Genomic DNA, 121,896 nt, shown 5'->3' with positions numbered 1-121,896 from the left:
AAGGCAGAGTGACCCGTCCTGGGACAACTGAAAACTGCTCTTTCTCCAGAGAGGCAGCTGTCCTAGATGATGCTTATGTGGGCCAGACCTGGATTCCACCAATGGTTCATAAGTTCACATCCCTGTTTGGTAGGAGCCTCCAATTGGAGCCAGTCTGCCTGCTGCCACCATCCCAATGCATACAGTATAGTGGAGCGGTTTGCAGGGCCGTTGTATAGGGGAGAAAGGTGATGATAATTCTAGGGGCCCAGCGCCCAATAGGGCCCACAAAATAAATAAAAAATGATAATACAAACGTAGTCTAAGAAAAAAACTGGAAAAGACAGGGGCCCACTTTGGTATTCTGTACCCAGAATTCCTAGCAACGGCCCTGGTTTGAAGACAGGCAAACATTAATCATTAGAAAACAAGATTCTTCTAACCTCTTACATTGACCAGTCTAATCAGTCCTGCTACAGCCTGCTGCTATTACAACCTAGTCATGCAATCAATACACCGGGCAAATAAATATTATTGGAAAAATGCAATGAGGGCCTTAACAAACAATCCCACGGGAAAATCATGGTAGGCAAGTTTCTCAGAGACGTCAATCTTTCCACAGAACTGTCAAATAGAAACACACTCAACAAATGATAAATCCTTTCTGATAACAGCAAAACACACACAAACGCGCACACACACACACACACACACACACACACACACACACACATACAAAAAAATAAAAATCACAGATATGTCAGTGTGTGGGACATTTGGTGGCATTCTCAAGAAGTGAAACCTGTCTGGTTTACTTTGGAAACCACTGTAGACATGAGCTTTTTTTGCAGTCTTGTTACTTCCGTGCAGCCTCCCTTAAAGGGCAGCCAGCTCATCCCTTTGATGACTGACAGTGGGATTTGCGGTGATAATGTCTTCAGGTGCCAGAGGTTCGGGATTAAACATACTCCAATTTAAACAGCAAAGTTGCCATGGCGATGACCTTCAGTTTTAGCTCAGGTGGTGTACCCACGGAGAATACACTGACTGGTTTTATTGTCCAGAGACATTCCAATTGAGCGGGAGCTTTGGCCATGATTGTGCTTTCAAATCCTCCATCAAATTATAAACTCTGTCCTAGAATACGTCTGCTGGTGGAAAGTGCAGGTGACATTTCACGCAGGAGCCTTGCAGCGAAGAAATTGCACAGTGCACAAACAGTCCCACTTCAGGGAATCATGACCGTAACATTGTTGAACAGTCTGAATTGAACTATGAGCCCCAAAAGACAAACTTTAGACACCCCCACTTGCACCTCAGCTGCACCTTGACCCATTGACCCTCTATAAACCCTTCAAGTTTAGGCAAAACTTCCCCTCCTTTTGTAATTAAGAGCAAAAAGAAGCCTTTCAACAAAAGCTGATGAGGGCTGACGTGGGGCCGCTCTCTTGGCTGTCTGTGGACGTGAGCGTCCAGAACAGGCACAGGCACAGGCCAGGAGACTCACGGTTTGGGGTCAGTGGCTATCCCCCTCTGGGGCAGTCTGTTCACACTCTCACACCTGCCTGTCAAAGGAGAGAGCAGCAGGAAATCATCTGAGAGAACAAGGCAGAGGAAGAGAGTTTTCACATTTTTGAATAAAGTACAAACCCCAGCAGACGCTAATAAAACTGTACAATTATTATCAATATTGACTCGAGCCAGTCTCAGCAGGACCCATGAGGCGTGGTTGGTCAATATGAATAGCAACAGTTATAGATTTGACTGCATCCGCTGAAGACAAAAGTGTGACTAGACTGCCTCTCAGTGAGGGCAGTGTGAACTACAAGCAGCCACGCTGAGAGACAGATGCCATAAGCCCACACGCTCACTGAAGAATGCATATGGTGAATGTTAATCACATTTAGCTGAATTCACACAGAGCATAGCACAGTGCAGTATTCTGTATGTTGTTATAAGAGTTAAATGTGTTGTGAGCATCATGTTCATGTTGATTACATGTTTATTGCGAGGTCTGTATAGCCTTTACACCAGTGTGTCGAACTAAGCTGTAAAAACGGATTGTTATCAGTGTCTGCTCCAAGTATAATTATAACATATTAACACTGGTTAAGCGTGTGAGCAGCTGCTACATCCAGCTGCTGAATCCAGGTTTGCAAATACTGGGATTGTGTCAAGACACATGTAAATGAAGTGGCTTATGTAAATGATAGTATAAGAGCTCCATCTTCGGTAATATGCATGCAAACATATTCACAGGAGCAAATCAGACTCATGGCTTCAAACACAGCCGATGCTTTTTACTAGATTCACTTAATCTTAGTCCAGTCACATCTCACATAGAACTTCTCTTCATATTATTGCCAGATACTTCAAATAATTTAACATGTTCAGCTACTGAATACCTGCTTGCTCTATAACGCTCTCGCTTCTCGTCTCGTCTACCTCTATAGGACAGAGGAAAGAGAGAACCACATCACAGAATATCCCACTTTATTGAAAAGGAGATTATAAATTATGTTAAATCTGAATGGCTATATACAGAAATGTTATACATGACACCATCACACACATCATATGTAACATGGGAAAAATTGTAACATTTGGTATATATATATAAAACTATACATTTAATATATGTATATGACATGTACAATGCATGATATTATTTGTATGAGGCAGACATACTTTAATTTATGGAATTGTTCTAATTTCTAATAAGTGGTTTTATATTTCATTTTTACAAATTGTTTTTATTTATCTTTATTAAGTTATTTATAAATAAACCATTTTGAAACTGAAAGTCATAATAATTGATCAATGTAGTGATAAATTTGATCAATACATATCCATGATGATATCATCATGGGTATGTTTGGGTTGTGCCTGAGGTTGAGCTCCTTCTGGCTATCTAACTTGGATGGCCTATGTCTCCTATGTTTGTAAGAAAAGCATCACCGGGAGAGATCACACTCTCAGCAAATCAAGCAAATACGGTTGCTTTTGTCACACTTCTTGCCAGGAAATTAATTCTTGTTAATTGAAGAAGCCCTAATGCCCCAACACAAACACTGGCTTGAGGAAGTACTGGCCCATTTAAAGCTGGAAAAATGTAGGTACTCCTTTCAAGGCTGTACTAAGAAATTCTACAATGTGTGGCAGCCATTTATAGACTATTTCAATGAGGAACTCTCTATGCCTGCATAAGATAACCCTGACACTTAACCCCCCCCCCACACACACACACACTCCACGTTCTATGTTATAGTTGTGCTTTTTTTCTTTTGTGTTGTTTTTTTCCCTTCAGTTGGTGTGTGGTCATATCTGTACATAATAATTGTAATTCTGAATCTATTATTATTATTATTATTAACAATCTATGCCATTGAAAATTCAATAATAATATTTGAATATCATGGGTATGAAGATTGGTCACAGATCACAGCAAATCACAGATCCTCATCCACCACACAGTCTTAGTGTGCAGTATGCTGCCACATTTTGTGGTTTTCTTTCTATTGATTGTACTTTTGTGCCACACTACCAGCACCTCAGCTGTTCGCTGTGCACGGGTATTTTTTTTTTAATTTTATGAAGATTGGTCTTGTACTATATTTTTCTCAAGTGCACCACTGATTAATAATGATACAAGCAGACAAGAAGCATATAGGTCAAGGTATTTACTCTTAAACTGCTGCATCAGAATCCATAATATACATGATGAATTATATAGATTACATTAATTATAAAAACAATTCTCCCAACGGATCCACTTGCTCTTGATGCAGGTTGAAACATCCTCTCATGGTCTTCATGAAGTTTTCTTTTTAGCACTCAAAGAATTCACACAGATACAGTAATAAAAGGATTTATATAATTTGTATATACATGACATTATAATGAATTAGTCTGTACATTCAACATTCGCTCCATTGTTTGTTCAGCAGTAGAATATATTTCCCCACAATATAATACATACAATGGACAAAAGATGGAGAGTTATTTTTTTTAGTTTAAATTACATCTATATTTCAAATTGACAGAAAGACATGTACATAAAACAAGTAAAGAAATGCACATAATGTAGTTTCAGTGTACAGTTTATCTTAGATGTGTTAATACTTATATTACTTAATACTGTAACTTTACATCATATTTTTTTTCATATTTTTAATAAACATTATAACTAATGCGTATAAAGACTACAGTACAGGTTATGGATTTGATGTACAGTATGTTACAAAATGAGTTTCAAACAACAAAAACATAACACAATAGACATTTTTATACAGTATATATAGTAGCCTCCACTCCACATAATCGGCCATTCTGCAGTGAGGTGTGCTCTGTTAATAAACTCAGTAATTCTTTAAGTGACTTCAAGCACAGTGGATTAACCTCATCGGTGTAACGCACCTGGACACGTACAAGGCTTATGCGGATTTGGAGTGTGTGAGAAGTGTTTTCACACCACAGCTCAGCAGATGTGTGACTGACAGACTAATGACGTAATGACACACACCATATTTAGCAGTAACATCTGCTGCACCATGAGCTATACTGAAACAGTTAAGTGCATGCTAGTAAAAATAAAAAAAGACAACAGGTTCAGTTGGATTTAAATTGAAAGAAATAGTCTTTATCCTGTTGTTGTGTAATTAATAAGTGCATGCCGAATATCAAAGCAAGTTGGTGAAACGTTGGTGCACTTAAACAGCATCTCTTCCTCTTTAATGTCGGAAGCAAACAATAAATTATCTCTGCCTGTTATTTCAGCACTTCCCTTAGGATCCTACTTATTGGCTTAGTGAAATCCACTGAAAGTCACATCTACTTGAGTTGCTGCTTAATGGATTCCAATATGGTGCATCATAATCCACATAGTCACACCTAGCACCTCCAGCTCCGCTGTGTACAGTCACTCCAGTGACGTTGAGGTTTATGTTTAGATAGACACGGTGAACTGAAGAGGAGTGTGAGAAAGTAGAATAGTATGCAATGTTGAATTAGGCAGGGTTATTTGGCATTTTATTTGGAGTAAATGAGAATGGGAGTAGGCTAGTTGTAGTAACTGGTATTTGTGCGTTGGATACTTGTTGGTCCTTTGAAGTGGAGTCATGCATCTACTTGAATAAGCAGTGCAGGAACAGAGGCAGAAACAGCAGCAGATAGCTGAGTCCTGGCAGCCGGGCAGCGAGGCTTGTCACATTGCAGTCGTCACTGTAGCAGCAGTGAACTCTGACACCCGGTGCTCTGTAGCCCTGGCTGTTGGCCTGACTGCAGAAAGACTTGTAGGAGCACGACTTCATGACCCCACCTGACAAAACACAGAGAGAGAGAAGTCAGTTACATTGCTTTAAGCTGCTGTCCTACACAAACGATCAATATACATTTAAATAAACTTGTTCCTATAATAAAACTCCCCTTGCTGGCTGACTTATAAAGCTTTAGACTATAGTTTTTCATTGAAATTTTCAATTTTGTCAGAGGGTATGCAGTAAACGCATGGTGCATCTATTAAGTGTCATATGCAGACAGGGTGTTGATTATTATTAAGTATATTACAACTCCTGCCTTGTGCAGGTTCAAATTTGGAAAATGAGTTAACTTGATTTTGTAAGGAAGGATTGTCTTGGTGCCATGAACACATGGCATCCTAATTAAGGATATTGATCGAGTAGGAGTAGCAAAGCTCTTCATTCCCTTAAAAGCCTCAGACCCCCCGCCGACTGCGATGTGTCTCCAGACGGCAGTCTGTCCTCCATTAAACACACACATACAAACACACCCACACATACCGATGAAAATAGTTTTGTTTTTGATTTTTCGTGTACCTTTCTTGTTGGTAGAACAAAATGATAGGAAAGTAAAAGCAGTTAAAGAAAAGGCAACTACAGTACACCGTGACTGCTGGACTCACTGTCATGGCCAACCACCACAGCGCAGGCATCAGAGTAGCTGGGACAGGATTTGGAGCCTTGCCGGTTGCAGTCATCATTATTGGAGCCCATGCAGGTGTAACATCGCAGAGCCTCACCTGAACAAAACAGAACAGAGTTGACATAGTACTATAGCACAACCTACACACTGACTCAAACAGTATGTCATGGCATGAGGGCAGAGGACTGTCTGGGAAACATGCTGGAGTAGAAACATGGTTGTTATGGTGTCTAATTTAAACATTTAATTTAATACATGCATGATTTGATGTCAAATAAAACCAAGTGTTTTTCTTGCACTCATCTGTTGTAATTGCTGCAGTTGATGGGAAATTGTAATGATGCTAATGTGGGATTTGTCACCAAATATTTCACTGACTGTAAAAATGAAAGAAGGAAATGCTCTATGTCAGATGTCTTGACTTCTTTTTTCCAGCTAATGCTGCTAAAGTCACTGATGCTATTTTAGTCCTTTAAAGACCCACTTTTAGACTCTGGTGCAGGTGGGTCTTAAGACTTCCAGCTGCAGCTGTTCAGACATGCAAAAGTGCTGCAAAGTAACTCAAGTCCCATTTGTTATGAATTCAGAGCCCCGGCTCCTCTATAAAGACAGGAGGACGTACGGGTTTGATGGGCAGGTTCAGACAGGCATGGAAAATTCACATCAGGCTGGCTCTGATATGTGACGATGTTCCACAGGAGCAATGAGAGTAAAGTGAAGAGAGGGGACTAATGACTGTCTTTCTTTGCACAAATCTTGCCAAATAAGCAAAGAGTTAAACGGCTGCCCTCCCATTTAGAAACACATGTTTCTAACCTTCAGCTAAAGCTTGAATGCACTTCAGCACATAAAACACTTCAATGTCTTTCTAAAGCTCTCCAGAGGAAGCACTGGCTGACCTTTGAAATATCACTTCAGCGCTTCCTTTTGAAAACCTCTATCCGTCTCCTAAATTCTGAAATGGTCCTTCAGAAACTGCCTTTAATGCTGCTTCCTAAGAGGATCAAACAGAGCTGGACTTATAGGAATCACAGAAAGCTTCAAACATTCTGTACAGCAGCACATCTCTTGTTTTGGCCATCAAAATAAACTCCTTTAACCCAGGATGTGTCTTTTATCATTTAGTTATGGCAGCAAAACAAAAAAGTTGCACAGACACACAGTGATGTTTCTGTGTCGTTATAGATAAGAAAGGTGATTTTTGTTTTCGAATCGGACATGCAAATCAAGTCAAATCAAATTACTGAAATGTCTTTTTTGTCTGTTACTGATAAAATCAGGCTTTCACAGTGCCAACAACAGCTCTCGTTACAAACTGCTTTCTGTACGAGTTGTGGGTTGTTTGTGTGTTGACATGGCATGTAAACGTCCCTTGCTGTTTGAGGTTGACCCCAATCTATCCCCACACACAGCCGCTCTACACTCATGCACTGAGTATTAGCCTCCAGGCCTATTAAGAGATTAACTACTGGGACTGCATGCTAGTTACAGTTTGAAGGGAGGAAAAATGCAGAAGAATTACCAAGGAAATTAACTGCAATTACAAAACTTGGCATAAATAGTGTCGTCTTATTAGAGTTATATATAAAAAAAACAACTCCAGGCATTTTCTGAGAAATAAAGAACTGTGGCATTGCTTTGTCTAACATTTCCTGATATATGAAAGCACACAGGTTTTGACTCAAAAATGTCACACTTCTCACGAAAAGGCTGCAACACAACGAGGCAATAAGTGTTAACCATCCCAGGGAATCCAAGAGTGGCAAGGGCGAGGGAACCGCAGGGGAGGAGACGCCGGCCAACTTCAGATGACAGTTGGACCGAGGGTTGAGCAGTGAAGGGCAACGAGGAGGAGGAGGAGGAGGAGGAGAGGACATAGAGAAAATAAAAGAAGAAGAGTCATAGATGTAGTCCTTACTGTTGGCTGTGAGGAGGATGAGGGAAAACAGGAGCAGCAGACAGGACTGGACAGCTCTCATGGTGCCGCTGGTCCTCGGTCGTCCTTATCACACAATGAAAAGCAGGTTGTTTGCTCCTAAAGCCCCCTGACTTTAATCTGAACTATCAGATGAGCTAATATCCCCCCCTCCTGCACTGACCAGGAGATTACCAGCCCCTCCACTTGGGCCCACAGCTCTGCCCAGCGTCAGTAGTGTAGCTGCTTTACGGCCTGAGAGGGCAAAAGAGGCGTAGTAAGATTCACCCTGCACCTTTCACCTTACTACTGTCTTTCAGCCACACCCACTCCCAGTCTGACCGTCCCTGTCCCCGCCTGTCCCACCACTGACCACCTCCTTAGCTGATCTCTGAACTTACGTGGTCCTGCAAGTGTGATGATTTGATTGGTCTGTGTCTGTCAGCAATGTTTTATTGCTTTAAATGTACAGTAGACATGCCATTATGTAGTTGATGAATGTTGCAGGTACTTTAGTTGGACAGTTGAAAGGATTGCAGTGAATCATTTCATCTTTGGTTGTCAGCTGCCAAATGATGCTTTTATGACTATTTTTTTTCTTTGGTTCCTATAACTTCATTTGTGTGTGATGTAGCGCAGCAGCCCTGCCAGATGAAGCACTTCCTCCATGACACCACTCATTACATAAGAAATATGTTCTGTCCAATGGATATTTAATTGGAAATTATTTGAGAGCAATTGCTACGTCAAAATGGAAATGCTTTCAGTTTTTCTTTCATACTGGTCGGTGTGTGGGAATTGTTGGAAGTTCAATCATAACACTTACAGCAATTTGCAGTTCTGTCTGTGTCTTTTTCTCCCTCCCAATATACAGTATATATTACAAAACTGCAATTATGTTATTTCAAATTAGCATCTTTGTTTCCTCCAATACACAAATTGATTGATTGGAATACTGTCAAATAATCAACCACGTGTTAATGCCATTACATCTTGTAGTGCATTGTTTCACATCTAGAATTAGGGGCGAAGCGTGTTGTGTAGGTTATGAAGCAGAGAAAAGCCATAGTGCTGTATTGCCATCTTTTATTGCACTTTGTAAGCAGATGCTGTACAGTAGCTGTGCAGAGAAGTTATTCCTCAGTGTGACACAACGACCATTGCAGGACTAGGACATATCCATCCAAAATGAAATTACTCCCGGTCACAACTGAATACAGTCACGATTAGTTGGCTTTATATCAAAATAAAATCCAAAAAAATAAAGTCCCACGATTTCATCGAGAAAGCTATGACAAGTATGACAAATATCTACAAGGTTACATGAGGGAAGCGGACTGAAGATGACGGAATAACTATCAAAAATGCAGATACTTGGAGATTTCCTACATTATATACAAACATTAACATTACAAGTTCTCTCTCACATGCAGTAAGCTATTGTGATACTGTGTGTTCTCTTAGTGGTGTGTCAACATTTTATGAATGAAACTAACTCTCTTTCGTTCTCTTTTTCAAAGTCGACCTTTCTCTTGTATAAAGAGGGGACAACAACAGGAGTGGATAAACAGTCTTCTCCCTCAATGGCTGTCATGGCAACATCATTAAAGATAATTTAATCCACAAACAATGCTCTCACTTTCTCATTATCATACATACACACACACACACACACACACACACACCCATTCACTCAGGCGCACTCATTAGTGATATGGTACATTTTCTAAAATTTTAAACCAGAACCCTGATACAGTACGATACACTTACACATCAAAAATGTACAGAGTGATTAAGAGGAAGCCATTCCTGTGGATCCTTTATACACAAAGTCAGTAGGAAAGAAAATCCCAAGGCCACTTTGGCCTCAAATGTCCATCAGTCCTTCAAAGAGTGATAAATATTACTGATCTGCTTCATCTTTTCCAAGTAGTTCTTACACAAACTTCTTTCAGATTTGGCCTGGGGGTGGCGTGGCCGCTAGCTCCTCCCCATCTTGGCGATCAGCTCATCACAGATCTTTGTCAACTCCTCGATCTCTTTGTTCTGAAAAAAAAGGGGGGAAATCACACAAGTTGTTTGGCTACTTGCTCTCATGGATTATTTTTTCTTTACTTCTGATGTCAGATCTTGATACATCTCAACCCACTGACCTTTTGCTCCAAAGTGCGCTCCAGAGAGTCCACTTTCATCTGCTCCTTCCTCAGACTGGCCTGGTAGGCGGCCTGCTCCTGCTTGGCTTTGACTCGTACCTGAGCGATCTCTGAATTGGCCCTGTGTACAACACAAGTGATGCAATGAGAAGAGAGCCACGTCTTCCATAACTCCAACAAGTGTGAGGAGTCTTATGAAAGCAAAACCTGATATATGCAGAGAATATACAGAATTCATCTTCTTCTTTTTATCTTTTTTTTCCCTTTTTCTTTTTTTTTTAAAGAAAGGAGAGATATATCTGAACAGTGGAAAAGGTGGTAACGCACACCAATGGTTCTTTTGGGAGGTGCTGCTGATCACTGAAAGTGTAAACTGAAAAATAAATAAGTGTAGCACACTCTTGGCTCCACATGTAAGAATCTTTTAATATGAAAATGATATTTCAGCCCTGAGGCCTTCTTCAGATTTTTCTGAATCAAGGCCGAAACGTCATTTTCATATTCATATTTTCATAAAGATTCTTACATATGGAGCCAAGAGTGGGCTACACTTATCTACTTCCCATTCTATATCCAAACACTGCAACACAGTGAGGCTACGGTTATTACTGGGGTGATTTCACTGTATAGTTTTATCACACACATGCAATAAAGAAAGACCGCAGACTCACTTGTCGAGTTTCTCCTCGGCGTGAATCTTCAGTGCTTGGTAGCGCTGCTCCTCCTTACGGACTCTGGACAGATACTCCTGAGCACACTTCTTCAAAACCTCTTCATTCTGAACAGAGAGAGACATCGTTTAATTGCTCGCCGTAAGGCTGACAGGCTAAATTTTAGATGACTTACAAGGCCGGTCATGCCGAAAACACTCATTAGTTGTGAATTAGTTAGTGTACGTGCAGGGCGTATGTGTTGCAAGTCACCTTGCGGAAGCCCTCCAGCACGTCTTTCATCTTCTCGTAGCGTCTGAAGAGGTCAGCCAGAGATTTCTCCACAGAGTTGAGGTCAGCCAAGGCCTGGTCCTTCTCCATGATCAGCTGCTGGATGGTGTGGTGAGACAGAGACTTCTCCTTCTGGTCATCCTCTGATAGACACACAAACACACTGCAGATCAGATCATCATTCTGTACGCTCAAGTCTACTGTAATTGGCACATATAAGATCCAAACCAACACACACACACACACACACACACACACACACACACACACACACACACACACAAACACTTCATTTCTGATGATATAACAAAATGGATTTATGAACTGGTACAGTATGGCTTAACGGCATATTATTCTACCCTTAACCAGCTTATCATGCAAACAAAAACACTGGACAATGTGAAAATTAAAGACCTGCAAACCACAGGGACAGAGCTGGTTTCCTTTAAGCAGCATTTAAACCCTTCAGTATTCTATCACAAAGCTGCCACAGCATTTCACCCTCCTCCGAGCTTTCCCTTTCCTTTCTTATGACAAGCTTAGATGATCAACCCGCTTAAGTCACTAATTCTGCATGAATGACGCAACCCTGTACAGTAAGGACCAAGTGTCGTCGTGTATGTTTTTTTATTTATTAATTTAAATAAAAATGTTAAGGTTTTCACTGTGAATATTGACGGTTTTGATCATATTTGTACAATTTTGAGCAACTGAGAGATCATGTTAACGGGAGCACACTCGGAAATGCAAAAAGATTTTTTCCTTTTCACCCATTAACCCTCCTGCTGTCCTTCTGGTCTGTTCCCTTCCTCCATCCGTCCTTCTTTCTTTCATTTTTCTCTTCCTTCCTTCCTTCCTTCCTTCCTTCCTTCCTTCCTTCCTTCCTTCCTTCCTTCCTTCCTTCCTTCCTTCCTTCCTTCCTTCCTTCTTTTGATCCAACTGACCCTCCATCTTTCTTTCCTTCATTTTGCCCTTCCTTCTTTCCTCCCTTCTTCCTTCCTAGAACGAATCTGTTCCCTCCCTCCATCTTTCTTTCCTTCCCTTTTCCCTTCCTTCTTTCCACAATCCTTTTTCCCTCCCTCCCTTCCTTTCTTCCTTCCTTTTTGACCCAATCTGTTCCCTCCCTCCATCTATCTTTCCTTCCTTCTTTCCTCCCATCTTTCTCGTTGTCCTTCCTTCCTTCCTTCCTTCTTTCCCTTTGTCCTTCCTGTCTTCCTTCTTTCTTTGACCCAGGTGGACAACAGGAGGGTTAAAAAAGACATTATCTCAACATACGAGATGAAATGTAACAGAATGGACTAACAAATGTCACTGGATGAGATGAGGAAAATGAGCACAGCAGCTCCTTCTCTTTGACGGACGGATGGAGAGATGTGAGCTGACACAAAGAAGTGAAGGACAAGTCCTCGTTACTCACCTGGCATGCCTGTCAGTGTTATCAAACAGTAAGGGGCAAAGATGGGAGCAGAACAGAAAAGAAGGGACTGTGTTAAGTCAAGCTGGGAGGGCAAGACACGTGAGAGAGCTGAGTGTTAAGACACGAGCAGAGACAGATTGTTCTCTTTTTTTTGTGACAGTGCTTAGATGAGAATAGAAAATGAAATTAGACAGCAGCGAAAAATCAAATTTTCAAGAATGTTCTCAGGTGGCGGTGAAAGCAGGTATAAAGCAGGGGAGTCAGCCTGCGGTGGAATTTAATGAGTCCAGAGAAGCTGAACACGAGTGGCCAGAGGTGAGCACCTCCCCCTCTACTGAAACCAGGATTCACTTCACATCAGTCAAATATGAAAGCAAGCAAACGGCAAAGCTAGCTTGTGTCAGAGGATAAAAGATATTTGGCTCTTAAAATAAGTGGCAAATGGATTGGGACACGCAGAGACTTCACTGTATATAGTTTAACTCAGTTTGCAAATAAGCAAGTGCAGCAAAAAGTCGTGACAGAGGTTGGGGGCCAAAAAGTAGAAAGAAAATCATGTGCATTGAAAAGAGCGTGGTTGAAGAAATCTGTAAGCACCACTTTTGATCTTGGAAGCAACTAGATGTTAAAGTTGAACTCACCGATCATCTGTGCAATTGTCTTCTCGTATTCTGCAACAATTCTCCTATGGATGAGAGATTGTACATCATCAGTATGGAGGGATTTTTATGAGTACAAAAATACATATTATAAAAACAATCATATGTCATTGCTATCACCGGTGAATGGAGACATCAGTGTGTTTGCTCATTGAAAATATGTCTAAATTAATACGTAGCTGGAATTGGGTGGATATTAGTCAGTTACTGTAGCTGTGGTGTTGTGCTTTTGGTCATATTAACATTAAAAAAGTCCATGATCTGTGAAATTGCCTCTAATCTGTATTTTATTTTTTGATCTGCTCTGTGTTGTTAGAATTCCCCAAACCCTTCAAGCCAAGGACCAGCGAGGCCCAATGAGAAGCCTTGTTTTGGGAAAAGCGGGTTGCCAGAGGTAAGAGGATTGATTAGCCATGTCTCCCCCTTAGCCTCTTAGCCCCTCCTTATCCTGAGCCCAATCAGTCAAATGAAGTAAGCTCTGTCTTATCCACACAAACTGAGCTGTGGCCAGCTGGACCCACACCCACCACCTGCTGATAGAGAACATGGTCTCAGTGCTGCATCTCTCTCCTTGAGCCCCCATTAGCTAAAAAGGCCATTTGTCAGACATAGATGGATCACCTGCAGATGTTAATGTCAGTTTAGTATCAGTTTTGAGCTGTTGTCGGTCGGACAGTTAGTACCATATGATCCAACAACAGCAACTCAAAGCCTCTTTACAATATCCTCCCATAAAGGTTGATCTTTTTAACACTAAAACTCATTAAAAATGTAAAAAAAAAATAGAAGACATCAACTGTGTCTATTTCTCTGTTCTCCACCATTAACTCTCATGCAGATAATAAGATGGACTTCTTTGAATGGCTCAAGCACCTTGCGTGGCTTTTTTGTCAGTTTAAGCATGATAAACCAATTGACGGGTTAAATGGCGATAAGCATCATGGCACAGAACCATTTAAAAGAAACACAGGAAGGTGTTAAATCCGTTCTGTTGTGTGTGTTTGTGTACGGGCGTGACCTCGCTGTGATGTAAAAGGCCACAGCTCAAGGTGCTACCTCTCACCTCATCTCCACCACTTCCTGTCGGCTGTCCTCATACTTCCTCTGCCACTCCAGCACCTCTTTCTCCTTGGAAACAATCTGTTGAGGGTGAGAAAATCATCACGTCAAGTGTGAACTAACTATACAAGTTCAATTATATATATATAGTATCTATGAACATTTCTAGGCCTACCTCTTCTCGTGCGATTCCCAGTGAGTGGTCCAGTTCTCTGGGCAGGTGGGGACTCTCGCCGTCCATGTAGCCGGAGTTGGTGGTGGTGGTCCTGGCGTACAGGGAGCTCTTGGACACGGCATTGTCAACCGGAGATGATAGATCTCTGTGCTGCTTCGAGGAAGCAAAGGAGAGCAGGGAGAGGAGAGGAAACATGACCGTTTACAAAACAGACTGAGCTAGCGACGGGACACCCTCACCCTCAAGCCCACACGCACATTCTCAACAGGATTCCTAATCCAAACCACAAGGCAGCATCAAGCTATATTAAAATATACCACACGGCAAAATCAATATGTAAATGAGGCAAGGGTAGTGATGGTCCTGAAGACTTGGTCAGCCGCCACATGATTGGATGAAACAGTCTTCATAGCCACAGTATTAGCCAAGTGATTGGCTGATGCTGCCCCCAGCTGAGCGGCCATGATCACCTGCTCATTGCAGTAGCTTGAGTATGATTGGGTCCAGGCAAGGCAGGGGGGGAGGAGGGCAGCAGCTGATACAGAGAGGGACTGCATCATATACAGGAGAGGGGGGGGGCAGGGTAGCAAACAGCATGGGGACAAGATGTTAGTCTCATGTTAAAGCATCCATACATACACCACTCTAAACCGGTCTTACCTGTCGGAGCTACAGTCATCATCAAAGTCTTATTACAGTTAACTATGGTGTGAGATGAACCAGAGAACTCACAGGATGTATCATTAGGAAGACTCTGATATGGTGTGAAAGCACTACTAACAAAAATGTACTATATATGCATGTGTTTGCACCTTGCCAATTCTCTACGGAAAACAGCTCCTCTCACCAAAAAAAAAAAAAAAAAAGGATCAAAACCAATCCTCGCTCTGGTGCCATTTCCGGTCCCCTAAAATTCTAGTTTGTAAAGGATTTAGTCATCCTTGGGAGAAACGGATTACGGGAGGATTTAATGAAATGGTCGGGGCTCAGAGGAGACAAGCAGACCGAGATCCACTAATACGTGGAAAAGAGAGTGAAGTATTTGGTCGGTCTGGAGCAATAATTCTATTATTCCACCGCAGGTGAACGCTGGTCAAGTTCAGGTAACCATGGAGCTCTCAGATACTCTCAGGTTCTGACTGGGCTTACCTTCCCAGTTCAGTGAGGTTAAACAGGTTTCAGAGAAAATCCCAAATATGAGCAATGTTTAGGAAAAGCTACTCAATGTGAACACAACATATGCAAACTGAAGAAACAGGTGGTAGCAACAAGACGGACACTACTTCAAACACAAAAAGAACCCACTAGTATGTACATAAAGACTATAATACAGATACTACAGGTAGATCAGACAAAATTCCTCAGAGGCACAAAGTACAGCTATTGTAGGTCGGAGTAGAGAGACCTTAAGAAGAAACTGGGTTTCCCTGTATCTTGGACTTGGGCTCTACAGGAGCTAGAGGAAACAGTGCAGTCTGCAGATATTTGGGCATTTGTTTTGGCTTCGTGCTCCTGCAGGATGGTAAAGTGCTGAATTACTGCTCTTATTTCAGCGTCTTTATTTGGAGGGAATGAGCCCTATTAAACCATAATGGATGGTACAGAAATTGGGGATATTTATAATTATCTATATTTATTTATTTTGTATTTGAGGGCTGTGATTCTCTCACTCTTAACCAGGGTAGATGAGAACATCTTCAAAGCTCTAAAGCTAAAAGTCAGGACTTTAACACACAAAGTTATTTAAAATCCAGTGAGCACTGAGCCACAAACAATGAAAAATGTGTTTACAACCAAATTCTTGGACTGCACTGTAGTCGGATCAAGGTGTCCACACGTCACAGGGGTACTGTACAGTGTTCCTCTTACTTTGAATAAGGGCGAACCGTTGATATTCCACCTCCGAGTGCTGGGTTTCTTTAGTCGGGACTGTAAAATGTGCAGGACAGCAGCGTGAGACATGGAAGGAAAGAGGACTTGGGAAGCCTGCCTATTTCCCAACACTTATAAGGGCTCCGCCATGTCGCAAATGTAACGCTGTGTCCCTATTCCTTCAACCAGCAAATTCCCAACTTCTATCCAGAAGGAACACTGGCACCTACCTGATGTAGCTGTTTGTTAGTGCTGTTAGTCTGGGAGAAGGACCAAATCACAGGACACAAATGTGACTGGGATTTAGCATGATGATAGCAAAGCATCAACAAATACATCTGGGGGAGTTACAGCCATATAACTCCTGCTGACATTAAGTCTAGCGCGAGACATTCCCAGTCACATTCATGCTCATGTACGTCTCTCAAGAACAGACAACATGGATGTTGCCCAACATGCATAATTAAGGCAGGAGACTAAAAAGGCACAGCGTCATGTTCCCGAGGAAACCAACCTGGGAGAGCTTGCTGCTAGTCGGGGATGGGAGCTGAACGCATTAAAGGACAATTCCGGGCAAATTCAACTCGGGGGTGTATTTTCCTATCATTTTAGGTCTAAAAGAAGGAATCTGAAGATTTCCAGTTTAATTGCTCCTGTTTTGCGGTAGTTGTGTCTGTCCCCGCATCGCCATGGCAGCGATGAATGGGAGCGGATGGAACGCTTCGTTGCTTAGGCTGTTTACATCCCTCAAAGCCGCAATGTTTTTCCACAGACAGCGTCAGATGGCTACTCAAACATGCACCGAGAAGTTTATTTACTTCAAGCAAGTCAAGAGTTGAGAGAGTTTATGACACAAACGGGAGCTTCCGACTGCACATGAACACACTGAGCGCGTCAACTTGGGTCTCGCGCAAGATCTAGTTTTACAAACATGTCGGCTTGCTTGAAGTAAATAAACTTCTCGGTGCATGTTTGAGTAGCCATCTGACGCTGTCTGTGGAAAAAAGGGATGTAAACAGCCTAAGCAGCGGAACTTGCATCCGCTCCCATTCATCCGCTGCCGTGGCGATGTGGGGACAGACACAACTACCGCAAAACAGGAGCGATTAAACTGAAAACCTTCAGATTCCTTCTTTTAGACCTAAAATGTTAGGAAAATACAGCCCCGAGTTGAATTTGCCCGGAACTGTCCTTTAAGCCATGTTAGATATTTCATATGTGGACTGAGGAGGTGGCAGGACTGCGGATGTAGTGGTGCAGCCACCATGTTGAAAAAGGTCATGGGTTCACAGTCACACTCAGAACGGTGTGTTCAGGGAGGGAGAGGGGGGGTAAAGCAGGCTGAGACACACTCATGCACACACTCTGCACTCAAACAACACGTGCCTTTACACACACCTGCTACTATGTAATCACTCATTCAAGATGCATCGTTGCTCTTGCGCACACACACACGCACACACAAACACACGCATACAGCAGGTGCAGGCTGACTCAGCGCAGTACCTGGGGGGTTACAGTGGAGAGGGAGGGGCACTGAGAGATGTTTTTGGCTACCTGCAGAGCCTCTATCCTCAGGGCAGCAAGTACCAGCTCCTCCTGGGCCGCACACATGGAGGGGGGGGGGTTTGGGAGGTGGGGAGTGGATGGAATTCAGGGGGGAAGGGAAGGAGGGGGGAGTTGCGGCCCAAGGATGAGAGAGCAAAGGGGAAAACATATAGAAAGTTGAGCACACACACTGGCTGCTGTCAATCTATTTCACACCAAAGAACAGAAGTTACAGGTGGAGAAAAAAAAAAATGGGAAAATGAATATGCAAGGATGACACAACGGGAAAACACACAAAAACGACACACCAACACACATCTGGGCCACAGATGGGCCACTAAAGGTTTTGGCCTACCAAGAGAGGTCATGTGTGGTCTTTCAACACACCTGTAGTTTTTGGGCGAATGCGGTGGGGTTGGTCTCAGCCAGGTCAGGCTCCAGGTACTGCAGGGGGTCATCACACTCAGACAGCCTTTCTAACAGGGGCATGGCCAGGGCGGGAGCAGGGGCCTCCGTGGGGCCCTGGCTAGGGGACTAGGGGCACCAGGAGGAGTAGGCAGAGGGCAGGGAGGAGGGCAGGGGGGTCAGCATGGCAAAGCAAGCGTTGAGTGTTTGTTTGAGTGGCAGCACTGGGAGCTGAATCACTGAATTCAAGCTGGAAACTTGTGGCGAACTGGCTACTTGTCATCTGATGTGGCTTAAATGAGAATCATGACTGATGCTCATGGTTCATGTTGGAGACTTGGCCTAGAGCAGGGGTGTCAAACATGTGGCCCGGGGGCCAAAACCGGCCCACCAGAGGGTCCAATCCGGCCCGCGGGATGAATTTACCAGATGTAAAAATTACATAGAAGACAGAAGAGGCATTATGCTGTTGAAATTGCATGTGTTCTTCTCAAGAAATTTCAGGTTGGTCATAATGTGTTTTGTAATAGGATAGTTCCTTAATGTAAGCATCTTAATGATGCGCTTCTTTGCACTAAAACAAAGAGAAAAGTTAAGAGTTCTTATTATTTATAGGATATTATGCTATTATTTGACCAGTTTGGCCAACTTGAGATCAAATTGCACTTAATTTGGCTCCTGAACTAAAAGGAGTTTGACACCTCTGGCCTAGAGTAAAGCATGTGTATTGCAGCACTCTGTCTCCCCCTTGTGACTAAACAATGACATGGTGTAAAATGTCGTAAAATCAAAATTGACAAGATTCTCTTCACATGATGGTGACAAGACATTGGAAATGACATGTCGCAGAAACCGCCCACTGGGTTTGAATCCTCGTAAAGGCATTTGGCTCACCTGCTCGTCCCTCTCTGTGCTCTGCGTTCGGCTGAGCGACTCGCTTTCTCTCTTCCGGCCCTTGTCCCCAGCGGAGCCCTCAGGACCGGGCCGAGAACTCAGCACTGGTGTCTTCATACCGGCCGTTATCTGGGCCTCCATCTCCTCAAAACTCCTGTTCAGAAAAAGACGAAGAAAGAAGAAAGAGAGAGGAAGAAAGAAGAACATAATATAACATTACATAAAACAGGGTTAGTGATAAAAAAAATAAAAAAAACACAGTCTAGTAAGGTAGTGGTGGTGTGATTCATACCCGGTGCAGGGGGAACTGGGCTCAGATCCATGAGCGCACGGATTCTTCGTTAAACTATCAGATACTGAATCCAGCTTCAGGTATAAAGATGGCTTCTTCAACGACAGTGGCTATGAAATTAAATGAAATAAAATACGATGCTATGAATGAAGAAAGTAAAGCAGTAGTAGACAAAAATATTGAATTTGGTATTTAATACTCACAGGCGAAGAGGAGCCAATCTTCTCCATGTACTCGATTTCATAGTCTTGCACTGCAGCAGAGGGACAAACCAAAGTTTTAAATGCAGGGGAACACATGGAGAGACAATTCAGCCAGTGCTGATCTCTGAACTGATACGATCAGTGGATGATACACGGCTGTCTGCTCCGTTTCATCTCTGACCCAGATGGGCTGAGCCAGACTGCCTCTGGTGGTGATTGTAGAGGTCAGAGGGCAGCAGAGAACTGGGCCAACCGGCTCGTTTACACGGCTATGAGAAAAATCAATAATGTTGCCAGATGAATAAAGAAGTAAAGTAGCTGATTGTTTGTTGTACATGTGGCTTGATCCAGACATACGCTTTGAATTTCCTTTTCGGCGCTGTCTGGCTGTGGTATGCTTTGATCCCTGTTAGCATTTGTTTGGGGGCGATACAAAGAGGGATCTCAAAAAGTCAAACAGCAACGCCTCACCTAGATCCTGATGAGGAAGACTGTTCTCGTTAACAAAGGACGTCAGGTCACACGGCTGAGGGAATTCTTGTTGGTCAGAATCTGCATCCATGTCGTGCAGGGCTGCCCACTTGTGACTGGTGGAGGAGGCCAGCTTCTCCTCGTCTGTGGCGTGGTCGTCCTGTTGGTGGAGGGAGGGAGCTTCATCGCCAGGCGTGGAATCCTGCAACACAAAGGAGTGGGTGGGTGGTGACAGTCAGTGAGAAACACAGGAAGAAATCAGCTTTAAAAATCAGCCGAGTACAACAGGGTTCCTACTCTTTTCTTGAAATCATTTTCCAGGACTTTTCCAGGACATTTTCAGCTGCTATAGTCAGACATGTTATTAGGCCATACACATCACCCTGTCCCATACATTCTTTTTGTTGTAGTTCGACAGTTGTACTTTATTTTGTACATTCAACCAGTTTGTTTCTATATTTATTATTTTCTCTCACCCCCAAAAAATTAATTTTAAGATATACAGTCTGTGGCTCTAACTTATCTATGAAACAATCTCTCTAGTGCTTAGAAATTATGACAAATTTATCACAGAACAATGCAAAAACATGTTGTTTTTGTTTTTAAACCACATCTAAAACATCTGTCTTTTCTCGCTGGGCACATCTTTGGAAAACAAATCCTTAGCGGAGTCAGAAAAAGTCAAACAGAGCTCTGGTAGCTGATGTCACCATGTGATAAATGATTTTCCAGGACAACTTTTCTAGGACATTTGACCCTTTTTCTCAATTTCCATGTGTTTTCCATGACTGGATAATTGGTCAACCATTTTCCAGGTTTTCCAGGACATGTGGGAACCCTGTACAAATATAGAACATTCGAATGCACACCTGGAATGGGTCCGACACTGGTGATTTCTTTGGTGACCTCTTCACTCTGAAAGTATTACTGGAAAAAGAAAAAAAAATCATCAGTTGAGATCCAGAGTCATTCATCATCCTCAGTCAGCAATATTTATGTCAAAATATTGTATTTGCTATATATCTCAAAACATGTGAATCATCACAAAGTCTTAAAATTAAAACTGGTTGGGTACATTTACAAATTACATTAACACGTTTGACTTAAATGAAAGTGATAATTTGCTTAGAGCAGCATTACTATGTATGTGTAACAGCACTACTTACTGTAGTCTGCATGTCGCTGAAATGACCAAATAGTGACATGTTTGTTTGTAAAGAGCTTTTAAAATGTTTAGTAACTGAAGAGTGAGGAGAAGTGGTAAATTAATGTCATGTTGTGAATCGTTACTTTTCACAAACATTGGTCCCAGGCAGGAATGTGTTTAGAAATGCAGTAGGTGATAGTTAGAAGATTGATGAAAAGATAATTTATTGCTGTGGATAAACTGTTAGTGTCGGGTATTTACTTTTATTACCTATGGATTCTCAGTGAATGTGTAAGTTGTAAAGACCATGGATAGAAATTTACAACAAGTTCAAGGACGAAACATCCCGTTTTACTCTGTGAATCTGATCTATAGAGATAGATATATCTCATCAATCTGAGCGTATTTGCAATGTTGAATCAATTATGGGTGAATATGACTGGAATAACAACCACAAACCTGTGTATAGTTGAGTTTATGACCAGTAGCCAACAATGAACACAAGAGGGAGCACAAGTACCTGCTTTACACACTGGCATGTCAACTAAAACTCTCACAGTTTCAAGGTTGGTAAGGCAGCAAAACAATAAACACAAGCTAATTTGTCCTCGGGTCTCTGCCACCATGTGTAGAGAGAGCTTTTCGGTAAGTGGCAGCAGCTAAATGTCTAGTTTGTTCAATACACTTAACGATCTGACCTCCAGGGTTTCAGAATTAGATTGTGTATTTATGGATGAATGCTGATGTTTTCTAGTTTCCAACAGTTAAACTGATTAAATGTTAGTTAGTTTCAAATGTATTTACAGTTTAATGTAAACTGGCTGTTTTTCATTTCCCTTTCCGCTTCCAGTGTTTTAATTTAATTACCAATGTAAAATCAAATGTCATGTACTGTCTGGTGCTCAGTCAGGAACAGAGAGAGAAGAGAGGATTAGTTGTTATAGTGACGCATTTTAACATCACTGTTGTGTTGACATCACTTTCTTTTCTGTAGCTGTGGTCTCTTTCCCTTTGGATATGAGCTTCCACACCAGTCACTTGCTTTGTTTTATTAGTTGAGTCACTGACTAAAATCCATGTGTGCTGAGGGATAAATAACCTAAAGGGAGATACTGTACTTCATACACAACTTGACAGCTTTAAACAAGATGACAATTCAAATAAATGTAATGTTTCTCGGCACTTTCATGAATGAGATTGCTCACATTTGTTTTCCAGTTGAAATGGGAAGAATTTAAAGAAACATGTGTCTGGGGGTTGTTTGATAATGAGCACAATGGATTGTGATGTTTCTGTTAATATGTTAAGAGTGACAACAGGGCAACATGCTGACTGAAAAGGAGCCACATGGAATTAAGGGTCAAAAAGGGTGGATGATTACAGTATGTTGCCCCTGTACTTACAACAGACAACATAGAGAGGACACACCCCTGGACTTCCTGTGACATATGAAAATACACAGACACAGGTGACAGAGAGACAGACAGAGGACACTGGCAAAGAAGACGACAGATGCGACCACAAACACACAGACTAGCCTCACAGAAATCACACGGACAGCGATTCAGATATTCCTGCACATGAATACAAAATGTCCTGTGAGTGTGTATTGCATTTGCCACAAAAAAACTTACGATTTGATAGGAGCTTTCTTCTTCTTGGCAGGTTTGTTCTGATTCTGGTCCTCCAGTTCCCCAATGTGGTCATTGTCATTTTCATTGTCATAGTCATTGGACGACTGTTCAAATGATGCAGAGGCCTTGGGAGGAGAATTGGCCATCTTATTGGATGACTTGAAAGGGTCCATGGAGTCATCAAAGTTACTGGGGTCAAATGTATAAGAGGGTCTGGACAGTTTAGGAGAGCTGGAGATTCCTTTCTTCGAAGTAAATGGGTTGAAGTTTGGATCATCCCATTTGTCAGTTTCAAAGTTGTAGGTTGCTTTAGGAAGAGGGATTTCATCCTCGTTGTCGTTGCCATTATGGGTTGTTGGGGGGTCGTTGTCCAGCGGTTGAGTCACCACTGGAGCGGCCTTCTTCAACCCCAGCTTTGGTTTCCTGAGAGGCATCTTGGCACCGGGCTTCTTGCCCACTTTCTTGGGTGGGGGAGAGGCCTGGTGTGATGCCTCACTGCTCTCCTCAGAGTAATCAAACTCCAGCCTTACTGACTGGCGCTTGGGGTTGATGGGTTGCTCTTCAGGGTTGATGATCGGCTCATCAAGAGAAACTGGGGGACTGGGCTGAGGCGGTTCCACAGCAGTGACAGGTGCACTCTTTACAGCGGTAGCAATGGGGGCGCACACAGGATCCTTACGACCCAGGACAGGAGAGTTGGCAATTTTACTACCTCCAGTATTGAAAGGGTCGATATTCTCAAAATTCTCTGGATCCCATTGGTAGGAGGCACAAGGGGGGATGGGGGATTCGTCTATGCCCGGTGGACTACCAGGGAGAGGAGTCTCTTCCTGGCACAAGGGTAAGGCAGGAACGGCAGGGCTCTCCTCTTGGTTGGTATGATTCGTCTCTTCTGGGAGAGGGGGCGGAGTTTCGACACGGTTTTTCCTGGTCCTCCTAAGGGTTCCTCCAGGACTTGGGGCTGCAGATCCTGCTTCTGCTTCCTCCTGAACCTGGAGAGGACTTGCAGTTCGAGGTTTGGCTCGCTTCTTGATCTCCGGGGTGCTGCTGGATGAGACTGGCCTTGGGCTCTCTGGGTTGGAATTCTGTCTGAGAAGAGGTTTTTTCTTTAAAGACCCAGGACGGACTTTCTTGGGCCTGTGGAGCGTGCCCGGGGCACTCTCAGTACCTACACTGAATGATTCGGAATGTGGTCGGAAACCTCCTGGAGTGGATCCGTCCAACAGACCAGAACTGTCTAGTTCTCCTCCCTGGAGGCTGAGGGAACGAGTCAGTGTGTGACTTGCTGCTTCTGCAGCCAAAAGGTCATAGTTGTATGCACCACTGGCTGCAATAGGCTTGTTTTCATCAAAAGCAAGGGACGGAGAACGACGTAGTGCCTCGGTTGAATTTGAGTCAGAGGCAGGATCGCTGACTAAAGTGTCAGCTTCTGCAAGAGATGAAGAGACAGATGACATGTAAAGAGATTGTATCCAGCAAAACAGACAAAATCAGAGCAAAACAAATTCTGACAACTGGGATGATCATATATTTTTGCTGTTGTTAGGGTGGGTCTCGGTGTGAACAAGAAAACCTGAAGGGAGATAAAAGCTGCAGCTGGTTTCTGACAGAATCAATTATAGAGATGAATATGACATAAATAATTCAGAAAATATCTCGACTGAACAGAAAGTCATGGAAAAAAGCTACAGGAGAGAAGAAGGCTACAGTAAATGGTCAGCCTTCCCTTGATATCCAAAAAAAGCCCTCAGTTTTGTGCAGTGAGGATGCTTGTCTCAGCAATCAACGCCAGATGTGAATTACTGCTCTTTTCCACTAGATGGTGCAAGAAGATTTTGTTTTACCTTCATCTATTTTTTATGCCTTCATGTTCAGTTTATAGTAGTGTAACCTTCGTCTTGTGTTAGCTTTCTGCTGCCATCTATGGTGTTTTAAATCAGCTGTAAAATACACTAAAAACATATTTTTTCATCCAATTTACTTTTCTTTTCTTGGTGACATTGTTAGGCTCCCATGAAAATGTTGGTTTTAATATTTTTTGGTGTGGGCCCCTGGGCCCTTTTTGTCAGTATACCCCTTGTCTTCAATTTAACCTTCCTCTTGTCTGCTACCATCTATGGTGTTAGGGTCAGTTTTGACCCGAGTCTTAAATCAGCTGCAAAACACACTAAAATTATTATTTATCATCCCATTTGTTTCTCATCTGTTGGTTACATTGTTAGGCTCCTTATCCATGAAAAGGTTGGTTTTGTACTTATGGTTTCAGTTTTAACTCTAATGTTGTTCTTATCGTTATAACCAGGTCAAAATTGACCCTAACACCACAATTGTCATAATTTTAACCAAGCATTTTAGAAGTTTGTGAAAAAAAATGTTTTATTTTATTTAAATATAGGTTCCTGACAAAGCCTTGATGCAATAAACAAATTTATGTGGTACTTTTATACATTTAAAACCTGAAAATAGGTCACCGGTGACCTGAACACAAGAGAAGGGGTAAAATACAGTAGTAATATACTGAGCAAAGCACTTATCATGAAAGACGTACCTCCTACTGTGTCTTTGTCATCAGAGGTCAGCTGCTGGATCTGGGGATCTGTAGGGGACACAGCCTTCACTGGAGTTGTGGATTCAGGGGTTTCAAACGCTCCATCCGAGTCTGAGCTCCTATAACAAAAGAAAAGGGCACAGTGAGTCTGCTGTGAATCTGACTCACATCACTTCAACTGTGAGCTAACTGAACCTGGGAGTCAATGACGTCATAAAACACTGAGCTAAACTTCCCTCCACATCTGGTTGACGTACGACACAATTATTCCAAATAAGCAGGTCACATATCAATCTCTCAGTCTCAGTATTACTGTATGTCTATATTCCATCAATATAGGCATTAGGAACCAGCCAGATCTATTTAGGAACCAGCCAGATCTATTTCTTGTAATGTGTGTGTGCATTTCTGTTTCATTTTCCAGTGGATTTAAACAGCCCTGCAGTGATAACAGCACATCGAAGACACAGAAATCCCCCCAGACATAAACACATCCAACACCTACATACACAGCCGAGAAAACAGACAGTGGCAGATGGAGGAAATCATCAAGCCAGTGACAACATCAATGACATTTAGGCTGCAAATTCACACAATACAACGTTTCATCCTCAACAAGGTTTGAAGATTGCTCCTCCTTAGCACCATACGCACACACACACACACACACACATATAGTAGCAAAGCTCATCATCACATGGCCTGACTACCAAGCTCCACGCTTCAGTGATTGGTGAATTATCAGATGAGTATCGACCCAGCCTCCGAGTCCACGTCCCGCCTCACCTCTGTCTGACCGGCTCCAAGGCGGCCTTGATCATGCTGTCGTGCCGCGAGCCCCAGGAGAGACGGCGGAGGAAGCCCAGAGCCGGGTCTGAGTCTGGGCTGTCCCCGTCTCCTGCCCCTCCCAGCAGCGTGTCCCAGCCCCAGCGAGCCCACTGCAGTGGAGACAGCGCCTGCCACGCACTCACTGCCATGGCTGCCGGCGGTGGGCTACAACACCTCTCCGCACCAGAACGCTGCTGCCTGACACACAGGTAGACGCCCACCACAGGATCTATAACCTTCCCTCCTTTCCTCTGCCCTTTTTTCCCTACTGTCTTATATCCAGATCTCTTTGTTTTCAATATGCAATCCTTTTCTGCTCCTCTTCTTTGTTATCTGTATCCATATCAGTGCGTCTCTCCACACCTCCCCAGTAGGAAATGATGTCTCCAAATCTAAATGAGACTGGCTGCAGAAGCCCACCGCCTGCATACTGTATATTCTGGCAGTCTCTCTGCCTCCCTCTCTCTCTCTCTCTCTCTCTCTGCCTCTGTCTCTCTCACTCTCTCTCTTCCTCTCCCCTGTCTCGCTTGCCTCTGAACCTCTTTGCTGTATCCACACTGAAGAAAAGGCAGTCTGCTGCCCACTAGCCAAACCTGTTTGGATAAAGCTTGCTCAGTACATGTATCACCACTGCATCTGTCTCTCTGTGCTCCTCTGCATACATCGCTTTAAGAACCAGGCACACCTTATTGACCATTGCAAAGAAAAACACAGATTTTGCTTAACAAATCCAGATCTGAGAGAGATAGCCTCTCCAGCATATCCTGGACAGTTTCATTAAATTATTATTTTAAAACGAACAATAAAAATGGTATTGGAAAATGCCATCCCCAGAGGAAACACAGCCTTATTGTGAACCCCCACAGTTAAATGACAACTCCATGTCCATACACTATATTGATTTGGCTAATCTATAGGGATTCATCTCAAGGCACTACTGAGGCCGTGCAGCATCCTGCAGGACTCCTTTGTCAGACTTGTAAAATATGGCATCATCAATACAGACAATACAGCCAATCCAATATGAGAGCAGAAATGAGATATCAGTTTTTATGAAGCTGTGATAGTCAACATGCCCACTATCCCCGGGGTTATAACACAGCAGAGGTGGGAGGTTCCTCTAAGCCAACAATATGGAGGGACGATAACACTGTCTAGTCGCACAGCATCTGCTCCACTGATGAATCTCATAAATCTGACCACACAGAAATATCTCACAACATATAGAAGCTCCAATAGGCCATAAAAATGATATGTTTGTTACATTTAACGTGCTCACACCAAAAGCCATTAAAGCAGCCTTATTGATTTCAATGAGCTGAGACAGCACATGGCTGAGGAGGCAGCCAGGGCGCTAATCTCTGGAAGGACCCTGTGTGTCCCAGCAGGACAAGACTGGTCTGCCTGGAGATCCATCTGGATCAGGCACTGGGAACCAGGATCATATTGTCAGGTGGTGACACAGACTGCTACTCTAAGGACAGGAGTCATACATAATGTGTATGCAGAGAAAAAAATAAGCATATATGACAACAAGACACGTGTAGGGAAAAAAAAATTTGATCATATGAATTAGCAGCTTCTCTGAGAATGGGTGGGGTAAAACACTGTGAAAGAAGGTAATGCTAGCTCACATTAGTGCTCCATTTGGGATATCTTTCATGCAACTCTGTGTTGCTATGGTAACTGAAGGTTTGTCCCCCCCACCATATGTTCCACTACGATGGATGAAAAAGAAAAACAACAGAGTGGTTGGATGCACACGGTCCGACACACGCAACTGATGTTGAGGAGTGTATCATGTGATACAGAGGATAAAATGAAGTGCAAATTCATGAGGCTGGCACATGCAGCATCAGCATCATTCTGCTCACATCTCCAGAACTGGTTTAAAAAGAAAAAAAAAGGAAAGTTGGCATATTTTTTTTTGTTTATTCAACACTTCTGTTCCTCCCAGAACCAATCATCTTTGGTCTTACATGTCCCTAATTTAGGAATAAAGCAAGCAGCTTTCAAATGGTCACTAGACATGAAGTCATCTACATTGTATTTGAGAGCAGACATGAAACAAATTAACAAGGTAATGCCGTGACATCGGCAGCAGCTCTTACTATGAGTTACCCAGCAGCAGCAGACAAAACATAGAAAGAGATTAGATTAGCATGTGGGTGAGCTGTCAGGGTATACGGGGGCGAATAGAAACAAAGGGAGCAGCACTTAATAGCAGCCTATCACTGGCTGAAATGACTGCCTGGAGACAGAAGCTCTGCAGCGTGAGGCAGGGAGACGCTGCTTTTCAGACAGCCAGACGTGTCTCTGCTCCTAAAGCCAAGTCCAACTCAGGCTGTATAAACAGCTTTAACAGCGCTAGAAGGAGAGCCACCAGCAGCCCCAGGGAAGATGAGGAAACTGGGCTCTGTTGCCATGTGAACCCAACACCACCTGTCCGCCCTACTTTCATGTAGCCAATGTATACAAAAAATGATTGCTGGCATTATAAACTAAGGTCTGAAAAAAGGGGCTAAATTTGATGTCATCGTTAAAGCGTGGTACGAAGGTGAATGTGATTGGATGAGAGCATGATGGAAAAAAGATGAAGGAGGAACGGGTGAATGGCTGCTGGCTGCTGGTCTCCAAGCAGCTGTGTGATTAGCCTCAATGGATTAGCTGCCGCACGCTCCGTCTCCATCGTCTCTCGGTTGTCAAACAGCTTTAAACACTTTCCCTGTCTGGACACAGCGACTGTTATTTATCTCTTTACTATTCCATTGCTCCTATACCTTTAAAATCCCTCGCTTCCCCTTATCTCTTGCTCTTCGGCTACAATTCATTATCATCTTTTTTTTTTTGCTTTCTCATCTCCTTCTGAGCTTTCGGTATCAGGTTGATCTGTGATCTGCTGTTAGGTAGAAAGAAAAAGATGGCTTTTGTGCTGTGTGACATTCTTTGAATGAATAGAAGTGTATTTATGAAGGTAAATGTCTTCTTTGTGAGACGAAAGGAGAGAGCTGTAGTGTGTTCTTTAGACGTCGTATAGTCTAGGTAGAGCTGAAGGTACCAACAGAGGGAGCTCCTGTGCTTTTATCTGCACAATGAATGAGAGTGGGGATGTAAAGTATTACATCATAGCCACCATACACCCTGTGAATCAGCCCAATCACCACAACAGCCTATTATGATTTTACAAGAGCCTCACTAGCTCCTACACAGATGTTGAGTGGGGAGCAGAGGGCAGCTTGTAGAGGCTTTGTAATGGGGCAACAGCACAAAGCAGCTCTGTCCTCAGCAAATGATTCTTCAATCCCAGGAAATGAGATCTTATGGAGAATTACTCTGCTCTCTCTGCAGGTCATATAAACAGAACCTGTGTTTTTCTCCTCAGATGTCTGGCTGTGTCTGTGTCTCATCTCCATCCAGACTGGTGTCAACCTCAATCAGGGAGACACCTCCCCCCTCAGTCTGCTATTCCCTTTTTGTCCCAAGAAAATCGGCTAAGTCCAGCTTCAAAACAAAGAAGCCACTGACACAAAAGACAAAAGAGTGTCAGACTAAGATAATCTCCATGTGTAATACCTCATCCAGCCTAATCTGAGACTTTGACCGCAGGCAGATGGCACATTAAACAACAACAGGCCAGGTCTGTGAGTCAGAGCACCAGCAGAGAGGGGGTTAAGATATCTCTGTTTTGATGATTAGATCAGATGCTGGGTTCATGCACATCACTGCAGAAAAGACATGGGGTTATCCCCGCCCTCAAATACACACAACACAAACTGACTTCTGTCTGAATTGGAACAATAAAAGTTCCCTCAGGTGTAAACACAATCTTGGTCCATTATTACCGAACGCTGAACACTCCCAGACGCTCTATGATGCTTTGATGTATGAATGGCTGCTACATTGTAAGTGCTTCTGATGCTGTTACACAACTGAGGGAGTGAACCTGGTAAAAAGCCTTATTAGTAATGGTTGTGGTGGTGCACACCTGTAGGAAAACAGCTGCTACCTCAGCCCTCCTGCAATAAGAGCCTGTACTTTGCTGACATTTTTATAAGTACTCAGTCCCTCTGAGCTCTGAATTTAGTGGAGCTCTGAGAAGAAAAACGGCTGTATTATGCTATAAATCATTCATTTCTGCATTACACACACAGCACATACACACACACACACATTCATTCCATTTCCCTTATCCCTCTCCTATGTTTCTCCCCGGACCCTTCTTCCCCTGTGCGGTGGCGTGTTGGAGATATAAATAAAACGCAGCAAAGTGGAGCACTCTGCTCCCTCTCTTCCCCGCTTTAACTCTTCATCTCCTTCTCTGTCATCCACTGATATTCCTAACTTATGTTCTTCCTCCCCCACACAGCGTGTTCTATTTCCACACTGTCACCAGCTCCCGATCCCAGCGCGCCAGACGCGTCCTCCTTCACACAGAACAAAACATCACCCCACCAGCCTCCCAGAGGCACCTACTGTACTCATTGCCTAATTCTGGTTCCCACAGGCACTATGATGTTTTACTCTACGTATACTGTAGTACTGTAGTTGAGGCACACGGATGCACATGTGCGCACATGCACTGATTCTTTTATCCTTATTTACATCACAAAAGCAAACAACAATGATGGCGCGCTCAGTTGCTCAGACTGGATTATATAGTGTGGTAAGGCTTTATGATGCAAGACATGAAGACGGAATGAAAGAAAACAAAATCATAGTAAAAATCACAACACGGTGTCTCAGTGAGGTGTTTGTGAGCCTTAAATAACTGGCAGCACTAAAGCCAAGCATGGCCACAGCGGGTGATTAAATGCAGCATGATAAATCAACCCTGCAGCCGTAATCAACATTTATGTTGCATGGGAGGCCAATGCAAAGCCATGAATAAATAATAAAACACTACATACAAGAGCAAAGCAGAAGCAGCTTGTGCTTCAGCTTTGTCTAAAGTCATTTTCCTCTGCTTGATCATTTGCTGGATCACAGTCTGAACATTCCCAGACACAACACGGAGCAGGGACGCGGACGCAGGTTAAGTTCAACTCACATGTGCTCTTGAGAGGGACAGGGGGTCTGTCCTTGCTCCATGGACTCGTTGGCTCCCATCCTCAGCTAGCTCCTCTGCCCCCCCTGCCCCCCCTGCCTGCTCCTGCTCTCCAGCCACCCTCCACATCCACCTGCTTCTCCCCCCACAAAAAAACACGCTCCTTCTCCTTTCGGTGCGCTCGCTGCAGAGGAGGAGGAGGAGGTGAGCACCAGCGGCTGAGCTGACTGTGCTGCAGTGCAGAGGATGAGCGAGCCCTGTTCGCATCAGGAGCCAAGCTGTGGATGATTCAGGGCTCCTCACTTCATGCACAGCATCCCCCAATCCTCTGCTCCTCTACAGACTGTAAATATTCCTGTGTCTCATCTGGTGATAAAATGATGCAACACCAGGAGAGACAAAAAAATCTCCAAGAGCAAAACAGCAAGAAGAGAATAATCCACGAAAAAAAGTGGGGTAAAATAACAATCCTGCTTCCTTGTTGTCTTGCATGAGGTGTCTGAGGTGCCTCCTCTCTGTTTGGTTGCTGATATCGCTGAGCTGTGTTGCTGCTCTCGCTGCCTCCTCCCCCCTCTCTCCTCTACTCTCTCCCCTGACACCAGCCTCCTGCGCCTTTAAAAAGACAAGCAGCTTTTTTTTCTTTCTCCGCTATACTGCGACCATGCAGGGGAGCCAGACAATAGCAGACCCCCAAAACCGCACTGATTAACAGGCGCTTTCACTCCGTCAGTCTCCTTCTTCCTCCCTTCCACAGTAACCTCATCTCTCCACTTTGCCTTTTGTCCTGCCAGGATCTCCCCATCTCTCTTACTCGGAGCGTTGCACAGTGAAAATGTCATTTTCTTATAGTGCCTCCTTTTCCCCACAATGGAAGCTTCCAGCACTCAGCTCAGCCAACCACAGTGTTGTTTGGGGTAAACAATAGACTTTGAGGAAAAAAATGTTTATATGTTATTCAACTCTGACCCTTTTGTGTTCACTTTCTGTCAAACCATTCTGACCAGGAATCCATTAACAAAAAATGTATGTTGAGACCAGAAAAAACACATTTAAAAACTGATTTCACATCATGTTGTAACTTCAGCTTTCAACAAGACGGCAAATAAATATTTACAACTCATCCCTGGCAGCACACTGGGATGGTGATGTGTTTTATTGGAACTCTCACTAAACCCTCAATTGCGTCAAATACCGGAAGAGCAATAACGATGTTCTGTCTGGCTGAGTCTTCCAATTTTGCTCTTTTTTTTAAATCATGTGTGTGACGTTCGTACACAGAGAATTTGTCCTGTGGGATGGAAATATGAGCAGAAACAGGTTCCACAAATTTCCCATTGATTGCCAGTGGGGCAATGGGAAAGGGACCTGTGGAAATATGAGGAGAATAACTCTATTGTAGACTCCTGGGAAAGTGAGGAAATGAGGGCTGACAACAATAGAGACTCCAGCCCTCAGGACCGGGGGCCACACATACTCGCTGTATGGAGGGTTCAGGTGTCACACCTCTGTCTGACAGGACTGAAATGACTGAATGAAATAGAGTTCAACTGCAAAATGTAAACCACAGAAGCCAGGGTCCATGTGTAACCGTACACCACATTTAAAAAGGGGGGCGTTTGCATGTAAACATGAAGTCCATTAACTGTTCACAAAGAATATCGATGTGCCCGCTGACAAACCCCACGACACAGACCTCTGCTGAAGCAAAAAATATTGATTTCTGTGGTGGTCCAGGCCCCCCATAGCAGCGCAAAGATGTATCTATCTAGGGCAGCAAAGTACATTCAGTACCAGTTCCTATTCTATTGAATGACCAACATAAACATCCTCTCTCTTCCTTGCTGCTTTACAGTCTGGCCTTTCCACTGCAGCGTCTACTTTAAGACGAAGAAAATGGAAGAAATAAAAAATTCAAAGTAAACCTAGTCACTGGAAGAAATGACTGTGGCAGCTTTTCTGAAAGATTCATAAAGGCGCTCGAGAGCAGTCAGAGTCACTAAGATCTACAGATGTGTAGCCTGCAAGACTACAACAGGAAGCCTCTTTGTGTCTGTGAAGAGGCTTTAGAAATCTAAAACACACACTGGAGTCAGGGGTACATTTTATTTTTTTGAATACTTTCTTCACAGATTTATCCAAGCTGTCCCGGCTTTGTTTTCAAAATGCGGACAAGGAGCATCTTTAGAGGGTCTGCTGTGATGTTCTGGTTGCTATTGCTGGGCCACTTCGAGTTCGAGTTTGATCAAATGGGTGATATATGAAATACATGTTGTGATAATGATTCATGAATAAATGTACAGAGATTCTGATTAATGCAACAGATCAAAACAAGCTCTGATTTGTTTCTCCAGGATCAACCATAAAATTAAACAAAAGAATTTGCAAGATAGACTTTGTTGCTGAGCGTAAAAGGCTCAAAGACACCACAGACTGAAAACACTGCATAAGCAGAAAAATACACAGTAAAGCAGCTGTAAAAAGCAACAAAAAAAAAACTGCATGTTTTGGTGAATCCTGATTTTTGACTTCTGTACTGCTCCTCTGATCATCCTGCTGCTGAACCGCTGCTAATCAGGCAGGGATTGCCTAGGACCTTTGTTTTTCATTTGCCAAGAAAAAGCTGCATAGCTCCCATGAACAATCACTAATGGAATTGATCTCCCCAGACACCGTCTACAAACCTTGCTTACGCTGCATTTACAATATATCTCCTAGTAATATACTCTATTTTGAGACTGAGGGATATCTCATCTATTTCTGCTGCCAAAGAAAATGACAAAAGCAAACAGTGGTGCAACCAGGGCACAGCAATTGGAGACCCCAACGGTAAAGATCAAGTAAAACACATGCTTAGATTCCCTTTGACCTATAGTCTCAGTTGCAGGTGGGTATTCAGGTTGTATATGATGATAGGGAGATGTCACAAAAGAGATGAGGAGGCTGAACTGTTAAAACATTGCAGCTTGTAAATGCAGAGCTTTACATCTGGCTCCCTCTACAGTCTCAGACAGAACACAGAGAGTGCTCTTAGCGTAATCACAAATTAACCAGACAGGACAGAGCCCGATGGCTTTGACAGCTTTTATAGGAAACCAATAAACAATAGAATCCTCAGTTTCCAGATGTCAAGGATTTTCTACACCACAGGAAGCGTGTAAAAACTGTGTGGGAGTCACTGACAAACTCGTTATTTGAACAAATATTTATTCATAAAAGGAAGGCAGCCCTGTGTCTTTCTTTTCTTTTTTTTCTTCACAGAGGGATTTAATTATTACTCATCCAACTCTCAATGAATCATTCAGGAAAACACACAAAATATGTTTGTCTCTGGATGACTAACTGTGATAATGGCATAGTGAAGGAGGCCATTTCTCAGTTAAAGCCTCAGCCCAACTAAGGCACCTTCAAGCAAGATCATAAACGTCTGCCAGGTTCAAGGGAGGAGCTGAATTCCAACACGGACTGATACATAAACACTTAGACTGATAATATCTTCATATTGTATATGACCTTTGTACTAAAGCTAACTTGATTAAAAGTATCAGCTTTTACCTGCACATATAGCAGGGCCTCTGTGTGTCTGCAGGCAAAAAGCACAATCAGTGACGTCCAATCAGAACATTGAGTCCGTGTTACTGTGTTGGTACTCCACTCCTCTCCAGTGCTGTCTGACAGTCCTCTCAGATATCATAAATAATATAGCACCACTATGCCAACCAAGCCCTCTCAAAATTCTGGTCCTCTCTCTGGTCTGAGCACAGGAGGCAGTTAGAAAGACAAACAGCAGCAAGTCATAAGCAAATATGTATCGTTTTACATTAGAAAACAATACAGACTCTGTTTACATACAGAAAGCCACAATGGAGCATGTGTGTGTCTCCCTGTGCCCACTCATTCATGCATGCACCAGGTGACTGCAGCATTCAGACAGCTGAGCGCAGACACAGGCTGACAGCAAAACATGAACAGTGGAGTCTGCAAAGGGGAAAACACCCTCTGCTGGTTGTGCGCGGCACCACACTGTGAAAGTGGCTGAGTCATACCCACTATAAAATAAAGTCTGTGAAATAAAATGCAAAGGCAGAAAGCACTGCAGAGGGATGTTTGGCATTATAAGGAAGTAAACTAGGCTGATAGGAAAAGTAATGAGGAGCATTTACATGTTATCAGCATCAGTGTGATGAATAAAAACCATTGTATGAAACAACCATTATGTCAAGTGGTCACGAGAGGACAGATTGTGCTATGTGTGAGAGAGCATGTTGTGTAAGTGCTCCACTTCATCCTCGAAAAGATCCACATAAACATTTGACCCTTATGCTTTTGCTATATCAACCATTAACAAGCCACAATTATACAGCATACACTTTGAGTTTCCATGACCACTAAGTTCATGCATTAGCAAATGCTGTTTCTTTTGAGTTCATGTGGTGGATGTGCATAGCAATGCTAATCTGTAATTCTGTGAGAGGTTTCGTAGGAGGGGCTATGCTGCAGAGACAGTTGTGTTGATTCCATTGCGGTAATAAGGCTGGATGAGATGGAGCCAGAATGAGATTTCGCAATTAAGAATAATTGAGCATTTAAGGAAATATGCTTCTGGTTGACAGTAAGTCGAGAAGATTTTAGACACAGTCAGGCCAGCTGTTTCCACTTGTTTCCAGTCTTTACGCTATAAGCTAGCATCACCACCTGCCTGCCCTGACTAGACACCGTATAAGTTAGAGCAGACAAACAGCTCTGAGAATCAACATGTACAGAGGGATTCCGTGTGCCAGATGTCGATTTAATACCTTAATTCGACCTGCACTCAGGTTGAAAGGATCAAGACATGGCCACTTTTCGTCAAGGAGGCTAAAAGGCCTCCTTGGCCTAGTTAGTGTCAGACCTTGATAAATCTACTGTTAGGTATTGGAAATGAGGTAGACACGTGCACACATACATTCCCATCACATCATTTAACATCACAAACTATGAGTGCTTCACTGTGAAATGGGAAATGACATAACAAACAGGTTTGGGAACAAAGACAGTTAGAGAGAGATGATTTTCATACCTTAAGGCAGGGTGAAGGGGCGCAGGAGCAGGAGCAGGAGCAGGAGCAGGAGCAGGGCAGGGGTCCTCACACAGGGAGGCAGGAGGTGCTGGAGGAGGAGGAGGAGGAGGAGGAAGAGGTGGGGATGCAGGTGGGGTTGGTAGATCTTCGGGTGCGTGCCTCTCTGGGGGTGTGGGAGGAGGAGTGGGGAACTCGGCGCTGTCGTGGAGGTGAGCAGAGGGGGCAGGCGGGAGGTGGGGAGAGGCAGGGGGAGGGTCACGACTCTGTGTCTGCTCAGTGAGGATGGGCCTGCAGGGGGAGGGAATGCAAAACATCAACAAGGCAGCCAAGTACAGCGATTTGGAAAAGCCCTCCGAGGACACGCTCCTCATCGTCCTTCAACACAAACCAACCATGAAGGAAACTTACCTCGGATCAGAGAAAGATGATGCAGCACCCTGCTCTGACCCTAAACCTAGCAACGATTTAAAAAATATTAGGCCCACTTCCACCATCCTAAGAACGCCTCAAAATTAAGACTGTCACTCCACTCCTCAGTCCCCTCATGTTTCCCCAACGTGCTCCACTTGTCCTCTGCTGTGGAATAGCCAGTCTGAGTGTGTCTGGCTCCGTCATCATTGGCCACCTGGTGGAGTGGATTTGGCCCCGATCCAGGCCAGTCTTATCAGGAGTGGTAGGCTCTCTAATCTGACAGGCACTGTAGATGTACACCCATGCAGCTGTTCCCCACTTGGGGCATGCCTCCTGTTTAGCTCTAAAAATACCCCTGCAGCCTCTTTCACAGAATAGAGCTGCAACAATACCGGCAGCAGCAATTAAAGCACATTCAGAGTAGTCAAGCATCAAGTCGACTGTCCGCTGAGCTGCACTTTCCAGACATCCCTTCCAGCTCATTTCAGACTGAAACTCAGCTATGTTATTCTCCACCTCCCTCTTTCCAGTAAAGTCAGAACTTAATAACCTTTAATGAGGGCATGTGCTTTTTTTAAGGGCGTTACAAGTTCTAGTTCACATCTAACACAGGTCTGGTTCCTACCATTCCTTTATGAGGTAGGGAACTGTTTCAATGCGGGACGGGGGCATGAAGACAAACACATCCCACAATAACATATATTGATTTCTATTTGGTTCCATTCCTCTCATTACAAATCATTACAAAGCGAGTGAGCTAAAGCAGCAGGCTGGAGCTGTGCACATGCCGGCATCTGTTGCCAAGTTGGCACATGCGGCTTAGAAATAGAAACAGCCAAGTCACAACATAGTCTAAGGAGACTGTCATAAGAGTGGCTGCTGCCTCCAAAGATGGACAGAAACAAGCTGATGGGGGGGAGATAGAGACAATTGGTTGAAAATAAGATTAGCCCAGGCGCTGGAGAAGTGTAGACTGTAGAGTATTTACTGGCGTAGTGGCCATTTCTGTAGAGTTAATGTCAGCAAACCCACTTAGTTTAACAACTGGAGCTTTTCCTGCGTGCCTCCAGATATGATGTGTGTGAACCACTTTATTACCACAACACAATGAAAGCAACAAGTTGGAGTGAGCACATGTGCTCTTTATCAGCAACACGCCTCCTCACGTCAGTGTAGTTTTACATTTGGAATTAACACCTGGAGGCTGTCCAGGTCAGTGTTTAACCGCTGGTAATTCGACAGTGTGCAGGGCATTACTGAAGGGCACCTCGGGAGAAGTGCTTCAGAAAAAGAATCAGGCTGGTCCACAGATAGAGTCGTAATTTTTTTTTTTAACACAGTCCAGATAACAGACCTCAACCTTCTCAAAGCTCATCTTTCACGACTGAGTATTGAGTAAACAAATGTGACTTTGCCTGAACTGTAATCAAGTCATGCATGTGCATACTTAGTGTAATCTACAGGAAACAGCTGGATGCATGAGGCAGAAAGTCCAGGCAGGGTGTCAGATGATAAACAGAGAGCAGTAAATAAAGACCAGCTGAAGGTACTGAGACAGGGTTTTTTTTTATAAGTGCTGTAATCATGGGAGGACCATTTCTGTCTCTCTGCCAGCAGCACGCTCATACTGTCCTGATGCACACACACACACACACACACACACACACACTGTGAATGTGCCGCACAGCGAGGAACATTGTTTGTATATATTAACGACACAGACACATAAATTACTTACTAATTTGTTTCAGTTAGCACCGAGATCGAATCTATATTTAAAAACAGTGTAGTGCGGCTGAATAAATGACAGACATGAGATTATCCACTCCACTCAAGCCAGCAAAGGCGTATGAGACTACCATCACCATGGCAACTAGTCTATTTACAGTACAATGTGGGCTATAGTACATCCTGCTTCACTTTTACTCTGACAACATGCGAGCGAAACGTCCAACATACCAAGCTAAAGAGTCACAGGCATACGGCTTGATGAGTTAAAAGGCTTTCAACTGGACTTTTTACATAATACAAACTGTGTGTCATTTAAAAAAAAACATTTTTACTGGCATATGGTTCATGGTTAAGCCTCAAACCATTTATTCATTCACATGCCCATTTTTAAAAGTCAACCATGCAGACAAGGCTTTTATAAAACTCAGACAGTGGTTAAACGTTAGCGTTACAGTTGCTGAAGAGATTTCTCAATCTCTTAGAGGAGGGGAGCTCAACATGCTCTAACCTGTTACACTGTCTTTAAGTGCAACACTGATTTCATAACTTCGCTCCTTCTTCTCCACCGTCTGTCCGTTGGTCTCTCTATCTGTCCCTCCCCTCCGCCCATCTGGTGAGGTCAGACTAATAAGCGCTGGTTACCTACGGACCATCTGCCGCATCCACCTGGAGGGACTTATAGCCACAAACACCGACTGTAAACACGCGCAGACAGAAAACAGCCGACTTGTTGCCAACTCACCCAGATTCCAGTGGTTGAGGACTCCATCACACTACTTCAGAGGTTAGGTGGCTATACAATGAGTGATGGAAAGCTGAGTGGCTGCTTCAATCCAAAACACCGGAGTCAATGAGTGTATACGTCCCGGTCCTTCTCTCTGACTGACTCTGTCATACACACTCCACACACACCGCAGCACATGCCCAAGTCTTTCTCTGAACTCTGGCTTTTGTTCCACTCTGTCTGGTCTGTGCAAATGACTTCAGTGGGGCTGAGTGCCTGCCCAAATTCCTCCCACTACAGGCTTCAGTTCACAAAGCCACACAGACTGAGCCGGACTGACAGCTAGGACTGCCTCTGGGGGGGCGGGGGAAAAACCACATGTACACACACACATATACACACACATTCACTGACCAGGCAGTTATACATATCTGTGTCTGCCACACATATAGTGTAACTTTATCCATTGATGAAACCTACAGTGGAAATAGCACCGTCACCCACTCTGAACAAACCTTTATGTCCCCAACAGCAGTGACGGGACAAGTGTTGTGACTGACAGGCAGCAAGTGCTACTCTGGCATGTGGGATGGCTCCTGGGCACGCAGCAAACGGCAGGAGAGGGAGTCAGGAGCGACTCGCCGTACTTTCACAACACATCCTTGGACACAGAGCGAACACTAAGCTAAAAGAAAGACATACATGGAAAGTGAGTCCGGCCAGAGCGGTTACAATGCTTAAATAAACACTGGAAGCCCACACAGAGGTCAGACTGCACAGCGCACGGCTTTACAATGTGTATTTAACTTAGTCAGAAGTTTTAACAATATAAAAAGGGTTCACTGCCATTACATCAACCAGTGCAAATCTGTGAGACTCCTTCTCACTCGTCCAATGAGAGACTGTTAAAGCACCGCAGACAGCGACAACCTACCAGACGCCCTCGAGGTGTCTAAAAGGCAAACAAAGCCACCAAGGGGACTCTCTAAGTGCATGGAAATCCATTTTAAATGTGTGTCAGGCAGGGCAATGTGTGAGCGGCTGAGCTGAAAAGCACATGCCCCCCCGCACCCCCCCACACTCCAAGCCCTGAGATTCCCCCTTTTATAAATACGTGAGCTGCAATAAAATGTCTCTGATGGATCACTGTAATGGAAATGTTATGATAGGTTTTAGGAAACTATCAGGTCTAGGAGGTCATATAGTACAAATCATTCTGATGTCTGGTTTCCTGTTGGAAAACCAATTGGCCACGGAATTACCATGCTGCCAGTAAACCTGTTGTTCTTAATGGTAAAAGGCTATAATCCTTATATTTTAGTGGATTTAAGATTAAAAGGACATGTTTTTTAATCCACATTTGACTGTGGGGAGCAGACCCCTGGCAGAAGCCTAAAAGAGAAATCAGAAACTTCATCCACAAGGGTAAAATTGTCTTTCACTGGAAACTGTAGTTATCAATTCATGACCCTCACCATAAGACAATAACAAATGATCCATTAGTACTCTGAGTGGAATTGTCTTGTTTGCCGTTGTCCTTATTTCGCACCTTTATGATCAAAACTGACATAATTGACAACAAAATAAAACACTCACCCGCTGTCTTCTAGCTCCTCAGCAGGATCCTGGACTGTCTCTGTTCCCTCAGCTGGCTCTTTCAGCAGCTCTTCAGGTGGGATCTCTGCAGGTTTTTCCACCAGTTCCTCACTGATCAGCCTCTTCTCTGATTCTAGCGGTTCAGTTGTCACCTTTGTTGGCTCTGGTTCTTCATTTTCTGTTGGTTTGGGGAGATCTTCTGTGCTTTTTGGTGCTTCTGGGAGCTCAGCTGGCCCCTCTACTATTTCTGGAGAAGTTACTGACTCCCTCTCGGGTTCTGGGAGTTCTCTTGGAGGCTCCTCTTCTTCTTTGGTTGGTTCTGAGAGCTCTTCTCTTGTGCTCTGTGTCGGTTCTGGGAGGAGGTCTGCTAACTTCTTTAAAGGCTCAGGAAGATCCACTGGCTTTTTCGGCGGTGGTGGGATCTCCGTTGTCTTCTCTGCTGCCTGCTCCGGTGGTGGGATCTCCTCCTGTCTCAGAGGAGAAGCTATCTCCTCTGTCGGAGTATGGAACTCAAGTTGAGGAGACTCCAGAGAAGGGAGGGGTCTGGAAAAACAATACAAGGGGAGGGGGGTTGGGGGAGTTTGTTGTTAAGTTAACAGTATAGGCACAATGAATGACTGACAAGTGACAAATGTGTCTGTTGGTGTGGCTATGGTGTCAAGAAGGTTTGTGTGTGTGTGTGTGTCTGTGTTTGTACAGCATGTATGTGTTGGTGTTGTTGTGGCATTGTGTTGAGCCGTCTGTTTTGAGTGAGAAAAGGCCCATTCTTGCCCTGGAGAGCAGGGACGATGTCACAGCTGATGTCATCCTTTGAATATAAAGAGCTGCATTACTTCCATTAGACCTCAACGGGAACAGCCATGTGACCCAGCTCCAGTCAATACAAAGTGCAGCTCTGTGTTTACCTCATTCATATTCATTGTCACACAGCTCTCTGTAATATCACCCCAAACAAGTTTCTGAACATGGTGTTACTGGAATGCTACCTCGACAAAGAAAAAAAAAGAAGAAATCCATGAATGCTAAACGACTACTAAATAGGCCAAACATGGCAGTTTTACAGCACGTTAGAATATTAATGAAAGTGATGATATTCATTATTCCTTAGTCAGAGTAGGCTACTGACTGCTGTGTCTGCTGACACAAACCCCAAACAGACTACACAAGCACCTCTCTCTCTATGTGACGTACATTGAGCAGATGATATGTGACAGCACGCTAACATGCTAGTTTGTGAAAAACAGAAGGGGGAGGGGTATGGTGGGGGTGTGATGGCCCCACTGACCTTTAAGTCACACATGTACAAGGCATTTATTTACCACTGACACAGCTTTATCAAAGTGATGTCTTGTGTCTCGTGTGTGCTCTGCTAATCAACAGTTCTTAAGGTGTACAGTATTGCTTAAATTGATAAGTTCAAACACATGCTTTTGTGTTTACCTTAAGGTCTCTGCTGTGTGCACTGGTTCACCCTGTGATTGGGACGCAGCTTCTTTTAGAGCTTTAATCCAGTTTGTATCTGGCTCTGGGGCCGTGGGTTTAGGAGCAGGGCTATCGGGCACATCGGCGGCCGCCGCGTTGACAGAGGGCCCTTCAGCAGGAGACACGCAGGCTGGGGCCTCATCAAGTGGCTTCCCTTCACGCTGAGAAGCAGCAACAATGGGCTTCACCACAATGACATCTACGGGCTCTGACAAAGACGCCTGATCATTCGGCTTCCCTAGCGATGCTAAATCTTCTGGGCACTTGGACAAAACAGCTGCTGGGACTGTGACAACATCGGGAGTTATACTGTCCGTTACATCACTGTCATTTTCTGTTGTCTTGGTTTGCTCACTGCTGCTATGTGACACAACACTTTCACTGTCTTTACAACTGAGGATTTGATTTTCAACCCCCTGCTTCTCTGTTGCTCCACTGTTAACTGTGTTTATCTCAGTTTGTGCTGTCCCCTGGCCGCTAGCTTTCTCCTCATCTAAAGCCGCTTTATCTTCCCTTGTGATCCCTTCGACATCAGAGCCTTTTATGGCTGTTTGAACTGCTGGGCTACTTTGTGTGGCTGAGGTTTTATTGGGGCTTTGTAGCTCAAGAGGCTCGCTCACTGTATCCAGAATTTCACACTCCTCAGTTTCACTACTGTTGTCTTTTACAGCCAAAGCGACGCTAACATCCTTTTCCACAGTTTCAGCTTGCCCAACAGGATCTGGCAGGACGCTGACATTTTCTTGATGGATTTCTTCAGACCGGTTTGCACTTGGAAGAGCTTCTGCATGAATGTCTTGACTATCTCTGTTGGCCTTTGATGAAATAGAGATTTGAGAGGGTGAAGTCTCATGCTCCTGTGATGCCGGCTCAACAGATGCAGCAGTGTTCGTGGACGTCTCAGGCTGTCCGTGTTGGTCTTGACACGCGGCCGACAGATTGCTTTTTTGCTGACCTTTACCGCCCATATCAGTCGTGAACTCGGTGCCTGGCATTAATTCTGCATCTGAACTAACAAACCCTAACCCGAGGCTTTTAATCTCATCCATCGCCTGTCCTGTCTCACCTACATGAGAGCTAGCTGTTGTTATCACCATGTCAACTGAGGCGTTTTGCTCAGCAGCCTTTCCGCTCTCATTTAAATCACTGCCGACATGAGACGGCACATAAACCTCGTCAGCCCCTTTTACAGCTCCCGCTCCCTCTCTGTCTTCTCTCTCCAGACCTTTCACTCCGTCACTGCCTCCGCTGTCATCGCACGTCAACTCATCCCTGCTCTCTGACTGTTGCAAACTCCCAATGGAGCCATCCCATCCCTCTGCTACCCCTTTTACCCCAGGAACCAGTGTCTGGGTCTCATCTACCCCCTTCAGACAACCACCTGACAGCTCCTCTGTGGGATGTCTGGATCCCAGACACTCCTGCTGCTGCTGTTGCTCCTGTTGCTGAGCAAAACAATTTGGATCCGATGTGGACTGCGATTGGCTGAGGGCTGCACTCAAATCTTGTGCCGTGTTGCTGTCGGAGCTGCGTTCCAGTGTTGCTGTTGGAGTTTGGCTCAAACTCGGATCATAAACAGTCAGTGGTTCGCTGCCAGACTCTACCTCGGTCGGCACTGTGTCCTCAGATGGCCCTGCAGGTCTGGTGGGAGAAGATAAGGAGGAAGTCTCTGTCTCACTTTTAGATGCAATCTCTCTCTTCCCCTCTCCTTCCTCTGTTTTATCCCTTACTGGTGATTCACTCTTTTCTACTTTATGTTCATGTGGTGGCTGCAATGGGTCTCTCAATTCCCCTGCGACTTCTTTATCAGGCTCATCACTCAGTTGTGGTGCTGTGCTTTTCTTTCCTGCCTGCAGCTTACTGCTGATTTCTGTTTTCTCTTCATTGTCCATTGTTGCCTCTCCACTTTGTTTCTTGTCCTCTTCAAACTGCATCCAGGTCTGTCCATCCTGCCCATCTCCCATTTTCTGTTTCTCTGTCATATTGTCTTTATTGGTTTCATCGTCATTGCTCGGCAGGTCAGAGCTGAGTGGGCAGCTCTCATTTATGAGGCCATCCCTAATGGAAGTCTCACAAATAACAGCTTTAATGGCAATAGAATCTGGCTCAGTTTGAGATAGGGAAATTACATTATCGGTTACGGCCAACGTAGCAGGAAGCTTAACCGGTGCACACACATTTTCCTCTTGTGAAAATAGAATATTTTCATTCTTAATCGCAGATTTCTCAAGCTCAATGACAGACATCTCAGCATAACTTCTATCCTCCGGTTTAGGATCAGCCTCATCTGCTGTGACGCTGGCATTAGTCTGCTTCAGATCCTGCGCTGAAGACATTTGTGTCGTTTCCCCGCTCTTGTTGCCGTCAAGCTCTCCAGAGACTTTGGTGCTGTCACCATCAGCACGACGCTCATCTGTCTGCTCAGGAGGACGGATATCAGAGTCGGTAATGAACTCCAAGTGAGTCAACATTGGGCCTGGAGGCTGCAGCACAAAAGCAGGATTACTGGCACATTGCTCGATAACAGGCATTGACTGGTCAGAGGGTTTCACTTCTGAAGTCACTGATTCATCCTCTGTCTGATCAGCAGAGTGAACTGTGGGCTTAGCCCCTTCACTAGCTTTCATCGGATCTGAAATCACTAATCCACAAGGAGGCGTTTGATCTGATTGGGTGGGAAGCTGATAAGAGGGGTCACTAGTATCCGTCTGAAGAGACGCTGCAAAGGTCAAGTTGACGGCTTCAGGTGTCAAACTGAGGTCAGTGCCAGCAGACAGCGCTGTGACATCATTTAAAGGCTTGCAGGTGACATCATCGGCTGGAAGCTCAGGACGTGAATGGAGAGGTTGTTGGTTACCTTCTTTTTCTTCAGGAACAGCACTTATTAAAGGAGACTCCTGGGGCTGGTCTGACTTGACTGAGTCTGTAGACTCAGCATGGAACTTATTTAGCTCCTTCTCCTTTGACAAATCTAGCTTTATGGGACTCTTTTCAGTTTTTTCCACTTCTTGCTTTAAGGCCTTTGCTGACACCTGCTCAACTGTTGCATGATCAGCGCTGGCGACGGCACTTCCTGCTGTTTGTGAAAGGTCGAAACATTCTTTGTTACTGGTCCCATTCTTCTCTGCAGGACTTGGAAGCTGTTTCGTGCCGGCCTTTGAAGCCAGTTGTAAATCCACTGTGTTTGTCACTAAGATGTTGTTACCTGACTGATCTACAGCGATGCTCTTGGTCTCCGATCCTCCTTTATCCAACTGGCCATCTTTCAGTGGCTTTGGAAAGTCGGCTGGGCTCTGTTTTGCTGCTTCATCCTTGCTAGGAGCTGCATTTACGGGGATTTCTGGCTTCTTCCCACTGAGGAAGTCTGGGAAGATGAAGCTGGCCTCAACAACAGGATAATGCAGATTCTCATGCACAGTCAACGGAGGCAAGGAGGCACAGTCCATCGGCGACACGGGTTTGTTCCTAACAGCCACAGTGGAACTGCCCTCTTGTTTCACTGTGTCTGCAAAGTGAACTCTGTTAGTGCCTCCACGGCTCGCACACACACCCACTCCAGGCATAGTACCACTATTGCTCTGGCCCTGAGCTTGGACTTGGATCTCAGCTGCACTTTCGGCTGTCCTGGCTTCTGTTGTGCTACTTTCAGGCCGGACCTGTTGATTGTTGCTCTCTTGCCGCTCGACTGCGATTTGTTGTGAAGTAGTCAAAGGCTGAGGTTGGATCAAAGAGTCCAAGTCTTGGCTGTAGTTTCTCTCTGTCTCTGTGAGGGACGACTCCTCACAAGCATGTCCCGAAGACAGTGCCTCCTCTGAAATCAAATTCTGTGTGAGATCAGCCCTTACCCCTCCTGCATTTGTATTGCCGGAGCTCGGCTCTGGGTGGGTGGGGAGAGGTGAAATTGCTGCGCCATGCTGCTCCTGGCAGGGGTGAGAGAGACGGTCCTGTTCAGTGCAGATGCTCTCAGTGATGGTAGCAATCGGCTCCCTCCAGCTCTGTGACTTCAGCTGTGACTCGGCAACATCGGTGGGCGGACACGTCTCAGTCTCAGCTGATGACACCCCGCGAACAGAGCCTTCTGGCTGGCTGAATGAACTGTGTTCTTTCGCCAGCCTTCCTTTCTCTCCCACCTCCTCTCCTCCTCCTCCTCCTCCTCCTCCTCCTCCTCCTCCTCCCCCTCCTCCCTCTCCGGCTGCCTCCAATCCCACAGCACTGTGAGCCTGACAATCAGGAGCAATGAGTAGCCCAAGGGAAGGAGTATTGATATAAGCCTCTAAACGGAGCGTCTCCTTTTCTCTGTCTCCCTCCTCAGCTGGTGGGCTCTCTGCGTTTACACTGTGAACGCTCGTGTCTCTCTGTCCCTTCATTTCATCCTCAACCGAGTTGTGTGGCATTTTGCTGCTGCAGCTTTTCTCAGACGTAGCCTGTCCCTCTTTGGCCGAGAATGCAAAAGAGCGTTTTCCCTGTGAACAGATTAATGAGAGCCGAGGAGGGCTGTCCAGTATTCCTTCTCTCTCTCCGTCCGCAGAGCTGAGACGCTCGTCTTCTATTCCTCCTAAACCCTTCTCTCCTGCTGCTTCCTCACTCTCTCCGGTTTCTACAGTAGCTACTCTCCTTAGTGAATCACACCTCACGCTTTCTCCCTCTCCATTGCTTTCCATCACTTCTGGCATCGTGGGTGTTGTCAGTGGCAACGCAGCAACTACCACTAAAGCCTCTTCAGGGGCACTCTCCACGCAACTCTCTCCCACACAAGTTTGGCTGTCGGTGAGTGGGCTCTGATTCTCCTGTGTCTGAATAGCTGCTTCTGTGGTAACTATAGCCTCCTGTGTTTGTGCATCTGATCTCTGATCAGCAGAGGCGAACGGATCGAGAGCTGTAGTTTGGACATTTGTCATGGGTGTATTTTGGTTATTGATGACTTCTCCGGTTGCATGTTGCTTCCGCTCTTTCATGCCACATGGGGCATCCGTATGGTCGCGGTGGTCTGACTGATGAGGCCCCTGTGTGGGAGCCTGGCCGGGCGCAGGTGAACAGGCAGAGGAGGTAAGATGATCCTCCCCACTATGAGAGGATGATAGTGGTGGGGGGCTGGAGCTGGGCTTTCCCGTGGGACTCAGCTGTCGGTTGTAATCGAACCCATTATCAGGCTGTTCCCCACAAATCAAAGCCTGAGCGTCTGCCTTTGACGCTGATTGGACGTTTGCCTCTGAGTCTGCGTGAATGCTAGCATCTCCCAGTGACTCAGCCTGTAAATCACTATCACATTGTGCTGCCGTCTTTGCTTTCTGATCAGCCTCTGCTTTCTTCTCCATCTTTTTCTTTTTCTTTTGTTTCCTTTTTTCTTTCCTCTTTGCCCCTTTGTCCTGCCCAGCCTGTTGGTCACTTACTGAATCGGTCTCTTTGTCTGTTTTTGATTCTGACTGTCCCTGCTGATCCTGGTGTTTGCTTGTTTCTGTCTGTGCTCCAGCCTGCGGCTCTGATAATGCATCTTTATCCTTTATCTGAAGAGTATCACAGCCTGATTCTTCATTAACTGAATCATCTTTCTTTTCGTTTTCTGCTTCACCAACACTAATACTGCACTCATCATTGTGATTTTCTTTTTTAATGTCTGCAGTCTCTGTTAATGCCTCTCCGCCTTTGTCCCTAATGACTGTATTACAATCTAAACTGCGATTCTCCTCACAGGCTGCACTGAAATCAACCTGTTCCTCTCTCAGATTGTGTCTCTGCTCGGTGAACACTGCATCTTGTGGGGTTTCTGTAAGTGGATCTGTCCTTGTCGTGGTTTCTAATTGTGTATGCGTGGGTGCTTCCGTCTGCTGATCTCTCCCCGTCTCTTTTTCTGCCGTCATCTCTGGACATTTATCCAGATTCTTTGTTGCTTTTATTTCGCCGTCTGCTTCGGTTGCTCCAGCGCTGTTCCCATAGCCCAGTATGTAATCCCTGAAACTAAACAAAACTGTATCCTTCTTCTGACTGCTTGCTGCCTCACTGTTTCCGTGTGTACTCTTGTTTCCAGGGCCCCCGTTGCTATGTCCTGGCTGGACTACGACTGGAGGCAACGACAATGACTCACTGGGCTTGTTAACCATCACGTCTCCGGTTTTCTTCCCTACTACATCATGAACCACCTCATGCGTGTTGCTGTGGTGCTCTGTGGGAGGCAGCATGCCCAGTGAGGCCATTTGCTCTTCACATTCTTGGAAGGCCTGTTGGAGCTCCTGGTCTATGAGCCCGAGTGGGGTGGGGGTCAGGGGTGGGCCACCAGTGTAAGGTGTGGCAGTGGGCTGAGGTGAGGGCCGGGCATCTGTGAGAAGTGGGTCACTGTCATGAGGCCTGAGACGAGGGTAGGGTGACAGAGTTGAGGAGTTAGGCCTGGCAGGCAGACAGCTGCTCATTCCACGATGCCACAGAGCGCCGCTATTGGCAGAGCGGTGGCTCATGCTCACACACTGCACTCAAACTTCAACTGTGCTTAGCATGCCTATTCTGAGAAGTGCATTCCCCTATAAGAAATGCAATCCGCTGTTTCTAAAACATATGGTTGTTAATGGACATGCAGGTCTGTTCATACACAGCAAAACTTCATACAACATACTGTAAATCTGTGCAGCTTTCTAGTGCAATGCACTTTTAAACACTCAATGCAAACTCTCAGCAACAAACCTTCCAACATAATTTCACTATCTTGATGTGACTGCCGGAATTTCAAATGATACACTTAACCTCATATTACTGTATTTTGTGTTTTGATATATAATTTGATCTTTATCTTATTTCTATTATAGGTGTCTTTTTTATGTTGTTTTTTATACCCAATGTCATCAAATGACAGTGACAATAAATAATTCAATTAATTCAAATTTCGGCCAAAAGCTAAAGGATAAAATGTAGCTTGATTCAAATTGACTTATTAATTATGCATTAGAGCTATGCCTTAAACTATGTCTATGTATTGACCTAGTGTGATGCTATGAAAGTCAGCCTGTGGACTGTCTGTTCCATCCCATCATAAAAACAAAAGCTCTTTCAGTTGAATCTCTAAAATACAAATTCTATGTAAAGGACAGTGCTTATTAAACTCTGACTGTGAGTGCTACAGTACATGAAGTGTGTTGTAAAAATAATTTCCTCTAAATCCTTACACATGCTCATGCTGTATACTAATGCTGCCTCATAAATCAGACATCAAAGTGGTGAGAATGCCTGGCAGTGGCACAACACTTCCCAAAGTGCACAGTTAGCATTATGATGTGAGTGTGCTTGGAATAAATGCCTTTAACAGTCAGGCTAGCTGTTCACCTTCCAGCTGAGTCACTGCTAAGCCATTAGCTTGCAGCACAGGAAAACGGAGTGAGGTTATCTAAACCTTTAAGTCCCATTAAGTGTGTAGATCTATCATCATTACTTAGGTACATAACCTACACTCCTACTCAAGTGATGAGCTGATATCTGAAAAACACATGTCCTTCTCTGCTTCTCAGTACAGACAAAAGTCCTTATTCATGGCTAGATGCTAGGCTTATAAAAAGAAATAACATATGTTTATAAGCAACACTGCCGGTGATTGGTTAATAAAGACTTCACATATCTTTCCAATAAAGTGATTTCCATATAAGCACAGCTTTGACCTACAACACCCACACCTACGGCCTCACCAACCTGTCACTCAAGCCTGTTGAATTAATGTGACACTCCCTGCTAAAGGGTGGAACAGTTTACTAGTTTGTTGTTTGCCAGTTTTGGTATGCAACTGTTACCTGTCATGTCTCTCTGAGTAGGAATAGAGCAGGTGCTTCTTACTTTGTTGCATTTCAAGACCATGTATGTCCTTTTACTTTGTGGTTAGGATTAAAAAGCAAGAGTTGTGTCTTATGTCGATTTTATTTGTTTCTGCAGGTTGAGAACGTTAACCCATTCTGTGAACGTTTTCACAAGTCTGATATGTTTACTCCTGCAGTGAGTCAGGATGTCAGAACAAATTAACCCCTGCACTCGGCTAAAAACAGAACAGCAGGCAGCACTTGCAGCAGGGAGGGCAAAACGTGAGTCTGCAGATAATTCACTCAAGCATGAAGCAAAACAAAATGACCAAGCCAAGTCTGCTTAGCCAAACAGCACCCGAACCTCTCCTGCTCCATCACACTCGAGTATGAGTTAGAAACACTCCATCATCCTGACACATTTTTGCTCCACTCCATGCTTACTGGTTTTAATCTTTATCGAGCAGTCCACTGCTGACAACACTCCCACGGCAGACACCCCACAAGCCCCCTGCCCTCCCTCCACCATGCTGGGTCCACATGGTACCTTGTCTCTAGGACCACCGGTGGTCGACCGACGTCCATGTGATGCTGCAGGCCCACCAGCAGGGGGTTCGCCTGCTCACATTTCCTCTCACCTGAGCTTGTGTGAATGCTGCACACATTCACACATGATGCAATAAATCCATATCAGATTTTCTTTCACAGTGACTGAGTAATTACAGTGCAAATCACTTCCCTGACAGCCATGAACCAAGCTAAATAAATACATAAAACATCATTTATGACAATATAATACTTTTTGCCATGGAAAAGTTTATAATGTAAACATTAGTGATCAATGTAAAGTTAGGCTGTTGATACCAGTTGATGTTAAAGCATATGTCACATTATGTGTCTATGTGTTAGTCCTGCAATTGACTGGTGTGCCCAATGCATGTTGGGATATTACCACTTAGTGGATAGGTACTGTGACTATCAAAATGCTGTGTATATTTCTCTACAACATGAATACTTTTTAATATACAGTCAGACAATGAGAGTTAAACCTCTTGGGATATTAACTGTCATTTTGATCTTTATGCTGGCCGAGAAAAATAATGTAATGCACTTTTTCCTACAGACTTTCAGCCACTTTGAAACTGCCATAAAAACCAAGACAAAAACTCCAGTGTAGTGCCTTTAAAATTGCTACCATGAAATCAACTTTATTGTGTATTTAACACCAACACCCTGGTTTTCCTCTCTCAACTGTTTTTTTTTCTGACAAGGAATGCAAACAACTGTAGTTGTTTAGATGATTTGCACTTCCCCAGAATTGTAACAGTCACCATAAGACAAACAGCAACTCATCATTCTGCTGTGATGGAGTCATGGTTTCAATTTAACTTTTTGAGAAAAATGTGACGACTGTGTCACCACCAGTACAACTCTGAATGCCTATGTATGTATGTGTGTGTGTGACCAGTAAACTTACCCCAGGGAGGACTCCCAGATGTTGAGCTCACTGCTGAAGTCTAGACTGGGCAGCAGGTCATGAGGAAACTCAAGCTCCTCCTCCTTGTCCTCCTCCTGGTCTCCAGTTGCACCTCTGCTCTCCTCCACTCCCGTGATGACCGGGACGTCTGGGAGCACCGGCTGCGACAGAGACAGAGTCTGCTGGCTGGTGGAGGTCTCCGTCAGCAGCGCTCTGTCCTCCCTCTGGGTCAGACTCTCACTGTGAGCTTCAGCCTGTGGGACGATGGAACATAGTGAGCCGGATGCTGGAGCGTATGAAGTGTGTAGTAGTTAAACAAGTGTGAGCAAGTTGTGGGCAAACACAGCAACAACAACTGATTTAAAGCTCAAAGCCAAACACCATGACCAAAAAACTCCACCCATGTGTTTAACTATTAAGTCACTTATTGTTTGCATAATGACGCATAACTCATATAGACTGGAGCGTGCCCTTTCTATTCAAGCTCTTCAATTTGTCTCTCTGCTTGTTTTTCTTGGGCTCTTTCTGAAATTAAAAAGATTATGTTCAACATGCAGAATTCATGCCAGGCTCTCTGCATGAGTCTCACCTCTGCAGCTTTGTTTGCACATAACTGCTGTTGTGAGAGAGAGAGAGAGAGAGAGAGAGAGAGAGAGAGAGAGAGAGAGAGAGAGAGAGAGAGAGAGAGAGAGAAAGCAGCTCATTAAATCAGCTGTTTGGTGTTTTTAGCCTCAAAACGCCTCATAAGGAAATCTGCTATCATATTTCTTCTCAGGGTGTCAAAACATTTTTAACCAAGCGTGTGCAAATAATCATTACAGACAAACCAGTCCTGCCAGACTGTGGCTGGCATAATCACGCATGTGGTTTGACAATTGTCATGACATTTAGATGACATTTTCAGTTTTTCCTTTCCTGTATCAAGTACACCAGTAAGACTCTTGAGCTCAGCCACTCACTTTCCTAAACAGCCTGAAAAGAACACCCATAATAAACATTAACTTTATCTCGAAATCATCTGTCTTTTCTCTGTGCAGCCACAGCACTGGGCTGTGGCATCATGTTGCAACAAACAGACAACATTCAATTGTGGAGCAGCTGTGAGATGGAATTTCTTTTCTATAGATCAGTTGACAGAGGAAAGTTTCGCCATAATATTTCAACCCCACTCACCATAAAACTGAGGTGTGTTCATGTGCAGGGGAAAAATACCTGCACGTGCAAGAATGCATGCCAACATCCAGATGTGACGCTGCCCTTTAACATTCATTGTATTACATCTGGAACCTGTGTGTTTGTGTGTGTGATCCGTTTGGACAGAGAGAGGCTGTTTTGAGTGAATCAGGGTGTGAGAGCACAGAGGGATATAACACCACTGTGCTGTCCATCAACAGTCTACTGAGATTCAGAAGTGAATCTGTTCATTCATTATTTATGAGCCTGTAGTAGACAGCATGGCTGCACACCAGCAGGGCTGACTATCATGTCAAGTGCACATTAAAGCCCCAGTGTGTAGCCTAACTTATTTGGCTTTTTAATAGCAAAAATCAAATATTGCTTTCATAAATACGTAGGCTATCACTTAAGTCGAATCACACCCGCATACAAATGAAAGTTTTCTCGTACCTTAAATGAGTTGTTACAAGTCGTTACACAAATTTACGACGCACCGAACCGAGGCTGCCATGTTGCATCGCCATTTTTTTTACGTTCAGTAGCAGCGTGACCGTAGGTAACCACGGAAACTCACCAGAGCTGTCGGCTCGGGGAGAAAGTTTTCCAGGTAGCACCTGTTAAAACTGTCACCACTGTGTAGTGTGAGGAAGGACGGAGGCACTGATGTTGCATTCAGGTGCAGTCAGGCAGACGGCAGTTGGCAAACCAACCAGATGTCATTTTACTGGGTCAGGTAAACAGTACGACATCACCATGACAACACCTGTACGCTTGCCTCGTGCTGGCAGACCTCTTGTTTACATAGACCAGGGGTGTCAAACTCATTTTAGTTCAGGGGCCACATCCAGACTAGTAAAATAATAGCATGAAAAACGTATAAATAAAAAGAACGTAGAATTTTCCCCCTTGTTTTAGTGCATTATTAAGATGTTACCGTTAAGGAATTATCCTTTTACAAAACATAAATGAACAACCTAAAATTTCTTGATAAAAAAAGTGAAATTTCAACAGTACTATGCCTCTTCTGTCTTTTATTTAATTTTTTACACTTGGCAAATTCATCCTGACATAGACGCTTGTTTATCCTGTTACATGCAGTGTCTGTTGTCTGTCTGACGTCTGCCCTATTTCACGTGAATGCAACATCAAGAATACGTTCTGATATGCAACCACACCGCTAGATGGGGGTAATTCCTATAGCCTACCTTTAAGATTAACTCAGTTCCTTTAAAAAAACTTTTTTTTTTGAGACAATGTGTGAACACTTTGCTATTTACATGTTATAGCCTAAACAAAACACCTCACTCTGTTATCGAAAAACCAGGGATCACGTTAAGTAACCCAACGTTTTTAAGTGCATTCTTTCGCCTCATCAAACTGATTCAGTGTAATAAAAGCAAAAGAAAAAACACCTCAATGTTCTCTTCCTTTATAAATGACTCAAAATAGTCACCTCTTGTTCTAGTTTCACCTCTTTAATGCACTTCCTGGGTGCAGTCCCAGTTACACAGATGTACGGGCACAGCTGTGTGTGTACAACAGGGAGGTTCCGAGTCACTGGCCTCACCTGTGCCACCACATCAGAGAGCTTCCTCTGTGTGACACATTCAGCACAGATGGAGGATCTCTCTTGATTTCTCACAATCATGAACTCTGCTCACACAAAAACAATAACCGACTGTGTATAATTGACAGTGTGCTCGGCCTTCCAGACTGATTTTACAATAAATGATGTGCAGCCTCCTTCTGCACATCTGTAAAGCTGGAGTCACATGAAGTTATTTTTGAAGGTACTATTTTGGTGCTATTCTCCCTTTCAAAGAAAACCTGCCGACACATTTGGTTACTGAGAAAAACATAAAACATTTAAGACCCAAAGAGAGAAAGAAACTGAACCCAACAAGAAGAAAAAAAAACTTCTGCAAGTAAGAGCGTCACTCTGAGTGCCTGTGATCTGCTTACTGTTTATCTTCATGATTAATGTTACATAATCAGATCAAAATAAATAGTCTGCCATGCCTGCAGAGATGAATGCTGTATGTTGTATCATATGAGGGCTGTACGCTGACGTGATCTAGGTTTCCTGTTTCCTGACTGAACCTTCGCATTCACAGAGAGGAAAGAATGAATGTATGACACAGAAAGCAAACCGACTCAAGCCTTCACTCAGAAAAACTTGAGACGGACAGTGATGATCGATGAGCAGCAGCAACAGTGAGCAGTATAGCCTATGCGTGGTCCAAGTTCACAGCTCCCACTCATTCAGCATATTCTTGGCACTTTAAAAGGTCATTAACTGGGGTCATTGTAAAACCATGTGGAGGCTAATAAGGCCTCGTTTTGGTTATTCTGACCCCCACACACAAAGCTCTGCCTGTTATTAATTAACCCACGGAAACAAAACAGAAAGCAAACTGAGGTTGCCTGGAAACTGTCAGTGAGCAATACTTAATGTTAATTGAACGTGTCAGTATCCATGTGCTAACAAAGCCCTAATGCTTTACACATGACTGTTGTAAACAGACAGAGGAGAGGACGGCTCTAAGCTGGAGCAGGCCCTCACATACAGTAGGTACACACAAACACTGCACACTGCACACACTCCGCTCTTGTCTATCCTGTGTAAAATAATACACAGCTCTCCCTTGATTACACAGCCTTTTAAGTTTCACCCCACCATCTCTGTGCTGCACTTACCCAGCAGTGTGCTCCACACTGAGCTGAAGGTGACTCTACACAGTGCACTGCAGCTTCCTCTGCTTCCCTCCTACCTCGCTCAGTGTGCCGACAGCCTCTGTGTTTTGAAGGAGGCAGAAGGCGACACAAACATGCTGCAACACATGCTGCTGACGCTCCTCGTCCTCTCCTGTACTGACTCAGCTAAGTTCCTCCTCCTCCTCCTCCTCCTCCTCCTCCTCCCCGGTCCTGTCCTGTCCTCTGCTGCCGCCGCTCCCCTGTTAGATTTCCATGAACCTCCTCTGTTTTTTGCAGTGTGCCTGTGTGTGTGTGTGTGTGTGTGTGTGTGTTGAGTCTAGAAACACTACACTACAACGCACATACACAGAACTTGCTGCTGAGACTGACTGACTGACTTGACTGGGCTGGCCACAGGGAAGTGCTGACGATTCTCCTCCCCCTCCACTGTAAACTCTTTCCACTCAGCTCTCTCTCTATCCCCTCCTCCTCCTCTATCTCCCTTCCCTCTTTTCTTTCTTCAGCCCTTCCCCATCCACCTCTGCTCCAGCCTCCCCCCCCCCTCCCTCCCAACCCTCCTCCTCCTCCTCCTCCTCCTCCTCCTCTTGCTGCTGTGCCTTGTGGTGCGGTTGCATTGACTGACAGTGCCTCTGCAGGTGAATGCTGGGAATTAGGCCAAGGGTCGGACCTGCAGTGACCCCCCCTCGGAGAGGATCAGATTACACTTCACAACGGTTTGGTTACATGCACACATAGACACCCACACACACAAAGGTACACAACATCCTCCTGCAACATTAAAGCTCCTTTCTCATCTGACTCTGACCTGTGTCGTGTGACATCATTACTGTGTTCATCAGCAGGGGAGACCCGGGATTGTTGTAGCATTTTTCACATTCCTGTCTGTATCTTGGAGCTCTTTTAAGCCAGTGCGTTCAAATTGTCAAACTTACAAGTGTCTGCTATTAAATGGTGCAGGTTTATCTTTCTTTGTGCAACACAAACAACAAATGTCTGGTTTGGACTCAGACACAAGGAATTAAAATTCACACTACAGGTTTGGTTTGTGTAGAGACAAAAATCTAATAAAGTTTTTTTTATTCAACACAAATTATTTGAAACTAACCCAGTATTTGTCACTCAAGTTTACCTTACATCAAACAGCTAAAATGTTAGCACTAGCTAGCAGGAAAAACGGTAGCACTTTACAATAAGGGTCCCTTAATTAACGTTAGTTAGTACATTATTAAGCATTAATTAAGTGTTTACAGATATATTAACAATCATTATTATGTATTACTTACACATTAATTAATGTAGCCTATTAGTAAGCAGTTAATTAATGTTTACTACTCAAAGTTAGTTAATACATTTCAAAGTTGAATAATGTAATTAGTTATCATTATGTATGCATTACTCAGCATTAATTAACACATTAGTTTATATATTAATGCTTAATAATGTACTAACTAATGTTAATTAAAGGACCCTTGTTGTAAAGTGTTACCGGAAAAACAAATGTAGCCCATAGACACATATGATTTAAGATTAAAGTGTTTAACTATAAAGAAGGCGATATTGTCACATACAAAACAAACACTTCCTTAACTAAGATCTTTTTTTTTTCAATTATTCTAATTGTAGTAATTAGTCTAATTACGTCTGTATCTCTCCATCTCAACACCTGCACAGAGAGAGTAGGCACCTGGCAGCTCTACTACTATCATCACACGGACATGATCTGTTTGAACAACCAGTTCTCAACTGGCTCTCAGGTAAGAAACACAAACAGTACGGTTCAGCTGTGGCTGATTTTATAGGATAATAAACTATCAGCATCTGTAGCCCCTCCTCTAAAGCCAACAGGCAGTATGGCTACATTATGCAAACAACCAGATCATAGAGTCAGACAAGTGCACTCCACAGATGAATCTCAAGCTTCAAGCACATAGTGTCCAATGTCAAGTCACATTTGACTATGACGCCAAAGGGAATAAAGATTAAACCACATCTAATGGCTCACCTGTACAGCCTATTGTGTCTCCCAAAGAGATAAGGATTAAGGTTTGAAATCTGTTCTTTTGACTGTTAGGATTTGCACACGTTGTACAAGACATGTTAAAGAGACATTCCAAAACATCAGCAGCAAGAGGGAATTGTGGTATTAGAGTGTAGCTTCATGAAAAAACACATTAAAGATTACTTAAATTTCCACACACTCTCTTTTACACACACACACAGATATTGTACCTGAAAGGAGTCATTATGATTTTCCTGTGGAGGAAATAGAACAACATTTTCTGGACTGCCCTCTTCTGGCTGTAAAGGGGAATGACAGAGTTCAGCAACATTATTTTTAAGTGAAAACCTCTTATGTATTAAGTGCATATACCTGCAGTGGTATGCACTAATGAATACAAATCACCATCGCTATTTGAGGCAAAAGCAACAACATGTTAAAGGTCACTCTGCAAATACATCCAATGAGCTCTAGTTTGCATTGTCTGTAGTCTATAGCTCATGGGACAAATGTTTATGTTAATCCTATTAGTATAATCCTGCATTCCACTGCTGCAGTCACATGTGTAAATGTTTTTCTACATTTATCTATTTTGGTAAAAAAAAAATAAAAAAAAAAACTATTTCTCATTTCAATTTCATTTCATTTCATGCCATCTGGAGGCAGAAATACTGGCCTTCCAACAGCAATGATAGATTTAACAACAGCAGGAATACTAGATTGAGGAGCAGTCAACACAGATAATGGCACATCTTTTGAGTCATGGCATAAGCGTGTAATGCTGAGCTCTGACCAACAGCCCCCACTCTGGTCTACACAAGTTAACTACAGAGGAGAACAAAGCATGTTATCTGAATGCTTATTAGACAAGCCTCAATTAAGCATAGGAATGTACACAAGGTCTGCAGCTCCCATGTGTTTTACTGAAGCCAGCAGGTTGTAATCATGCGATACAAGTGTTAGTTTTGTTAGTCGTCCGTGCATGAAAGAGTTGAAAAGGGATGTAAAAAGCGTATAGCAGCACACAGAGGACCGCAAAGTAGTAGTAGTAGCAGTAGTAGCAGCGGTCCCAGCCATCCAGTGCCCCGCGAGCTCGGCCTTACCGACGCATCAGTCGTGCTGTTCTCGTTCCCCATGGCTCAGCCACCTGCAGGGCCACAACTGACCAAAGCAACGGCCCCTCACATCAGCTGGCTGAAAGACACCAGCACAGAAGGATCATCAGCGTTCAGCCATCCCCAGGTTTAACAAAGAGAGACTGAGAGAGAGGGACGGAGTCACAGACTCATGCTCCACAGGATTACAGGTCTTTGGTATGAGGTCCAACTAGCAGGGGGAGAGAATAGTAAATGCACGTGGTGTTTAGGAGATTAGGGACCTGTGAGGCAAGACCCCCGGCCCCCCACTCCCTCCCTCCTAGGGCCAAAGTGCAGGCTCTACCTCTGCTGGTGTGGACAAACAGCATCTTCACTGACAGAATCATGTGCTTATAAAAGTGGTACTTCAGATTCCTTATGGTATGTTCACAAGTACAAATTCTGCTGCAGTGCATCATCATGACCAGCAGCCCCCACTCTGGTCTGAACGGTCTAGATAGCAGATCTGCACCTGCGGTGTTGTGCGTGTGATGAGACCGCAGCATACTGACACAGTGACTGAGGCTGGGTAATCCCCTAACTTAATCCTTGTGTGCTAAATGACAGATTGTGGCATCTCTTGGCTTCCAGCAGTGTTCAGTTCTGTTACTGAAAACACAGCTACTAAAATTAATCCTATTTGTGATCTCTAAAGTCATCGTCAAGACAATTGCATCCTATCAGGAAAGGCACAGCAGCTTACTCTGTACTCTATATCTCTTCAGTGAATGCAGTGCGGCTGAGCAGTAAGCATACTGTGCTATAGAGAGGCTGTTTGTACATTCCCCATTTGACTGTAGGGACTGTGTTTAGTCAGAATGCACTGACCTGAATACAGTATGTGAGACTTTATAAATAGAGATCTGCCCGGTCCACTGCTGTTAAGACTTTATTTATTCCAGTCTTGTGCACAATTTGTCATTCACACTTCATTTCAAATGTATACACTGAATATTCCAGCTATGAACCATAAAGTCTTTTTTTTTTTACTCTTTTATCATCATTTATGAAGCTTGTGAGGATTTTCACTGATCATGCAATGAGTAAACAAATATCTGTTTTCCTCCTTTTTATGTGTAGAGCTGCAGCTTATCTCCCGTGCCTGCCTGCTTGCTATTTGTGTGAATGGGGTGTAATTTCAGCCTGCACAACACTGTGGACAGAGTGTGCACTTGAACTGGCAGTAGTGTGTCAGGCCTTGAACTGGCACCTCGAGCGCCGGGGCAAATCATATGATTAGACAGTTGCCAGGTCTCTTCTCACCTCATCATCAGCTCGTCCATCACTCAACATGATCCGTCTTTTAAGCCCTGGGGGTTTGGATGAGCACTTTGTGCCTTTGCTTGGACACCTACAGGATGAGGTTACTGTTTCCTGCCCGGGGTCTGACCTCAGCAACAGCAGGAGACCCAGGCAGGCAACACAACATCCAAACAAAACAAAACGCTGTCTTTCTAATGTTATTCTTTAATATATTTCAGATAATATAAATGATATCAATCAGCAAGGTAGGAAAACTACAGTATTTAAGCAGGTGAATATTCTACGCAGTGGACAAATCCACCTGGCCGAGGCTTCTGTAGTAGGCTAAATACACTGAAATCATCACACTACATTAAAACAAAATGTTAATATAAGCAAAGCATTCCAATACAAGCTTATGCAACAACACACCACTGGACCTTTCACCCTCCATTTTCATATATTCACTCTCCTGCACCTGAAGGGCGACTACAAAGCAAACAAATAATCCAAGATCCGTGCCAATGCTGCAGCTCATGAACTACTCACCACGGCAAACAAGAGACTTTTCCACACACAGTTTCTGCCTCAAGATTTTTTGACAAACCCCCCTCCAATCTGTTTACTGTCGTACTCAAGGCCAATGTTTGTGTCTGTCCTCTCTCTTCTGAGGAGCCCCGGCCTCTCCGTTGCTATTTTTGCATTGCACGTTGGGTGGGAGGAGAGGACGGAGGGGTGGACGCAGGACAGGGAACACGAGTGAGGGGGACAGGACCGAGGGGAAGGGGAGGAGTTCGAACAGGAGCTGGGGGAGCCATGTCTGTTTGAGGGTGGTAGTGGTACTGTAGTGTGGGGTGTGAGGGGTAGGGGGTGGGGGCAGTCAGCTGGTTGGGGCAGTCATTTTAAAAGGCAACACTGTAAACAAACAGTAGGAGGAGTTGTCAGGCCTCCAGGCTCCTGGAGAAGGAGACAGATACTGCTGTGATGTTCATCCCACCTGTAGCTGTGCTGCACCTCCTTCACATCTTTCCAAACCTTCTACATGCATTAAAGCAGAAGTAAGCGGAATGTTTGTGTTAATATAAGTCTTAAATAGTTCTATCTTCCGACAGCAATCACTTATATAGAGTGTTTGGTCCGAAACACGGGTCTGTCAGTCACTCTGCTCTGCTGTAAGCTGAGGAGAAAACTTTCCTTGTATTTCCTTGTATCCTACAACCTACAATCCAATGAGGAGAGAGAACGGCATAAAGGGGCGGTCCTCTCTGTGTGTGCAGCCAAGGGATGCGCGTGAATGTGGTGACGTAGGGACGAGGGCGGGGACTGCTAACTCCATCGGCTGACAAGAAGTTAGCCAAAACGACCGGATCGTTTACTTCTGCTTTAATTATCTCCATTATCTCATCTACCGCCCCGGGAAATGTCTCCCTTCTCCCTTTTCTCTGTAGATTGGACCAGGGCCGTTGCTAGGAATTCTGGGCCCCCTTAAAGAATACTAAAGTGGGCCCCCTAACTTTTCCAGTTTTTTTTCTAAGACTACATATGTATTATCATTTCTTATTTAGCCTACTTTGTTTTGATGCTAATGCAGCATTACTATGAGTATTAGTAAGGATCTTATGCAGAATAAATAAGTCATACAAAGATTAGCCTAATGGGGTTTTTTGTGGGCCCCACTGTGGGCCCCCATCACCTTTCTCCCCTATACAACGACCCTGGATTGGACACTCACTCTCACTACAGACCAGCAATGAAGCAAAAAGGAACAACATCTACAAATTTAAGATGTATTTTTATCCCTTTATTATCTGCCTCAATCGCAGGCCACCTTCAGCTTCAGCTGAGGGCCATCTGCAGAGAGAGTAGGCTTATCATCCCTATAAATAACACTGATCTGATCAGCTCTGTTTCTGACACACACCACAGCTCTCACACTCAGCATAAACATCCCTCTTCGTTTTGCCATGCAGGTTTCTCCTTCCTCAGCTGGCTGCCACTCTGGCTTTATGTCTAAAATGAATTGAATAATGGGCCTACACGTGCACCATCCGTTTTTCTCAGGATTTGTCAACGTGCCTCGCATCTTCCTTCACTTGCCATTCAGTGTCATTCACCCTCTCACGCTTTTCTACTCAGCTCCTCCCTCCCTCACCCCGCGCTCTGCTCTCCATCTCCTCAGCTGCTTCTCCCTGCTGACGTAGCCCCACCTCCACCAGTGGAGTACACCTCTCTCTCTCTCTCTCTCTCTGCGGGCTACCTGAGGAAACACTCTTGCCGTTGACCAGTAAAATCTGCTCTGGCTCTTCTTGCACACTCTCAGGCATCGATGCTATGCTGCAGACAGCCCCCCTCTCCCCCAGTTCAGCACACTCCCACTCCTACTCCTCTGTTTACCTGGCCGTGTGAGATTCCGATGCAGCTCCCCATCTTGTATTCCATGTCCTCCTGTGGTGAAGTGACTCTGGCACTACACGGCTGGCAGAGCACCTTTCTGCAGAACTGCATCGTTATCAGTCAGACTCAGCATCGCAGATCTCTGGAGCTACAGAGTGAGTGTGTGCAGTGCAGTGCACGCCTCTGTGTCTGTGTGAGTGTGTGCCTCAGTGACTAATGAAAGCTCTGCACTGCATTGCCTGTGGTACGCCTGTGACATATATTTTCAAGCCATTGTTATGTAAAAAAAAAAAATCTACATTACATAAGGAATCCAACCTAATCAAATGAGGGAAGAAAAGAAAGCGGGAGCTGGCTGCACTGGTGAGTAGAGTGAAGCTTCGCCACGGAGGGAAGAAACGCTCAGAGAGGGAGAGAGAGGATGGGATGGGAGCATACAGTCTATGGATGGGAGGCAGCAGAGAGGGTGCCTGTGCCTTTAAAAGACCCAGGAGACAGCAGGGATGGTGGTACATCGTCAGGATGAGAACACATGAAGATACTGTACCAGTGTTCATCCAATTAAATCTGACCATCAGCCAGAAGAGAGCAGAGTGACATCAAAACTGTGAAAAATTACAATGAAATTATCATTTTTCAAATTCCCTCCACCTAAGAGCATGGAAATGACAAAACTGCTGCCACATTTTCCGCACAACAACACTGCATCACCTAACACAAATAGAAACCTGCAGAACATGCTTCAAGAGCACAAACACACATTGTTACAACCAGATCTCAGCTGTTTCGTGTCTCATGTCAGTGTCATTTCTATTTGTTTTGCTGTTGCCAATAGTCAGTGCCGTGGTCCCCAATCTTTTAAGCTTGTGAGCCCCTGAAATGTAGAAATGTAGCAACCTTTACTCATTATCCTTAGTTACATCTTGTTCCTGATTTTATCTGATCATTCTAGTCATTTAATTCCTAGGGGGAAAAGCAAATGAGTGTTGCTGCTTTCCTCTTCTGTTCAGGTTTTCAGTTATCGTAAACACACTTAACCATGGTCTGATTAGAAAAGTTATTCAAGTAATTTAATCAAGAGGAGAAATATTATTTACTAGCCATATAGTACCGGATTATCAGTCGTATTAAATAAGTCATGAAATATTTAATTAACCATGTAGCCTATCACTTTTAAATACTATAGGGGTCAGCCAAATGAACCCAGTAAAAAGGATTACTAAGATCATGTTATGGTCACAATATCAAAACATAAAAAGTATAAAATCGTGTTGAGTCAGATAAGTAATCTTCAGTTCCTTCCCATTTACAAATTTAAAATAAATCAACACAGTACCAGCTTTCACTTATTTTGCCTTTATTATTCAAACTTATTAAAAACAGTAAAAAATAAAATTAAAAATTAAAATAAAAGTGCAGTTGAGAAATTATGATCTCAAGGGGCGGCACAGCAAAAATTGGCCTTTGAAAATATCTAAGAATTAGCTTTTATTCCTTCGAACTGTTAATAAAATAGCATCACACGTAAAAACTTATTTTGGTTCCAGCCAATAGAACGTGGCGCGGTCTCTCCTCTCATTCCGTGTTGGGAGGCTGAATCATTGTGTCTCTGATGTCAAAGGCGTCGATGAGCTCCTGGGAAAGAACAAACAGTTATAAAAATAAAATGAGCAAAGACAAACAAAAGTATTTATAGTAGGTATCCTTGTATTGCTGCTAGATTAAAATGTCTGTGTTCAAACCTTCCACGTCTTTGGGCTGATAGAAATGATGCACTGTTTACGGCTGCATGATCCTCCAGCTTCCACCTCCCCCTCCTCTACGGGCGCTGTGACAGAAAAACATGCAATCATTATACAATTATTTACCCAGTGACATTTACACTGTTATTCCCCAGCCAGAATAATGCAGCTAAATGTCACATCCTCTCACCTATACAAGGCAGTTTGGCATTATCCAAATACATCCGTGCCAGGCCATCCTGAAAAAAGACACAGACAACGCTGTCACGCCTGCCCACAGCCACCAGAGGGCAGACAAGCCCCGTTAAATGGAACCTCAGCAAAGGTAACTCACCCTGATTAGAAAAGATGTGTGGAAAATGTTCTCTACGGTCCGGGAAAACGAGTTGGGGTCAACGACAAACTCGTAATATGATATTGGTGATGTTGCTGAGGTTGAAAAACAGGCACATGGGAGACACATGAGCAAATGATAATAACACTGAAATGTTAACGTCCCTGATGTCGACTTCAAACTCACGATCATCTTGGTAGTAGCTCTTCAGGTACCCCAAGATCCTCTCCACCTCTTTCTCTGTCGCTTCTTGATGAGACTCTTCCATTTTCTTCAGCTGACAAAAGAGATGAACATCATGCAGTGAGCGGTGTGTCTTTGATAAAATTGGTCACTGGTCAAAATAACAGTTAGAAGTATCTGTTTTGACCAGTCACAGCTCCTAAGTGATGATTAATATCCAGCCTAACTATCAAATGTTAAAACAGCTTGCCATATGTTCGACCCTCGCATTCAAATCCATGCAGTGACTGGAAGTGGAGGTTTAGCTACCTGAGTGGGCATTATCCTTTTAGCTTCCTTACTGGGCGCCTTCCTTTGTCTTTCAATCCTTTGTTTTGGCGGAGGTGGTTCAGCATGGAACGAGCCCATCCTGCTCACAAGAACCACAGGGGAAAAAATAAAGAGTTAGACACAGAATCTACTGCAGAGGGACGGTAAACCAGAGAAGATGCAAGATGATGAGATCAACAGTAATAATACACTTGTTACAGATGAGGAGCTTCTAACTTAAATGTAGAATTTTATTAAAGGCACATTGTGTAGGAATTACTCCCATCTAGCATTGTGGTTGTATATCACAAGCAACTCAATTGTATTTTTCATGCTGCATTCACGTGAAATTGGGCAGACAGCAGACGGACGACATCCGCTGCAGGTAACGGCATAAACAAGCCTCTATGTAAACAAGTGGTCCGTCATCACGAGGCAAAACAATACACGTGACAATATGTTGTCATGGCGATGTCGTATTGTTTACCTGACCCACGTTTTACCGTCTTTCTCTCCACTTCTGTGACTAAAATGACATCTGGTTTGTTACCGACGGCCGTCTGCCCGACTGCAGGTGAATGCAGCATCAGTGTAACGCTCCATTCCTCCTCACTGCGTTACCGCGGTGACTTTTCACAGACGCCACCTCGACCTGAGCCGACAGCTCCGGTGTCTCCGCTGAGTTTCCGTGGTTTCCTACCGTCACGCTGCCACTGAATGTAAAAACATGGCGACATGACATGGCAGCCAGCACCGAGCTTACCCGCTCCATGTAGATATGAATGATATGAACGGCAAATTCAGAGCTGAAAGGAACACTTCAGTTTGTTGATGGGGGGGATTACTGATTAATGAAAAACAGACTTTTGAAATAAATAATTGATTTTCGTGAATAGATAACAGGATAAGTTACACAATGTCCCTTTAACAACAACTGAATAACTGAACAACAATCATGACAGTCATCAGTCATCATGACACATGTGGTTGGGCAGAACATGCTCTCACATGTAATGGAAGGAGGGCGCCGTCCTGAAGCAGCACTCCGCCCTCCTGGCCACTCTGTGCCAAGCATCCTGGGGCAGGTAGCCGTCAACGCCGTTCTGCTCGTCCTCTCCGTCCTCTAGTCGGTTGAGCCCCATGAAGGACAACTGTCAGAGAGGCAGAGTCATCTTTACATGATGCCCTCCAGCTGACATTACAAACACCAGCACTCTCTATACAGTGACATTTGTGTTATGTTGTTTTCTGGTCAAGTCCCTGCTTCTGTTGTACTGTTTGTACATTGAAGGTCATTGATTTAATAAAAATAATGGAGCATCAACAGAACAGCCCAAACAAAATTATGGGATTACAGAAGTATTAGATTAGATTTTATGTTAGAAAGGTAATTAGATCTTGTACTTTTACTCTTTTATACTCTTCATCCCAGTTCCATCCCCCTCTCCCCCAGTCACTAGGCCAACTCACTGGTGCATGTTGGTGTACTAATGTGAAACATTCCTATGCCTGTGTGGACATAATGTGCATGAATTAACTCACAAGATGCTCTGCGTAAGCAGTGGGATCGAAAGCAGTGCCCTCGGCAAACAGCTGGCTGGCTTTCTCTTTCCCCAGGTCCGTGGCCACGACGAGGAGCTGAGCATCCAGAGCTGCTTCCCTCGCCTGCCGAACTGGAAGAGATCACAGAGAAATCTGACTGACCAATCTGAAGTGCATGTTCTGAATACAAGATGACACTATAGTACTTGAGAGTTACCCTTAAACCTAACTTTATGTCTTTGAAATATGGAGGGGGCAAACAAGAAACACGTTCAAACATGCAAGCGCCTCCTCCTGTGTATACCTATTTCAATGGAGATGTTGGTGTTAGAATCTGATCTTCTGATCTGATCTCACCGTGCTGTGCAGCACTATGGCTCACATGAACACTATTGAATTCCCAACCATATTCTTATGGGTCTTTATGTAGGCTAAAGAAAGAGGGAAGTGAGAAGTCAGGATCTATGAGTATCTGAACTTGGGATGACAAAACTAATTCTTATGTTACTTTTTTTTTTTTTTTAAACTATTAACGTTTTTCATCATCAGGTTATTTTCCACTGGCAGGTCAATAGCTGTTCAATAAGGTTCACACCTTGTGAGGCCTGTTGAAACCTGTTTCTTGTTTGCCACCAAGCTCATTAAAAAGTGATTTATACTCATCTGTGAGTATCGACAAGTAGTGTTTGTTGTTGTTTTTAAACCATACATACCATCTTTAAAAAGCTTGTTTGCTTGCTCTAAAACTTCCGTGAGTTTGTTGTTGGAGGGACTCAGCATGTCTTCTCTGTTCTCTGTAAACCAAACACACAAGAAGCACACAGATTAGACTCAACAAACAGAAACTTCATTTTAAACTTTTTCTCTTTCGAAAGTCATAATAGTTTCCAATTGCACCAAAAGTGAAGGAAGTCAATTTTAAAATCCTCAATGGAATATACCTCTCTGTTGAATTTTTACACTGTCGTTTTGGTTTTGAATGTAACAACTCTCCATTTTGTGATAATGAAGTTGAAACCACAGAGCACTTGTTCTATGATTGCAGGTATGTTAATGTTTTTTGGGAGGATCTGAATGACTGGTTGTCTTCCAGATTTACCAATTTCTCTGGTGTAAATGAGAATATTTTATGGTGTACATGTAAAGGAACCTTCAAATAACCTCAGAATCAACACAATAATTATCCATGCCAAATTCTTTATACACAAAAACAAAGTTATGAAGACAAGGCCCCGAATCTATGTCTTTCATAAGGAGCTGTGTCACCATTTCTCTTCTTTAAAAGGTATGGGGAAAAAAAGAATGCTATGCAACTTCATGAATTAGTGAGGAGCTTGACCCCAACTTGAATCTTCTGTATTAATGAAGCTATATCTAACGCTTGTCTGTAGCCTATGTTTATTTAGCACTGCACTATGCCAATTGTTTCTGTAAATTTACCTATTGTTAATTTGAAAAATGTTACTCACGTTGCACAGAGTTGATGAGGTCTCTGTACTTGCTCCGTATTTCTCTCCTGAGGCCCGGGTCGTTGTCGTCCTCCTGCAGGTCGGACGGGCCGAAGGAAGAGTCTCCATCGTCCCCATCGCTCTGCTGCTGCTGCTGCTGCTGCTGCTGCTGCTGCTGCTCTGATCTCCGGCGGCCGGCAGAGCCGTTCTGCCGGGGAGCCTCGTCTTCCCCTCCGCCTCTGGATCTCTTCATCTTCCTTTACTTCAGTGAGGAGACGAGCAGAGCAGAGCAGAGCAGAGTGTAGTGAGAGGGAAACACGCTGACGAGAAACACTTCCGGTGTAAACAAGGGGCCGTTGGAGTCTGTAGCTGATAAACGACCTCCTCACAACTTTTCTCCACTAAGAAACACAAAGACAGTCTGATTCAGGACGGTGATGTCAAGTTGATACACAGTGTTTGTTACGAAAAACGCCAACAGCTGTTTTTATTAAGTTTAGCCAAAGACGTTAGAAAAGTCAAGATATAAATCGGCCACTCTAACTGCTCAACAGACAGAGCGAGCGGGAAAAGGCTGATTGTATCCATAAAGTAAAAATTGATTGACAAAGTGTGACTGATATTATTCACTGGAGGGGGCGGTGTCGTTCTACAAACGTCCTAAATGAGAACCAACCACAGTCACTGCAGAACGACGGTGCTAGTGAGCAGGAGCACACTGTTCAGCCACCAGCACATCAACTCTCAGTCTTGGTGCTACTTATTTTTATTTTATTTTTTATCACAAACACTATAAAATAGCAAAGATTTCACAACACAACACAAAATTATCTAACTAACTTAGAGCAACCTCCAATAGACCACTGACCAAACCAAAGGCAAATGCCTGCGAAAGCCAAACCAGAAGTGCTTAACAGGAACCATCTCGTCTCTGTTGACCGCATCTTTGTTTCGAGCTAACCCTAGCTGTTGTTAGCTAACAACATCAGAGTTTCTAACATAACCGAGGATTTAGACTGTTGGCGATCGCGTCCGAGCAAAGTCATAGCTGACAGTAAACTCATAGCATGGTGTATAATGTTGCTATACAAGGTCTACACATGGTTCTTTCTTGAACAACGTACGATCAACGTACCTGCTTCAGTCAAACACAAGGCGGGCCTTTCAATAATGATGTTCAATTGCAATTGGAATGCGAAGTTAGTTTTGTATTGGTAGGTCCTCATCGAAAAGAGGGCTGGCTCCCCCAAGTGAAATGTTATCATAATACTACTACTACTACTACTACTACTACTACTACTAATAATAATAATAATAATAATAATAATGATAAAAAACAACACGATGAACACTGTCAGAGCCACATTCCTAGATGGTTAGCAAAAATGTTTAAAGTAACTTCTGAATCAGTCATTTAGTTATTATCAGACCTCTGCATTCTAACATCTGCACCCAATGTTTGTGTTTTTAAATGAAATTGATTTAATAGATAGGCCTAGTATGCTAAATCTTAATGGTGAATGTGGTATGAATGAATAGTGGTTTCTGTAAAGCGCTTTGGGTATCGTGAAAAGCGCTATATAAATGTAAACCATTATTATTATTATTATCATTATTATTATTAAACTTCCTGAAATGTTTTCTCACTATTGTCAACTGCTGAAACGTCTGACGAACGAAAAACTGACTTCAGTCGTGCTCGACATAGCAAGTCAGCTGACAGGTCATCCCACCTGTAGAGGGCGCGCTAATGCAATAATGCGCAGAAGTAGCTGACGTTTTGTTGCCATGGAAATCAGAAGTACCCCCCACCCCACCCCCTTTGTCATTTCCAGCTGTTCCTTTTCAACCATGGAGGACCAGCTTTACAAGTTAAAAGTGGTTTGTGCTCATTTATTCTCTATTTTTGTTTAGTATGTTTTTTTGTTCTATTCGTGTTTACTTAAAAGTAAAACAACTTGTTTACACATACGATACGAACACAGCCAACAGGCTGAAATATAAAATGTATGAAAGTAATTGAGGCTTAAGAGGTTTAAAAGATTTGAAGGGGGAAAAAAAGTTTCGGGGCCGTCTGAACTGCTTTCTTGTGTTGTCAGTCACTATTTGTGACGGGCTTTTCATCGCCCAACCTAAAGTAGCCTTTTAGCTTAGTTTTTTAGACAGTGCAATAAGCTAGGATGACTAATTTCAATGGCAGTTACAAATAATGGTGTACTAATGATGATGAAGTAATCCTATAATCCATTTAAACTATAGCATTATTAAGTACAAAAGTGGTCCTGTGCCAATTTTGTAAAAATAAAAATAAAATAAACTGTCAGGACCTTAGAGAAAACATTTCAGGTCTCAGTTTCCCTCTCTATCATCGTCACAGGTCTGAGTCAGAGCTTTAATCCCCTCATGACCTCTCCGTGCTGCAAAGCCGAAGGACTGCTCACACACCGGAGCTGGACAGACAGCAGAGGAAACTTCGAGCACCTGAACTCTGCGGGTGTTTGTGCTGCAGGTGTGTGTGTCATCATGACGAAGCCGAGGCCCAGCTCCCCTGCGATCCGTCTGGACCTCAACAACTTCGACTTGGCCCAAGCAGAGAGGAGCCGGTATGTGTTGAACAGCCCCCGCTCCCTGGAGTCCTGCGCGAGGCTCGGGGTCAAACCTGTTGAACTTCTGATCAAATCACTCAACGAGCGGGTTGCTGAACAGAGGGATGCTCCCTACGAGGCGGTGAGAGTTATGCATGAATCCTACGAAAAAGAGAGAATGAAGCTTTTACAAATGTGCCGAGAGGAGAGGGAGAGGATTATCCAGGCGGCTGCAGGGGACAGGTGGCCATCAGGCAGCAGCAAAGTCTCAGGCCTGGAAGCCAAACTGAAGGATCACTCTGTGCATATGCAGTCCATCCCGTATGCAGATCTATGCCTGAGAGGGAAAAATGTCAGCAGATCCTCCTGTTCGGTCTCCGGTCCCAGAGACCCAGACAGGAGCACGGTCTGCAGCTACAGCGTGGGAGAGCTCAGACACTCCCCAGCTACTGAGACAAGGCTGGAAAGACTCACCAAGAACATTGAAAAGGAGATGTGTGTCACGGTGTCAGAGAGAGACCGCAAGATAGCGGCCCTCATGCTGGTGAAGCACCAGGAGGAGCGGGCTCGCTTGAAGCTCTCTCAGCAGGAGGAGGACAGGCGAGAGGAGGCCCGCAAGCAGGAGGAGGCCCAGAGGTCTGAGGCGGAGAAAAGGAGGAGGAAGAAGCTGGGGCAGAGCATGAGACGCTGGCAAGAGGAGCTGGAGGCCCGCAGGAGGCTGAGGGAGCATCAAGAGAAAGAGAAAGTGGGACAGCGTGAGCAGGAGGTGATGCTGCAAGAAGACCGCTGGATGAGGCTGAAGGAGGAGGTGGAGGTGCAGCGCAGAGCAAAGATGGAGTCGGCACAGAAAAGGGCAGAAGAGCGCAAACGCTACCAGGAGAAGCTGCTGAGAGAAAAGCAGGAGCTGGAGGAAAGGGAGCGAGAGAAGGAGACAGAGGTGGCGGTGGAGAAGGAGCAGAGAGCCAGGAGGAGCAAAGTGGTGCTGGAGACGATGGAGAAGAGGAGGCTCCAGGAGGAGAACCACAGGGAGCTGCTTCGACACGTCCTGCTCAAACGGCAGACGGAGCAGCGGGTGGAGCAGGAGAAGGAGCAGATGAGGAGCACGCTGGAGAAGAAGCTGCAGAGCTCCTACAAGAACCGCGCCCAGGTTGTGGAGGCGCGCACGAGGGAGATCCACGAGCGGGGAGCCAGGGAGGAGGAGCAGATTCAGAGAGCGCAGCTGAGGGCCAAGATGCAGAGCGCGCAGCAGCTCACGCACAAACAGATCCTGGCGCAGCTGAGCCAGCGTCGCATGGAGAAGGCCGCCCTGCACGCCTCGGCCCAGCACAGGAACAGAGCTCAGCAGACGCAGCAACGCAACGCGCAGAGGCAGCTCTGCCACCAGAGGCTCCGAGAGAGGATGCAGAGAGAGGAGGAGGCGGCGAGGAAGGTCAGGGAGAGCTACGTCTTCATGAAGGACTGGAAGAGGGAGAGGCTGCGGAGACAGAGAGTGCAGATACAGGAGGAGGCGCAGTCGCTGGCTCGGGCCTCCTTTCACATGAGGGACAGAGTGAGACGGCAGATACACAGTCGAACCTTTGATCGGATGGCTCTGGAGGCTCAGCTGGCTGCCTCCATCAGCCGCATGAAACTATGAAATGACAGATTTCCCTCCCATCCAGACTCAAAGTAATGTAACGATAGAAGAAACACCCCCTTGTGTCAGCAATCTGAAAATGTTGCAAGTTGCAAATTCCACGCGAGTATGTGAATGTGTTACAACAGGGTGTAATCATTACGGCATCACAGCTGTTCACACAGGGGTCAACATTTCCTGCTCGACAAGGGATGTGCAGAATGTAAAGTGATGTCGGGGTTGTGATGAATTGTGCCTAATCTTTAAAAGTTTACAACCCTGTTGTGACCTATCAGAATAATCAACAGCGCGCAGTGCAGCGTGGTTTGTACTGAAGGCAAGGCAAGGCAATTTTATTTGTATAGCCCGTTTTTACAAACAGTTTGTCTCAAAGGGCTTTACATGGCATCATAACAACATCCTCTGCCCACAGACCCTCACATCAACTGAAGAAAAACTCCATAGAAAACCCTTTTAACAGGGAAAAATTGGAGAAACCTCAGGGTGAACAACAGAGGAGGGATCCCTCACCCAGTACGGGCAGGCGTGCAATAGATGTTGTATACAGACAAGAAAACAGTTTATAACACAGAATGTGGGAGACATGGAAATGTTAACAAGAACTGATGGAGGCAGCTTCTGGTGGGAGGAAAGGCAGGGAGAGCAGGCCAGCTTAATGGGAGGACTGGATGGCAGACTGGTTCATGGGAAGGGAGGACAGGCCGGTTTAACAGCAGGGAAAGGGGAGGGATGGGGAGGAGAGGAGAGGAGAGGGCTCCATGTAACCAGATGTGTCCCCCAGCAGTCTAAACCTATAGCAGCATAGCTATTAAATGGTTCAGAGCTACCTGAACCAGCCCTAACTAAAAGCTCTGTAATAAAGGAAGGAACTGAATGATTCAACATGACTCTGTGTCATATTACAGCCCAGTCTCACTAGTGAAAGCGGGTTCAGATCAACAGGTCAGGAGGGGAATGGTGAGAAGTGGAGGTGAAGGCCGCTGACCAGAGAGCGAGGGGTTAAGCTGTTAGCTCTGCAGACGTCTGAGTGCTCGCAGACTGACGTCAGTGTTTTGAATTTGATAAAAGCAGCCGAGCGAGTGCAGATAAGAAAGGAGGGCCGAGGGGAGAATGTCAGGAGACTGAAGGTGAGCCAAGTTGCAGCACGGTGGACGGGCTGTGAGGGCGGGAGAGGCCACGGTACTGCTTCATGTTTGGCTCGCTGTCTTTTATTTTCAGGTCCTCTGACTTGTCAGTGTCTAACTGACTACCTGCAAAACCTCAACACCTCTTAGTAAAGGCTTTTCTTTCTTTCTTCTTTTTCATTTTGTGTATTTATCAGGGCAGATAAGCTAAACTAGAGCTGCAACAATTAATCGATTAATCAAACAAGAATCTACTGAAAACTATTTTGATAATCGAATATTTTTTTAGCAGTTTTTTAAGAAAAAAGTCCAAATTCTCTGATTTCAGCTTCTTAAATGTGAATATTTCTGGTTTCTTTGTTCCTTTATGACAATAAACTTTGGCTTGTTGACAAAACAAGACATTTGAGGACGTCATCTTGTGGATTGAAAAACACTGATTGACATTTTTCAACATTTTATTGACCAAACAACTAATCGATTGAACATTTAAATAATCAACAGGTTAATCAATAATGATATAATCATTAGTTGCAGCCCGAAGGTAAACCTTTTCTTAAATTTCAGGATTAAAGCAGAACCAGTGCTGAAATTTGAATTTGTTAAGTAGAATCCAATCGCTGCTATTGCTTCAGGTGTGATGATGAGTAGAACAACTTGTGTATGTGTATGTCATCATTTCTTTAACCTCACGGTATTTTAATAAATCATACTTTAAAGCACAAAATGTCTTGATCTTGACTTTCTGTTACCACAACTGATGGGTGTTGTGTCCTGCTGTCCAGGGTAGCAGACAACAGGCAGGTGCACCAATGTGGTGAGGGAAACTTAACACAGCACAACGTTAAGGTAACAGCCATCAGAACATGAGCAGACATGTTTTTATTCCATATAAACATCTGTAAGAATGTAGTGATAGGAATGATTCAAATGTAGATAACTACAGATGTCGTACTGGTAGAAATTCTCACCTTTAAACCTATAAAACCAATTATAAACAGAAAGACATTTAACATCCTTTCTCTTGGTAATTTGGACTACTGCACATTAATATGCTGAAAGTCTGGACCTGTTTTTTAAGATCCTGACTGTACAAAAAAACCTTATGACCCAGATCTCTTATTGTTCGGGTAACCTGTTCCTGTAAATCTATCCAGTTACTGGGAATTCACCACTGTACATGCCAAACTCTACTGAGGACAATAAATTAGCTATCAGATTCTTCATACCACTAAGCTCTTTATACTCAAACAATGGCTCGCCTCAAAGGAACTTTTACTGAAATCACAACACACCCAAGTAAACTCTCTTCCGAGGCTTACGTCAATCATTGTGGCAGGTAGTTTACACTGTAGACTACAGTACATTACACAGGTGCTCACAGTTTTCCTCTCAGGTGTGGTGGCATCCTGCTCTAATTGTCCTGACGTTCCCCTCTCAGTCGTCCTGCAGCCCAAGAGCCAGCACCATCGGGAGCCCGACTCCGAGGATGAGAGTGAGGCTCTCCAGGAGCCCCAGGTAGCGCTGGTGGTGGTGGTGGTGGCCCTCAGCCCCGGTGTGCTGCTGCAGGTCGGAGGAGGGCTGCTCCGTTCTGCTGCTGCTGATCTCTGGGAGAACGTGCACTGTGGCCACATAGAGGAACGTCCCAGCTGAGAACAGCATCCCCACACCTGTCGCACTGAGCTGGTTCTGGGATGAACTGCCGGACTGCAGACACAAAATATATTAAATAATATCCAATAATATCAAAGCACTGAGTGACATTGGAGAATACTGAGACGTAATCTTATAGCTGCTCTCTTACTGCGTGTAAAATGAAGTAAGTGGTGATGGCCACAACAGGTGATGCTGCTGAAAAGGCCAGTAAATGTCCTTGAATATACTTCTTTTCGAGACCAGCGTGCATCAGAAAGGAGACCAAACCAAAAGCTGCAGGTGCCTGGGAGGAAATCAATCAAATTGTATTTATAGAGCACCTTTCAAAGCAAATAAATGCCATTCAAAGTGCTTTACATTTTGATTTAAAAAGTATAAGAAAAACAAGAAGAATGACATGGCGACTAATGCACAAAGATTAAAAACAATAATAAAATATAGCAATAGTGAAAATAAATTAATAAATTAAAACACAATAAAATATGATAAAGAAGGGTGGTCAGGTCTACTGCTTCTTGTGTGTAAGCACAGTAGGCCTACTGCAGGATATTACACTCTCTCAGGGAGCCTCACCTTGTGTAGGATCACAGCAAAAAACACTATGACTTGCACTGTAACTTGACCCGTGGCCACAGCAGCACCCAGGGCAAACCCATCAGCTATGTGCAAATAACAAAAAAAAGACTGTTAATGGCGGCAGCTATCTACTTCCTGAAAGGATGTTTGTGTCTCCGAAAGCCTCCAAGCTCCGATTTCAACTCAGACATGTCATGTCGTTGGAAACATAAAAGACTCCAACAGTGAGGGAATCACATGCTGAATCACATGAGGACTTGAACAGCTCCACTGCTTTGTTGTTAGGGGTTCTCTCTGTGCATGTGGCCTGGAATTCCTCGAGATATCTTATTTACCTTGGGAAAACACAAGCCATGTGTGAAAATGTGCAGTAAATACTGTATTATACGCTGTGTAAATACCTGCTGCATGGATAACCAACCCCAAAGTGGCAGTGATGCCCACGCTGTTGGGCAAATGAGTTGTTTGGCCTGAAAAGAGACAGTAGACATGTTGTGGTGATACATTTAAAGATGTGTGGCAGTGCATTTTTCCTTTTTTTTTAAAAAAAAAAATGAAATATATAAGCAGCATGACTTTTTTTCAGGAGTTAAGGCACTGAGTGATGAAAGAAGGCAAAATGAAGCCTGAAATCATGCTAACAGTCCCTATTGTTTAATAACTGTACAAAGAAAGTGTTGGATCTGATGTATTGTTGGCAGGGCCGTTGTATAGGGGAAAAAGGTGATAATCTTTGTATGACTGAATTATTCTGCATAAGACCCTATTCATAGTAATGCAGCATTAGCATCAAAACAAAGTAGGCTAAATAAAAAATGATAATACATACGTAGTCTAAGAAAAAAAGTGGAAAAGTCAGGGGCCCACTTTAGTATTCTTCCAGGGGCCCCAGAATTCCTAGCAACGGCCCTGATTGTTGGGATAATACTGTGCTGCATGAGCAAGTAACAAAGTAAACAGACTGATTAATAAAACTCTCTGTGCTTTGATCTCAGAAACTGTGTAAATGTCAGTAACAACTGGAAAAATGGAGGTGGTCCTCGTGCGTAAAGTTGACATTCTGCTAAATGAGGTTGGTACTCGAGTTCTGCCAACTTGCCACGCATAGAGATGTAGCTTGCGATCTGATCCACCACAAACATTAAGGTGAAGCCGAGGGTCAAAGCCACGCCGATGAAGAAGCGGGGTGGAGGGCCCGTCTCGGTGGAAGTTGTATTTTTCTCACTGATGTTCAGACTGGACGGCCCAGAGGTGGAGGATGCTGCAGAGAGAAGATGAAGGAGGAGAAGAGCTTTTGATCCCACTCACATAAAAGAGTACTTGATAGGAAGGCGTGTATTTAAATGACTGAGCCACTTTGATCCCCATGTGCCTCAACACAGGGTTGTAATCAAACACGGATGTGGTGCATTGTGTTTGATCAGTTGGCAAGGCGACGGAGAGGGAAGAGGCTGCAGTGCCAGGTCCTCATTCAGCTCATGTTCATGTTTGTGTGCGCTCACCTCTCCATGACTCCTCCAGCAAGCCTACTCCCTCTGGGATGGTGATAGCCAGAGCTGTCCCACACAGCAGTCCTGCCCCCAGGATGGAGACGAACTGCAGGCTTTTCTACAAACACACACATGACTCCAGCTGATCAGTAGCCTACAGTATCCTTCCCCACAGCCAACCAGTTGTTTCAGACAAAACAATCCCTCAGATCGTGCCAGACAGTGGGAAGGGGGATCAGAATAACGATTCTGCAGCAGGTTTCATTCATCAGAACTCACTACAACACATGATCTGCTTATGAACGTCGGGTTTACACAGTGTAGATAAAAAGTTTGACACCGTCAGACAGTCACTGGACGGGACGTGGTCTCGTGTTAAAACCACGAGGAGTTAAAAGTGAAAGACAGCAGAGACTTACCTCAGACAGTCTGAACAACAGTGGGATGAATCCGAGGAAAAAACATCCTACAAACATCGCAACGGATATAAAAGTCACAGCCAGCCCTCCGTCCATGGCGACGGCCTCTGGTTAACACTCTGCGTCTGGCCGATGATGCGCTACATGTTATCGCTCTGAAATCTGACAGTCTGCTCTCATGGAGTCTCTGGCTTTCATTTGTTGGATCATAGAGGTGATAGAAGCCATTCTGCTGTTCCACGTCGCACCTCTCTCTCTCTCTGTCCCTTCCCCGCACAGCAGCTGCGCCTCCCTCCCTCCCTGCTCCCTCCCTGCTCCCTCCCAGGCAGCACCCAGTGTGGACTCAGAACTGCAGCCGTCCCCCGCCTCCAGCCTCGGTCCTCCAATCATCCACCTCCGTTCCTCAGCACCAAGTAAGGCTGCAGCTGGAAAACCTCCGAGTGCACTGAACTCAACTGTAAAAGCGTTTCCTCTGTATCAATTTCACTTTTATACACGGGGAAGAGGCAAAGTTGTTCTTTATTCCTCCAGAGTCAGACAATACGCTGTTGCTCTTAAACAAACTCTATAGTGGACAAACTTGATTAAATACAGATTTATTGTTCAAAGAGCTGGGGGAAGCAGATATGCAGTATATCTGTTGTACAGACGGCCCTTTGTAAAGAATGAAAAAAAATGAGACAGTCAAATGCTGAAACCTGCTATTGTTACTCGTCCTATCTAGAAAAATGTAAAAACTAAAAAAAAAAAGGCAAAGCTCACAAAACACATTCTAACTGTGCACAGTTTTGAGACACAGAAACATTTCACTGCCCGTTTTTAACACAGCTGATAGCTTCTGTTAGAGTCTTTGACAGGTGGTGACCAAAAAAAAAACAAAAAATAGACAATGCATATATTTTCCAGTGAGTCCAGCTATCTATGCAGATGTTATTAAGATAATATAAAATTCATTCATCATGAGGATGGTAGACTTGGAGAGACTACACTGCAATCGTCAGACTGACATATGTAGATCAAATGAGAAGCCGCAACGTGGGACTGGACATCAGTTGGTTCTATTGTAGTGTAAAACTATTTCTGGTTAGCTAGCTGAACTGTCCTTTCAAAGCTGTGTAAATACAGCCATCACACTTTAATTACTTCACCTTCATTCAACTTAGCAAAAAAGTTGAGCAATTAAACTACATTCAGTGTTTTTTTGTTTTTCTTTAACTGAAGTTGTTAGACAAGATGAGATTTTTTAAGCCTCTCTCTCTCTCGGAGCTGGACAGTATATGTTATTTTGACAGGACACATTCAGAGATTTCAAGACATCTCAGAGGTATAAAAATGAAGAGGTATAAAAAATAAAATCACCCTATCATGACTAGAAGAGCACCGGACTCAATGGTGTCAGACAATTCTCATCATTACCATAATAATAATTCCATATGTAGTGTTGATATACCCATGGAGAAATTATGGAAACAGTTTGGGTTCACCATTGTTGCTGTCACACCCACAGGGGTCGTACCCTTCTCTGTCAGTCATATAAGTGAAAGTAAGATTAGTGCACATTTCCCACAATGGCTCTCTGAGCAGCTGGATAATACATGTTTTTTAATCTTATGGTCCAATAGTAATAATAATTGGTCCATATTGACAGACTGCAGTGTAGTGGTACTTTGTCTGCAGCACTTTGCCTTGCTTTTTCACAACAATCGTCTTTATGTCTTATGGGGCAGCTCACAGTGTACAGAAAAAAGAGGCTTCTTAAATCCTGAGTTATAACTGCATGAGCACTGCGTTTCACATGAGTACTTGTCACTTGGTGGTTGTTTTGTTAAAGCAAATGTTTGTGTGCGTGGGTGGTGGTGGTGAACCTTAGAAGAAGCTGCTTCATATGGCTGATGCAGATCAGGAAAATGTTGCAGTGTGGCGCTATGTCTTTGCCACAGGCCTCACAGAGCTCGTCAGTGGATCTGCAAGTGGAATGTATAATTGTGGGGGGATATACAAGTACTTCATATAAACAACGTCATGGATAGATTTTCAATTTTGCCATCAATGGCTGGTTGGTAGTTGGGGTTGGAGACAGTATTCAAAAGCATAAATCTAAGGTTTGAAAATGAGAATGACAATTACTAGAACTGGACCTCGTGCACTGATGTAACTGATAAACTCTTGTGTGGCTGAGCTCAGGATTTGATATGTTATCGCTGAAACTGCGCTGTTCAAATTCTCCAATCTAAAACTCAGCACTAAGTAGCGGCAACAATGGGAAAATGTAACAATGCTCGGTGATACCTGGAACTTACAATATGCTAACTACACAGTGAAGTATCTACACAAAACACTGAAGAGGACCTGACAGAGGGCTGAGTGGTAAGATGTGGATCACCTCTTTCATGAGACTAGCAAGAGCCACCTACACTGTTTGCTAATCTGAGAATCTCTACATACAAATGTAAACATATGTGAAAAAGAGACAACAATGAGAACAACAGATAAAGAGAACTAGTCACAATTAGAATAATCTAAAACTGACTCAGAAACTCCCCACCCCCCCCAAAAAAAGGCCTTTCTCTCCATCCTCTGAGCCACATAGAAAGACCTGCAGGCTCTGGGCCTCCAGACCTCCTGTGTCAGCCATGCAAGGACCCGCCCCTACAGGGGGGCAGCATCAGTAGCAGCAGTCCAACAGCAGTACCAACAAAGGCTCAGGGACTCGACGTCAAAAATGGTCATCACCAATGTAGTGTACCGAGATATGAATTATCCTCTTCCACAGTGTAGGGACGTGTCAAGCTTATTAACATTTAAAATTCCATGCCTACAAATAAATACCATGTCAAAAAAAAAAGGTTATTTCACAAATCTACAGGTTTGTAGTGGTACAGTGTCGAAGCGTCCAGGAGTGTTAGTAGCAATGACTTTTTTTTTTCTTCTTTGTTTTTTGAAAGGCTTCTATGGAATTGGAAGAACTGTTTTGAGACCACCGTATTTGCACAGATCAGGCTACCTGCTGGTGTGGAAAACTCTTGCTCTCCTCTCTCATAAGCTGCTTATTTAGGGGAAGCATCTAGTGCAGACAATTAGAGATACTGGCAAAGGATTATGGGGGAAAAACCCTGCACCCTTTGCAATTGAAGGCATGCTGTACTACAGTACCTTAGTGAAACTCGAGCTTATCAGACAGGTCCTCTCTTTGAAGTGCAATAATGTTAAGGAAATACAGACAGAATATCACTCCCCTTACAAGACAAGGCAAAAAAAAAAAAAGAAAAGTTCATTTGTGCATTTCTGTCCTTCTTTTCCCGGGTCCATGTGCAGTGTTTTGGGATGTGCCTCGGCTACATTGGAGCAGAGAGATGTTGTTGCCCTCATGTTGTTAGAGTACATCCCTTCTGCAGGTGGTGCACTGAAGATGTGGTTTGATGAGACCCAGTGAAGGAACCACAGACTCCTTGAGAAACAATCCATTAAATCCTTAGTAGACAGTGTGCTTAGGTTAGTGTTAAGTCCCTCGATGGAGGTTGAGATGCTTTGGAGAACTGCTGTTCAGTTCCTAGTTTAATTCAAATGTTCAGTGCACTCCTCAAGTTAATTTAGGGGATTTATTTCAGTTCCAGGCAGTATCACTGGTGCACTTCATTATCAATGAGGCTGTCTTCACCAGACTGGAAGTCCTCATTTAGGCCATTTTCAACATTGATTATTTCCTCGTCCTGCGAGGACCCCTGGCCATCTTCCTCGCCACTGCCTGAACCCGCCCCATCTGAATTTGGGTCTTGAAGTACCTGAGCAATGTACATTTGCTGTGGAGGAGAAAGAGAAATGAGGTAGAAAGTTAAAGTCTAAAAACTAGTTCATGTTACTGAAAGTTTTCCTTACAACAAACGATTATTGGCTCTAACACAGCCTGTACTTTTTCGGTTATCAGTTAATAAAACCAACAACTTATCAGATGCAGCGCTGTTTTGCCCTTCAAGTTTAAAGAAAATAATTTTCAATACAAAAATAAAAAAAGGTCCATTAATCAACATATTGGTATACATACAAAAACAAAATTAATGTTTCTTTAAAATATAACATTCTGACTCATCTTTACCATTTCGCCCCATTGAATCTTTGTTCTGAATAGAGTTTGTTTTGTGTCTCTGTTTGCATATGGAAAATCTGACTGACCTTGTTCTTCGTGCCTTGACATGGTTCAAGTCAAAACACCTGGCATAACTTAAAGTGTGTAACCTATGATTTCCTGTTTTCACGCTATGGCCAGCACCTACAGTCTTAAACATAAATCTTGTCCCATTCCCCCTCATTCGCTGTTTGATGCTGATGACAAATAAACATGACTGAATACTTACTCCTGCCCTGCTGGCGGCACACGGCACTGGACGTCCATTCTCCCCTCCATCAAGCTCCTGGGTGTCGATCTGGGACAGAAAAGGCACAATCACAATGAGTAGCTGAATATGAAGCTGGTCTGATATGTTGGAATAAAGTTAAGAAAACAAAAAGAGGGGTGTATTTAGTTACCTTGTAGTTGTGAGCACTGAGATATTTAAAATGTCCGAAACAGACGTGGGAAAGGCAGATGATGATTGTGATGATCAAAACTATGAATGTGAACATGGACGTTGCAGCTGAAAACCCTGAAAGACACAAAGAGGGATACTTGTTTAACAGGTGCTTATACTTTGCAGTGGCCGATATCTAGGCATGTTAGGACATCTGCGGCCAGCAGGTGGAGCCCTCCTCTTACCAGAGCGAACGGTGGAGAAGAACAGAAGCCAAAAGAGACAGAGAATAGGAGCAGCCACCACTTGGTTGACAGCTCCAGAGTGGATCTTCTTGTCCAGTTTGGATGGCAGATATGCGTAGTACATGTTGTACCTGTCTGCAAGGTGTTTCAGCAGCATGTACATCAGTCCTGCACACAGACAAGACAATCAGCGGAGATAATCCAATTAGGCCTGCTGATAAGCTTCTGAATCAACAACAGAACCACTCTATGCTGCCTGCCCTCCATGTTTCTCCTGCAATCATTTAATCAGTGCACTTCATGACGTAAAACAGCAGTAAGCCAGCACAGATACTCGATGGCAGCACTCACCAAAAGGGACGATGATTGGGCAGGTGATGCTGTAGGTCATGACCACAGTGAAAACACACATCATCCAAGCGTAAGCTGCCCCAAACTGGAACTCATAGGCTTGGTGCTATGGAGACACAATGACAAGATATTAAAAGAAAAGTAAAAATTCACACATCCTAATTTCAATCTCTACATCACAAACTGATAAACCTGACATTAAAATTATTTCCAATTTAAAAATCATAGCACAGATTCTCAGTAATTATATTAAGCATGTACAGTAGGAGATCAAAATCTCGGCTTTCTGATTTTCAGCTGCTTAAAAGTCCTGTTCATGCACACAATGGAATCATTACTTCCCCATTCAGTTTCACAGTAGACGCTAAAGAGCACGTATATCCAGATAGTAAGTCTTAAACTAATATATTTGCACTTGAGTCAACTTAGATCCACTCGCTCAGCATCATACATTAGATTAGATATTCCACGGGTAAATACAGAGGGAGGAAAGAAAGCTTTCAGTTTCTTTGCCCCAGACAAGTGGAATAAACTGCAGGACTCGCTAAAACTTAAACAGTTTATTTCTGTGGAGTCCTTCAGGAGTCTTTTAGACCTTGTCTTTCATATTGAATGCACTTGCTTTTCCTGAAGCTGAGACCCTCAACCATAAGTTGTTTTTCCTTGTGTCTGCTTAATGTATCTTTAAATCTGACACCTGATGATTACACTGTGGACTGTTTATAATTGTGTTTTATTTTTACTTTTATGCTTGATGCTTCGTTGGTGTCGCTGTTGTGTGTGTTGTTCTATATTTGTGATCAGGGCGTCATTGTAAAAGAGAGCTTGCTCTCAACTGGCTTCCCTGAATAAATAAAGGTTTGAAATGAAATGAAATATTTCTCATGGACCCATGAATGGTTTACATTCGGTGACCAGAGTAGGGACTAACCCTCTTCACGTTCCTCCGCTCTGCTGCAGAGCGAGCCAGGCAGAGGCGGATCATGTACATGAGGAGACCGGGTATCCTCAGCAGGTCCATGGCATTTCCAATGAATGCAGACGCAATGACATAGTTGACGAAGAAGGCTCCATTGTCAGGAAGGAACACACACCTAAAGAGCAAAGAAAAAAGGTCATTATCACTGAGGGAGGGTTCAATTTCACAATTAAAACTGATCTTCACTTGAATCAATTCATAAAATGAAAGTGTCATCAGAACGATGCTCTTCCAATTTTTATGAAATTAAAATAAAGTAAAATAAAATAAAGATGAAATCCATCTGGTCACTACAGTGCGTTTCATGCAAGAGATTTAATGGAAACAAACAAAATGGTCAAAGTTCAAGGTGTACTGATTCTTTCCATACATCAATCAAGCACACAAAAAGATTCCACCTTAAAAAAAGTCTCCAATAGCTGCCGGTTGTGTCAGTGATTGAATTGGTAAAAGGAAAGGTTTTTTTTCCATCCTTTCATCATTCTTCACTCTTCTGACAGTTTCTATATCTGTCACCATGTTTTACACAGAAACATGACAAATTCTTGGGAGTTTGTGCTGCTTCAGTTTCATAACATTCAAAACAAACCACAATGTAACCATGCCCTATAGGTGTGCACTGGTACGCAAACAAACACCACTACATCAGCAAGTGATAAGGCAGATGTGTGGCTGTATTTGAAATTCAAAAACATATTAAGTGAATTAAAAATCACGTCGAGCCTAATTAAAGCAAAACTATATGCAAGATGATGCGTAAGAAGAAGCTGTGAGTGCCAGTACCTGTTCATACACAGTTTAGCTACTGTACTACAATTACCAGTACATCAGTCATTTCTTGAGATGCAGGTCTAAACTGTTGGTCATGGTAAATAGAAAAGTGCATTTGTAACTGCTTTGGGTCCATTCATAATGTAAATATTAACGTTTTTAATAATACACCATCTTAGATTTACAATTTACAGCATTACATCACAGCAAATGAAACTGTAAGTGAGACGTCTCAGATTGAATCACTTCTAATTGAATTGGGAACCCAGTCAAACTGAAATGGGATCTCGTGAATTAAAACTCAATCGATTCAGGAAATCCGTGGCAATATAAGGTTCAAATTATTGCTTCAAACTGAAAGTTTGAAAACACATTACTGCAGAGGCCAATTTAATTCCACATCAGTTAAACTATACAAGTCTTAGCTAGAGCATTTCTAAATGACTGAATTATATAATGGTCCAAAACGTTACACAGTTGTTCCCAAACATCCATAAAACTCTGCTACTTACTCAAATCTCACTTTAGCATCTGCCAAGAATCTTCTGTCAAATAGCCAGCGGAAGAAAACATCCAAACTGCAAAGATACAAAAAAAGAAAGCAATGAACTTAGATATTATGGCTGACAAAAATGGTTTGATGCAAAAATGTAGTTGTATTTCAGGCAATAAATGAAAATGTGCCATACCTGCTGAGTCCTAGGGAGGGCAGCAACAGGACCATGAAGATCAAGAATGTGTAGCATTTGTGCATTGTGGTCCTGTTCTCTCCTGAGCTACAAGGCCAGATTAAATTTACATACATTAAAACAGACATGAAAACACAAACTACACCTCAAATGGCAATAAAGACAGCAGGACTCTGAATAAACTAAAGCTACTGTCTGTGGAAAGTAAGACTCATACCGGGTCCAGTGGGCTTCGAAGAAGGCAGAGTAGTAGACAATAGTAGGAAGTAAGGCAGAGAAGGACCACAGGAGCAGGGTGGGGAAGAACTGGGTGATGATTGGATTCTGGAGAACAGATCAGAGACACAGACATGTTGTGTCAAGAAACACAGGAGGTGAATTCCTGCATATGCTGACTAATGCCACCTCTGACTTCAACACTGCTCGTTTATTTTGTTATTCTCCTTCAGTGTCTTTTGCAATCATTCTACTTCAGCATTGTGACGGCAGAGAGCGCCTGAACACTCACATTCAGGTACTCCACTGGTTTGGTCACATTGAACTTGTCCATGGTGGAGATGATGATGGCCGGGGTGGTGAGGAAGAACAGGAGGATGAAGAGGACAATGTTGATGATCAAGCAGCGGAGCCACCAGGAGAATCCTCCCACTGACAGATGCTCCCTGTGGGATAAAGGTTATGCAGCGGTTAGACCGACACTGGGTGATGACCCACGGTTATGGATACAGCTGGCCAGTAAACTGATACTGCACCTCAAATACTGGTTTTTCATTTGGTGTAAGAAAGACTCTCCACAGTGGAATGAAGTTCAATTATAGCTCAGCGTGATACTAAGATCGTGGTTAAGAGTATGAATGTGTTCTCACCAGTAGACATTTTGTGGATCGGGGGCGTAGCCGACAGTCCAGTTGTGTGTGTGCAGTTTGGCACTGAACTGAGAGCTCTTGGGCTCCCGACGACACTGACATCCCTGACACTTGCAAGCGTTGAAGTCCTTCAAAATTCTGAGAATAGACAGAGAAGCAAACGATAGATGAGGTGCCTCAAGAGGTATCTCCCAGGTACAGTCAGGTACAAAAACAATTTTATTACCATGTGTAAATGTACTTACATGGCAGTGATGGACTCATTCTGAAAGGTGACAAAGGCCATTCCTAAAGGTTTCCTGTTGACCTTCTCCCTCTCTTTCCTATAGTCATCTTTCAGTTGTCCCTCCAGCTTGGTGTAGTAGCCCACTGCCTCCTCCTGTGAGAAACATTCACATAAAGTCAGAACCTGTGATGTTTGATTTTACCTTAATCTAATTCCTGTTGCTATTACCTTGCATTACAGTAATAGGGAATATCAGTTAATACAAAGGGTATGATTAAATTTAATTATTATGCTCTAAATATCAAACTACAGTATAACTTGCTTTTTTATTTACCATTATAAAAAAAGACTATACCAGATACTACCAGTATTGTCTGAAATACTAGACAACCTCTGGGATGACTTATCAACTTTGTGCAATTAGTTACTTAGTTAGTGTGTGTCAAACTGAGGTGTTATCAGTATATGTTAGAGACTGGAATGAAAATAAGGTGTGAGCAGTCATATCCTTAGCAGTATTTGCATTGGCTGTAGTAGAGTGATAGTATTATAATATGTGATGGCTATTTTTCAAAATACTTAGGATAAGCCTTACAGGGGTTATATTATTCCTGCTTTGCCCTGCTTCCTTACAAATGACAACTCATATAGAAGTCTTCGTCTTCTTATCTTCCCCTTAAAAATGCTGTTAGTTTAAAGAGCTTGTAAACAAGTTTTAATAGTGTGCAATTCTGAAATAAAGTTAGAGAGATGTTAGTCTGACCCGCTCACAGCCTTTGATGACACAACAGCAAAGGTGTCCACAGGGCTTTGGATTGATCATGGTGGTAATATGCTCCTTGCCCTGCAGGTCAAGGAAGAATTTCTTGTTGCGCTCGGCCTTCTTCCTGCATACAAAACAGGAGCTGTGTCAGACTGCAGGACTATTTCAGTGAAACAGGCTATAAAAACTGTAAACACACACTCACACCCTTAAGGTTAAAGCATTGTTACCTTTCAGAGTTGAGATACATCAGCCTGGCCACGTCATAACAGATCCGAGCTTCCAGGACAGCACAGTTTTCATACGCATTCCTAAGAGAGAAGGAAACGGAGGGTGAAGGTGACAGATTGGATCCAGTCACAGAAGTACCAATGTACACGTTGTGTAATAGTTTCACATTCTTGACAAAAGGAGCAGTGTGTATGTGTGTATTTACGGTAGATCACATCTCTGTGCCACATTTTATTAACATTGGCAAGCCCACAAAAGGTAAAAGCGAGTGAAGGGGAATTTGCTCAGCTGTGAAGGGTTTTTCTCAGCGCAGGAGCAAAGATAAAATTTTGGTTAATACTATTTGGCCGAGTAGGAGTTGAGCCAAACACCCCCTCCATGGTCTCTTGACACATGACTTGCATACCCTTGCTCATCTGGCTCTTATTATGGACGATTACACATATAGGCCCATCATTGTCTGATCCCAGCCATAAGAACGAGGACAAAACAGCTGCTTTTAACAAGAAAAGGCACGGCTCTCATACACCTTAATTTAGTTACTGCACAGCTAAAAACCCATGATGACAGTGTGATGAAACCTTTTTATAAAAAGACAGAGAAAGACAGATTTAAGCATTCATTGTGAGACATTAAATTGGAACTAAGAGAACACTGACAAGTGCTTACTCAAAGTGTTGCTTTATCTCACTCTCCTCTGCGTATTTGGATATTCCATTCACAAATAAAGTGCGTTTCACCTGTGTGGAAGTAAAGAAGGGGAATTAGCAACAACATTCAGACTCGTGTCCAAAAGGAGAATGTTCTGAAAGCATGCCACCCACCAGGTCATCCTCCTTGTAGTGCATCTTGGAAGTGTGCCGTCTCATGCTATACACCGTCAGTAACAGGTAGAAAAATGCAAAGGTGGTGTGTAGCCACAGTAGTGTATTGCTGGGGAAATGAAGGGTAAAAAAAGGTTTGATTAGGGGGCTGGAAAGTGAATTAAAAACACAAAGCTTCAGAGAAGAGTTTATGCTAAATAAAGTGAAGTTAAAAGAACTACTCACTCAGTGTCCAAATTTGCTATAGTGGTTCTCCCAAAACTATATGCATTGTTTTCTGTTTCAAAAAGAAAAGAAAAAAAGTATTATATTGTACTGCACCGTACATAATTCAGCAGGGAATGTGGAACATGGTTTATTTTGTTAGAGAAACAAATGGGTATTTGTTAGACTAATTTACCATTAATTATACAAAGTGAAAAGTATGCTTTCATATTAGGCAGTGCAACTCGTGACACAAGATAAACAAAGAGAGGAGACAGCCATAATAAATGCCTGATAAATGATGGTGTCTGGTGCAAGCAATTAAAGTACACAGGAGATGAACTCTCTGACTCTATGATCAAACATTTAGTCACACAGGAAAAGAGTAAATTGAGTAGTTGACAAAGATTTGTATACTTGTGTGCAGTGTAGTTTTATTTATAGAACAGTAAAACATCAAGACGGATAAGAAAAGACGACAATGAAAAGAAAGAATGATGAAAACAACATGAAACAGCTAGAACAAACATACAAGGACCTGCTGTTACAAATTCATCAACTTACCAAGCAGGTTTCCAGAGAAATTAACAGGCAAGATGATGCCCACAGAGAGGACGCCCACCACTACCAGCAGGCCAATGATGTGTCGCTGGAAGGACAAGTAATGCACTGCGTCCTCACCACACTTCTCCCTTATCTCCTCATCCCTACAGAGAGAACACAGCAACCAAGCCAACTACTTTAAGGGATTTGAAGTAGAAAAAATGTAATATCCATTTTAATCTGTGTAACACCAATTTGTCCTTTTCCAACATGCTGTAAGTAGCTTGACTCACTTGATGCGGAAGATGGCAGTTAGCCAGGAGCAGAAACCCTAAGAAAGAAGACAGTGGAGAAACTCAAGGGGTTGTACTTGTACATGAAAAGAACATAGTTCATCCTGTAAGAATGATAACACACTCACTGTGTCTCTCTGATCAATGTCCACAGAGCTGGAGACTGAGGTGAGCCTTTCGTAGCGCTCAGGTGTTTCTGATGTCATAGCAGAGGCCACACTGCCAGAAAACACAACAGATTGTATTTGCATGATGTTACACAACGACCAAACATCGGCACGAACCACAAGGGGATGTTAGTTATTTGTGCTTCATGACAGTGGGATTACTATCAGTGTGGAGAGTTGACAAGACAAAACACACACCAACACACGCCCTGAAATGGACTGGAGAGAGTCACCCATGATTATCCTGCGTGGGATCCACACAGGATTTGTGCTGGTTAACCAGACGACCGCAGGAATACTCTCTGCAGCCACATTTCATGCAGCTTTAAGTGTAAGGAGTCTACTTTACACCATCGCTTTCAGGGGAAAGGTAGCGATGTAGGTAGAAGGCAGAGGTCTAGTATTCACCAATAACCACAACACAGACCCAGTGATCATCAAGAGGAAGTTTTATGGAGAATGTCCAGCAGAGCCATGGGTGCTATTTGACGTAATATCATCAAGACTTTATCACTACACATACATTTGACCTCATATTTGACCTGAGGAGGGTCATGTCTGTTCAATTAACTGGAAAATATGAAGAGGCGCCAGACTCTGCTGGAGCTCCAAGACAGGTTCACAGTTAAGTACTACATGAACGCATGACGTCGGCCAGGGCTCTAAGAGATCTTTAATGGAATGAGGAGAGAGCCTGTGGTGGTGAGCCACCACCAGACCTCCTCTCCCACATTCCTCTGAGAAGTACATGTAGGAATGGCTCATCTCAGCTCTACTAGACAGGATATACTGGAGGTGCACCATGTTAGGGCCTGTCTACAAACAACCATAGATCAGGGAAGCATTACCTCTCCCTGTACGCATCCTGTCTGCGCGGCTCATACAGTCCGCTCAGACAGAAGAAGAAGAAGTCTCTGCTTCATAAGGAGGTCAACACACGGATTAGCACACACAGATCTGATTAGGATGGTGAGAGAGGACAGGGACACCCAACAGCAGAAGTATAAGAGTGGCAGTGAGAGGGAGAATAATTAGGAGTCTGGCACTGGGAAACGCCTGGAGAAGGAAGAGAAAAACTAAACCATCAAAAGTGAAAAACAGATTCAAGAGACCCACAGCGGCCTGGGTGGAGAGGAAAAGAGTTATGGGTTAGGTTAGCTACAGAGAGAGGAAAGGAGAAAAAGGAGAAGGCAGTGAGTCTATATGGAGAAATAACATACTATTCCCGATCATCCAGGCGACTGTATTGCTGATCCCTTCGTCTGGTAGAAAAGAGAAGCAAAACAAAGCCATTCAGCTCAGTTAGGAGGAAATGGCCCCATCGGCCACTACTGCAGCTAGGTCAAAGAAAATCTGGGGAAGCATATTACACCACAGGCATACCAATGAAGGTTTCGGTTCATTCTGGTATACATTATCCAGCCACGTAACTGCACTGATGACCTATGATTTGATAATCACCCTTTCAGTTACTGCTTATGAAGCAGAACAGTGGTGGACACATCAAATGTACTGTGCACACATGTCAGATGATTAGCCACGTTTCCTGGCGAGGGAACATTCACTTATAGTTTAGAAGAATTTGAAAAGACAGACAATGGTCTCAAGTCAGCACAGGATCATGAGACAACAAACTACATTTCCTGTGTGTTACAAAAGTGTCCCATGCTGCCACCCCCTCCCCATCCTCCCACCATGCTGCAACCCCAATCCTCTACTCACATGCAGCTGCAAAAATAGTGTAGCTGCAACATCGCACAAACACAGCAGGGGGATGTAGGTGATGGAGCACTGTGTCATGTATTTTTCAGGGTTCACAGTCAAATTGGTCTGTAGTGATGTCTCATCCCTCTCTCCCTCACTCTCTCTCACTCAACTTGGATAAGTCTTTTTGTTTCATCACATGGCGAAGCAGTTTAAAAGGAGAATAGAATAGAAATGAGCCCTTGTTGATGGGCTGTTTCCAAACTTTTCTCTAAATTCAATCAGTGCAGACATCAATCCCAAATTATCCAGAAATATCTGCCATATAATCATAGGGTAACTACACTGCATGGGGTTGAGACGCAGACAGTGGTTTTAAAGTGGTCTGGGAAATGGGCCTGAAGGGATTTTTAAATTGATAATGACTAATCATTCTTCATTTCTTCTTCCCTTTCAGGGTTATTCCACCAGCTCTATTTCAAAGTGAACAACTTAACAAGTGACAAAGCATGAAAATGTGTGTTTGATTGCTATAACAAGGAAAATGGCTGATGCAGACTTCCTGTCTTGAGTTCCATCCTTGTGATGTTTGCTTCTGTTGCAAACTACGTAAATCCCCCCTCAGAGCAAGAACACAGGACTTTTAACCAACATCCAGAACTGTCATCAAGTTCCAGATACTGATAAAACTTGGTTGACATCCACAATAGCTGGTGCCTCCTGAAAACCACCAGCTGAACGCTAGACCCCCTTTATTGGTGTTAAGCTTTTGTCACATTGACCACACTGCCACAAACACTTTCTGACCATATTCAGATCACATAGAGCTTTAAAGCTTCAGTCACACTAATACATTTTTAAACGTTTTGAGTTTTGCAACATTTACTCTTGGTGGCCACGCCACTGCAGTGTTTGAAAACTCAGTTGTTGCATTGGCCTGTTAATGAAGACAAAACAATGAGACAATGACAGACACCCACATGAACCTCTTGTTTGGGTCTTACCAGCTAAAACTACCATACATTAGTGCAACATCCAATATGAATTTGTGAAACATTACTGACCATTTTGTCTTTGCCAGCAGCTGTTAGACAGTCAAATTCTGCATTTAATAATGCTACAGCTGTCTTTGCTGCTCTTTGTTTGTAGTAGTTGTGTAGCTAGCTGCACAGTAAACTATCTGCTTCTTGTTTACACTGGCTTGTGCATGTCCAGTGCTGATGAATGGTCATGTGATACCTATTTCAGGCATGTTAGTATGAATGGGAATAATTGCTGGTATGGGGATAAAACACTAATCTAAACAGAAATCGTGTTTGTTTTAATATGCCGTTTTAAAAAGAAAACATATTGGTATAGATGTAGTGTAACAATGGCTGTGAATTAGGCAGTCTCTGGACTTGTTGCCTGCTACACTGCCTCTGTAGAAAGTGTTGTACAACTCCTGTGTGTGTAACTAACCTGTCATCACGTGGTAGCTAGTTAGTTGAACAGTGCCTTTCTCTGCCAAGATAAATCATTCTTTGCACTGATTCATCATTCAAAGTATAGTTTAAGTTAATACAGAGTATAAACAATGGTTTGACACAAATACAAGGATACTATTTTAGGAAGTAAATTAGGCCTGTGAGCCAAACAGTTTCGAATCTCTACCAAATGAAACCTTAACTATTAGCATGAATTCAACATTTGTTACTTGTACAATCAAAGCAGGATGCTAACATCAAACTTCAGCCATAGTTGATGTTACATGGCAAAAGGCCTTGGTACTGGACTTGTATGTTCTAATTACCTGTCAGCATCAGTCACCAAAGCAAGGCGCCCGTAGTCCCATGCTACTTTTCTCAGGAAGGAGAACACAAACAGCAGCGCCTAGAAGTACAAAACAGTCTGTTAACACCTCTAGTTCCTTTATTTACATTACAGAAACCTACTGAACAACAGTTACATAACGGCTTGATGGATCGTTTTGATGAATGGTACAAAAATATACTCATCATCTCTAATAACTGGGCACTCCATTTGCCAGACAAGCACTCACCAAGAAGCACATAAAATCAAGGGCAAGGACTGTAGGTACCCCTCCGAAGGGCAAGCCCTGGAGTACTGTGCTGCGGATTCGGGCTGAGTAGCAGAAGTCCCTGGTAGAATTGGGCGGCTCCGTTGGGCAGCTCTCTGAATTGGTGCATCCTTCCACTCCCCAAATCGCCATTATTAATATCAACGCTCTGTACATCACTCTACTGCAGCATGTTGAAAACCTGTGAAGAAAGAGCCAAGTGTTATAACACACACAACACTATTCCATTTGAGCCATATTAGTTCCACTATATTTATCCATGACAGTCTGAATGGTATCACGCACCAGTAGCTAGAGACAAACGCAGAGAAGGTGGAAATAACTGAAAACTTGTGGCTGATACTTCTGTCGAGTCATTTGTCATATGTGCTGCTGTGGCTTTTGACCACATGTATGACGAATGAAATGTGGGTTATCACCGTACACTTTCTGTTCCTTCTGCTTGGCCTCAGTGGCCTGTATGTGCCAATGACACAAAGTAAACTTTGAGCTGAACTGAAGAAAATTTGCTTTTGTAGAATCAAAGTGTAACGACCAACCAGAGCATTTCCGGCATCCATGCTGGACACAGGTTGCTGCTAGCAAAATGAAACATTACCAGTCCTGTATTCACATTCATTTGCTAATAATACAATGAATAAGTGCTTGTAAGATGTTTAACTGTCGTCACACCCCTTGTTTCTTCCTAATGGCATACAGAGTGTATGCCCAGTAAGGTCTGTGCTTGCTTTGCTGGACACTGCAGGGTACCGCCATGTATTGGGGTTTAATAAGAACAGTCCATATTGGATTTGACGGACCAAAGCAATGAGCTAAAAGCTACAGAGTGACTGAAAACTCAGATACACTCTCATTATATAAGGTAATTTAACTCTTGATGCAGGTTTAGAGGTAAGGTGTGCCTAACACTAACAAGTCAGAGATGATAGATGTAGCCTATTACATTTTGTAACGTTACCCTCCTACTCTCTGCATTTCAGTGAGAAACAACAATCAGTGGCTATCACAAGCTACCTAAAAGGTCAATGCTGGAAACATTGACCAGACATGAATAGTGCATGAGGCAGAATGAGTCATGAAAAATGTATCTTGACATCCTGGGTAAGTCCAAACAGTTCCTTCTCCTGCCCAGGCACACAGCACAAATGGAGTGTGACATCTTGGCGAGTCCACCAAGGGTCACATTCATCTATACAGGCCTCAGTCAGGAAACAGACTAAGATGACCTCTCACTCCCCCAAATAATGTGGGGGGCAGGGCAAAAGTAAAGCTTAGATAAAACACTCACTCCAATCGTTATCTGTGGTAAGGTTACTTAATGATATATCAATAAAAGCGCAACATCCTTCCTATCCTGATCTAAATACTATCTTGTTTTAAAAAGTGTCATATTTCACACAGACTGGACAAAGGGCTTGGAGAAGGCGCGTAGGTGTTCTAGAGAGTGCTGGCGAGTGTGTTTGCACAGTTACACTGCTATATTTGTGCCCTTCGACCCACTATTACCAGCAGCATTCACGATGCTGCTCATCTGCCCTAACACTAACTCATTTATCCGCTCCCTGGAATGCTGTGACATCAGTGGAGAGGGACGCAGCCAGAGCTGAACAATAAGCCGATAGAGACCACAGGGTTCAAATGGCCCGGTCTCAACCCAAGGAGGACACAACATACCCCCCTATGTCTTCAGAAACACTGCTGCAGATCCTGGACCCATCTCCACAGCTCCAGCTGTTTAAGATTCTACACCAACACCTTAAAAAATGGCCCAAACACACTTCAACACCAACTTTAAAACACCCAAGTGATAGATGTTACATTAAATAGCCATAATATAAATGTCTTATTGCTACGTATGATTAATATAAACACACCTAACAATGAAATACGTCAGCATTTAAAAACATCTATATATATGCAGGATTGCTTTAATAATTGTGTCTTGCTTTGAGAGGTTTACCTGTTGTCTTTGTTCAAAGTACCCTGTGGGGTTTTCCTTTAAACAAACAATAGCTATATATTTACATTTAGTGTTTCCTGCATTGCATCAAGGTCTCACAAATGTGTTGAGGCATTTCAATTGTCACAGGACATTTGTATTTCTGTTCATTTCTTAAATATCTCTTCAATCACCCTTTGTTTACATGCATGTTCACTGGCAGTCTTCCACTACAATATGGTTTGTATTCTGGCTCGCATACCATAGAATGTCCTTGTGCACAAGCATGATCCAAGCAAAACAGGAAGCCACATTAGCTTTTCAAAGTGCTACTAAATGTGCAGTGCATACATCTGAACCACCACTCCTGAAAGCAAGTACAGACAGAATGTTTGCTGCTTTTTAAGGAGAAAACATTGCTGTATTGTAAACAAATTGTAGCCCGTAGCAGCAACCTGAGAATGAAGACATCACAACATGTGAAATATTAATAAAATATTTGTCGGTGATATATAATCACACCCTGATGGTGGGTTTTGTGTATTTTACTACTCCTCTCTGTGATCCATTTCAAATCTATAACTTAATCTGAAAGATTATGGCTTTAATGTGACAATTAAAGCTAAAGCTAATGATACTGGAACATGTTTTGATATCATTGTCTGACATCATTTTTACCGGCACTGTTCGATTACAGCATGACTCAGCAGAGAAATGCTGTGCCACCTTTCCACCTGATGCTAGTTGCCATGGTACCATCAGACTGGCACGCATTCTCAAAGTACAAATAAACATAAAGGGATGCAAGCAGTGAGGGAGAAAATCCCATGCCCATCCATATGAAACCCAATCTGAGTGAGTCTGCCATTTGCTATACAGCTTAAGCAAACAAAATCTGTGCAATTATTAGGAGACAAAGCAAAATATCTACCAGGACAAATGAAAGAACAAATGTATTGTACCATTAGTGCATTATTCGATTGTGTGTTGTTCATCACATAATTATTTTTTATACCTACACACACAAATGAAATTTAATCGGCAAATACACTGTCATACATCACTCAACTACAAATAGAAACTGCACATATTACTGACCTTGTGCATTTATACGTACACTGCTCCCCATCAGTATGTGAGTCATTATTTATTTAATCTTCATAGGTTAAATATTTAAACAGGCTTTGTGCAACTCTAACCATGGGCTATGAGTGAGGTTAGCAGTGGACAAGCAACATCAACTTGAAATGTCCCGGCGCCTTCCATGCCCAATTAAATAAAACCAAATTTTACAAAGGAGGGAAAGATGCTAGGTGTCTACGTAAGTTTAATTAGTTTTGTTCTACTCAGACAAACAAGCCTGTAATTCAGATGACTGGAAACCTTTAATGTAATGTTATTTAGAACCTTGTGGTTGAAAAAAATCAACCAACTATTGCTCCTTGCAGGAAAGATATGAGCAATCTGTAAAGGTTCAACTTCCATTCATATCTCAGGGAAATCCACTTACAACCACTGCAACAACAGAAGCAACCTGGTGACAGATATTTTTTAAAAGTACTGGATCAATCAAACCATAAGTAAGTTGTTCATATATTTTTTCATAACATGCACCATAGGTGTATCAACTGTGGAAGATGAAATGTAAAACTTTAACAAGCCAACCTCAATCATTTGTCTGACCCTGATTAAGCCTTCACTGTCACATCTTTAAGGGACAATGATAAACAAGAAACAAGGAATTGGTACCCACCTATGAGTGAGCACCAATGACAATGCAGAAATTACTTACAGCTCTCCACACTTAGCTACTCCATTTATTGAGATGTACTCAAACTCTATTTGCATATCAAGTGTAGGCTACTTGTAGGCTACAATCAAAAAAATTATATTATGAGCCCTGATCATGTGAATGCATACACCTACTTTATATTTGAATATATATTCATTATGCTTCATGAAAACATCAAACTTGCCATAAACCCTCCAACAGTGCTAATGCAATAACTAATAAAATGCCATTAGCCTGTTAATAATTGACAGCGGCCTAGCGCTGTTTTCATTATCACAGATGATGATTTCAGAGTGCAGTTTCATAATCATGTCACAGCATGCAAGTCTGACACCTAACTAATGCTAACTAATGTTACTACTTCACACAATACAAAACAAGGAGGGGAATGCCAGTTAAAATAAAATATCTTTCCCAGCTGACATAGATGCCTGTGCATATATTTAATAATTATTGATCATAAATTCCACCACCTTTTATTTGAATAGGGGAGCCTGATCTGATTGAAAACTAAAAGACCACATACTCCGACTGCTTTTTTAAATTTTTCTCATCTTGCATAAAATCACAATGAGCAGGGTTACATTAGCCTGATACTTCTGCTTTAAAGGCTTTCCATTAATATGCATCAATGTCACTAGACCACAGTGTGGCTGATATTAAGACTCCTAGCAGCCAGCTCATGTTTATCCCTTTATAAGCTAGGCACAAAGAAACGCTTAGGGCATTAACTGTCACAGCCAAGCTGAGACCGGCCCATGATGGATACCTACCATGTTAGTGGACCTAATACTGATTCTCTCAATACAGCATTGCTCAACCACTAAAGTTAGTTAGCTACGCAGCTGAGATATGTTAGGAATTACTGATGTTCCGCTGTTTATCTACAGGTGTGTCAAAACAGCTAAACAGACCAAAGAGATCAAAATCTTCGCTACATCGTCTTTAAACGTTTCTAGTATCATAACGCCCAAGCAAAAGCAGTCTCCTGACCGCAGAGAGTTAATAAAAAAACATCCACACATCTCGCCTTTATGGAACTACGTTACCTCGTCGTGAACAGTGAAGTAACAACAAACTGAACATAGCCCCGGTCTGAGGCGAATTAAACCTGGAGCTTGTGGCTCGGTGCGAAAAACTGTATAATATACGTATAAAGCAAAGACTCCAAATTCAAAACAATACAAGAATTGACAGCCCTGCTTTCTTTTACTGGGAATAACTTTCATCGTGAATTAACCCGAACAGCTACCGATCTTACTGAGGCTGGGTAACTTTAGCCCAGCGCTAATGGTAACGGGATGTTTACTCGTTTATTGTTCTCACAACAACTATTAAAGTCATAAGAAACATAGTGTACTGTTATCGGGAGTTAGCGGTCACAACTGTAGAGAACAACCAAACACATATGTCGTGAAATAGCAAAAAAGAAAACACTGTTAACTATTGGAGAGAAAAAAACTTACCTTAATCTGATACGCAGCAGGGGCAGAAACTGTCACAATTAGCTAATGTGAGCTAGCAGTCAGCCGGAACGTTGAAGTTAGCTAACTTAGCCCCTCGATGTAGCGAATAACAGGTGGAGGCTGTCTAACGAATGGCTGCTAATTCCCGCATCAAACTGGGGTTTTGCCGACCTTCCCCAGCCACAGCTCCAAAAGCTAACCAAATAGCGTTAGTCGGTTAAGCCGTCAAACTGTTAGTAATGGCAGGCAGCTCTCCGCTGCTTCGTTGTTGTCTGTCAGCCGGTTGAACAACTCTCGCTAACCCGACCAGTCTTCCAGCAGGCGCAGTCACTCAGGTTTACAGCTTGACGTACATAGAAGAAAACCGCATAGAAGAGACAGCAAGTCGTTCTACGCCGTGAGAGCGCCGTGACGCAAAATCTCCACGGTCTACGTTCTCCTATTTCTATGACATCACCCCCAGCGCGTTTCTATGACGTAGGGTACAAACAAGCTAACTGAAGTCGGTAGCCGCTTTTGTAGTTTTCTTTAAAATATTGTTGATTGTATGAGCACACATGGTTGCAAGTCAACGACAATAATCTAACCAGAGACAACCGCCCTCCCTCCCCCAGTGTGGAGTGTGTATTTCTGATAAGCGACTGATTTATGTTTATCAGCTAGCTCGGCAAAGACAGCCTGTCGCATGTTGCTGACGTCATATCTTTTGACATTGGCATGGCGCATGATAGAAAGGTAACGCTAACAAGATAGACGTTTTAAACTTAAATTTCGACTCTTCAGATAGACGAGTTGTTATTGGGGGTAACGACTATAAACACAAAATGATTTCGCTTTGTTATAAGGAGTTGAAATGCTTTATATGTTGCTAGTGATTTTATTAGAAAACCAATTAGCTTTTTAGCAGCTAACCTTTATGCTCTCTCTCTCTGTAGCTGGCTCTGTAATTCGCTGTAGCTATGGCTCTCTCTCAACTTTCAAGATCCCTCACTGGACTACTCATAGACACATCATCTATGATTCATCAGAGGACGTTTAGGTAAGAAGAAAAAAAAACAGTTTAGTGTCAAATATTGTATAAGGTTTGGCAGCTAAAATGTTAAAAATCTGTGTTGTCCGGGCTACCATCTTGAAATATTTTACAAAATAAGTTTAAACAATTCACACAGACAGTGACATGTATATCTACTCCTCCTCTAATGTTAGAGAAAGAATTACCAGGACAACGAAATTAACCTACTTTTCAGTATCACTGAGTAAAAAAAAAAAGCAAAACTGTCTGTGATCTAGGCCTATGTCTATGATATTTGGTGAAGCATCTTGTAGGTTGAAGCTCACCCATTTACTTTTTGTCTTTTCAGTGTGTCCACTGTTGCAGCAGCCATTCAGAAAATGTCAAGAGTCCGTGTAGTAGACAACAGCACCCTTGGAAATACACCACATCATCGTCCACCAAGAGTGATCCATGTCTACACCAAGAATGGTGTGGGGAAAGTGGGTGACAAAGTGTTGCTTGCCATCAAAGGACAGAAGAAGAAAGCGTTAATCGTTGGACACAAAATGCCTGGAGATCGCATGACTCCACGCTTTGATTCAAACAATGTTGTTCTGATTGAGGAAAATGGGAACCCTACAGGAACCAGGATTAGGATTCCTCTGCCCACACATCTACGGAAACTGGAGGGGGACTACTCTAAAGTGTTGGCAATTGCCAGTACATTTGTTTGATAACTGCATCATTGAGTTGTGAACATTCTTTATTTGAAACACACGTACTCTGTATATTGTGTATCTCCTGGGGCGCACATTCTGATTGTTTGTATTTGCTTTTTTCTTCAGTAAAGTTTAAGAAGCACTTATCCCTCTACAATATTCCATTGACACTGAATATCTGTAATGGACTCAAGTCTTTCGTCATCATGCTTGACTTTAACTGAGGCCTCTATGCTTACAATAAATATAACCTTTACTGGGAAAGGATAGGAGTTTCTGGTGAAGTCTGAGCAGCCAAATATGGGATGTGTTCATGTAATCACAGACACTGAACAAACTGAGAAAGCATGAGCCATGAGGTAAATATTTATTGAAGGCACAACATACATTCACAACATGGAACACGAGTGGCACATTTTTAATCGCCTTTCATAACATAATGGTGCAATGTATATAAGGCATTCAGTATCACGTGAGACAAGTGGGCTGTTAACGGTATTTCTCACTAAAGTAATGCAATTTTATGTGCAGTTTCCTTCAGGTAAAATCCTAATGCAAAATAAAAACAACCAAGGACAGCTGCTCTAATTCAGTTTCAGCTAAAATGTCCGGTGCAATATATAAACAGGCAAAATTTCAGTATCAAATGCCAAAATATATATAAAAAAAACTAATACTCAGAAATCAGATTGGTCTGTACTGCCACCTGCAGGTTCAAGAATGAAACTACTAACAACACAGATTTCCTGCTAAAAGATATTTCAGTCATCAAATCAGGGGAAAGTGGAAATACATGAAGAATGATTACGAAAACTATAAGACTTAACTCTTCAAAGCACTACAAGAACAGACTTAAAACCTCAATAAAAGGTTAGTAAATCTGTTTATTCTTATAGACAGCCAAACCAAAATGTGGAAAAAGAAACAAAACTGTTACAATGTACACTACAGCTAGTGATTTTTAACATGCACAGACACATGCTGTTTTTACAAAGACGACAGATTAATGTGGCACATGGACTGCTTCAAACAATGGGTTTGCATAGTTTCTAATACATGTCTCGGTAGGACTTTGGTTTTTAGTCTTACAGCTCTTTTGCTAGTTTAGTTGCTGAGGTGGAATATGTTAACAGATGCGCAGGTGTCTAAGGCTGAGGGGTCTTCAGGGATCCTGGTTTGTGGCAGTCTGTACCTTTACTCTAAAATCTCCTCCAGTGATGACTCATCAACCGCACATTGTCATGTAAAGCCACTAGTAATGAGGAAAAATAGAGTTAGACGAAGAGAAAAGAGTGACACAATGTACTTAGGCTTAATTTTAAAATCACAACAACAACTCACCTCTGTGAGATTCAGCTCAGCCTCTCCTGATCCATCCTTGTCAAACTGCTGGAAAGACCCTGTGAAAAAATAAATTGAGGTTTCATCATTTTTCCTTCATCTTGTAATTCCCACTTGATTAATATCTGGTGTCTGTTTCCAGTAACACATAAAGTAATAATACTCACTAAACATGGCTTCAAGCTTGACCAAGCAGCAGATGAAGTTGTCAAAGTCAATCATCTCATTCTCTGCATACCGGGCCACAAGGACCTGGTTCAGTCTGTTGTTCAGTTTGAAACCTAGAAAAGAGGACAAAAGACAAAAGAAAGGGCTGTGAGAGTGTGTGAACTGGTAAATAAATGTGAAAATGATACAGAAGAGCAATATACCTGCTGACTCCACAGCAAGACGCATCTCATATGAGCTCATGGCCCCTGACTTGTCAAGATCAAACTGTCTGAAAATGACCTGGGAAACCGGAAGAGAAATATAAATACATATAAAGTACAGAGAGTCCATGTAATGCTCCTTTAAGTCTTTCTTACCAGCCACTTTCTGATCTTGTTCCACAGGAGCTGAAACTCCACCAGCCCTAAACGGGCACTTCCATCTTTCTGGTATAAACGGTGTCAAAGAGAGAAACTGACCACAGACAATTACTTGCATGCTAAATAAATAGTACATTTCAATAAAATCACTTTCAGAACTGTTTTGGTCAATTCATGTCTGATAACTTCAGAGGATACATCCATCAGGTTGACCATGGTCCGACATGATTCCATACTGAAGCCATCAGTCTTCAGATCTTTGTCTGAAACAGGAAAAAAACACTCTACTGAAATAATATCATCTACAATGACTCAGGCAAATGGATGGTGCACACTCTGCAGTGGAATCTAATACAGGAATGGTAGATGTATGACTAAGATGTAAACTTTTTAGCATGTGCGTGTGTCTAAATATAAAACTCACGCCGGGAGACGACTCTGTTCAGAATAGTCTTAAGCTCGCAAATAGAAATCTCCATATCCTGGAAAGTAACATGGACAGAGAGAGAAGAGACATTAGCACATATCAGTTCAACTACCATGGATCAACTGTATTTTTATTCATTTACTACAGTGGCCCTGAGAGCTCAACAAACTGGGACTTGGGAAAACTCATGCAAATACACAACCACACCGCAACTGAAGTCCTACAAAGGAAGTATTCCCTGCAGACACAAGTGTGTGTGTTTATGTGGGTGTGGGTGTGTGTGTGTGTATCATCAACTCTCTTTCACCATGACTTTCTTGTCTCTCTCTCGCTTGATGGAGATTTGGATGTTTTTTTCTGAAGTTGTGATTCGTTGAGCTCTCGGGGCCACAATATAAGGGTTCTTTCAACTTTTAGATAATATTTAAAATGCCATAGATACCAATATTTACCACTGGAATCACTATAAGGATTATTTATGTAGCATTCAGAGCCTACCTCTCCTGCTAACTGGGCGAACATGGATTTGAAGGAGTCATCAATATCATCTTCAGTTAGTTCCTCCTGAGGGAAAGTAGGAGAAAAGAGCTGATTGATAAACAAACTACTTCACATTTCATTATATTAACATTGTAGATTTTTCCCCTCTACAGTGTAGTTCATGTGTTCACTTATACGTACATCATCTTCTAAATCAGCAGAGATTTCGTCATCCAACTCTCTAAATGGATAAAAACATACTGGTATTAGCATGAGATTTACATTCTTACATTTGACACATAGACTGACATGAATGTCACATACTCAGTTTCTGATTGCTTCTCAGTGAAGACTCTGAGGACAAAGTCGGCCTCTTTACCGGCCTCAAAGGTGGAGGGGACGATGAGGTATTCTCCGGGGGGCAGACGCATCCGTGTGCTCACCTCTCTCAGGTTAATGAAGGTCTCTGAGCGTGCGCACGACGAATGGCTCAAAAAGAAATTTTTCTTCAAGTGGACATTCTGGCAGCCTCTGTACTAAGGGCAGTAGGAAATAATACATGTGTCAAGATGCAAATTGCACATTTCACCTTCTTGAAACTGCCAACAGCATAACATACACTGCAAAAACTCAAAATATTTCCAAGAATATTTGTTTGTCTTATTTCTTGTCAAAATGTCTAATTTCTAGTCAAAACTACCGGTAATCTCTTTCCACTTATATATAAGACTCATCACCTAAAAATTAACTTGATTTTAGATCATTCTCACTTGTTTCAAACTAATTTTCACTTGAAATAAGTAGAAAAATCTGCCAGTGAAAGCAAGTTTTTTGTGCTTGTAATAAGAAAGAAAAACTTGCTCCACTATCAGATTTTTCTACTTATTTAAACTGAAAATATGCTTGAAAGAAGGAAAAAGTGTCTTAAAACAAGCTAATTTTTATGTGATGAGTCTTATGTATAATTTGATTTGTTTTGACTAGAAATGGCATTTTGACTAGAAATAAGACAAATATTCTTGTTAATATTTTGAGTTTTTGCAATGTGGAGACACTGGTACAATGGGCTTTATGCACAGCTACACTACTTCCTGAAATAAGCCAGCTCCTTTATTTCCTGTCTTACATTATTGGACCACCTGATTAATCCAGGTGTGCCTGACCATTGTTGTGAGGTCAGATACACCTGGATTAATCAGTTGGTCCAATAATGTAAGAAAGGAAATAAAGGAGCTGTCTTATTTCAGGAAGTAGTGGAGCTGTGCATAAAGCCAATTGTCTCTTTTTGACTTTATAGTCATTTCTATTTTTGATATCAATGATGTAAATCCCTATCTCTATGTTTTATCTCTATTCTCTTTTACTGTCTGTGTTGTGTGTCTGTTGTTGTGTTATGTCTTGCTATGGACCCTGAGTCCGAAATAAAGATACTATATACAGTATATATATATATATATATATATTGAGGATTAGCGGTAGTGGTTGTATTTACTGCTCGGCTTACCTCCTCTGGGATCTGCAAGAAAGAAAAAAAGAAAAAAAAATTTATGTAAAAAAAGAGAGACAATTCTAAAAAAAAGTCATGTTGTTAAACAGGTGAATAAACCAGAGGAACAGCAAGGAGGTGTTCTCACCTCATAGAGAGCAAAGCCGATGGTGTGCATGTCCTGACCCTGGCGACGATATCTGCGGCGGTCCTTCTGCATGAGAGCTACTAAAAAACTGCAGGCCACCTCATCGTCCTCTGGATCGTCGTCTTCCTCCAGCAACGTGATCTTATACTGAGGGTTGATCCAAAACGTGTCTGACACAGACACATTAGATTAGACACAGATTAGTGTTCGCCTGTGTCAAAGTCACAGTAACACTACACAACCTGTTTGTTTTGCCAAGTAAAAGTAAGATCAGACAGCATCATCAGGTTATCTATGTCAGTGTGCATGAGAGGCATTGTTTCCTATGACCACATGGTGTCGACTCACTGGGATTGTTCCTGCAGCCTCCAGCGGTGCTGCCTCTCCGCCACGTGCCGTAGAACTTGATGGTGTTCCAGTGGCTGACGCTGTCATCACTCAGAACATCAGGAGTCAAGTTACAGATCTCCAGACGGGAAAACTGCCGGGTGAACTCGCTGAAGGACATCCTGGAAGGTGACAGTCAGTTTGGAGTCAGAATCCTGAGTGCAGGCTTTCTAATGTAAAATCAACAGTTCTCATATCTGTGGGTTATTTCTGACACAAGGCTCCTGTCCCTTGTGTCAGAAATAACTGCTTAGTACAGCTGAGCACAAGGTGGAATCTAGGGAAACAGCTAGCTGATGAGATGGATCAGTCTTCTCAACCTACTCGCAAATGAGCAATCCAACCTTTCCTCACAAATACTGACAGCAGCCACATTAAAACATCTCACCAAAACTCTCCATCCTCCATCTGAAGATGCAAATCCTCTCGTTCAGAAGGGTCGATCTCGTCCCATTCAGGTGAACTGCACAGAACAACACAAAGAGACACCGATATATAGTACTGGACATATTCTGGCTTTGGATCATCCACTTCATAACACCTTCATGGACTAAAAAGAAGCAGGTGGTGGACAGCTCCTCTCTCTTCTATGCAGGACGGAGAGATAGAAGATCCTTTGTACCTACAGCCATCAGGCTTTTTAATTCTTCTGCAAATGGTAGATGAGCTACCAGATGAATGAATTTCCCTTTGGGGATTAATAAAGTAATTCTTATCTTATCTTATCTTATCACAGAGACCACGGATGTTTATATTCTGGTGCACTCACTTGTCACTCCAAGCTCCCGTCCACTCCACCTGGCCCCAGGGGTTGCGTACTCGGATTAGGCGCTCCATGTTGCCACGGAAATCAACCTAAGTAACATCACAGTGATGGGAAACTTACAACCACAGCTATCAATCATAATGGCGACTTATTAAAGACGGCAGAGGAAACAGAGACAGACCTCCTTCAGTCCGGTGACTGAGTAGGCGTGGCCCTTAACAAGCTTCTTGAATGTCACAGACTCCATGTCGAAGGCACTGGTGATCTGTGAAGACATGATAGCTGTATGTGAATATGAATATCAATTGCCTGACCAATAAATGAATAGTATTGCTTTTAATGTAAGTGGCTTTCTCAGGATGGTCTAGCACCGATCTGCTGTGTCTTGGCGGTGTGCCAGCGTGTTCAGCACTCACATCGATGGAGCAGCCCAGCAGGGAGCCTCTCTCCAGTGCTTTGCTGATTATCCTGTAAAGATCTCTGGGAGGCTTGCGGAGCTCGTACATCTCAGACACACCACCTGTGAAGTCCTCGAATCCTTCAGTGGTGCTTCCTCCGGACAGAGCCTCATAGGAGCCATTCAGCCTGATAGCAAGTTATAGCATACCTCAGTTTGTTTGTCTTCAGCATAAGTGCTTCAGGATATGATTTATGGATTCCCACTAAATACGCCCATGCTGAATAATTAACAATCTGGGCAGACTCAATACCTACTTAGCGTAAGCCTTCTCCAGGAGTGCACTCCAGAATTCATTGCCCTCAGCTGAATGGACAAACATCAGCTCTCCATCTTTGACAGGCAATCTGTCGTCGATCACAACATCCACCCACTCGCCAAACTGCCAGAACTGCAACACAGAGCAATAAACAAAACAAGAAGGCCTTCAATCTAAATTGCTTGCCTTAGTCTTGACAAATTAAAGGTTTGAAGGTGATGTACCTGAAAGTGGAAGATTCCAGCGTAGTCGTCTTGGAAGGTCTGCCCATGTGGGACGACCCGATGGAGCAACCTCTCGTTCAGGGTGAGGGAGCCGATGGCTGCCAAGAGCCAGCAGTCTCCTGTCAGTTAGAGGAAGCATTTAGGAACCAACATCCAATCATGTCTTTCAACTGTTATTCCTTGACAATTTTGACATTAATGACTTGAGCAACAAGGGTTAGGGTTACGCACCCAGCGCTCCCTGACAGATGTCTGTCCTGGTGGCTCCACCCACAATGAACTGAGCGTCATCCATCAGTTCCTGTGAAGAAAATTAAGACAAATCAATGGAGTGCTCAGAGTTTGGCGTGGACATCCCCTGTTAGGATTTACCTTAAGGTGACACAACTTTGAAACAGTTGCTACCCTGGCATCTTAACTTCCTGTTTTAATGCGGCACTGTAAACACATGTCACCGCAGGGAGTGGTCGGAGAATGCCACAAGATGCTGACAGCTGCAGACATGGTCTGCAGTTCCTGTTCATACTTGTCGTATTCTGTCTGACTATCTGTCTGAGTTTGCAGACATGAAATAAGATAAGAGTCATTGATATGTTTGTTTATATGTTGCTCTGTTAAGTCTCTGTCAACTCGTAACATTTCACAACAGCAACAAACTGCTGCTGTGAAATGTTAGGAGAGGGGTCCACAGGTGTTTCCTGCTTTAGATCTGGAGTCTAGACTCAGACACCATTCATCTGTAAATGCATGTATAAGAGGTATATGTGAATGTATATGTAAATGTAACTGTTACATGTAATTATTTCTCCTTGTGCATCCTCACCGTTGGTCTCATCCACACCACATCTCTGGTTTTGGAGGAGTAGGGGGCCAGCTCCTTGAAGCCCAGGGATGGAGGCTCTGCTGGGAAACAGGGGTCTTCAAACAGGCAGCCCGACTCCACACACTCCTGTTTCAGGGCCTCGTAGTCCTGGTTGCTGAAGTGGACAGCCTGGTCCGTGGAGCCCATGCCTTCTGCCCGCAGCCTATTGGCGTATATTGTTGCAGAAATCCCTCCGGATGGATGCATGCTGGTGCAAGATAAAAATAATGCCACTGGTGGGTATGCACAGTGCTGTCTAAAAATAGCAGGAAGCTAATCAGCAGCACAGACAGCTAACAGCGAACCAATCAGGTGAGAGAGCATTTGTAGACAAGTTGTGTATACTAGTGATGATGATTTTTTTTTGGTCCCACTGATTAGAGTGAGTCTTCCTTCAATTATTTAGCCTGACATGGTACTTGTACACTCTGCTGTTGGCAGAACAGTAAAATGCTAAAGGCTGAACAATTACAACGAAAAGATGAAACTGCTGCCACTGAGGAAACTAAAGTCAGTTCCTGGAGTAAGTTTAGCAACCTGAGGATTTTACATTCTCCAATTAAAGTCTTGCACATGATGCATATTTTACAAGTCCATTCATTTTTTCTGAATTAATACATATATGACAACTCTTAGGCCAACAGATGAATACATAAATACATAATCCAGCCTTCCTCTCCATAACCGTCCTCCTGACTTTTATTACCTTCATGAGTGTGTAAGTAAGAAAATATGTGAGGAAGTAAGAGTAAAAAAAAAAAGAATCACCTAAATAATAAAGGTGTGAATTCACAAGTGAGTCAACACAACACAACACAACACAACACAACATGGTGATGGTGTGTGGGTGGTAATGGTGAGTGGTCACACATAAATAAAAGTAAATGTGCTTCTATGGAAAGTTGAGTATGAAAAGCCCAGCAGAGAAATATTAGACAAAGAGAAAGAATGTACATTGGAAAAGAGAAACATGAGAACAGCCACTTTAAACACAGCAAACCCAGGAACAACAATACAAGTGAGAAATAAGATACCTTGGCTGTGTAGGTAGGCTGAGGAAGAATGAGAGAAAAAGGAGAGAAAATGGCATTCAGTAATGCTTTACCAGTGGTAAAAGATGAAGTGTTATTTCAAATAATCCCTCAGGCTGATGAAGCTTGTGTAGCCATGGTAAAAAAAAAAAAATGCAGGCAATAATGGACACTAGTGTTTACAAAGCAGTGGGAGGGAGGGGCTCCACTGCTGAAAGCACTTTCTGCAGAAGTTCAAAAGTGTCCGTCTAGTCTCTGTGGAGGACATAATGGCTCTGAGAGCAAAGCAACAGGATAAAAGAACTTAATACACCAAGAAAGGAACCACAGTTACTGGACTATGCCGGACTGAACCAGTGCTGGAATATCTGGGACATGGGACAGTCTTTTATGCTGCTCTGCTCCACACACACACACAGGAGAGGAATCCTAATGAGCTGAGTTCAGTAAACAGTCCAGGCATTCAAAGAATCAAAGCAGAAATCTGGACGGCGCTACAGTGGTGCAGTTAGGGGGGGAAAGACAGAAATATCAGACGTGTTGCAGACGTGCTGCTGTGCAATAAAAATAAAAACATGCTTTTAAACAGAAACAATCCTGCAGACAAGGACATTGTCTATAGGTCCACCCCCAAAGCCCCTCTCCCCTGTGGCCCCATATGCCTGTAGACTCTGCAGGAATGTCCCCATGCTCTGTAAAACAGCTAGAGAGAGGCGCCTGCTGGCTCATGACCAAAAGGATATCTCTTCTTCCCCACAATGCACAGAGAAAAGCTGATCGGTGCAGTCCTGATAATGATGTCATCCATACTGTAGGACTTCAACCCCAGCCATAACCCAGACCAACCTACTACTATCTGAGTCAAAACACTGCACAGGGGCCAACGAAGGCGTCTCCTCTAAATAGACACTACAATGTTGTGTATATAGGAGCTACTTTGTAAAAGTAAAGGCCTGTTACTATGACACAGTCACTATGTCAGATATGCATTGAGCCCAGCACCTGTTTCAGCTGTTAAGGGAGGCCTGCTTTTCTATGCGCACTGGCACTGCAGCTACAAAGACCTGGCTCTAACACAGGATCTTAGGCCATGATCACACACTGGAAGTCACAGGTAAAGTGAATCGGTGCGTGTGAAGATGACAGCTGGGACTATTATTAGTACAGCCTGCAGGAGCCTGTATTAAAGTAAACCCGCCGCACCGGAGGCCTGCGTTACAATAAAACCACGAGGCACCGTTAAAACCTTAAGCCGGTCACATCAACACTGTCATTGAATCAAGATGAATAAGACTCTGGACTCACCAGCGCGTTCTCTGCTCCTGCTGGGGCTGTTGGATGGTGATTTTCGCGTAAATCTGGGAAAGGGGGTGGGCAGTGGTTTGATAGCCAGGAGCGCAGGTCCAGCCCTCTCCGCTACACACACACACACTCACGCACACCCATGCACACACGCACACACTGCAGGAAACCTTATCCGCTACTGTAGGCGGGGCCACCGCTCATTTACAGCACCACACAATGCCCCTAGAGGTGCTGACTGTAAACTGCATCCCCTGCACACCAAAATCACATTTGATAAGCCAAAACAGAGCACAGAGAACAAATAATTACAACATGGGAGATCAGAGATCAAAATGAGCCTCAGGTGAACACTTTCTTTTTTTAATAATCTGAAATTCTATTCAAGAGCTTATCTTATCAAATGAACAATAAAAGCAAGTGTTCATCATAAAGCTTGGAAGTGTGGGCTGAGATATTGTACACAAGATGCTACTGTAACCACAACTTTAATGTTATGTCATCTGTATACAATAGACTTAATGTTGGATGTGCAGTATCAAAGGCAGAAAGATTTGGTAAACAAACTCAGAATTTTTCTACTTTGATTATATATGCATCTCAATAAACAAAGATTATTACAATATATATATATACGTATATATATATATATATATAACTGTCCTTTGAATACATTCTGAGCACTGAGTAGAAACTATGTTTTTGACCGGTCAAAATAGAAAAATAATCACTGTAAAAGTAAACTTTGCTCATGTGTAATTGTTACCTGAGTAAACTCCACCTCTCATCTATGTCAATCATCTTGATAAACCCGAGGCTGCAACCTTAAACAACTGCATGTCACCTGAGAGATAATGTGCTGTAAATCACAGCAAAGGTTAAAGGTCACCAGCTACCACAACTATTCATATTCTGTAACCCAGTTAGCCACAGACGTTGTTGCTCTGTATTAGGTTATAATGAAGTCTGTGGCTGCATTATATAAGTGACCATGTCCACCAGCTATATCCAGAGATACTGTATGTACTATGTATGCATGTTGCTTGACACTGAGTGTAACATAGAAGGTGACAAATAGTTTTGTACGACATAAGAGATATGCTCTTAGCACAGGCCTTGTGTGTGTTTATAGGTCATAGATTCAAAAATGTTGTAAAAGGCACTCAGTGTGTTTGTTTGAGGTGGTCTTTGGACAGGAACATGTGTGCACTCAAAAATCACAACAACAAAAAACAAAACACAGAGGCACCTCTAAAACTATTTAAAATCTTTTATTGTAATTCCTTGATCACGTGAGACCTTAACACCAGCAGACTGTGATGCAATTCAGCATCACGCTGAATATAAATGCTCCACAACAAACAACAATGTTAACAACAGTTCATAGAGTCCATAAGAGAGAAAAAAAAAACTGATGTTTACAAAAAAGCAGTAAAATCTAGGTCAGGAGGTTTGTCTCCCTCTACAAATATTGTACTTGTGTTCTGCTAGTCTGTCTGGCAAGTGTCTTTTTGTTCTCCTATTGTAAAAAAGTTTGATCTTAAAATGTAAGATTAATGAGATGTTGTGCCTACCTTTTGAGCCACTCTCAAGTGTGCAAAAAAAAAAAAAAAACTTAATTTCCATCTGTTCAATTTGCCCAATTACTTTTTATCCCTAAAACAGATTAATAACATGTCGTAGATGCAGAAGTACTCAAAGGTGTCATTTTAAATTTGGTTGGTATTTCATTTTGAATGATTTAACCCATACAACAAATACCACAAGTTATAACTACTTGAGCAACTGTAACATGTTCTGCTATGCTGATTTTAATCAAAACCACTTAGAATAGGCAACAAATATAGAAGTTCAATCGACGTTTCATTTAAATATTGCATTAGCTTTTACTTAGTAACAATGGGTGATGCATATCAGCTGGTAAAAGCACCACTGGAGGCTTCAATGTATAATTAATCTAATTCAGTAATAATATATTCGATCAATACTGGTATTTAATTATATTTAAGCAGAGAGACATGAACCATAATTGGACAGTTAAGAGCATTTATGCTGGTTTGTATGACATTATATATATATATATATATATTTTTCATCAGAGTCACTGCGGAGTAGTTTCAATGGTTAAACAATAGCTGAGAAAATAAATGTGTTTTTTATGCTTAATTGCAATTTATTTTTGCATTCACTGAATCAAATGTACTGTTCTGATACCACTTCAACTCAGCACCATACACATAATGTGATGATATTGTTAATATTGACACTCATCCTTTAATATTATTCACACACAACACTTGTGTACACACACGTCACTCATCCAGTGGTTTTTGACACACCCTTCAACCAACTTCCCACAGAGACATTTGCATGCACTGTTGGTTACCTTATCTAAGATGATAGTGCATGTGTCCGCTGGGTGTGGAAGGCTGGCAGTGAGGAAGACACTTCAAAGGAAAGTCAGCGCTGCAAACAAGAAATGTTCATAAGAATTTCTTTATGAAGCTTTTTTTTTTTTTTTTTTTACTTTCAGTAGTATTTGTGCACAGAATCTCATTAACCCCAGCACTGAACCACAGCCCTTTAAACATGACTAGGTCTTTTTTTACGAGTGTCCAACTCCATGCTGTGGAAAATTTAACAACTACCATTCATACCTTTAATATGCAAACCCTCATTTAGTGTACGTGCTACTTCCTGACACTTAAACACAACTTGTCATCATTTAAAACAAACATTGTTCCATGTTGCTTCTCCAGTTGAGTTGCTAATTGAACCAGTTGAAACTGACTTTGAGGTTGTGTGACTAAAGATTAGCTTTGCTTCTTTGCACAGAAAAGAATAAGGATACAAAGTCACACTTTGGAACATGATGGGCTCCAAATCAGACGGCATGCAGATATCTCCCAGGCTTAGTGCTGCAACATCATTTATATCCCAGTCTAAGTCTTTCTCAGTTTAAGTGTTGGTTCATTACATAGCTACAGTTAAGCCTCAATTTCTCAACCCTCAGCTGTGTGTTAAATGTAATCCTCAACAACAACTTGGAGAAGAATAACACCTCTACCTTTTATCTTATCCGTAAAGTGTATTTTTATTAACGCTTCTTACAGAATGCCACTTTCAATTTTTTTCATAAATCTAGTTTGCTTCTTTTGCTTTTGAAATAGAGGACAATATATACAAGACATTGCCCATCACAAACACACAGCCTAAATAAAAAGTGAGGTATTGAGAATGGTGCTTTAATTTGCCTTTAGGTGTGTCCCTGTTTGTATTTCAGCTGTGGTCACAACCATCTCGTTGCAGATTTGCTTAGGGTTGCTGCTGCCTTTGTGCACCTCACCTGTCCATTGTAGGCCCCTCCCTGTCTGTGATCCCACCCTGTCATCCCATCACCTGTGGCAGCTATAAAGGAGGCTGAGACAAAGACATATCTGGATTGTGTTCAGCTGGTGGAGGATCAGCTCACAGACCAACTCATCACAGCTCACCAGGGTCCAAATCCTGCACAAGTAAGGAAGTGAGGATGACGTCCACAGCAGCGCGTCTGGCCCGTCAGCAGGAGAAGGAACATGGCGTCGGCACCAACCAGCATGCCGTCAAGTTCCTACATCAGGATTATAAAACTTTGCATCAGCAGTGTCTGAAGAGTGGACGTCTGTTTGAGGACAACTGCTTTCCAGCTGAGAGGAAGTCACTGGGCTACAACGAGCTGGGGCCGTACTCATCCAAGATCAGGGGTGTGGTGTGGAAGAGGCCAACGGTAGGAGGCCACTGAAAACAGACACAAAGCAATGCAATTAAGTCACACAGTTTCTACTGTAATACTGTCAGCCCTGTTAAAGCAGGAATTTGGGGAGAGGAGGCAAAGTCCAGACATTTAAAAGAGGAGGTGTGACTTGTTCATTTCTGATCAGGATCAGAGAACTTGAAAAATCACTGTTAAAATCCAATCAAATTTTAATCAAAACAGCTTCAAGTGTTCTGGGAGGATTCATTAATCATCTGCATAAACAAAACAAAGGTGATTTGGATGTAAGGGTAACACTTTACAATAAGGGTCCCTTAATTAACGTTAGTTAGTACATTATTAAGCATTAATATATAAACTAATGTGTTAATTAATGCTGAGTAATGCATACATAATGATTATTCAACTTTTATTATTACTTAATAATTTATTAACTAACTTTGAGTAGTAAACATTAATTCATGTGTTTCCTAATCCTAAGTAATATATGATAATGATTGTTTATATATCTGTTAACAGTTAATTCATGCTTAATAATGTACTAACTAACGTTAATTAAGGTACCTTTATTGTAAAGTGTTACCGATGTATCCCAGAACAAAATAAAAATAATTTTAGGTTCCTAACTTCTTGTTCCTCATAGTGATACTTCTGTGTCTAACATAAAATGTTTTTTGTTTTGTTTTGTTTTTTAAACCCAGTCATTAAATCAGAAATCAAGTGGTACTTACTCATTCTATTTCAATAGTGTGATACTGGACTTAAAATAGTAAAACAAAACATTTGATAAATGATGTTTGACTTTGTGGGGTGCTCTGGTGGGTGAGTGGACAGAGAGTACATCTCATATGGGCTCTGTGCAGGAAATTGAGGATTTGACTCAGAATGATCTTTTACTGTGTGTCTATTTCCCCCAATCTCTCTTCCTGTTTCCTACCATCCACTCTGCTGTCGTATCTAATAAAGACAAAAAAATTAAGAAAAATGTTGACTGTAGTTGCTGTTCTCCTCAGGAGCTGTGTTCAAACCCTACGTTCATCGATGACGGAGCCACAAGGACGGATATTTGTCAGGGTGCTCTAGGTAAGTGGGTGGTTGAGTAAGTGTTTTGTTTTTTTAGAAGCGACGTGTAAATATCTGTGGAAGAAAGCCTCCACCCATTTGATTGCAAAAGGAAGAGCTTAGTTAGCACAAGCTGTTTACGGCACTGTCGCACTATGGTGAGAGCGTCATGCTGCTGTCCTGTCTCAAAGCAAACATCTGCTCTTGTTGTGCAGGTGACTGCTGGCTCCTGGCTGCGATAGCCTCTCTGACCCTAGACCACCGGGTGCTGGCTCGTGTGGTGCCTCCTGGACAGAGTTTCACTAAAGAGTATGCCGGGATATTTCACTTCCAGGTCAGTCAACAACTCCACTCATCAGACCACAAACACTGACCCCAGTAGACCGCACAACCAGGGCCGTTGTATAGGGGAGAAAGGTGATGATCATTCCAGGGGCCCAGCGCCCAGTAGGGCCCACAAAAACCCCAGTAGTCTAATCTTTATGACTGAATTATTCTGCATAAGACCCTGTATAATACTCATAGTAATGCTGCATTAGCATCAAATCAAAGTTAATAAAACATGATAATACGTAGTCTAAGAAAAAAAAGTGGACAAGTCAGGGCGTAGGGGCCCACTTTAGTATTCTTTAAGGGGGCCCAGAATTCCTAGCAACGGCCCTGCGCACAACAATTTATAATTGCTTTGTTTGTTAAGTGCAGATAAGTTCTGATAATATTTCTGGTAACACTTTACTTGAAGGTCTCATCATAATAGTGACATGACACTGTCATAATGTTTATGACATCCTCATGACTGTGACATGTCAATCTTATGTCACTCTTGTGACAGTGTCTTGTCACTCTTAGGATGAGACCTTCAAGTAAAGTGTTACCATATTTCTTCGTTGTCCTCTGATCAATATGTGAAAGCAACTTGTGTCAGTTTTCTTCAACAGCAACAAAGATGAGCTGAGATGATGTTTAGTTTTGTATCCAAAATGGATGAATTGTACCTAACACATCAGACAGACAGTGTTATGTGATGATAGTTTGAAAAAAATCATTTGTGTTGTGAGTCAACTTGCCGCTTTAATGTTTCATATCTGACCTGTAAATTGGTGGGAATGTTTTCTTCACAGTTCTGGCAGTTTGGAGAGTGGATGGATGTGGTGATTGACGACCGTTTGCCCACCAGGGATGGAAAGCTGCTGTTTGTCCACTCAGCGGAGGGCTCTGAGTTTTGGAGTGCCCTGCTGGAGAAGGCCTATGCTAAGTATGGATTATACCTGCATTTGTTTTTGTTAATAACATTATGTTCAGGCTACAGCTGGTGAATCTCTTCACCCAACATCCTCTCTGTCTAACAGGTTGCACGGCTGCTACGAGGCTCTGTCAGGTGGAAACACTATTGAGGGTTTTGAGGATTTCACAGGAGGAATCGCAGAAATCTACGTCTTAAACAAAGCTCCAGGAAACCTCTTCCAAATCATACGGAGGGCCCTGCGCCTGGGCTCACTGCTGGGCTGCTCTATTGATGTATGTTGGATTTTCCTACTGATTTGCATGGCAATCCTCGACCACAGAAACCAACAATCATGGCGCTTGATGGCATCAGGAATAAACATTTGTTCTTGGTTCATCCAGATCACCAGTTCCCATGAGACGGAGGCAGTCACAGCTCTCAAACTTGTAAAAGGACACGCATACTCGGTCACCGGCGCAGAGGAGGTACACCTGAACTTTATTTCCTCTTGTCATTATACTACATAGGATGTACAAGTTCCTTTGCCAACCCTTGTTCTCTGCTACAGGTTCATTACCAAGGCCAGCTGGTTCCGCTGGTTCGCATCAGGAACCCCTGGGGTCAGGTGGAGTGGACCGGGCCTTGGAGTGATGGGTGAATATTTTATATTTTATATTCATTAACCATCAGCTACTCGTGGTTAATTTCGGGCTTTCCCCAAAATGCATCTTTCCCCCTTCCCCATTTTTTAATCAGATCCCGTGAATGGAAACACGTCAGTGAAAAAGAGAAACGAAACCTGAACCATGTGGCTGAAGATGGAGAGTTCTGGTAAATCCACAACCTCTAACCTTTCAGTTATGTGTGATATAACAGTGTTCTCTTTGAGGAGACAAACAGCATGTTCCTCTCCTCAGGATGTCCTACTCAGACTTCATCATGAAGTTCTCCAGGCTGGAGATCTGTAACTTGACCCCAGACTCACTCAAGAGCGATGACACCAGCCACTGGAACCAGTACCAGTTTGAGGGGATGTGGAGGGTGGGCTCCACTGCTGGCGGCTGCCGCAACAACCCAGGCAAGACAGAATATATAGCCACAGATAAATAATATCTGAGCAAGAAGAATTCATATAAATGTAAATGTTTTTCAATGTGTTCCAGCCACGTTCTCGTCCAACCCACAGTTTGTGGTGCGTCTGGAGGACGTGGACGATGACCCTCTGGACGGGGAGGACGGATGCACATTTTTAGTGGGGCTGATGCAAAAGAATGGGCGAAAGCAGAAGAAGCTTGACCAAGGGCCCGAGACCATCGGCTTTGCCATTTATGAGGTGTCTCAGAATAATATTTATGACATTAAAACCTACACTGGATTTGACTTTTCGAAAAACTAACTGATGTTCTCTAAAACTTTGCTTCCTTCTCACAGGTTCCAGATGAGGTCTGTATTTGTCCTGGTACACACCAGTAATGATCTCCTACTTGCATGTCACTTGTGAATTTACTGTCACTCCAGTAATAAAAGTCTCTAATCTTCAGTACAAAGGCCGCAGCAACGTTCATCTGGGCCCTGACGTCCTGCTGCGACAGAGAGCCGTGGCCATGAGCAGCGCCTTCATCAACACGCGTGAAGTGTGTGACCGCTACAAACTTCCTCCAGGGGAATACGCCATCATCCCCTCCACCTTTCACCCTCACAAGAACGGCAGCTTCATTCTCAGGGTGTTCTCAGAGAAACAGGCTGCAACCAGGTATCTGTGACAGTAAGGGTAATGGAGAGCATTAGTTTATACAGCCATCTAGTGGACAAAACTCATATTTCAGATTAACTGAGTAACCGAGTAGCCACTTGGTATTTCTGCATTTCAACAGAGTGTGTTCAAATTGTCCTTTTCTATTTTTAGTCCACTGGAGGAGGACATTGATGCTAAAATAGAGGAGGTAAGAAAATCCAAAGGATGATGAACTGTCTTTGCTTGTTTAGAAGGTTCTGTATTGTATTAAATTATACTTCTATGCCTTTTTGTCATTATAAGGCAGAATTAGATTCTACATTAATACTATGAAAGTATCAAAGTGATCAGTCCACAGAGAAATGCAAACTCATTGTCTAAAGCTCAGTCCACCCAGAACCTCTGTCCAACCAGGATTTGGTTTAAAACCACAAATAGGCCTACATAGGGATCAACATATCAATACAAAACACTGAAAATGTGTGCCAATTTTACATTATTCTTTAGGAAATGTTATTTTACATTACATTACATGCATTACATTACATTACATTAATTTTAAAAAATAAGGCCTGATATACTGTGTTGAATTTAACATCCATTTCACAATGCCTGAAAATTAGGAATTAGGAATATATTTATTTAAAACAGGGACAATGCACAAAAACATTAATCTTGTAAAACAAGAGAAGATGCCTTGAGCCAGGTTGTAGCAACTGCTAATTTCCACCTTTCAATTGCATTGAAAAGAGCATATTATTTTATTTGAAAATGGTGACACATACTTGTCTCTGTCTTTTTCCTCACAGGAGGAGATATCTGAGAGTGAGGTGGATCCTCATTTCAAGCATCTCTTCAAGCAGATTGCTGGCAATGTAGGTAGAGAAGCATGAGAACAGATAGGAGGTCAGCTACATACATATACGTAGCTCTAAATGAGGATTACAAATTAAAATTGACACTTTGATATCAAACAGGACATGGAGGTGTCTGTCTTTGAGCTGGTTAGAATTCTGAACAATGTCGTCTCTCACCGTGAGTAGATTTGATTCACTGAAGTATATAAACAATTTTCACTAACATATTATTTTCAATGAGTTGATTAGTTTTTATCACTGTCTTGCAGGGTCTGACATAAAGACTGATGGATTCAGCCTTGACACAGGCCGGCTTATTGTCAGCCTGTTGGATGTATCCTCTTTACACATGAAACATTTAAAACATTCATTGAGAAATAGTCTCAAATCTGCAAATACCCTCGCTCTAATGTATTGATCTAGTTGCACTATAGCCTCAAAGAGACATTTGAATGACTAATTAAAGGGCTAACATCCTGGACTTTTTATCAACCTTAACGTTCCCCAGAAAGATGAAAGTAACAGGTTGGGATTGATGGAGTTCCACCGCCTCTGGAACAAAATCCAGAAATATCTGGTAAGATCTATAACTGACATGACTTCAAATTAATTTGGTCAAGATCTGTCTGCACCTGTAAACGCAACTCATGGCTGCTTATAGGAGATCTTCAAGACTCACGACTCGGACAACTCTGGCACTATGAGCTCCCTCGAGATGAGAGACGCTGCCACTCAAGCAGGTAACAGACAGGATCATGTGAGGAATCTTTCACAGTAAAATGCAGCAAACCTTTAATAATATATAGGCATACCCATTGAATACTGACAACTGAACAGAAGAAAACAAAAGCATGTTGGCATAACTGATTGTGTGTTATTATGTGTAACATGTGGGACTGGATAAGCCAGTTAGAGGACTCATCCCTCCCTGCACATGGGTGTCATTCATCTACACACTTTGCCACAGGAACAATACAAGCGTGTGGGCGAGGCTGTGCAGCAAAGCTTCCATTATTACACAGCTCATACCTGACACCCCTTTAAAAAACTAAAACCTCCCCAGGATCAGGAATAATCCACATCTATGAAACTGACTCAAAAAAAAACCAAACAGGAAATGATGCTCTTTTTTCTATGACAGGTTTCCATGTCAACAGCGCTGTGCTGCAGGCCATCGTCTGTCGCTACGCTGATGTTCAGTACGCTATAGACTTCGACAGCTTCGTGGGCTGCCTCATCAAACTGGAAATGCTCTTCAGTGAGTGTCAGCAGCAAACAGGGCTACACCCTTTCACCACACTGCGTCTCTTATTCATCTGTATCAAAGGGCCGTGGCTTGTTTACATCACCAGTATTTGTGTGTCTCTCCTTCAACCAGAAATGTTTAAGGCTCTGGAAAAAGCTGACTCCAGGAAGATCGAGCTGGACATGCAACAGGTGCGTGAGAGAATAACAAAAGCTGCCGGTTGGATGCCACTCCTCGTTTTTTCATCTCACCGCTGTTTTTCCTTTTACAGTGGCTGTGCCTGGCCATCTACTAGGTCTGCAGACAACACAACTAAAGACCCATCAGCAGGACGACAAACTTCAGTTAGTTATCAATGCATTGCAACTCACATGGAATTTTAGGGATTGAGGATTGTTGGTTTTCATTTTATAGAAACTCTACTGTACATCTCCTAATTATGTTAAATGAGGTTTGCTGAACATGTACAGTGCCGTGAAAAAGTATTTGCCCCTTCTTGATTTCTTACTTTTTTGCATATTTCTCACACTTGTTGTTTACAATCATCATCCAACAAATTTGATATTAGGCAAAGATAACCCAAGTAAATATAATGCTTTTTTAAAATGATGATTAATTGCCCCCACTGTTAAATCATGAACTAACTGTGATAAACCTATTTTTTTGGAAAGCTGAGTTCAATTTCACTCTCCACAGCCAGACCTGATCACTACCAGAGCAGTTGAATCAAGAAATTACAAACCTGTTTGCGTGAAGTGAAGGAGGCAGAAGGGGGCAAATACTTTTTCACAGCACTGTACTTGGGAAAAAGATGTCAAATGATAATAAAAAAGAAAATAATAATAATAATAAAGAAACTAAGAAACAATGGCCTATGGACTATTCTTATTTATCAAATCTTGCACAGGTCACACAAATTATCTGGTTCAAATTTAAACAAATTTATGAAATATTCATATAGTCTGTGCCTCACTGTACCTTTACTGCTTAAAAATGTTAGTAAGAAATATTTTTTGCAGTTTTAACCCCATCAAATTTTTGTGGGCCAGCTCAGGTTTCAGCTCAGCAGAATGTGAGCTAAACTGTGAAAAAACAGGGTCCGAGCAACTCTTCTCTGATGTATCAATAAATAGCCTTTATTTATTTGGCCTCTAGTTCATATTAGGACATTAAAAACAACCAATTGGAACACAGACTTCACCCATGCCTGATTGGTCCCAATTTAGGCCACCTGTGTGCATTGTTGTAGTATACCATGTGGGTCGACACATGTTGGTTGTATATGGACTAGCTGCCAAATAAAGGCTTTTTATTGATACATCAGAGAAGAGTTGCCTTGGACCCTGTTTTTTTTCACAATTTGACTGCAGCACCTTCCTGATTACCACTACAGCAACCCATATGAACGCTCCATTTGCTGCTCTGTACTCAGAATGTGAGCTACATCTGGTCCAGTTATAGGCAGACAATCAAAGCCAGATGCACAAAGGGCTGGATGAAACAGGTGAGCCAGAGCAAACTGTCTGGTCTGGCGAGGGTGTGGAGACAGTCGATCTGCATATATAAAGACAGAGCCTGTCAAACCACACAGACATACCTGGCTGTCACAGTCACAGGCAGAGTGGACGACGTCGCACCAGCTAGTGCAAAATGTCAGGGATCGCAGCCAAGCTTCAGCACAACCGAGAGCGAGCACATGGGGTCGGAACAAACTCTCATGCAGTGAAATACCTGAACCAGGACTATGAGTCGCTGAGGAGAAGCTGTCTGGAGAGAGGGCGGCTGTTTGAGGATGACTGCTTTGAGGCTGAGCCTTCATCTCTAGGCTTCGATGAACTGGGGCCCAGTTCACACAAAGTCCGGGGAGTCACCTGGGAGAGACCCACGGTGGGTACAGAATAGATGGAAACATCTGATGATTATAACTATAGTCCTGTATTGTCAAAGCCTAATGTGAATATGATTCAATGCAGTTTTCCTGCAGCGTGTCAGCACTCAGATGATGAAAATGTCCCATTATAGTTTTATGATGGTGGGTGAGAGGGTTTTTACAGATTTCTACATTTTTCTGCAGGAGCTGTGTTCCAATCCGAAATTCATAGTTGAAAATGCGACCAGGACTGATATTTGTCAAGGAGCACTGGGTGAGAGAAACACACACACACACACAAGCCTGTTGATGGCACAATCAGATATTTGCAGTATCTATTTCCCTATATTTCCATCTCCAACCATTCCAAAAACATTCAAATGACTTTGCATGCATATCTTAGATGTGACAGTTGGCAGATAGAAGCACAATAACAGCTCTTCATGTTGACCTCCCTCTGTCATCTGCAGGCTTATCTTTTTTGTCGTTTTACATTTAAATGACTTCTAAAAGTCTAAAATGACGCTGAGCAAATTCCTGTGAGTTGACTTCAACTGTCATTGTGCACAAAGCACCTTATAACAACTCTCTTCAGTCTTCTACACCCAGCCTGCCTGATGGATGCATGTGTGGGTGAGACTAAGTTGTCTTTGCTGCTGCTCAGCAATGTGGGTAATGCAAGAGAGCCATAACATCACAGCTGAGGTGTGTGTGTGTGTGTGTGTGCATACCTGTGGACACCACATACCTGTTGTGTTTTGGAGATGTGTCACAGGGACTAAAAGTGATTACAACATGTCGGAGCATGAAATCTCCTGTGTATGAGAGATGAGATCTTAAGCAGGAATTGCCTTTATTCTAACACTGTTTGCTTGTGTTCAGGTGACTGCTGGCTCCTGGCAGCTATCGCCTCCTTGACTCTCAACAAACAGGTTTTGTCTCGGGTTGTCCCCCATGACCAAAGCTTTGAGGATGACTATGCTGGCATCTTTCACTTTGAGGTAGAGCACTGTGACACAG

General features: G+C 43.0%; 10 protein-coding genes across 14 annotated transcripts in view; 4 read left to right on the top strand and 6 right to left on the bottom strand.

Moving 5' to 3' along the window:
* Positions 1–5,071: 5,071 nt before the first annotated feature.
* ly6pge (lymphocyte antigen 6 family member pge) lies at positions 5,072–8,034 on the bottom strand. Its single transcript, XM_085799036.1, has 3 exons — positions 7,838–8,034; positions 5,900–6,016; positions 5,072–5,296 (listed from the first exon to the last, which is right to left on the bottom strand). The coding sequence occupies exons 1-3, from the start codon at positions 7,896–7,898 to the stop codon at positions 5,103–5,105; spliced, it is 372 nt and encodes a 123-aa protein (XP_085655162.1). The 5' UTR covers positions 7,899–8,034; the 3' UTR covers positions 5,072–5,102.
* Positions 8,035–8,903: 869 nt separating this feature from the next.
* On the bottom strand, positions 8,904–62,427 carry tacc2 (transforming, acidic coiled-coil containing protein 2). Of its 3 annotated transcripts, XM_085800767.1 has the most exons (23): positions 62,033–62,372; positions 51,371–51,624; positions 50,441–50,548; positions 42,083–48,466; positions 40,643–41,185; positions 36,181–36,468; positions 25,253–25,371; positions 22,705–24,133; positions 22,474–22,509; positions 20,793–20,850; positions 19,924–20,125; positions 19,453–19,502; positions 19,250–19,359; positions 18,958–19,111; positions 18,046–18,192; positions 17,617–17,709; positions 14,239–14,388; positions 14,068–14,144; positions 12,987–13,030; positions 10,911–11,071; positions 10,659–10,765; positions 9,988–10,108; positions 8,904–9,880 (listed from the first exon to the last, which is right to left on the bottom strand). In XM_085800767.1, exons 1-23 carry the CDS (start codon positions 62,141–62,143, stop codon positions 9,815–9,817), a joined length of 10,812 nt encoding a protein of 3,603 aa, XP_085656893.1. In that variant the 5' UTR covers positions 62,144–62,372; the 3' UTR covers positions 8,904–9,814. The 3 variants fall into 3 exon arrangements, with proteins under 3 accessions (XP_085656893.1, XP_085656894.1, XP_085656895.1); XM_085800768.1 differs by lacking the exon at positions 36,181–36,468; XM_085800769.1 differs by lacking the exons at positions 42,083–48,466; positions 50,441–50,548 and having other exon boundaries at positions 62,033–62,427.
* Positions 62,428–63,372: 945 nt separating this feature from the next.
* nsmce4a (NSE4A component of SMC5/6 complex) lies at positions 63,373–68,748 on the bottom strand. Its single transcript, XM_085800766.1, has 10 exons — positions 67,612–68,748; positions 66,856–66,936; positions 66,143–66,273; positions 65,609–65,751; positions 64,601–64,700; positions 64,295–64,385; positions 64,109–64,203; positions 63,965–64,013; positions 63,775–63,860; positions 63,373–63,667 (listed from the first exon to the last, which is right to left on the bottom strand). Exons 1-10 carry the CDS (start codon positions 67,841–67,843, stop codon positions 63,608–63,610), a joined length of 1,068 nt encoding a protein of 355 aa, XP_085656892.1. The 5' UTR covers positions 67,844–68,748; the 3' UTR covers positions 63,373–63,607.
* Positions 68,749–69,985: 1,237 nt separating this feature from the next.
* On the top strand, positions 69,986–71,831 carry LOC146973815 (uncharacterized). Its single transcript, XM_085800765.1, has one exon. It carries the CDS (start codon positions 69,994–69,996, stop codon positions 71,809–71,811), a length of 1,818 nt encoding a protein of 605 aa, XP_085656891.1. The 5' UTR covers positions 69,986–69,993; the 3' UTR covers positions 71,812–71,831.
* Positions 71,832–73,617: 1,786 nt separating this feature from the next.
* On the bottom strand, positions 73,618–77,338 carry LOC146973814 (zinc transporter ZIP9). The gene is made up of 7 exons (XM_085800764.1): positions 77,077–77,338; positions 76,670–76,775; positions 76,267–76,428; positions 75,569–75,637; positions 75,165–75,250; positions 74,740–74,874; positions 73,618–74,642 (listed from the first exon to the last, which is right to left on the bottom strand). Exons 1-7 carry the CDS (start codon positions 77,170–77,172, stop codon positions 74,373–74,375), a joined length of 924 nt encoding a protein of 307 aa, XP_085656890.1. The 5' UTR covers positions 77,173–77,338; the 3' UTR covers positions 73,618–74,372.
* Positions 77,339–77,656: 318 nt separating this feature from the next.
* On the bottom strand, positions 77,657–98,310 carry LOC146973813 (mechanosensitive cation channel TMEM63B-like). Of its 2 annotated transcripts, XM_085800810.1 has the most exons (24): positions 97,715–98,310; positions 92,479–92,698; positions 92,230–92,309; positions 89,954–89,995; positions 88,695–88,785; positions 88,567–88,604; positions 88,295–88,437; positions 87,752–87,803; positions 87,527–87,635; positions 87,372–87,442; positions 86,702–86,782; positions 86,472–86,595; positions 85,728–85,861; positions 85,483–85,620; positions 85,125–85,278; positions 84,834–84,940; positions 84,617–84,703; positions 84,440–84,505; positions 83,109–83,271; positions 82,178–82,283; positions 81,827–81,994; positions 81,601–81,716; positions 81,429–81,497; positions 77,657–80,876 (listed from the first exon to the last, which is right to left on the bottom strand). In XM_085800810.1, the coding sequence occupies exons 2-24, from the start codon at positions 92,671–92,673 to the stop codon at positions 80,697–80,699; spliced, it is 2,514 nt and encodes an 837-aa protein (XP_085656936.1). In that variant the 5' UTR covers positions 92,674–92,698; positions 97,715–98,310; the 3' UTR covers positions 77,657–80,696. The 2 variants fall into 2 exon arrangements, with proteins under 2 accessions (XP_085656936.1, XP_085656937.1); XM_085800811.1 differs by lacking the exon at positions 89,954–89,995 and having other exon boundaries at positions 97,715–98,047.
* Positions 98,311–98,425: 115 nt separating this feature from the next.
* mrpl14 (mitochondrial ribosomal protein L14) lies at positions 98,426–99,694 on the top strand. Its single transcript, XM_085800817.1, has 3 exons — positions 98,426–98,449; positions 98,650–98,753; positions 99,076–99,694. Exons 2-3 carry the CDS (start codon positions 98,674–98,676, stop codon positions 99,440–99,442), a joined length of 447 nt encoding a protein of 148 aa, XP_085656943.1. The 5' UTR covers positions 98,426–98,449; positions 98,650–98,673; the 3' UTR covers positions 99,443–99,694.
* Positions 99,695–99,779: 85 nt separating this feature from the next.
* On the bottom strand, positions 99,780–109,281 carry LOC146973811 (calpain-1 catalytic subunit-like). Of its 2 annotated transcripts, XM_085800812.1 has the most exons (23): positions 109,131–109,242; positions 107,829–107,846; positions 106,756–107,002; positions 106,164–106,233; positions 105,933–106,051; positions 105,707–105,840; positions 105,409–105,577; positions 105,174–105,257; positions 104,996–105,081; positions 104,615–104,689; positions 104,188–104,348; positions 103,840–104,009; positions 103,710–103,721; positions 102,530–102,741; positions 102,407–102,446; positions 102,224–102,289; positions 101,723–101,780; positions 101,497–101,561; positions 101,296–101,364; positions 101,140–101,218; positions 100,936–101,049; positions 100,769–100,827; positions 99,780–100,679 (listed from the first exon to the last, which is right to left on the bottom strand). In XM_085800812.1, exons 3-23 carry the CDS (start codon positions 106,999–107,001, stop codon positions 100,653–100,655), a joined length of 2,115 nt encoding a protein of 704 aa, XP_085656938.1. In that variant the 5' UTR covers position 107,002; positions 107,829–107,846; positions 109,131–109,242; the 3' UTR covers positions 99,780–100,652. The 2 variants fall into 2 exon arrangements, with proteins under 2 accessions (XP_085656938.1, XP_085656939.1); XM_085800813.1 differs by lacking the exon at positions 103,710–103,721 and having other exon boundaries at positions 109,131–109,281.
* A 3,291-nt stretch (positions 109,282–112,572) lies between these two features.
* LOC146973810 (calpain-2 catalytic subunit-like) lies at positions 112,573–119,554 on the top strand. Its single transcript, XM_085800818.1, has 21 exons — positions 112,573–112,893; positions 113,895–113,964; positions 114,159–114,277; positions 115,065–115,198; positions 115,293–115,461; positions 115,570–115,653; positions 115,737–115,822; positions 115,925–115,999; positions 116,086–116,246; positions 116,332–116,501; positions 116,600–116,611; positions 116,710–116,921; positions 117,075–117,111; positions 117,713–117,778; positions 117,881–117,938; positions 118,030–118,094; positions 118,269–118,337; positions 118,422–118,500; positions 118,902–119,018; positions 119,139–119,197; positions 119,278–119,554. The coding sequence occupies exons 1-21, from the start codon at positions 112,657–112,659 to the stop codon at positions 119,299–119,301; spliced, it is 2,103 nt and encodes a 700-aa protein (XP_085656944.1). The 5' UTR covers positions 112,573–112,656; the 3' UTR covers positions 119,302–119,554.
* A 962-nt stretch (positions 119,555–120,516) lies between these two features.
* The window catches only part of LOC146973809 (calpain-2 catalytic subunit-like), a 7,059-nt gene continuing 5,679 nt past the window's right edge, over positions 120,517–121,896 (top strand). The window contains exons 1-3 of the mRNA XM_085800814.1: positions 120,517–120,893; positions 121,081–121,150; positions 121,759–121,877. Of these exons, the coding sequence (XP_085656940.1) occupies positions 120,657–120,893; positions 121,081–121,150; positions 121,759–121,877 (426 nt within the window). The 5' untranslated portion in view covers positions 120,517–120,656. The remainder of the gene's footprint in view (positions 120,894–121,080; positions 121,151–121,758; positions 121,878–121,896) is intronic.

Source organism: Trachurus japonicus, chromosome 15, assembly GCF_045865225.1.
Source record: "Trachurus japonicus isolate A0001 chromosome 15, Traja_1.0".
Taxonomy (NCBI): domain Eukaryota; kingdom Metazoa; phylum Chordata; class Actinopteri; order Carangiformes; family Carangidae; genus Trachurus; species Trachurus japonicus.
The sequence above is the reverse complement of the archived record's forward strand: the minus strand, read 5'-3'. Positions and strand labels throughout refer to the sequence as shown.

What these genes read in the sequence shown, in the direction of transcription:
- LOC146973813 (XM_085800810.1), bottom strand. Translation starts at nt 92,673, where the DNA reads ATGTACAGAGCGTTGATATTAATAATGGCGATTTGGGGAGTGGAAGGA. An exon ending in GAGATAAAGCAACACTTTGA is followed by an intron (nt 86,783 to 87,371) that starts GTAAGCACTTGT and finishes CTTCTCTCTTAG; the next exon opens with GAATGCGTATGAAAACTGTG. An exon ending in CTTCTCCACCGTTCGCTCTG is followed by an intron (nt 81,717 to 81,826) that starts GTAAGAGGAGGG and finishes TGTGTCTTTCAG; the next exon opens with GGTTTTCAGCTGCAACGTCC.
- nsmce4a (XM_085800766.1), bottom strand. Translation starts at nt 67,843, where the DNA reads ATGAAGAGATCCAGAGGCGGAGGGGAAGACGAGGCTCCCCGGCAGAAC. An exon ending in CCTCATCAACTCTGTGCAAC is followed by an intron (nt 66,937 to 67,611) that starts GTGAGTAACATT and finishes TTTGGTTTACAG; the next exon opens with AGAACAGAGAAGACATGCTG. An exon ending in CTGCTTACGCAGAGCATCTT is followed by an intron (nt 65,752 to 66,142) that starts GTGAGTTAATTC and finishes CCTCTCTGACAG; the next exon opens with TTGTCCTTCATGGGGCTCAA.
- ly6pge (XM_085799036.1), bottom strand. Translation starts at nt 7,898, where the DNA reads ATGAGAGCTGTCCAGTCCTGTCTGCTGCTCCTGTTTTCCCTCATCCTC. An exon ending in CATCCTCCTCACAGCCAACA is followed by an intron (nt 6,017 to 7,837) that starts GTAAGGACTACA and finishes TGTTTTGTTCAG; the next exon opens with GTGAGGCTCTGCGATGTTAC. An exon ending in TGTGGTGGTTGGCCATGACA is followed by an intron (nt 5,297 to 5,899) that starts GTGAGTCCAGCA and finishes GTGTTTTGTCAG; the next exon opens with GTGGGGTCATGAAGTCGTGC.
- LOC146973811 (XM_085800812.1), bottom strand. Translation starts at nt 107,001, where the DNA reads ATGCATCCATCCGGAGGGATTTCTGCAACAATATACGCCAATAGGCTG. An exon ending in TGGTGTGGATGAGACCAACG is followed by an intron (nt 106,234 to 106,755) that starts GTGAGGATGCAC and finishes TTTTCTTCACAG; the next exon opens with GAACTGATGGATGACGCTCA. An exon ending in GAGAAGCAATCAGAAACTGA is followed by an intron (nt 102,447 to 102,529) that starts GTATGTGACATT and finishes TTATCCATTTAG; the next exon opens with AGAGTTGGATGACGAAATCT.
- mrpl14 (XM_085800817.1), top strand. Translation starts at nt 98,674, where the DNA reads ATGGCTCTCTCTCAACTTTCAAGATCCCTCACTGGACTACTCATAGAC. An exon ending in ATTCATCAGAGGACGTTTAG is followed by an intron (nt 98,754 to 99,075) that starts GTAAGAAGAAAA and finishes TTGTCTTTTCAG; the next exon opens with TGTGTCCACTGTTGCAGCAG.
- LOC146973814 (XM_085800764.1), bottom strand. Translation starts at nt 77,172, where the DNA reads ATGGACGGAGGGCTGGCTGTGACTTTTATATCCGTTGCGATGTTTGTA. An exon ending in AAGCTACATCTCTATGCGTG is followed by an intron (nt 75,638 to 76,266) that starts GCAAGTTGGCAG and finishes GTCTCTTTTCAG; the next exon opens with GCCAAACAACTCATTTGCCC. An exon ending in GTTGGTTATCCATGCAGCAG is followed by an intron (nt 75,251 to 75,568) that starts GTATTTACACAG and finishes ATTTGCACATAG; the next exon opens with CTGATGGGTTTGCCCTGGGT.
- LOC146973815 (XM_085800765.1), top strand. Translation starts at nt 69,994, where the DNA reads ATGACCTCTCCGTGCTGCAAAGCCGAAGGACTGCTCACACACCGGAGC.
- tacc2 (XM_085800767.1), bottom strand. Translation starts at nt 62,143, where the DNA reads ATGCAGTTCTGCAGAAAGGTGCTCTGCCAGCCGTGTAGTGCCAGAGTC. An exon ending in TCGGAATCTCACACGGCCAG is followed by an intron (nt 51,625 to 62,032) that starts GTAAACAGAGGA and finishes ATCGTCCCACAG; the next exon opens with GCTGAAGCTCACAGTGAGAG. An exon ending in CCCCTTCACCCTGCCTTAAG is followed by an intron (nt 25,372 to 36,180) that starts GTATGAAAATCA and finishes CTTTTGTTATAG; the next exon opens with GAGCTCAGACTCGGATGGAG.
- LOC146973810 (XM_085800818.1), top strand. Translation starts at nt 112,657, where the DNA reads ATGACGTCCACAGCAGCGCGTCTGGCCCGTCAGCAGGAGAAGGAACAT. An exon ending in TGCTGGGCTGCTCTATTGAT is followed by an intron (nt 115,462 to 115,569) that starts GTATGTTGGATT and finishes TGGTTCATCCAG; the next exon opens with ATCACCAGTTCCCATGAGAC. An exon ending in GCTGAAGATGGAGAGTTCTG is followed by an intron (nt 116,000 to 116,085) that starts GTAAATCCACAA and finishes TCCTCTCCTCAG; the next exon opens with GATGTCCTACTCAGACTTCA.